The sequence below is a fragment of the Hippichthys cyanospilos genome, chromosome 16 (genome assembly GCF_059441005.1).
Source record: "Hippichthys cyanospilos isolate Australia breed blue-spotted pipefish chromosome 16, RoL_Hcya_1.0, whole genome shotgun sequence".
Classification (NCBI taxonomy): domain Eukaryota; kingdom Metazoa; phylum Chordata; class Actinopteri; order Syngnathiformes; family Syngnathidae; genus Hippichthys; species Hippichthys cyanospilos.
The window spans coordinates 6227351-6371529 of NC_142384.1; the positions used below are offsets into that span (position 1 = coordinate 6227351).

A 144179-nucleotide genomic window follows, 5' to 3' on the forward strand; every position below is an offset into this window, starting at 1 on the left:
TGAGGCGGACGTACTAACCACGTGCCGCCCCTGTAAAAAACATTTCCATTTCTTATCAATGAAGTCTGCCCTTCACTTATGATTTGATGTATCACCGATATTGACACAAGTATCTCCCTTTACCTTAATTAGGCAGTGATAGGCCCATTTATTTGGCGTGCAAAACTACGAAAGCGCCCGTCTTCCCTTTGCTGTCACGCGGAGGCCGGCGCTAATGATCTCGGCAAGCGGCGACGATCCACTGGAGCGCTGCATCAAGTGCACATTAATCTTGCTGCTGATCCGGTTGATGAATGACCCGCGAGCTACAACTGGGAACATCTGGAGGCTGGTGAGCACAGTCCACGACAGCAACCCCGCCCCCAATCCCCTTGGTGGTGTCCGCCACCATCCCGCCAGGCGAGAAAGGCCCATGGGCCCAAACATGTGCAAAGGGCAAACGAATGTCATCCATGCAACTCCCACTGTACAGTCTACCTAATAATTGGAAGAAATTTAGCCCCCCCCCCCCAAAAAAAAAAAAAGAAGAAAAAGCACAGTCTGCCGTGACAATGCTAGCAGAAGAGCGTCTATACCGCTGTGCTAATTGTAGCCCATTAGGGAGGAAATGGCACACAGTTGGCCTTATGTTACATCAGTCAAACATCAACACCCTGAAGTTAGAACTCTGGTTAGACACAACAGACGGTGAATGGGAGTAAATATGTGGCAAAACAACAAATGCTTCTCAAACTCACTAGAAGAGTCAAAGAAAAGGACCTCAAAGCTACGGAATCCTATGATCAGATTTGGGATGTATTTTACATGAACAATGTATATATATATGTATACACACAAATATACACGGAGTAATTGCTGCATCCCAATCAGCTCAGACGTCGATGGGCATCCTCATCGGATTATAAAGCTGGGTTCCAAAAGGTCAACGGGAAATGGGCCAAAGCCCAAAGGAGCTGGCTTGAAGGCGCTCGGCAACTGAATTTAATACGCATCCATCACTTTTATCATCTAATTAGAGGACCGCATGGCAGGCTGGTCAACACTGCGGGGAAGCGGGATTATTGATTGATGCAAAGGACGGTATCTATCACTGCACCTCACCATCGACGCGGGCCGGACGGCGGCGAGTGGACGTGCGCGTGACATTCGTAAAAAGCGGCACGCAGAGACGACACCAGCAAAGATAACAATAATACAGTACGATTACATTATACTTTTTTAACTAGTCTAATACAATTGCAGTTTGCAATAAACACACATGAACAATTCAATGAGATCCAATAGAAGAGCTGTACAAAATAGTGGCCATTTTTTTGAGATGGTCAAGTTGCTATAGGCCAATCCCTGAACTTATATCAAGGTATCTGTATGATACTAGTATCGGCAGCCGATACTAGTGTCTACAGATTTACAATCACAAACTAAAAAAGGCAAAAAAACAGAAAAAGAAAACTTACATTATTTTCAAGAAACTTTAACGTGGCACTGTGTAAGATTTAGACGGGTTTTCATAAAAATGAATAAATTAAATAATTAGAAATTAAAAAACCTTCAAATAAATGTGTTCTTAATGACCAACAGTATGTTTTGAATATAATTGTAGGTCTAGTTATCATTAAATTATATTACATGGAGGGTGGCACTCTCCCATGAACACAACAAATATGAAGAATTTAGGAAGATGAGGTTGATTTTGTTTTGCTATGGTGTTTACATGGTCATCAACAGCTTGTTGATGCACATAGAAAATACTAGAACTTGACCCCAAAATGAAGGATATATCCTGTACACAGGTGCGTCCTATATTTGGGGAATTACGCTATTTAACGGTGGAAAGTGGAAAAATGTCATAATCTAGGTGGGTCCTTGAAGTTAATTTTGTACCTCCGGTATAAGCGTTATCTCCTCAGTGTTTCTCTTGGGGACGGCGAGGAGAAAATCATCCTTCCATTCCTCCGCCGCACTCTATTAGCAGACATCCGCTGTCAAAGAGCTGGCTGATAGGCCATAACTGCTGCTGTCAGCTTTAAACAGAGCTGCGCGCTTCAATTACACCGAGGTAGAGGAAAGTAACACTCGGCTTGCGTGGAGATGCTCATCTCGGCGCCGCACAGGACACAGTTCACCAGCGGCGGCCTTTTCTGCCAGGAGCGGCGAATATCAAGGTGGCAGCCAATGTGTTGCCAAGGTGCCAGCAATCTGACGTCCTTGGCCGTGACAGCGCCAGAAATTGCGCAGGTCCACTCCACAGGGTTTTTGACAAGAATTGTCTGGCATTCTTCGCGGGGTTGCGGTCACAAAAAGCGTCTTCCCTCATCGCTCAGTCTTGGCAGGTGTTGTGTGGGATGGCGGGCGGTGTTTAACCTTCCTGCCGTCATCGCCAGACAAGCTTTGTCCCCGGGCGGCACACAGGCACACCGGAGGTTAGGAAAAAGTAGAGAATAAAATAAAAATAAAAAAACTATATAGGCACACCAGAGGCTGGAAAAAGTCGAGGGTTGAAAAAAAAGTGCTTTTCAAGTTTGCAGTGGAGTTGACAATAAGCGAAGGGCTGGACTTCTTCTTCTTCTCCTTTCAGCTTCTCCCTTCGGGGGTCGTCACAGCGACTAAATTGCCTCCATCTAAACCTATCTTCCTGTCTTCTTTCACTATAGCTATTAACCTCCTTTTTAGTCTTCCTCTTGACCTCCTGCCTGGCAATTCAAAATTCAACATCCTTCGACCTATATCTTCACTATCTCTCCTCCGGACATGTCCGAACCATCTCAATGTGGCCTTTCTGACTTTTTGCTGTCCCTCTGAAGTATTCACTTCTGACCCTATCACTCTTGGTCATTCCTGAAGAGAACCTCAACATCATCATTTCTGCTACTTCCAGCTCTGCCTGCTGTGTTTTCATCTTCCACTTGAGCTTCTCTCATTCATACACATGTAGCCAGTTTTGCTGCGGCTAACCTTCATGCCTCTCTTTTCCAGTGCCAACCTCCACCAGTCTATCTTCTCCTCCACTTGTTGCCTACCCTCAATGCAGATCACTACATAAGTAAAGAGATGTACTGACAATGTTAAATGCTTGTTATAATTCTGTTCTAACACATACAAATAGTCTTGAAATATATTCACAAGGTTTTAGCTAGGATTTACACCCGCGGTTCTCAATAGTGAAATTTTAACAGGTTTTCTGCGGGTAACAGCAAGTCCAATTGAATGCTTTGTTATGCCGTGGCAGAAAAAAAAATCTTTTCAAATTAAAAGAGAATGAACTCATCCAATCCCAAATATGAATTTTTACGTTTTTTTTTTTCAGCTATTCAATCCCAGCTATCTATATGCATATGTTTTTTTTCTTTTTTTTCCAATGTTTTGCCTAAAGAAGGGTCTAAAACTGGCTCATACTAAATGAATTGACTACTCAATTACTTAAGTACCTTAAATACTCAAGTAATCAATTACTGTAGTTCCATAAGTACTTGTTTAGTACTTAATTACCTAAAAACAAGTACTGTGGCACTTAATTACTGAAAAGTGGCTATTTTAGTATTTAAGCTAATGAAAGTAATACATTATTTTTGGGACCAAATTACCTACAGTTATTAATTACTTGAGTTCTTTATCAACAGCCATTTCAGATGCTCCTTTAGCCAACCACTTGAATACCATTGAAAGAAATGTAAAGAAGCACCTGGTATTAAATGTCTGAAAAAAAAACCCGAAACAAACAAAACATAAAAATACTTTAGGATTGCATAAAACACAAACGTATTAGCTTAGTTAAAACTTAATAAAAGCATCTGAGGTTTTGCAAAGGCACCATTATAACATAATTTACAAATACGTTGTTTCATGTTCCAATGAATGTGTTCTTAATTCGAAAGTAAAAATCTGCTATTCCTATCACCTCTTTAAAAAGTATAGAATTAGATTTACTGAAGCCTGTAGGAATGCTGTTAAATTTTCACAGTAAGTGTCTTCATATACCCCATGGGCATACGTAGCCCCGTTTGAGCAGCACTGCAAGAAACTGAGTGTGCCCGCTGTGCACGCAGAACTGTTGCGCCGGTGCGTTCAAGTGCTTCAATGGGACACCAGCAGGGTGCAGACACGAGCTTTTGTGCACAATCATGTGAAGGTGCTTAAAAAAATATATATCAAGAATAATCTGCTCTCGACTTTTATTGAGGGGAGATGGGTGAGGATCTTAATGAAATTGACGTCATGGGTACAACACGGGGGTACTAGGGGTGTGATCCCCCTTCCCCCCCCTCCTACAAGTAAAAATGAAGGCGTGTTAACACACGCGTGAGCGAGGGGTGAGCGAGTGAGCTGAAGCCGCGGATTGCGCGCGAGTCCGCAGATGCTTCGGCCGCGAAAAAGAGTGGATGTTTGGCACCTCCTCTTATGACTTTTTTTTTTTTTTTTGTCCCACCCCCTTCCCAAGTGTTGGAGAAAGGATGATTACAATGATGAGATTATTGCGCGGATCAGCTGTTCGGTGGCGTATGGATGAGATGCGCACTTGAGCGGCATCACTTCTTGGCTCTCTCTCTCTTTTTCTCTTTCTTTGCGAGCGTGCGTCCACGCTCTCATTTGGAAGGACGCCAGCCCCGACGGAACCTCGCAAGTTTCCGCCGATAAATTCTGACATTGTCTGTCAAGCGTCAACTAATCGATCCTCAAAGAGAGAGGAAGGGGGGAAAAACAGAGGGGGGGACTTGGAATTTTAACGATCCCCCCTCCGTCTCCCCCCTTATAAATATGCAATTCGGCGCGTTTGGCTCGGCTGGGTCCGGCTTCACGCATCGCTTTCTTTTTTTAAACAGCAGGAGCTGCGGCGGGGACTGATTCTTGCTGATTTCCTCTTTTTTTTTTTTGGTCCATGCAAGACCTGCAGAGGAAACATGTCTGGCCACTTCCCTGAGAGGATCCCCGCTGTCAGAGATGGCATTCTGGTCCGGCACTGTCGCCTCTAAAGTGCCCCGGAAGATCTTGTTCATGTTCACCCTCTCCCTGTCAGTCACCTACTTGTTCTACAGCTTGATGAGCTGCTACAACTCGTTACAGTTCCCGCTGCAAGACAACTTTGCCTACCAGGCTCGCTCGGCCAGCACCGAGGAGACCACGCTGGTCAGGGACCAACTTTACTCTGCCTCCACGGGCTTGGCCGAGGCTCACTTGGGCCGCAAGAGCACGGTGGTCTCCATCGTGGAGCGGGAGGAGGGTCGGGAAGATCATGCGTGGAGCGGGACCCGGCGGGCGTCCGCCACCGAGCCCACCCGCCTCGGGGAGGCCACGGAGGGCGAGCTGCGGGTCAATTGCACCTCGGATTACGGCGAGAAGAAGCTGCCGCAAGCCATCATCATCGGGGTAAAGAAAGGGGGCACCCGAGCCCTGCTGGAGGCGCTCAGGGTGCACCCCGACGTTCGGGCCGTCGGGAACGAGCCGCACTTCTTCGACAGGAACTACGAGAAGGGTCTGGACTGGTATAGGTGAGTCATACCCACGACTCTTGAGCCTTGCGACTGAAGGGATACGCTACCTTAGAGGTGTGAAAAACTTGGTCCCCGGGGGCCGGTATCCTGCATGTTTTTAAGGTCTTCTTCCCTTTTACACCTGATTCAAATGGTCAGGATTCATCAGAATCAGGTGCGTCAGGAAGAAACCTTGAAAACATGCAGGATACCGGACCCGGAGGACAAAGTTTGGACATCCCTGCTTTACATGGTTTCCCGTGGTGTACTTTACAGGAGAAACAGTCTGACTGTTCTCTTCAGATGAAAGTACGGGGTCATTTTTTTAGACTGTGGCGGTTGGCACAAAACTGTTCCTAGTTTGCACGGGCATGGTTCGAAGAGTTACACTGGAGTCGGGTAATGAGCCCCAAGGGGTACATTATTGTAGACTTTTGCGGAAGGGGTACGGTTACTTGTCACTAGGGCGGTGCCCTGAAAAGGTTTTACACCTTGGGAACATACCACTTGGACAAAGTTATATTGAAGTCCAATAATAGTCCAAAGCATTACAAAAGTGTAGCTCGCACGTTTCCAGGGCAAACTTGACTTTTTTGATTTAGGGGACATTCTTGGACTTGTTATGCCTGGTCCTAAGACTTGTCCTAAATTTGTAGTTTTAGGGGTATGATGTTTTGTCATACAATGGTGGGACCCTGTTTTGCACTTTGGGAGCATACCCCTGAGACAAATTTATCTCGGGGATCAAAAACTCCTAAAGGGAACTTACATTTTGGAGTATGTGACATTGGTACCTGAAGAACTGACAGGTGACATTTTAGAGCTGGGGGATCTGCATGGACAATGTTTTGTCACTCGGGCGGTAGCCAGAAGCTCTTATTTTTTTCAGTTTTGGAACAGTAAATTTGGAATCCAATAATTAGCCCTAAAGGTAAATTAGTGCAGGCCATACATTGTTGGGTACAATATCTGTCGCTAAGGCGATGCCCTGAAAAATTTCTGATCCGACAAGCAAAATAACATTTTACGCTCTTTTGCAAAAGAGTGAACAAATGAGGAATATGATGCTTGATGTTCCAGTTCATTTTCTCTTAATCTGAAAAGAGAAATGTACTATTCCTGTGAAAAGAGAAATGTGCTATTCCTTTAATGACGATTCTTCCATTTTTCCATCTTCCATTTCTAGAAGATAAATCTCACCTAACATTATTTCAAACTCACCTCACCTGCTGGAAAATTCCATCACTAATGTCAATGTGTATCTATATGAATCGACAAAACAAAGACAAAACAATGTTTTGCAAAGCAGTGACTAAAACACAATTCAAGAAAATGTTGCTTTGTGTTGCCATGAACTACCACTTAATTTGAAAAGAAATCATACGGTTCCTATCACTGCATTAAAAAGCATTCAAGATTTGCTGAGCCCTGCAGAAACCCTTAGAAAATTTCCCCACCAAAATCCCTTGACTTGCCCCCAGGGATAGTGATACTCCCCATTTGAGAACACCTGGATTAGTGCACCCTGATACACTTAGGGGTGCAGTGCCTCATCATTCTTTGTATTTTTACACCAGCCCTTGACAAAGTTACCTTGGATTCACATAATTAACCCAAAGGGGCACATTACTGTTGATTGCACCGCACGGGCTATGTTATCTTCTCACCAGGGTGGCACTTTGAAAAGTTGTGCTTTGACACTTGCCTTTTACAATTCGGGAGCATTCTTGGCTGGGAAAGGTTACCGTTTCCTTGGATAAGTCCAATATGGTGCATGAGTGAAAACGGTACTCTGTCTTGTAAATAGGCTGTGACACTTCACAATTATAATACGTAGAGTATTTCTGGCCCATGGAAAAGATACAAATAGATCACCTGAACTCCAGTAATTAGCCCTAAGGGATACGTTTGTGTAGGCTGCACTATACATGATAGTCCTCCAACATACCTCCGCAATTTTGGACACTGGATAATTAGTCCTCTGTGGTACAATGCGGGGATAGAAATAGACTCCTTCTGTAGTCCTGATACTACATTTTAGACAGCATCATAAATGTGGCAGTCACAATTCAGGCAATCGTGGAATGTCTCCAAAATAAAGAGGCTGCCACCATTGTACACATAAGGCTTTTTTAAATTATTTATTTATTTTGTCCGACAGCATCATGAGAGCAGGTTTTTACAAGGAATGGTCGGCGTCTCCTTTGAAACAAAGCGAGTTCCTTTATGTCCGCTGCAGCTCTTGCTTGATGTGATAAGAAGCGGAAAGATGCATTGCTGCACATTCAGTGATGAACTTGAACTGCACATAACACCCACCTGCTTGCACACACACAGATAAACTAAAGTAGAGTATGGACTACAGAATGCATTTAGGTGACATTTTGAGAACAGGCTGCGACGATTGCACAATTAATTTTTCTTGAGTCATAATCCCTCAACCATATATAAAAGCATTTCTCTTTTTGCATTGATTCAAAGGTGTGAGAGAAAGTAACCACGTTCATCTTTCGTCATCTGCCCTTTTGGCAATTCGAGCTCTTCAATGTTAGTCGCACGCACCACATGCGTGGATCGATGAGTGTATTTGACAAAATTGTAAGCTTGGTGTTAAAATACTGCCAATGCAAAATACAATCCCCAGCTTGTAGGTCGTTTAGCCTTCTACTTTGTACAAGGAGCAATTTGGCAGATTGTGGCAATTTTTTCAAAAGGCTCCAAGCTGTTTATTGCCATACTTATTTGAAGTTTACTGTAAATCTGAAAATCAAATGAAAAGAATTACACTTTGTGTAGTTAAAACAACCACATAACTCGTGCCTTAAGTCTGATGCTAACAAACTTTTCAAAACGCCATAGATGGGCGAAAGAATGGCATCTGTCACAGTTTTATAAGTCTCTCAAATTGGGATTCGTTAGGGAACTTCGGAGGCTAACTTTTCTGTGGAACTATACATTCTTCCTTTCAAATTAAGAGCAAATTCATTGGAACATGATGCAAAATTATGCACGTTGTATGCATTTGTTTTGTTTGGTTTTATATATGCGCACACTGCCATTAGTGATGCAATTTTCAGGGCAGATGATCCAGAAATGAAATAGCTGATGTTAACCAATCTTTCTTTCAGAGTTCCTTAATAAAACAGGCCTGGAGTTAATGCAACAAATTCTAGTTCAGTGCTTTAGCAAATCATGAAAGGCACACCAACTTTGTATAGAGTCAGCCATGAAAAAGCTTTGCGCCCGTTGAGAAGGTTAAAATAAGAAACAAAACAAAGAAATCACATAGGTTACTCGATTGAAAAAATGTCCAGAACCACTTTTACAACCCTTTATGCAATGGCTATTAGAACACAAATACTGGAGCAGCACATGTAGAATCACAATATGAAAATACTCATGTATATATTCTTTACCTTATTTTTGAAAACAAATGCTGGGGGCAGCACATGTAGTCAACGCAACGTAGATGCAACGTAGTCAGCGCATCTAGAGGAACAATGACATTATTCACTTGCATATATTCTTTATCCTCTGTGAAGTTACTGTACATTACTGAGAATCCGTAACAAGCTCTGTGAAGTTACTGTACATTACTGAGAATCTGTGACAAGCTCCATGTACATTCTGTTATACTGCCCCCAGGTGGCCATAGTGCACACACTAAAAGAAAAAAAAAGGCAGTTACTTGTGTCATGACTAAAATAAGATAGGGGCTCAGTAAAAACCTTTTTTTTCAGAAAATGTTACACATGAGCTTTTGACATCCTGTACAGTATTTTCTCAACTTGGGCCAAAAGCTTTTCGGATTGGTGTGTTTTTCCGTGTCTGTGTATGTGCGCGCGCGTTTGCGCCGCCTTTCATCAGCCTCGCGGCTGCCGCTGCTTCTGACATTCCCACTGACTGCATGCAGCTTTATTAGCCAGAAAAGAAGTCTGTACATCATCGCTGTGCTTACCAGCGGAGAAAAAAAAAGAATAAATAAAAAATCAATTTGTAGGTTCACCCGTGGTCAATCGAGTCACGGCTCGCTCGGACGCCGCTCATGCTTTTATGATGATGTCTGACAGTGAGAATTGAACATTTGATTTATTTTTCTGTTGCAAAAAGAGTCAATGAGTTGTCGAGAACAGCTTGTTTTTATTTATTTATATGAGTTTACTGGTTCAAGCCAGATTGCTGCTGCTTGAGTTTGGTCTTCCTGTGCTGACATGCGTTTGGCACCACAATTCACCTCGGCCGCTTTTCAAAAAGAGGCCCGTAACAATCACAGCGTGACACGCTTACATAAATACATGTGACTTTTAGGGCCCATCAAATGAACAAATCCCTTCAAGGGCCTCCATTCAACTACAAGTTCATTTCGTTTTTGCACAATTTGGTTAACAGGTACTGTCTGTACGGTTTATATACTGTATTGTAGGATATACTGTGTGTGTGTGTATATATATATATATATATATATATATATATATATATATATATATATATATATATATATATATATATATATATATATATATATATATATATATATATATATATATAAGATGTGAAGAAGATGAGAAGAAGATGTGAATCAAATGTATATATATATATATATATATATATATATATATATATATATATATATATATATATATATATATATATATATATATATATATATATATATATATATATATATATATATATATATATATATATTGATTCACATCTTCTCAGTTCTATTTCATAGTTGTTCCATAAACTTGTTCCATAATTCTTGACCGGTGGGAAAAAAACAGCAGATAAGCGACAATCAACTATCAGCCTCAGGTGAATGTTATTATTAATGTTGTTATTATTATTTGATTATTATTATTATTATTTGATGTTATTTTAATTCTTGTTATTTCTATATTTATTATGTTTTATTATGTATTCTATTACTCATGCACTCATATATTACTTAATTACCTATATATTATATATTTATATATTATATGTGCAGTACATTATATAATATATGTATAACATGTGTCGCCCAATTATTATTGGTAAAAATAAACTGCATAAAAATGTCCTTGATTTACAGAGGCATTCCATTCCTACATCCTACATCAAAGAATATCTATTCAAGTAATAGAGTAAGGCCCTAGCTGTTGTAAATATTCACATAAAAATATGTTTATGCCATGAATATGAATAAAATGATACTATCTTTAAGTTAAGCTTATATATTTTACATTGTAACAATATAAGAGACCAGACATTGCAGTGTGAATTAATAGAAATGCTCAGTTTTCTCTATCAGGCATGTGTGAACAAGGTAATGTGTTGCTAGGTCAAACTGATTCTTTTTTTTTTTTTTGTAAAAATAGTCCCCCTTGTATTGTATCCTTATTTTATAAATATTCGATATTAATATTCAAACACAATCATATATTATGGGTATCATCTTTAAAATTAATTTTGACAAATATTTTAGTCAATTCTTCACTGAAATTTTTTTTTAATCTCTTGGTAATTTGGGGACAAGCAACTTTGTTGAACTGAAGGTGAAGAGCTTCATTTAGAGTGAAAAGCTCTTCATCGTCACAAGTTGCTCTACTATCATGGTGCATTCAAGAAGGGACGAATTTGCAAGCATCTCTTGTTGTAATGATCAATGCGAGTCCTACGGTGGATTGAATCATCGAAGAGAAAAAGTTACGCTCTCGTATGAGTCACCGACAACGATAATTTATGCAGACGGTGTTACTGCTTGTTTGTGAATAATGCATTTTCACGCGCATCTCCAAGCCTGCTGACACCCGGGCTAATGTGCACTTAACGGACGCCGAATTACGATGGGTTACAGATGTTTGCAACCATTTGACATTGGCGCTCTTCAGAAGAACTCCTCGTAAATTCCCGCCGTCAACACCTGCTCTGCATTTGGACGTCTGCGATAAGTAAAACGGAATGGCATCATGAGAGTGCTTATCACACGGATTGTGCTTCTGGGTTCAAATGCCGTTACAAGGCAAGTTTACATTAACAAGTCTTTAACCCTCGTATTAAATTTAGCACCGATTTGATTCTTTCAATCCGAGATTTTATGACTTTTCCGAGTGTCCTGAAATCTGCAAAAATACCTTTTTTTTTGTTTTAACGACATTTACTGGTGTGTGTGTAAAATTCACCCATTCAATCCCAAAGACGTATTTTTATGTTCTTTGTATGTATCTTTGCTTGTTTTTTCAGTCTGGGAATTCATATTGTCTTTTCTAGTGTTTGGATAAAAAAAGGTGTACAAACGGTTGGCAAATTAAGAACCTTATACTTCTAATTAACCATGAAGTAATCTTGATTGATTAGGTGTCCTTATTGATTACTTTTACTTCCTTTTGCTAACTATGAAAATAATCGCTTAGTACCTAAAGCTGGGGTGTCAAACCCATTTTAGTTTTGCTCCAAATTGTACTTCTAGTTTCAAGAGTCAAATTAATTTCAAGTGTGATCGTCACACATTTACCTAGTTTTGAAAATCATACCAGTAAAAACTATTCATAAAAATGGTTGATCACAAAAAATGCTTGTTGCTTGTCAATACATTGACTCATATTGTAATTGATTACTTTAATAATTAAAACCTAAAGCAGTGGAATTTTTAGACACTACTTCAGCCAAACACTTGGAAAAAATGATATAATTGCAGAAAATATATAATTACCTGGGATTGAATGTCAGGACCCTCCAAAAACATTAAAATAATTGTCCGTGATTGAATGAGGGCATATGTGAAACAGTTTAAATTTTCAAGAGGTTCTGTATGAGAGCGGGATATCAAAATGGCTGACTTCCTGCTGAAAATTAGTCATGAAGTCATTAGTCAAAGAAAAAGGAAGCAAACAATATAAAGGAGCAAAAGAACTTTACTGGAAGTAAAGTATCGGAAGTGCTTGGTTTGGTGATTGGTTTGGTGCTGATTGGACCATAGGGGGCTACTTCATTGGATCTGAACAACGTTCAACTATGAGCAGGACATTGTCAAGTCTGTGATAGTTTTTTTTTTCCTCTCCTTTTAAAAATGAGCGCTACCAGTGACTCAAACGTCATTGCTCTTATCAAAATCGTGACGCTCTCTGTTGCGGCTTTCTTGTTTACTTCTTATTTCTTTTAAGCTTCTTTTTTTCTTGCTTGTGTCTTTTTTCATGTTTGCGTCTTTTTTCTTGTTTGCATCTTTGACTTGTTTGCATCTTTTTCTTGCTTGCTTCCTTTTTCTTGTTTGTGTTTTTTTCTTGTTCGCTTCCTTTTTCTTGATTGCATCTTTTTTCTTGTTTGCTTCTTTTTTCTTGTTTGCTTCTATTTTCTTGTTTTTTCTCTTTTTTCTTGTTTTCTCTCTTTTTTGTTGGCATCCTTTTTCTTGTTTGCTTCTTTTTTCATGTTTGCTTCTGTTTCCTTGTTTGCTTCTCTCTTGGAAAGGCGATTTTGTTTTTTGTTTGCGATAACCTTTTTAGTTTACTTTTTTTTTGTGTGTGATTTGCATTTCAGGGCCACAGTATATTTGAGTATTTATTTTATTAATACCAGTTCAAAAGCCTTACATTTAAGAAGAGCCCGAAAAATACTACTTTTAAAATGATAGTATAAACATGTGGTGTCCATCATCCTTTAAACTTGAGATTTTTTTGTATCCTGTTCTGACTTTTTCACCCATTTATGTGTCGATTAGTGTAACTGGTATTGGGAACTCTTTTTATTCATAATTTTTTTAAAACTTTTTCAAACTAGGGGGTGCTAATGAGTGATCAAAAGCAAGCCGTCTGACAGTCAAATTTCAAGAGTTCCTTTAACTATGAGATACATGACCACCCGGTGTAAAGTGTAATTTTTTTTGGGAACTATTTTTTATTTTCCAGATACTGCTATCGAGTATCCCCCCCCCCCCCCCCCCCCCCAAAAAAAAAAAAAAAAAAAAACATCACAAACACAACACCAAAATCGCAGTGGAGTGCCAATTGGAGTGCCACAATGCTGGGGAAACACAATGGAGTCGGAGGAGAGCAGGGTTTAGTCAGTTGTGGTGGCACGCTGCTAAATTCAAAATGGAATTCCATGACGGCAGCCAGGGCATCCCTGCGAGCCCTGGCGTCGTCTTATCAGGCGGCGGCAGATTCCGTCCGTGTCGGGGGGAACACACGGAGAAAACATTTCGGAGCGCGCGGGTCCAGCTGGAATTGATGGCGAGCGACCACTCATGGGAAATCTGGGGGCCCGCTGATGTGGGGTCACCAGGTCCCCGCGCGAGTGAAGCCGCCCAGGTCAGGCGGAGTAGAGCTAAGCCAGGGATAAACACTGGATTTAGAGCTTCAGCTCTTGGGATCCATCACCTGGCTGTCACCCAGGCACCCGCCTCCTGACCCTTCGCAAGCATGCTCTGTTCCGCTCTTTTACAATTGACTGACAGCGTTGGCGTGAATGAACGGCGATATCGCTGGATATCTCAGTTTTTTTTCACGCTTGAACGCGAGCCGCCGCGCTGCGAGGAAATGTTTTCACGTCGGGCCAGAAAGATGGCGCAAGACCTTGACGATGCCATAACTTGTTCCCTGAAATGCCTGAACGTCAGAATGCTTAAGAAGAAAAAGATGAAGATGCTCAAAACCAGTGTTGGGAGTAATGCATTACAAATGTAATGTATTTACCGCATTTACCATACTTTTTTGATACCAATTTTTAATATGTACATTTTTTATGTTTTTACCTGGGGTTTTACACGCATTAGCTAATTAACATAGGTTTGGATTACCCGCCATACGGCGAATTTGCTTTACGATCCCAACCGCGGAACACATTAATCTCATAAACCAGGGCCCACTGTAGTAATATTTTACTAGGTACAAATGTGAGTAATGCAGAACATTACAGAGTATTTTTTACCCGAAAATTGTGTTTTTTTTTTTTTTTTTTAACCCCCAAATCCACCAAAAACGCCAGTCTATAGGAGGAGACAATCTGGGGCAAAATAATTTTTTATTAAAATCAACTACAGCGGAGATTAGTGCGGCAGCAGCAGATGACCATTTGAATATGGACAATACATATATATATATACATATACATACATATATATATATATATATATATATATATATATATATATATACAGAGAGAGAGAGAGAGAGAGAGAGAGAGAGAGAGAGAGAGAGAGAGATTATTCTCAAGATGTCACAAACCCCATCCGGCGGCCATATTATGGGGCAAAAAACACTTGCCAGGTGCAGTGAGCAAACACAAAAGCTGAAGAGATCGCGTGAAAGGTACTACTGCGTCATTCACTGTTGCAACAATAGGGCGAACAACAAAAGAAGCTTCTTCGGAATACCTGTTGTCAGACACCACGAATGCAAACGCACGAAGGAACTCAGTGTAAGTATGCACTTACAGCATTCACTGAATAATTGACGATCCCGGCATAAGTGAGGGATCAGAGAATACTATCTATATACATATATTTTTTTCATGGCCCATAATGATTATTAGTAGACAAGGAGGTCGATCAGTGATATTTGGAGCCAACATTAATTTTCAGTAAAAAGGAAAGTAAAGTTTTGGTGTCAAGTACATACATTTGTTGGCCTTTTGTAAATTAGTTTTTAATGCATTTTTCACAAGACATATTAGCTGTAAATTTCAAACAAAATGTTAAGGGGCACAGGGCATTCAGAATGCAATGAATACAAATAAAGTTCTCTAATTTTTTAAAATGAGTTGAATTTGAACCTTTTTGTTATCTTTGTTTTCAAACCTACTTCAAAGAAAATGGGATGTTGAAACGTTTTCACAGCGCAAGCAGAATCTCTTCTAAAGTTCACCTAAAATGTAAAGGGACGATGTGTAAGATTTAGACCGTTTTTCTTTAAAAAGGAATAAATTAAATGATTGTAAATTTCAAAAACTAGCAAAAACATGTGTTCTTAATGACCAAAAGTATGTCTTAAATATAATCATAGGTCTAGTTATCATTAAATTGTATTACATGAAGGGTGGCAATTCTGTGGTGGCGGCCATCTTTGTTATTGCTACGGAAAGTGGTAAATGCAGCACGTGCAGCACCTCCTGCTGTCCGTAACGAAAAACGGTCTAAATCAACATACTATCCCTTTAAAGTGAGCATAATTTCCAAAATGCCAAATCTCAATGCCAAAATTGGTGTCAGCTAATTATCTTTTTTTTTTTTTTTTTTTACCTAATTGAGAGGACTGTAAAACAGTTTCAAAGTCTGAACCAATGGCAATAAAAGTATCCTCTGTACTATTACCAATAAAAAAGTAGTGCGCTGGAATGAAAACAATGTATTTTGGAACTAATCGCCGCGGAGCAGGAAGCTATCGATGAGTCATTTCTCAACGCCGCCATGCAGCCCCCAAGGAGCCGCTTGGGCTAAGAGAGATTTATAGGCACGGCCCCTCGGCTTTTATTACACTGGAGGGTTAAAATGTCATTTTAATAACACAGAGATATTAGAGCTCGCAAACCTCGCTAGCGCTTTTGTTCTGGTTCGCCGTCGCCTGATTTACCCGCCGTATACGATATTACGAACGGTGAAAACTTCCACTGTTGTCGAACGTCCTTGACTGCCGACGCCGTTTGAAATATTCAAGCTAAACCTTAAACTGCAATTTGCCTGTGAATGACTGCGAGGATGTTGGAGGATATGTCCGATTCCTTAATGACTTTCATTCTATTTTCACCGCGCATATCCTCAGCCATTGAAAAGGCGAACAGAAGAAGGCGTGCGCTTTGGCGCCGTCGGATGGGAAACCTCGCTGCCTATTATGCCGCGTGGTCACACATGATTTTCCAGCGGGATGCGACTGAATGGGGATAATCCGACATTGCGGAAGTTATGTCGGGGTGTCAAAACACCCACTGATTCTTCTTCTCCCTCTTCTTCTGAGACGGGAGGACTGCTGAAGGTGATCCGAGGAGATCTGCCGCAAATGAAAATTAGGCCCCGCGCGTCACTTGCATGCAAAATGGAACTTTGCTGCGCATAGCACGCGGTGCATGCAAATTGGCCAGAGTCATATCTTTTTTTTTTTTAATTTATCAATTCTGCTACACAGATAGGTGAAGCGAGGTTGAGTCATGCTCAGGAGAGCAGATGAGCAGAAATTCTCACGATGCCGGCTCGGCTCGTCCAACGTTCCAAGTGCCAGTTGGCTGAAAGTCCTCTGTGCATAGTAAAGATAGAGCTACATTGCTAATTAATCCCAAAACACACAGGAGAAAGAGTCCATGAGAGCTCAAAAAAATAAAACACTCCAAAAAAGGTAGCGACGGCCAAGATGAGACCGTTTGAGGAGGCACAAACCACTCCAAGCCTCATGTGAAGCTCAAAAATAATTTGTGAATCCAACACTATTTTCTAATGAGCGGATTTTACTTGACTTGAAAAATAAACCTGAATCCCAAACCATCCCTTCACATTCAATGTGTCTACTGTCATTTTTAGAAACAAGTATTTTGTGTCTTCATTGCTAAATGCTAGGCTTCTGAATTAGTCATTTAAAAAATACCAAAATACTTCATAAATTACAATAAAATATATTTTTCATGGTAAGTGGGGTAATGGCGAAACCCCATTGCAATGCAATTTTCATGCATGTGTATGTGGGTACCTGCTTTTTTTTTTAACGCCAAAAGTATTCATACTTGACATTTTTCAGACAAATGTTACTGCAGTACACATATTTACTTATATTTTAAATTAATAAACTTCATACAGTAACTACATTTATCCCTTCCCATCCCTTTGACTGCAGTTTCACAGAGAGCTGCGGTTATATAAGCAGTGGACAAAAGTCTAATTAGAATCAAGCCTGTAGTTGACCAAACTTGATTACTGGTTACTACTGTTTGTTTTCTTTTGTGTAGGCCTGGTTTGCAATGAACGCATATTTTTAGGGTTGTTTGTTACGTATTTCAATACACGATCTGTCAATTACCAATTCACACAAGAAAAGGGGGAAATGCCAGAAAAGGACACCCGAAGAAGTTTCAAGTGTACACACCCAATTTTCAATAGGAAGCCAATTTCCATGAACAATCAGAATGAACTAGCTCCCGATACCAGTTTCACCAATGAAAATAAAGTGAGTGAACATGTCTATCAGAATAAAACACATGAAAAAGTCTCAAGGGTCCATGCTTAAAACTCAACAGGAAGTCATACATTAAGATCAAGCACACAACTGAATTACAAATGATATTCCTTTCAATGCAATACATTAATTAAATGTAAATGAGTATGATTATCGATGCAAAATGTTTGCGTCCTTTGCCACCACAAAATGCACTGTCAATAGCGGCCAGAGGCGGTGCCAAAAATCAGACTATGCCAAATAAGGCACAAATAAGTAACTGTTAGAAGATTAACTGAGGCCTTGTCTACATGTAACCGGCTAATTTAAATCCGCATAGACTCCCCCTCGTCGTCATGCGTGTACAAGCATGCCAAGTCGCTAGGCGGCAGTAATGTCGCAAATTCTGCCCAATCAGAAAGAACCTGACCTGTCCAATCTGAAAGAACTTTTGCCTGACGTCACCGGTATCATTATGAGCTATATCATCTGCTAGCGCTCTTAATATTTTACTAAAGCTATTGTACTTCGATATTTGAAAAAAAACCCCGCCAAAAATGGAAACGCACCACCAAAATTTGGTGGAGTTATTGCTTGATGAACTGATTCAATCTTGAAAGTAAAAAGAGGGCAGTTTTCTCACTAGTTAGGCAGACACGGGTGCTTAGCAACCCTCCTCTTGCACAAATTACACGCATGAAGAAAATGCTTGGCCGAATGTGTGTTGTGAAGGACATTTAATTGCCGCCTGGATTACGCTCCATCTCTTTAAGTGCAGTGGTTGGCAAGTGGCGCTGTCGTGTTCTTTCTGGCGCATCTGTTGGTGCTTTGTCACTCGGATCGTTTCCATCCAATGGATGGAAGGATTTACAAAACCTTTATGATGTATGTATATATATATATATATATATATATATATATATATATATATATATATATATATATATATATATATATATATATATATATATATATATATAAACTGTGTATACATTCAAATTAGAATAAATTGTATTGATGCTTTGAATTAGTTGGTTCATAGAAACTAAATGAAAAACTAAGCAATGTTATCTAGTAGCCAACTTTTCTTTTTTTTTTCCATATTTAAAACATTGTTTTCAATAAGTGAGCAATTTCAGGACTGCTGTTGTAACTTTGAGTAGTAATAGGGTGGTGATTTGTTTCAGATCCTAAATTGTGACTTTGGAACTGCTAACTATTGTTAAAACAGCAAATCAGTCGATCTTGGGTAATTGTCCTTTTTTTGGAACAATAATCACAATGTTTTTTTTTCTTGCAAACGAATCCTGTTGAAGCTTCTCCTTGTCAAAAAAAAAGACAAAGAATAGGATAAAATTGTCAGTAGTTAAATTTATGGCAGACTGTAAACAAGAGTAACATTTGAAAGCAGGTTCAGCCTTAAAGTGCTTTAAAAGCAAAGTAATTTGATAAAACCTAGTTTTAATAGCTTACTAAAATGAAAATTGCGCAGAGCGCAAGAACACGCTGTGTGGAAACATGATTTTTAAAACTAATACAGTTATGGAAAAAGAGCAGAGGTTTTAGCTTGTATCTTGAATCTTTTTTGTAGGTCCGTTTTGAATCTTCATTCATTTATGTTCATTTGGAAATTATACTGGGAAATCCCATAAAGTATCATACACAATTCAGGAGAAAAGAACTGGACACATGGATGCTTTTTATTCTGCAAATTTGAAGATATTCAAAATTAAATGCATTATTATTATTTAGATTTACCTAGATTTACATTGATAAATTGCTTATGATCAATAATGGCAATGTGAAATTTTCATAGTTTCATCTCTACTGGCGTTTTGCTTTGACCCAACAAAGCTTGAAGTTTTTGGGGTTGAATGGGTTTGATCTTTTGTGCTGCTGGAATGAGCAATAAAACCCTCTCGCCCCTTTTTGCATACTGATGGGGATTTTTTTTCTTTTTTAAAGGGTAGTTTAGCGGGTATCGCCAATTTCCTTTTTTGGTGGCGTTCCCAATTGATGCGCCATTCTACTCTCACTCCGCCAGTCACACTCGGATGCTTTCAAGTGACTTTATTTATTTTTATCCCACTCCTCTATTAGCGTAGTAGCCGTGGGTTGTAATTTTCCATCGAGGCTCAAATTTACTTCATGTCTGCGCCCGTCAAAAGGAGCGCATAAGAAAGTAACGCTGGTCTCATGTGTCAAATCGCGTAGCGTCCATACGGAAAACACCAAAAATATACGCTGACGTCATTTGGATTCGATGGAGGCAGAAATGACGGCGGGCACGTCTAGGCAAATAAGTCTACCCCGGGACAAATGCATGTGCCCATCACACTTGTCAAGATTCCAATTTTCTCCCCACATCTCCACATGCAACGTATTGGCTGCGGGGGATGCTGTCTCATGACGCAAGCTCATGCATTTGTTCAGGAGGAAGAGAAAAAAAATGACAGGAGCAGCGTCGGCGCCAAGATACAGTCACTGGTGGGAATATGCTTCCGAGGTCTGTCCGTGAGCTGACTACTTGAGTAATAGGCCGAGGGACCGGGCGCTGGTAGAATATGTCCCATTGCATGTCCGTATGGCTTTGTCCATCATGACGACAAATTTGGAAAAAAATGCTGATCAAAGCCCCACAGAGAACAAAACGATAAAACAGAGAAAATAGTACAAACATTGTTTAAAAAATTCAAAATTTTATAATATAGTTATTCAAAAATGTACAACAGTACAAGCCGCACCGATATATAAGCCGCAAGAGCAAAAAAAAAACAAAAAACAAAAACAATGTTTGCCACAGATAAAACACACTGGACTATAATCTGCAGGTAATAAAATCAGATACTGGATATGTTGAACATAACACCTACAGAATTCAGCTGTGAGTTAAATAGCATTTCAAACTTAAAATCAATACTATTATATTTATATATATATATATATATATATATATATATATATATATATATATATATATATATATATATATATATATATATATATATATATATATATATATATATATATATATATATATATATACTTTACCAGTGAATCGTCTCCTGATGGTTAGCAAACAAACAAATAAAAACCTGTAGATAAACGCACTGGACTATAAGTCGCAGGGATCAAATCATGAGAAAAAAGTTGTGACTTACAGCCCCAAATAACATGGTAATTGCGATGATGAAAAGTTTGCAGTAAACTCATTTTTAATAGCTTTTAATGTCAATTTTAGAGTGATGCGACAAAGGTTTGGAAGCAATTTATTAATCTTTGTAAGTGCATGTGTAGTGTTATATTTTTCATTTCTTTTATTTCTGATTCATTCACAAGACAATTATGTCAATAATAACAGTGTGTATCTGTATAAAACTTAACAAAATAAAGGCATACAACAATTTGAAAATGAGTCACACAATTAAGCAATAAGTTGCTTCATTTTCCAATTTATTCGCCCTTAATTTGAAAAGAAAGCTGTACTGTTCTTGTCACTGTATTATAAGCCATTACTCTAGTTTTCAGACGATAAGGCACACCGGATTATAAATCGCATCAACAAAAATTTTAACAGAAAATATATTTTCACAGTGCATAGTGGACTATAAGCCGCAGGTTATTGTCATAGAAAAATGTTACGTGAAAACTTTTCAAATTTGCAGCAATATCATGACTTTAACACAGTCTACAGCTACAACATAACAAGAACACACTTGGATTGTTAGAATACTGCACCAACACAAAGATAACACACCTGCTTGTGTCTAGTGGTGGAAAGGCGCGCAAAATAGCACTTCACACTCAAAACCAATACTTTCATAGCGTCCAGTTCTGGTGGCTGGTAAAAAAACACCGCACAGGATTTCAAAGCTTTCCTTCTCAAAATAGTGGGACAGGTCCTCCTGGGGGGTGAATATGAAGTGCATATAAAATATGAACTCACCATTAATGAGCCCTCAGCTTCTGTGTTCACACAGATGGACCATTGGGAGACTTGAAAAAAACTTTTGAGGCTGCTGCCATTTGCGAGCTCATCCGGTTCGATATCAGAAAGATAGAAAATCGGGGAGCGGACAGATCAATTTGATGAGCCCTCAGCTTGTTTGTCTCTTCACACAGATGGGTTGTCAGGACCCTCAAAAATACTTTTAAGGCTGTCGCCATTTGCGAACTCATCTGGTTGGGTAACAAAAAGGTAAAGAATTCATACCTTGTCATTTTGAGGGACCTTTTGGATGAAAGACCGTTGAAAGTCCTTTCCGAGAGGTCATTAGCTTTCTTTTTCTTGAAAGTTGTAGGCTCGTCACCTGTCAATTGATGGGACATTTTCTTTCTTCCCAATGACGTCTGTTTCTTACTCATTTAACTTAATTACGAGTGAAATTTTGGCACGCAAGTCAGCGAAACGAATCCAAAAGAAACTGGCCAGTTTTCAAAATTAAATGTTTTTCAAAAAAAAAAATTTAGACTCAGATAATACATAAAACAGAAATAGCTCATTATTTCGAGTGCGGCCCATGCGGCCCGTTACCAGTTGATCTCGGTAACGGCAGTTGGGGACCACTGGTATGAACGCTGTAAAAAAGTAGTTGTTGAAAGTAGCGATTGGAAGTTTATTTATACTACTTTACGTATAGAATTTTTAGAGATAATAAGCACTGCCCTTAGAGGTACATGTCCCCACATTTGAGAACCACTCTTTTAGAGGGCATCGGGCTTTGATAACACTCGCTGGCACTAGCATGAAATCAAGAGTTCTAAAAATCCCGACGGTGATTTTAAATACAATGAATCAACCACTGATTAAGAACGTTTTTTTTTTGGTTTGTCACACAAGATGGACTGTCCTTGTCAAAAATGAAGTGCTACAAAAGTAGCAGCCCGAGGACAATGGGTTTAATTGTCAAGGTGCTTGGAGACTATTTAGTACAAAAAAAAAAAATGCATCTTGCGCTCATTGTTCATGGCAACTCCATTCAATTGCAGCTCCAAGGACTCAAGAGGCGCGAGCTAATTCTTGTGTTTACGCCCTCGTGAGCAGCCCCACAAAAGAATCTGACAATCCCATTGGCTGCCGAGTCTGTTGCCGCCCGTCGCCTTTCAAGTTCTTGGTGGCTTTATGTTGTTTACATATTCATGCTCCGCTCTCTCCCCCAACATCACCGCGGGGTGTTCCGTTGGACTAGCTTTAGCGCAGCGTGAGGCCATGTACTCCGCTGCCGTCAACGGCGGCCCACAGGCGGCATACATACAGCGAGACGGACGCGCGCTTTGAAGAGCGCTCGTTTACTAATGGGGTGATGGATGCTGGGCGTGACGGGTTGGGAATTTCTGTGATATGGACTGGAGGATTTCAAGAGATTGTATTTAAAACTCGGGGAGCACAATTTTTGTCGGATCTGTAAGCTGTTTTCCACTCATTTTTGGGTGCGCAAACCTGGTTAGGGTAAGGGTTAGCTTGGAAGGGTTAGTTTGAAGTCTCTATTTTCTTAGAAATTAAAAAATAAAAATGTGGATGTACAGTAAAACACAAATAAACTTTCCATAGTTGCAAGGTTTACACGAATTCTCTTCATTGCCACCATGCTGGGTGTCGTGGTGGAAAAGTGGTTAGCACGTCAGAGTCCCGAGTTCAAATCCATCTTGCTTCAGCCTCCCTGTGTGGGGTTTGCATGTTCGCCACGAGCCTGCATGAACTGTCATGACCTGTGAGGTTGGCTGTGTTTATGGTTTATTTGCCTCCCTCTTCAGACGTTTTTAGGTAAATGCTCTTATTTTCTTTTCGCATCAAACTGCCTGTTCTGCTACTCGTCAGTAAGATGCTGGTCTGCTATTGGTCAGTGTCATGGTATCACTAAGAAGTTGTCACGGTGTCACCGATGCCGACATGCTAAAGACTTGATCTCGTGTGAGTCCTTACAATATCTTATTTAATGTGCATTTCAGTGCGTCATTCCAGTATTAATTGGTTATCCATGGGTCCCAAGATTGCTCGTGATGTTAAAGGTACAAGGAAGAAGATGACTTGTATGGAAACGAAGCTGGAGATAATCAAAAAATATGAAGGTTAGGCTAGGCTAGGCTAGGCTAGGCTAGGCTACCCTGACCTGGGAAGTGGCCATAACAAGCTCAAGTCACATCACTCGAAAGGTAAATAAAATTTTTCCTTTATATAATTTTTATTTATGGTGTTATTTAATATTATTTGTGTATATTATATAACAGTAGCACTTACTTTACAATTTCTTAACAGTTTTTAACGTGTATATCTCATTTTGATGTTTTTACCTGGGGTTTTTTCAAGCATTAGCTAATTACCATAGGTTTCTATTGCCCACCATATGGCGATTTCGACTAACGATCCCGCAGATCTGATTAAATTCGTACGATGGGAAGTCCAAAGGTTTTCATGTTTAACCAAATTTGAGTTGTTTTTGATCTAACTGTGGTTTTCGAGTGTACTTTTATTCAGGTTAAACGTAAAAAATAAACTGAATTAAATCCAAAAGGGATCAACCCACCATCTGAGATTACTGTAATTCCCTAAATATAAAACATACATTCTTCTAGCAAAGTAGGGCCAATAGTATAGTGCTTCCTATAAACGGTAACTTAAAAATCTGATTTTTATATTGACCGCAAAAAGCAAGGGATCACTGTAGTTCTTACATTGTTGCCAAACTATTTTAACATGGTAACACAGAAAATACCAAAATCTGACCTCAAAATTTAGGGTGCGTCCTATACACTGGTGAGTTTTATATTCGGGGGATTACGTTACGCAGTGCGTAAATCGGGCCAAATCCATGCAAGGCCATTGTGGTGACATGACAAGTCAGCATTTTTTTAAATCAATGAATGATCAATGATGGGAGCAACCAAAAAGCGTGGTGCAAATGAAATGATGGAATGAAGCAGATTTTCAGAACAAAGACTGCTCCTCAAGGTTTCTGCTTATTAATTGGAAAGTTAGTCAGGAGTTGCGCCATCCACCAGCTTGTTGTGCACCGAGACAAGTCCTCCCTGGAGGGCATTTTCATATACGCGCATATCAATAATTCACTAGCCGCCCACGTACAATTAAATCAATATTGAATTGTGCTTCCGAAGAGGAGAAACCGGTAGCACTTTGAGTACAAATAACGCTTGAGGGCACAAGGAGGCATCGCTCCCTTCCGTCTGTTGTTTATTGTCTGCTTTCTTTTTTAGGATGACATCATTGCAAATTGCTATCGTTCAATAGCGTTTGCCCGTGTTTGTACAATCCGCTAACAAGCGGCCCGACGATCTCGAGTCATTGACCTCCAAATTTGCTTTTTCTCAGCAGCGGCAACGCAGTGTGAAATTTTAAAATCAATCTCTCTAATGTTACTGCTGAGCATAATTTGCTTTGGTAATGGCGAGGCACAGACGCCGTCCGCCTCATAACTTCAAATTGGGACCAATGATGGAATTCAAAAGCTTTTGCTAATTATGTCGTGTTATTGCACGAGTTGAAAAAAAATGCATGTATTTAACCCAAAGCCAACTGCTGTTCAAGTAAGCCACAATGCATTAGCAAGTAGCATAAACATACTTGACAATAAAAGAAGCACACATAGATAATAAATGGTGACCTTCCACTGCAGTCTGACGAACAAACAAACAACAGGTGGTGGAATTGAACAATGAACCTTCAAATACTTGACGACAACAATGCAAAAAAAAAATAATAATAACTGTAATAACAAAAGATGAACAGCACAGAAAACAATCTTAACCTTTGAGGCCCCTTCGCTCTTTCCGGGCAGACGTTACAGATTTGCAACAATGAAGTGACATACCAAACTATTCCACATTAATATTTCATGAGACATTTAGAAAATGTACTAAAATTAATTTGAGCTTGAGAGGCTAAACATTTGGTCAACATAAACCCTTCCAGACCATAAATGGTCCCAATTATAAAAATGTTGAAAAAAACATTGTATTTTTTTTAACAGATTTTTTTTTTAAACCCCTGTTCCAATTATACAAATAAAATTTGACAAATAAAGGATTTTTGTTGTTGTTGCAACAAACAGTTTTTACAACAACAACTACAACAACAACCACAAGGTCCAAACTCACACTATGTATTATTTCCTCCAAAGAATGTTTGAGTGGAATGATTGAAAAGATTATGTTAAGTACGTACATCAATAATTCACAACATCCCTGATTATAATGCATCTGTATTTATTGAGCAATGACTGTGTTTAAAAAAACAAACAAAAACCACTACAGTCCTAAATGACCATAAACAATCCCTCTTCTAAAGGTGTTCAGATAGATAACAGAATAATACTGTATTTTTCTTCTGTCAACACATCAAATAGTTAAAAAAAATATCAGATTCAACAAAAGGTCTCAATGTTGATTATTTGAATTTGAAGCTGTGTTTACTGTAGACTGTATACCTATATATCGTACTGTATACTGTAATCCTCAGTCCGTGATGCCAACCAATAGCTCATTTCCTGATTGCGAAACTCAAATCGCCTCGCGAGGAAAAGGAATAACTACTGGTTTGAGCTCATTTAACACTGGCGAGGCATTCAGTGGCCGCTTACAATGTGGGAAATCTGAAACACACTTCACTTAACACGCAACAACTAAATAACTTACACATAAGAAAATACGAACGCAAGAAAATAGGACAGTTTACAAAGGATGACATTTATTCTCTTTTGCTATCGTTTTTATATTGTCGCCGAAGTGTTGTTGCGTATGATACAGAACACAGTAACGTGGAAAACACCAGAATTTGACCCCAAAACTAAGGGTGCGTTTTATACACAAGAGCGTCTTGTTTTGGAGGAATTACTGTAATTATCACTGATGACTTCAATTTTGGATTGTTAGAAGGGTAACTGCAGCGCAGCGGAGGAGTGGTTGAATGTTAGTCTTCTTCTGAAAACAAGTAAAAGTATAAAGTTTGCGTAAAGTTTGTCACGTTTTGTTACACAAGCTTATGAAGGTAAAGGCTTTCACCACAAAGGCTTTCTTCACAGTTCAGAGGTCCCAGGTTTGAACCCGGATCAAGTTTTCCTGTGTGGAGTTTGCATGTTCTCCCCATGCCCGTGTGGGTTCTCTTCCGGCACCCTGGCTTCCTCCCACGTTCCACAAATGGTAGGTATATTGGGCACTCTAAATTGTCCTTTGGTGTCATTGGGAGTGTGAATGGTTTTTCGTCATTGTGGGCCCTGCGATTGGCTGGCAATCAGTCTAAGGTTTCCCCCACCTACTGTTTGAAGATGGCTAGGGCAGGCACCGGCGGTTGCAGAAAACGGAAGAAAAATGGTTAGATAGAAGGTAACACTCATTTCATTTGCTTTCTAATCGAACTCCAGTTTGTTTTTTGTGTACAAGGCAGGAGTAGCCCAAGTATGAATCGACTTTTCCCCCGGGCAAACATTTTCCCTTTAAACACGCTGTGCGCAACGAGGCGGCCGTCCTAATTGATTGGCGTAATGAGTGGGAACACGCTGGCTTTTCTTCTGGACCAAGGTCATGTTTTTGTGTGTGTGTGTGTGTGTGTGTGTGTGTGTGTGTGGCAGCAGTGGTCCAAAAGCCGCATCCTCGTAAAAGGGCGTAGTTAGCGTGAAAGCGTAGCACGACCGAGGTGAGGAAGTGCACGCCGTTACTAATGGGTTTATTTAATTCGATTTATTGCCGCCATACGAGACCTGGCGCTCGCTGGTAGATTGAGCTTTCTTGGGGAAAAGAAAGAGCGGGATTATGGGCCCGTCTACCTCCTCTTGCGAGCGGACACACTGCTCCCTCATGTCACGCCGGATTTGGCCGGCCAGATAGCGGCGTGTACAAATCCGCAGAACTAAATGAATATAGGTCGGCGATGAAATGGGACTGGCAAGCCTGTTTGGTACAAGGCTTCTCGATCACACGGGGGGCAGTGCAGGCCCCGGCTGGGAATCCATCATAAATGAAGGCTTTGTCAACACGTCCGCAGAGACGAAACCTTTGCGATTCAGTGTGGCGGCACAAAGAAGCGCCCGCGCGAGTGGGCTAGCTACTCTAGCATCAAGCCATGACAAATTTCACTTTGATTTTATGAACGAGTGTGGGACATGGATATGGCCTAAGCCTTACTGCTATGACCAAAAAAAGCACATTTAGTTAGTTAGTCAGATGACAAATTTCATTCAGAAAAGCGCTACACTATGACAAATTGCTTTAAAATCATGGCAAATGTTCACATTTAAATACAGAATTCGTAGCATCCATTTCAATGATGAGTCCGAAAGCCATACCAAAGTACTTGATTTTTCAGACTATAAACCACACATCTTTCTCATTTTGTTTGATGGCATTTGATGACTCTGCAGTTTATAGTTTAGTGCGGCTTATCTGCGGGAATTTATTTATTTACCGATAAAGTAAATGTATTTACATGTCATTTTATCAAACAACTATGAAATAGAACTGAAAATAACAACATGTTTTTTTAAACCTTATCACAAATGATGTATGAATTGAATAAGCTCTTTATAAAAGTTTGTGATGTGTAAATTTTATATATAGCGGTGGGCTATCATAACTATAATAAACTATAAGAATTAAAATTACTTTAATAAAAGTCAATTTCAAATGTATTTTTTCTAAATATATATACAGGGGGTCCTCGACTTACGACGTGGATCCATTCTTCAGACGCGGTTTAACCGGAATTTCAGTGTAAGTCGGAACACCATACAGATAATAACTAAAAATTGAATAAATAATGAATAAAATAAATATATTACTCCATACGTAGTGTACTGTAAAGTAATGTACTATCGTTCTGCCCCTTTTTGCCCCCGTTTTGTCAGATAAACTTTGTTCTTGCATTGCATTTTATACTGTAGAGAACTCTTGTTTTGAAGGGCCGGGCAACCGAAAAATGCGCGGCGGCCATTTTCACCCCGGCGAGCGTGCGGTTGTCAGCCCAGTGCGTGCATTTGTAAACTCAAATTGACTTTGATTATAATTATGATGATGTCAGGTTATGTTAGGCCAGCAGCGAAGGCCTTTTTGGCTCTGGTGGCTCACCACTCTTATAATGGTATATATTTGCGTAAAGGCTGCAATAAATCAAATTGATAGTCCAAGTCAAACTTTTTGGCATCGTTTCCTTCTCCTGAGAGCATAATGAATTCATGGCCGTCCATACCGTTACGCTCACGACACGTCACAGCATATTGGGCAGCCAACAACATTGTGGCCAATTAGCATTTCCCACATTTATGATATAATCTGCTGTGCAAAATCGAAGCACTCCCAGTTGCCGAGTTGCAAAGCAACTATTCTCTCTTTCTGTCTCTCGCTCGCCCGCGCAGCTTTTGTTTTGCGACTCGTCTCGCTTTTACGGAAATAAACACGCGGCCCCGCATTGCACACCGAACCCCGCGAAGGCTTTCGGGCTTCTGAAAATTAATGTGCCATGATAATTAGCTCGGTGGCGGAGAGCGAAGAAATTTCACACCTTGCGTTTGATCATATGTTGCGCAATTTGTCCCGGTTGAATGTACGCGTGCCGGCTCGCGTTAGCCAACGCTTGTCGGGTTTCACGTCTCGGCAGATGGATTCGCGCAAGAAGACGCCGTGGCAGCTGTCAGCTTTAACAGGCGCTTGATTGAGAGAACATTCCGACATCGTGCTCACGTGTGGTTTACGATGGCTTTGTGACAGTAGGAAAGTCTAAACATTTACCCCCATGTGGCTTTGTTCGATTCAAAAGCCATGATAAAAATAAGACTTCCGAAGCCTAATTCCGAGTGCAGGATTGTGTCCGTTTTTTGGACAAAATCTCTTACATTCTACATTTTAGCCAAAGGATGAAAAACTACAGGCTTCGGTGTTGAACAATGACAAGTTGTCACCATCTGGGTGAAATTTCAGCTTTTTCTAGTCTTTCTTTTCTTGTTTTCCCTTTGATGTGAAATACCATTGATGAAAAGGCTTAGGTAAAAAGCAAGACAGAATACAAAGGTACTTAGATGCATATATTTTGTTCAAAGGTTTTATCATGTGTTTGGCTAAAGGAAAGTCCAAAAATGTCTGGTATTTAATGAATTACCCGCTCAAATAATCCATTACTTTAGTACCTTAAATAATCATCTACTTTAGTACTGAATTAACTAAAAAACAAATATTGCGCCACTATACCACAAGCAATTGGCTATTTTAGTGCTTAACTACTTAAAGTATCTTCTTATTTAAGAGCGGGCATTCTCTTCTATCTCCTCATCAGTTGCTCAAACATCCTCGATAGTCTTCCGTGGGTAGTCATCTTCAGACTCGGCCAATTTGTTTAAAATTGAAATGATTTGTTGATCATCTTATTTGGGATGTTCTTTACCCAAGTGACGACTGTTGTGAGATTAGAGTGTGGGAGGTTGCCCTTTGCTGTTTCTCCCCTCACCTGCCGAGATCCATGCCAGCTTGTTCAAGCAGACATCCAAGTCAAGCCGTATTTTCCTTTTCATAATTGCGTCAAAGTCCGCCGCCAAAAAAATGATCCACGCAGCCTCGTTGTTGACAGCAGAAAGGCACTTAGATGACACTTGATGAAAGTGCATTTGTTGCTATGTTCTGTGCCAAGACTGTAAAACCGATGCATACTATATCGAATTAAAGGTATAAATAGTCATTTTAAGCTTTGTAAATGACATACAGCAGAACTATCAGAGCTTAAAAATAGTAACTGTTCGCAATTAAAAACAAAACTATTATGTTCATTTCATTGTTAGTTATTGGAAGAGTCATTTCAATAAAGATTTAGTTCATGGGAATTGGATAACACTGTTGTAATATTTTTGTCCATTTTCTATTCAAGTGAAAGTACATGTTTTCTAGATATCCTGCTTTTTTTTCTTATGAGGTGGATTATCAAAACGCTCCATCCATCTGCTCGTGATCCGGCCTTTTTAGAACTCTTTGCAGCCCTCAAGTCAAACGGTTTGCCCCTGGTCGAAAAGAATGCGAGCACGGGCCCTCGCCCACCTTCCCGCCTGTTCGCCACGCGAGCTGATTGCGCTTCCTTGATTACGCGAGCAAAGTGCCAAGCAGTGCGATCCTCCAGTTGGGGTGGCGGAGGCTTTCAGTACTCATGGGCTCTCCCCAAACTGTACCCCTTTAATTGCTTTCTAATGATTCCGTCTCTTTCTTTGAAAAGACTACTCAGTAAAACAGCTGTCAAAAGTCCCTAAAAAGTAAAAGGCATCATTTTCTGGGGAGATCTAGTGGCAAATTAATCCTATTTTTAATGAGGCTGTGGGTTGCATAGACATTTTGACATCAGAGAGGTGGTACCACCCCCGCCTCTCGCCGCCCCCAGTAAGTGCTAGCCCACTGATTTGCTACATGACTTCATTGTTTTTTTTTTTCCTTCTGGTTCTGTTGAAAGGAACAGCACAAAATGTCCAGAGCTTTTTTCTTTCTGTCAACTTTTCAAAGTCGCCGTGCAGTTCTCGGGGAGAAAATAAAAGCAAGTCATCCAACCTCCTGTTGTTGTCAGGCAATTAGCAATGAAGTACAAAAGGAAAGTCAACAGTACGAGTGCTCGACTTGGGCAAGTGCGAGATTCTAATTCTAAAGTATCTTTAAAAAAAAAAAAAAAAATCTGTGACGTTCCACTAAACACAGTATTCCATTAACTCATTCAATGATTTTTTGTTTTTTAAGAAACCTGACATTCAACCCTGGATACTTACATTCATTATCCTTTTCAACATTTTCTAACTTTTTCTAATTTTTACTCTTTACTTATTTAGTGCCACCCTGTTTTAGACCCTCCTTTAGCCAAAGCTTTTTAGGATTTTTTTTTTCTTTTTACCAATCTCAGGAGGACATATGTTAGCCATGCAAATTAGCTAGTTAGCTAGCTAGCTAACCACTAGCAAATTAGCCGCCTTGGTAGATAACTACTCAGCTCTTCTCCAATTTTTTTAAGTTATGTCTGAGCAGGAACGTCTGTTAGCCTTTTAAGTTAGCTATTAGCTAGTTACCTGCCTAGATATACAGTACTACTCTACTCTCCTCCAGTTAAAGTAATGTCAGCGCAAGAATGGACAGAAGTTAACCATGCAATTTAGCTAGCTAGTTACAAGTTTGTAAGCTGCCTTCGTATACTACTCTTCTTCACATTTGTTAATAAATGTCAGCACGGTAATGGGCAGATGCTAGCCATGCAAGTTAGTTAAATAACTACTTGCTAGCTAGCTACTAGCAAGTTATCTGTCTTGATAGATAACTACTCTGCTCTTCTCCACTTTATTAAGTAATGTCTAGCAGGAATCGAAAGCTGTGAGCCATGTAAGTTAACTAATAGCTAGTTATCTGCATTGCTATACTATGCTCTTTCCGCTTTCGGTAATCCCAGCGCAGGAATGGACAGCTGTTAGCCATGCAAGTTAGTTAAATAACTACAAGCTAGCTAGCTACTAGCAAGTTATCTACCTTGGTAGATAACAACTCTGCTCTTCTCCACTTGATTCAGTAATGTCTGAGCAGGAACGAGCAGATGTTAGCCATGTAAGTTAGCTAATAGCTAGTTATCTGCGTTGATATTGATTGATTGATATTTTGATTGATTGATTGATTTTTTTATTGAACATAAATAGCCTATAATAAGCACATTAAAATAAAACGTGAGAACAAACAAAAAACACCAAAAGAAGCTAATAAAAGCATTGTCAGTATATGTTCAGTTCAATGAAATTTGCTATATATGTTCAAAAGGAAGTAGGAAGAAGTAGGAAGAAGATATAGCCTACTGTGCTCCTTTCACTTTAAGTAATATCAACGCGAGAATGGACAGATTTTAGCCATGTAAGTTAGCTACCTAGTTACGAACTTGTTAGCTGCCTTCATGTTCAGTACCACTCTACCTTTCTCCACTTTGTTAATTAATGTCAGCATAGGAATGGGCAGATGTTAGCCAAGCAAGTTAGCTAAATAGCAATTAGCTATCTAGCAAGTTATCTGCCTTGGTAGATAACAACTCTGCTCTTCTTAACTTTAAGTACTACTCTTCTCCACTTTGTTAATTCATGTCAGTGCGGGAATGGGCAGATGTTAGCCATGCAAGTTAACTAACTAGCTAATAGCTATTTAGCTAGTTGCTACGATCTACTTACCCAGGTATACAATAGTATCTATTTTACCAATTGTAGACATGGTAACTGTCACAACAAATGTGCATTGCAAAATAGTGTTTTTGTATTTTACTAACGATACCTTGATTTTGGCAGCGTGATGGCTAATATGCAATCAACGACCGTATTTGTTTTTCCACGATGTCTAGGTGAGGCGCTATAGGGCCTCAATTTCCTTCCTAAGTTTTCAAAAGCAAAAACAAAACAAACAAAGACTATATTCCCTTGTGAAGGCAGCCCTCCATCTACAATCCACCAAATTACGCTTGTCAATTAGCGGTGCAAATGGACACATCTTCAAACACGATTATGTAGATTAGCAGCAATATTACATCACCGAAATAGACCAAAGATTTCCTTGAGTGTTCAATTTCGCACTTGATGTGATGAGAAGGTTAGCACTCCAGAGATGACGATCTGGATACAAGGCAGTCAAAAGTCCATTTGCCATTATACTGTATGCCCCATGTAAACAATAAATACATCATGTATTTTATGCTAGTAGGACATCCATCCAGCTTATAAAAGTGTTGCAGATCATTTCAATGCCATAGGAGCACAAAAAGCAACAAAGATGATGAACCGTCAACAATGTGGCGCTGGAGTCCAAACAAGAGCGCGTTTGCTTGGACGCCACACATGCCTCTGGGTGCAATCCTGCTGCTGTTTGCTTTGCCTTGGCCGGCCTCTTTATTACCCGTGGTCCCTAATGCTTGCGTTTAATGGGCTCTCTCAGGTCGCGTATCGCGCTGGCGGCCACACATCGCTTCCTCCGGCCCCGCCCCGTCAATGCCCGCCAATGGATGGCACGGTACCGCACAAGCGTTCTGGTCCCAATTTTTGTTCATTGTAATTACTCTTTTTGATTAACTAATGATTTGACAATAAGAAAAAATACCATTAGAAGTAACTTATCACTGATAAATCACTGAGTTGGAATCATACCTTCTTTAAAATCTATTCAAACATCAACAATGAAAACATTTTTACACAGACAATGAACATTTTTTCTTGTATTTTATTTATTTTAGGGATGGGTGAGTACTGAAGTTTCAATATCAAGCCGATATCTGGCCTCGGGGAATCGGTATTCGCCATGTCAGCCAGGACTAGTATTGGCCATTCGTTTTACGATCAGGAAATAAAAATTCCAAATTAGAAAATTGTCATTAACTTGATGCAATTTTAAAGACAATATTAGACTATATAGGCCTTAAAAAAAAGATTGTTGGGTAAATCTTGTGTTTCAAAAGTATAAAGAGTAAAATAGTATTCTCTTGTTTATTTAAACATATATAAAAACTGCTGATTGAATTGAATTTCCATTCCTTTTTAAATTCACATTTTTATATCATTCTAAGATTTTCAAAATTAAAATAAATTGGCTGACTGAAATTCCAGAAAAATATATAAAATAATTGAGATGTTCTACATACATGTAAAATAAATTTATCATATTTATTTGGACCATTTTAAAAATAAATGAATGTATGAATATTTACACAGTATATAAATTATTATATTAAACGTTTTGCGCTGAAGAAATATGTAATGAGGAAAATTCAATGAATACAGGTTTTTTTTTACTGATATAATTTCCTATTTGTTACAATTTTAATATTGGAAATTCATCTCATGTACAACTAACTGGTTTATTTGAATTAAAAAAATATATTAAATAAATGAAAAATAATTTACACAAACATTAGGAATGAATCTACTCTATGTATTTGACTAAATACTAATAAAAATCATGTTTTTCACACAATTTATTTTAGGAACTAATGGAGGATTTTTTTTCATATACATGATAAAATATTTACAATTCAGATAATTTCCCATTAAATGAATGATGAACACAAAAATGTAAATAACCACTAAATATTTTTATTTACCACGTTTATGGGAAAAGGCTTAGAGCTGCAAATTTTACAAGACCTTGAAAACGTAAAACAAAAGATGGGTCAGGATAAAGAACGGGACCCTCGCGTTGATTATTAACATATTTGCGCACAGTCACCTGACAAATGCCTTCATAAACTTTATTAAATGCCTTCATATTTTACCTCATAAATAGTAGCAGTGGAGGGAGGGGGGGCAGCCAATTGAGTGTGATGTATGTTTAATAATACATGTGCTCATAGGCATGCAGCCACGAGTGTGTGTGTGTGTGTGTGTGTGTTTTTTTATATATATATAACCTAGTTGAAATTCAGCAATGGATAAAATGAATAATTCTCAGTTTAGAGATTAGCCTTTTCCTTGTGCGACCGCCCGCTTTTTCCGGCGGATAAACATCAGATTTCATCCGATTTGATTGTCCTCATCCGATGATACGGACGCCGTGGCATGCCAGGCGTCATTTTTGTTGTCGGCTCGCGTTTTGCTCAATTTGGCGCCGCGTCAACTTTGCCCAGCCAGCACCTTTCATTCAACGCAAGCATAAACATGCCACCGCTGGCCCAGCATGTGTGTGTGCGCGCGCTTTTGGATTGAATGATGTATTATCCTGCTTGCTGGCCTGTAACCGCGAGTTTGTTTCTGCTACAGAGTTTGAATGATGATGATGGCGACACGTCCTTTTTTGTTTGGCTGAGATTAAAATATTGGAGCGCAGACAAGGAAAAGATGAGGAGATGCTTTCCCAAAAATTCAAATGCGACTGACTCATATCGAGCCTTAGAAGTGCCCTGATTTATACGCGCTTTTAAGCCTTTGCGTGTAAAACCCTATTTTCCCCGCGCTTTCAATGGCGGACATGTTGTTTAATTCAGCCGCGAGGACATAAAGCTCCTGGCAAGGATTTCTGCCGGGAGGCTATATACGCGACACAAATTGCCCGGGACGAGATAAATAAATATAGAAATAAAATACAGAGAAACATGAAAAACACACGAGGCGGCGCAGTCGTATATATTGTTTATGTGCCATTAATATCACACGGCATCGCCGCCCCGGCTCTTCTCTTCATGAAAGCGTACGGCGCACATTGCTTTGGGCTATGCTCGTGCTCGTGCACGCCGTGCTGTGCTGGAGCGCAACTGGCAGGCGGGAAAATAACTGCCCCCCAAGAGGAAAGGCATTAAAAAATTACACCGCATTCTTCTGGTTGGAGAGATTTTCTTTTTCAGATGAAATTATGTCGAGCCCGACGGCAATTTTGCGCTTAGCGCGATGGACTTTTTTTGTTTTTGTTTTCTTCGCTCACGATCAAAGTCAGGAAAGTACGGAAGCGTGGAAACACATCATAATAATGTCATAATTTACCAGTCAATTAATGACGCTATGAATGGGATCCGTGTAGTTATATTGGTACGCGTCCTGATTGGGGCAACGGTTGATTTGCTGATTGGTGATCTACGAATGAGAATTAGGACCAGTGAAGATATTTCTAAATGTTCACTTTAGACTCAAAATTCCAACTTTAGTCTCAGAGTTCCGACTAAAGTCTGACTTTGAAGACAGAATTCTGGCTTTATTATCAGGTCTCTCACATTAAGGTCGGAATTCTGACTTTATTCCTAGAAATCTGAAAGTTGGAATTGTGACTATTCTTACAAAAAGGGTACTTTTCTCTCAGAATTTGGACTAGTCTCAAAATTCCGACTTCTCAGCGCTCCGATTAAAGGCTGACTTTGAAGACAGAATACTGGCTTTATTGTCAGATTTCTCACATTAAGGTCCGAATTCTGACATTAGTCTTAGAAATATGACTTTAAAGTTGGAACTACAATTTTTATCTTATAATTTTGATTTACGTCTCAAAATTATGACCTTTGTCTCAGAGTTCTGAATGAAGACTGACTTTGAAGACAGAATTCTGGCTTTATTGTCAGAACTCTCACATTAAGGTCAGTATTCTGACTTCTTAGAAATCTGACTTTAAAGTTGGAATTCTCAGAAAAAGGGTACATTTGTCTCTGAATTTTGACTTTAGTCTCAAAATGATGACGTTAGTCTCAGAGTTCTGATTAAAGACTGTCTTTGAAGACAGAATTCTGGCTTTATTCTCAGAACTTTCACATTAAGCGTGGTCTGGTCCGGAAAGCGTGGCGCTCGACAACCCATTGTCGAGTCAAGCGAGAGTCAGAATGGGAATTCAAGGACCATAACGCTAAGCTTGACTTTTCTATATGCACAGGCCTGTAAAATGAAGCCTTTCTATTTTCTTCACGCTATTAAAAAGGATTCGCATGCCAACAAGGGCCTGGATCCGCTAGGCAGCCAATGAGCTCCGGATACTCGGCGGGCTTGCTCGCAGATGTTCAGACATATGAATTATGCAAAAGCCGGCTATTCCGATATTCACCGCGATACGCGATGGTCTCCATTTCATGGGCGGCGCAGGTGCCGTGACACGTATTTTACCCGTTACGCCATAAAAAGAAAAACCGAACTGTGTCCAATTATGCAATTTTCACTTCAATCGCGGTAATCTCATTTGAACTCGGCAGGCGGATTAAGTGGATGCAAGGAATACTCGCGGGGGGATGTGCTCGACTGAAGCGATGTCTCTCGTGCTTATTGTTTAGCAATCAAACCGAGCGCCCGTTCCAAACAGAGCGCTCGCAAAGAAATTCGGAATTAATTGGCGACACCGAAGTGAAGGCGAATGCAACTTCTTCTATCCGGTACGGCTGCCTTTCATGTCTCATCCCCGTCTCTTCCCGTGCCAAGGCTTTAGCTGCTGAGTGCAATGGTTAACCTCGCCGCCCCCTGCTTCCCGGGGAATATCCTGACTCAAATTTCAAGCCGAGAGGTGGTAATTGAAAGATTGTGACTGACGCGGCCATAATTGGGGTCCGGCGCGAGTTCTCCGTCTTCTGTCTGGGATACGGGGCCAAGGGGCTTACTCAGCAGACGGGCTCCCACCCAATAACGCTCTCCAAGGCCTTGTCTTAACCCCGTTTTGCAAGTTGCCCTCTGACGGGGCTATCGCAGATACCGCGCTTGGGAGCCGGAGGCCTGAGGGGAAGGGGAGGGGCGGCGAGGCGGGCCGGCGGGCGGGCGCCCGGCAAAGTGTGTCAACTCGGCAGGGGCCGTGTTTACCCGTGAGCCACTCCGCACCGCGAGCTGCGACTAATAAATCACCAAGGGTCTGATGTGCGTCGATGGCAACGCGCCGTCACTTAGATACTTGATTAGCGTGTCTGTCACTTCGCCTTACGCTTAACATAACTCCAGCCGCGAGAGTCGATGCGCGCTGCCCACGGGCACCACGCTGATGAGCCATCGCTCAAACTGACAGTCTGCCATAACGCGTCGGCAAATGTGCATTTCACTCGCATATTATTTTTGTTTTTGTTTTTTTTTTCCTAGGAAAAACGCATTTGCATGTGATGAGCACTGTGCTCCAAAAGTATTGAAACAGCGAGGCTGATTCATTTATTGCTGACTTGGGCCGGCGCACACAAGGACAGGGGTTGGCAAGCCAAAATGTTAAAAGAGCCAGAGTCCACGTCTGCTACGCAAATCTGCATAGTGCGGTTTTATTCATTTACAGCATGCCAAGACACTAGGCGGCAGTAGTATCGCAAATTCTGTCCAAAAAAAAAACGTGGGTCTCTTAACATTACCGTGTCGCCATCTTTGGCTGGAAATAGAGTAGAGTGATGAGGTTGAACTCGGGTTTATGATAGCTACACGCAAATGTTGGTCTGGAGAATTTGGCAAATCTTAACCAGAGTTTTTGGGGTCTAGTAGTATTCCGTACAGCAGTATATAGAGTAGAGTGATGACGTAAAACTCAGGTTTATGATAGCGACACGGACACGCGGATTTGGAGAATTTGGCAAAACTCAACTGGAGTTTTTAAGATACAGCGATACCTCGTTTTTATGACTCGAGCAAAACCTGTGTGTTTTACGATAGATACCGGCACATCCACATCTGTCTAACAAGCGCGCCTCTTGAAATCAAGTTTGAGTGTCTTGCAGGACACTGCAAACTTGATTTCAAGAGGGAGATTGGCACTTTTTTAAAACATGCGATTTACTCCTGGCGCGACTACTGACCAATAAGAGCAGGAGTTGTAATCTACTCCCACCCCAACTCCCGCTTGTCATACAGACCTGGATGTGCTGTGTCCCTCATGAAACACACACGCTTAGGCTAGGAGCAAAGACGTTCACCGGACAGTTGGAAATCTCTTACCTAGATTTCTTATATAATAAAATGGTATTATTTGAGTGAATATGTGTACTGCCGTAGATCGACATCTGTGGCCTTTATAGTCACCTTGTTTGTCTGGCATGCAGGAAACCGTCACAGCATGTCTCTCCGCAACATAGCTTTTTTTTTTTTTTCCCGAAAAATTTCCGTGATGTACTGAGGGCGCAATTGGCGAGGGGCAAAATAGCGAGGGATCACTGTATAATAGTATTATATAGTAGTGTATGCATAGTATAGTAGATAGGGCAAAGCGGAGACACTTACCACCTGTTTGCCAGCACCCCAGCTATGCATACACTACTCCTTATATAAGACTTATAATTAAAGCAACACATGCTATAAGAATCTATATTAGCTGTATTAGCCTACTCTCACAACGAATACCAGTAATAGACTACAATAGTAGTTAAATGTTTATTTTCCCTGCAGCAGGTAATTGTTGTATGAAGTAGCTTCAAATTTAACTTCCATTACAACATTAATCTATTATGTTTCTCTGCACTGATGATTATTCAAAACACAATAAAGAAGTCAGGTTATTTTGTCATTTATATTTTGAGGATTAAAAAAAAAAACTGAAAAATTGAACACCATCTTTGGGTCTGAACAACAAAACGATAATATACTTATGTGTCATTCCATATACATACTGACAAAAATCCAAAATCACTTCGTAAAAGCAGTGAATTTGTTACATAATATGTGCCAGACAGGAGTGTAGTCTTACATAAATTACACAAAATATTAACTTTTTGAAAATAGGCAAACAAGTCGGACATCCCTTTAACATGTAGAGGATTTGCTTGGATGTTAAGTAAGCACTAAGCCAAGCACATCAGTGATTTTATCACCGTGATTTTGCCTTTGAAAAAGTTCAACGTTTTAAAAATGTTTTGAGCAGACAAAAGTAATGACTCAACATTACCGAGCGGCTTAGCCGCACATTTTCTTCTTTCGGTTCCAATTTGCCGATGCTAATTTTGTCGCACACAACAGATATGCTCAATTCTCAGCATTTAAGTCCATTTAGCATGCAAATATATGCAAATTTGACTTTTTTTTGCCCAGAGACTTCCATTTGATATTTTATTACAGAAAAGTGAGTGAATACCATGGCCACAATTGTCATTGGGCTTTGTTACAGAGCCGAAATGGATTAAAACAACTTGTAGGGTAAGAAGTATAACCTTGCATGTTTTACACCCTTGTTTTATTTATACACCATGACTCACTGATTAAGTCGAGCTGATGGCACACCCGGCGCTGAAGAAATGTCTATTTTATAAGTAGCATGTATGTGTGTGTGTGGTTGATCACACTCCTCAAAATGTTATGTAAACAGCATGCCTGTGTTCAGATATGGGAATTAGTGTCCCGCCTAAGCGTATGCTAACTTGTGCTCGCCTCAGTCCCACCCATCTGTCAAAACTTTCACGAAAACATTGCGAGGGACGCATATGGCGGCTGAGTGCAAACATGTTCCGTTGAAAAGGTTGACAGAACCGGGAATGAATCTTCGAAAAGTTGGGGTAACTATGCTTGGAAAGAAAGGTTTGACTTATATAAATGTTTTAATTTGGGAGATAATTTGAAATGTGAACTACATTTTCAGCCATGTACTACCTCATAAGCAGTGCAAAGCATTTTTTAGATGATTTATTAAGGTTTAAGGTAAGCCCACTCTCTAATCTGCAGTCAGATGCGACAGCACGCTAGTCAATAACTGATTCAGGAGAAAGCGTTTACTGGTTTTTTTACAGCAGCCCAAAGCAGAGTGCACTGTAATTCCCCAAAAGGAAGGCCAAAAAGTATGTGTGCGTCCTACAATTGGTAACCTATATATAATGGACCCCCGCTATACCACCATTCCTCCATTCAAGGTTGGGATCGTAAGGCGCAATCGGCGGGCAAAAAAAACCTGTGTGTTAGCTAATGCGTATAAAACCCCAGGTGATATCATCAACATTGTAGATACATATTAAAAATTGGTAACAAAATAGTATAGAAAGTGCTACTTATATATATGATATACATGTATACAATTAAATAACATCATAAATAAAAAAACATGAATTTTATTTTATTTACCTTTGAGTGATGACTTGCGCTATGGCCATAATCCCTAGTGAGGGTAGCGTAGCCTAGCCTAGCCTTCTTCGTACTATATTTCTTGATTATCTCTAGCTTCAATTCCATACTAATCATCTTCTTACTTTTCCCTTTAACCAATTAAAGTTTGAATTAAGCCCTAAAATGCACAATAAATACGATATTGTAAGTACTCACACTAGATCAAGTCTTTAGCATATCGGCATCTTAGTGACACTGTGATGCCGACCAATAGCAGACCAGCATCTTAGTGACGCGTTGTAGCGCAGGCAGTATGACACGACCAGAAAATAAGAGTGAGTGCCTAGAAACGCCTGTATAGGAAGGCAAAGCAACATAAACACAGCCAACCCTACAGATCATGACAGTTGTTGATATTGTAAAGCGGGAAATATGCCGTAAAGAAGGGATGAAAATCTTAGTGTTCCACTTTGTAACGAAGAAAAAGGTAAACCAGGGACGCCATAACCCTGGGATCCACTGTAGTTTTTTTTTTTTCAACGATATTTGAGGAAGATTGCTTAAGTCAGCCAAATAAGCTGAGTTTTGACGTACAGCTGCACAATTTTACATCAGCAAATACTTACAACCATTATGGTAATGAGACAAGCTAGGCGGCATTAGTCAGTTAGCTGTTAGCAGCAAACAGACGCATGTGTTAGCTGAGGATGTTATGACATTATTTTCAATAAAACAAGCGAGCAGGCTGACCAAATATCCGAGTCCATCTTTGTGCACACACAGGATTATCACAGTAGCTTTCGCAAGCCACGAGGCTGCTACAAGGTTTGGGCTAATGTCAAACGAGAGTGGAGCCTGTAGCCGATCAAACAGAATAATGAGGAGGTACAATCAGCGTTCATGTTAATTTCTCCTGAATTTTCCCTCGTAACACCAGACAATATTTTTCGGAGGCGTTTCGTAATCTGAATTTTTCATGTTCGTAAGTAGAGGCACCACTGTACTTCTGCTCAAAAATTGCTCAAAATTTCAACAACTTTCAGCATCTACATATAATTTCTCCAGAATTTTTCTGTCTAATTGGTGGATGCTATGCTGGCTAAACTCGGGGATGGCATATACAAAGCACATGTATTCATGGGATTCTTTTGGCCAACTGACATCCCGGAAGCAATTTTGAGGGAGCTTCAACTTTTAATGTCAATGGTGTGTTAAAGAGGTCTGTTAAAGCTTGACTACCGAACTGATCAGAAATTCCGTTCGCAATCCATGCGTCTCAGTCAGGATTGGAGTGAGAATGGAAATGCGCCTAGACAAGTAGGCCTTTAGCTGCGAGTTAGGGGCATGGGAGGGGGATCATCCAAAGAAAGAGCACCCTGAGCTCCACAGCTTGGGCAAGGATAACAAGCAGCCAGTAGAAAGGGTAAAAAAAAAAAAAAAAATAAATAAAAAAAAAAAAACAAGGAATGATGGAGTGTCAGCAAATGCTGGATGAAGATGGATTGCACAAGTATCATCGGGGAAAAACAGAAAAAAACCTGTTCCATTGGTTTAATGTTTGAGATTTGTTTTTGGTCAACACACCTCTCCTGCTGAGAAAGGGATGAGACCGGATCCGCGTGAGGCGATTACCGAGACGGGTCGGCAAACGGGTGCATCCAAGAGGAACACATGAAACGGTTTCTTGTGTGTGACCCGCACTGACACCTCCTGCTGGGGTGATGCCGCAACGCTTCCGTAAAAAAATAAATAAATAAAAATTGTCGCTGCCGCCGAAAGCGCCTTTGCGGTGATAACATTTAATTAACAATGCAGCGGAGGTGTTTAATATAAAACAACAGCATCCTTGAACGGACTGAAATTGAGACATTTATTTTCGAGTGCACATTTTCGGGGAAGGAGATTGTTTAGGGGCCGTGGGCCAAAGAAAGTCATTATACTTTGCTGAGAAGGAACATGGAGCTCTGATCTGCTAATAATTAATTTCTCTGATTAATTCATGACCTTCAGAAATTCAAGCATAATAAGAAGAAGGAAACTGCACTGAGCAAAGCAGATACTTTTTGTAGGACCTGGTCAATGGTTTCAACGATTGCTATTAAGGTACACAAGATGATGCGGTGAATTTATAGATAAAATGTACCGCAGCTTTGTGACTGCACTCTTCATTGGCCAGCTACAGTGCATCCGGGAAATATTCACAGAGATTGCTCATGTTACATCCTCATTTCAAACTGCATTAATCTTATACCTCAACATTCTAAACACGATACTGCATTATGACTGTGATTTTTTTTTAATATAAATTTTTAAAATATTAAAAATAGAAAACAGAAATCACATTTACTGAAGTATTCACAGCCTTGGCATAATACTTTGTTGCTCTAACTTTTTTTTTTTTTAATGTACCACAAGCTTCGTACAGCTATCTATGGGAGTTGCTGCCCATTGCATCTGAAGCCGTTCCTTTGAGATTTTGGCTGTGTGCTTCTCGTCATTGTCATGATGACAAATGAACCTTTGCCCCAATCTGATGTCAAGAGCTCTCCGGAGCAGGTTATCATTCAGGATATTACCGTATATTGATGCATTCGTTTTTATTTCCATCCTGACAACCCTGCCAGTACCGCGACTGAAAAACATCCCCATGGCATGATACTGCCACCACCACTGTAGGGATGGTATTGGCCCGGTGATGATTTCTGGTTTACTCCAAACATGATACCTGGCATTCATACTAAACAGTTCAATCTTTGTGTAATCGCACTAGAGATTTTTGTTTCTGAGGTTCTCATGAGAGTAAATCAGGTGCCTTTTGGCAAATTATAGGCAGGCTGCCCAAGGAGTGGCTTTCATCTGGCCATTGCTGCAAAGATGGAAGGCTCTGCTCTCCCCACAGAGGAATTCTGGAGCTTTGACAGTGGCCATTGGGTTCTTTGGCCTTTTTCCACGATCGCTCAATTTGAACGGCCGGAAAGCTTTAGAAAGAATCCCGGTGCTTCCATTTACGAATAATGGAATCTACTGCGCAGATTGGGACCTTACAAGGAGCAGAAAATTTTCAGTGTCCTTTCCCAGATTTGTGCCTCAAGATAATTCCTTTGAAATGATGCTTGGTGTTTGGGCTCAGTTGTGGGACCTTAGAAAGACAAGTATGTGCCTTTCCAAATCAAGTTAAATCAACTGTTTACGACCGCTGGACTCCAATTAGCTATAGAAACATCTCAAGGATGACCGGTGGAAAAAGGATTCACCTGAGCTCAATTTTGAGCTTCATAGCAAAGGCTGTGAATGCTTTTGTAAATGTGATTTCTTCGTTTTCTCAGTTTAATAAGTCGAAATAGATTTGAAGAAAAACAAACAATACTTTCTTCACAGTCATAGTGTGTAGAATTTTGAGGAGAGAGATTAATTTAGTTCAATTTGGAATGAACGCAATATAACAAAATGTGGAAAAAGTGAAGCACCCTGAATAGTTTCCGGACGCACCGTATATTCTTTTCTTGTGCATCACAAACGGCACGGGCAATACACAATGCTAGCTAAACAAAGCCACATGGAATCGGGGGAGGATTACACATACTTACATCATGATTGTGTTACAGTACCCCTGAACACAGGAAAATTAAGACATTTAGTTCTGGGTGCACATTTCAGAGGAAGGAGACTGTTGCAGGGCCGTGGGCCAAAGAAAGTCATTATACTTTGCTGTGAAGAAACACAAAGCTCTGATCCAGGCAGTAATTAATTTTTCAGTGATTAGTACATGAACCTCAATGTGAAAACTCAAACACAGTGAGGTGTTTATCCTTTTTCTGAAGAGAGTGTACGGCTGGGCGATATGGCCCACCCAAAAATAAATCTCAGTGTTCCCCATTCATTCTAGAAGAAGACTTTCATCGATTTTAATTGAAGTAATAAGCCCAATCACAATTTAAATGAAGATTTGATTTATTAAAAAGTAAACGCTGTGGAGAATAGTTAGATGATAATGAACATTGATTTTAAATCTGTTTGAATGTAAACCTAACAATCATGTGCGTACGTAACTTGCTTAAATGTCACAATTGACTCATTCAATCCCAAAAAACTTAAATTTTATGTCTGTTTTACGGAGAGTTTGACAACTAAGGTTGGCTACGGACTTGCCGTTGAGTGATGGACTGACAATGACGATTTACAGCTTGAAAAAAGATGATGGGAAAGTGGGGGCCACTGATGACTGACGACTGTCGGACCAGCGAAAAAATGTAAGTTGCCCACCCCTGTTTACACACAAGGTCCCCAATTTTTTGTTGTGGTTGTTGTTATTTTTTGGGGGGATAGTGGCAATAAATATTTGGTGCAAGAGCTATATGAATTTTCAATATATTATTGAAAAGGAATAGTACACCTGTTTTTTTAGATTAAATAAAAACAACACAAAAACTTTTTTTTGGTGCAAGAAAAGGGGAAAAGACAATGTCAAAATATCTTAGAAGAGTCTTTTCAATCTACAGGGATGAGTTCATAAATTACCATTTTCATATTTCCGTTTTCTTCACATTCTTCCTGCAATAGTTGATAAGCAAATCATTGTTCAACACATTAATTGAAGCTAATTATAAATCATCCTCATGGGACTTCTGTTTGTATTATTGGTAACAACATCAGATTTGACAAGGCAACGGTTTAGACATAAAAAATGTAGTAGTTCATAAATCATTTGAGCTGAGATTCATAATAGTCGAGCATTGAGAGGTTTAAAAAGAGACAAAGCAGTCAGCCCATGTAAATTCTCTTTTTGCAAACGTGATTAGCAAACTCCCAGCGGACGCGTCTGGTTTCGGTGCTTTTTTTGTTTTTTTTTTCGCTTCTGATTTCCATCCAGAGTGCGACCCTTGCTGGAGGGCGTGTGGCCTACATGGTATTGAACTAAGTAAATCTTTGCCTCCATCTCTGGGGGCGTCTGATTCAGATCCATAATGGACACACAAAGAAATGCTATTGGAAAGGAAAGCGCTCTCGGGTACGGAGCCCTTTTGTTGCGTGCCTTCCGTTTGCATTATAATGACATAGCGGGCATGCCTGGATCCATAAAGTCTGGATTCATGATACTAAAAACGGGAAGAAAATAATAGGCGCTCAAATTTACGAAACTACTGAAAAGCTCGAGGAAATGAATTGAGACGAATGTTACTCGCTCGTGTGATTATAGTCATTTCTCTACAGTTGTCAGGTGGAATTTCCATTCAAATACCATTTCATGCACTATATAAAAAAAACATTATGTTCGCTTTTATACGACTGTGTGCCTTCACAAGCACTTTGGAGCTTTTATAGTAAAATCTACTCATTAAATATTACATATCTTTGAGGTAAAGGACAGGAGTAGATCTGTTTTTCATGTAGCCGGTAGTCAAAGTTTAGTATCACCCCTAGCATAAACACAAGAAGAGTTGGATCAAATGTATTTTTAATTTAATTGTATCTAGTTCTTTGCTGCTTTGAAAACTGACCAGAAATTGTTCTCACGTTCCCATTTGAATGAGCACTGAGTGAAAGTATAAAAAGAAATCGTGAGTTAGCTAAAAATGGAGCTAGCATGCTAGCGTGTACTAGCTGGATTGTAAAAGAAGCAGGATTTTAAATATCAAAACAAGTTGAGGTTTCTATATTGTTTTGACATTCCAAGTAATATATGATCAATACAGAGTACCAACACTGCATACAAGTCACTACAAATATGCGATGCAAACAAGTGCTATGCAGTGCTCATTTTACCTCTGGAAAGCGTTGGCTCGCAATACTAAAAGACTATTGGTAACAACAAAAATGTTTGGAGGCCCAAAAATTGCATAATAAAAAGGACAAAGTAAGTCTTAAGTACAAACTGCATTTATGAGACATGAGCAAAAGTCAACAACAGATATTAACAAATGCTACAGTAAAATGTATTGAAATAATAAAATTAACTTACATGTAGCACTCATCATCTTCTTCATATTGCAACCACTAATATAAGTTTTGGTAGACAAGTCCGTTTTTTTCTTTGAGTGTTTGTTTTTTTAGCTTCAACATGTTAACGTGTTTTTTTTTTTAGCGTTTTACTTTCTGGTTCATTGTGAACTGATTGTGTATTACTTGATGTGTCACTGATAGCAAAAAAAAAAAAATGGACAAGTTGATGTTGTTTCGGGCCTAAAGATAGCACTTTTAGGAGGCATTTTTTTCCCCTTAATGAGATCCTTCAGACAAAATCTCCCGATAACAAAATCTCAGGTAAAATGAGACACCGTGAGATCAAATCAAACATGGTGGATGAAGCTTTGAAAAATATCTAAAAGAAGTCACGTTTTGCTGAATAAATGAGTATATGGATGATAATTGATGATGATTGAAAAAAAAGCAGGAGCGGGAATCTTTGACTGTCTCACGATTCAATTTTGGGATTCAATTCATAATCATTTTTTGATTCAAAATGATTCAATTCGATTCATGAGAAAAGAATTTCTGCTTTAATCCATAGATGTGCAAAGAATCATCATACAACCTCAGTATGTTTTGCAAAACAGAGAAACAAAGGGAAACTGTCTGTTTTTTTTTGTTTGTTTATTTTGTATTTACTAAGTTTTGATTTGTGCCTGGAAAATGCCAGAAAAATAACACATGGACAACTGCTAATGTTTGAAGCTAGCTATAAATTGTATAGTCTTTATAGTATAAGATCAGATGACAAACATTTGAAAAGTAGAACATACAGTACATTGACATTCCAAATATAACTGCAGTAACTTTGTAGTAGTTTAAGCAAAAAACAAAACGAGATTTCAATCTCAGGTTTTCGGCACGTTGTTTCTTTATGTACAGAAATTGAAAAGTTAAAATTTCACCAAGTGATTTCGTTTTATTTACCCTTTGGTGCCAATTTCAACCCGATTTGGCCCATTGATCAAGACACATCCAACAAAAAGCATAAAAAAAAAACACTAGGAGGCTATAAATTACTATAGATTGTCAAAGCAGGTAGAGGTTGAAATTAGGTTCATTCCTAAATGCTTACAATTGGCAGTTTACGTATGAAAATCCACGACCAGTGGCTACTGTTGATTATTTCACGTGATTTTTTTAAAAACAACGTCTTAAATACAGTCGAACCTCTACATAGTGAACTTCAAGGGTCCGAGGAGAGAAGTTCACTATGAAGAGAGATTCACTTTATAGAGGTTTTCCTAAAATGTTCAGAATTCATTGATGAAATATGTGAATAATTTTTTAATAAATATGTAAATAATTTTATATACGTTTTTTTAAAAATAAATATGTAAATAAATGTACATTAAACAACTTAAGTTGTTTAAACACTAAAATCTAATGCGGTAAAACTAATGTAAAAACATTTTACATTGAACAAATATCTTTATTATTATTCAACAATAGTTAATGAATATATGATCATAATAAAACATGATCAGTGCATGTCATCAGCGCGGAGAAGGTAACTGTCAATACGAGGTTGCACGGTATGTCTCTCGACAACGGAACCAATCATATTTTCTACACGATTCTTCTTCAGAATGCCACATATCGCAGCAGGCGAAGCATCGTACTCCTTTGCAATGGCATTCTGCTTCACTCCACTCGCGCACTTCCGAATTATGTCGCACTTCTCCTCCAACGACAAAGGTTTTTGCTTCCGACTTATAGATCTAGCATCCATACTTTTCACGGCAGATTCCGACATCTTTGAATTTTCGGAGGGATGACCAGCGGAGAAACGCGTGCGCAGTGGACGGCGGACGAAGTGAAAATGCAAGAGAAAGTCGCGGCGCGCGAGAGCGGCTAGGCAGGGAGGAAATCCCGACAGTGCGCCCAATTTTACAACTTCACAATTATCGATAAGTTCAGATATTCACAATATAGAGGTAGATGCTGTCAAGGGACTGACTAATAGCATCACTATGAAGAGATTATTCACTATGTGGAGTTTCCCTATGAGGAGGTTTTACATACACGTCAAATATAGCTGTTTTGCAAGGGACCGTAAAGATTCGTTCACTATGAAGAGAGATTCACTTTGTAGAGGTTCACTATATAGAGGTTCGACTGTATTTAATAATGATATTCCTAATTTTGCGGGAAAGGGGATGGCTACGCTATTGGTATATAGCTTCAATAAGCACTAGCGTCGCAATGAGGAAGAAGACAATAGAAGTTTTAACTGCCTGGGGAGGCTGATGAATTCGCACATGTTCCAAACATCTTTAAAAATGGACAATAGCACACGTGGGCGAGCGCTATTCCAAAGAAAGAAATCAGCCACACATCCCACATACTCCTGTGTGTTTACTTTGCGCCCGGTAACGGCGTCAATGGCGCGTTTGACGTAGGGGGCGCGGTCAGTTTAGCGAAACCTAACACTGCGGGAAGCGTCCTCGGTACGCGTTGGCATGTTGCACCTGCTAGCGGCGCTGGAAATGTGGTGGAGTTGTGAGGAGGAGGACCATGTGGGAGAAGGATGTGTGGAGGTGGAAGTAGCTCACTCCACTCACAATGCTTGAATTGTACCTTCAAGGAGATTGTATTCAACACAGTCTATGTTACGATGACCTGGAAATGCTGAGAGTCCAGCGGTCATGTTAACTACGACCTTTCCATACATCCGTTTGTTGGGGAGTTTGACAGATGATTGTGAAAAACAAGCTACTTTTTTTTCTTCATTATTTATTGCAATTTAATAAGAATCATTGTTTTGGATTAGTCGATTATTCGTTTAGAAACCTACAGTTGTCCAAATCCTTAAAAAATTCAGCCTCTCAAAAGGAAATACTCTCAGATTTCTATAGCACTTCATGAAAGTAGACGATCATATTTGTTGGATGAAAATAAGACTTTACCAATGTCTGCTTTATATTGGGAAAGCTATGATAAATATTCTTGTAAATTTGTAACATTGCCAACCAAAAAAACGAAGCAAAGAATGAAAAAAAAATGTTAGCTTTAACTAGAAAAAACAACTTGTTGTTGACTAAAGGAATGGAAAGCAAAACATTTTATAATATGCTAGCTTCAATTAATCGACAAAATAATAAAAATAATCAATAATGGTCCGGAGGAACAATGAGTAATCAACCATTACTAGTTTCATTATACTGTAGTCATTGTTTTATATATATATATATATATATATATATATATATATATATATATATATATATATTCTAACCCTAACCCTATATATATATAATTATATATATTTATATATATATATATATATATATATATATATATATATATATATATATATATATATATATATATATATATATATATATATCGTATATAGTACTAACATACTGCATTTAGTTGGCTTTAGTGTCTGCCAAAAAAGGTTGTAAACTGCCATTATCATTAAACAACTAACAATTGGAGACTGTTAATTACTTAGTAAGTATGCAAAGCTTACAAAGTCAGCAGGGGATCAAATAATGACTTCTCCCCAGTGCAGTTGAAGCTATAACTCGTGTCTTCCAGTGCAAAAAGGGCTGCCAGTGCACACAAGTCACAGTCGGCTGCACAAATGCGGCACACATGTAGAAAAGGGACTGCTGTTGGGTGCCCCGTCGCGCATAATTCAAAAGCACGCTGTCCTAATTGCTTAGTCAATACCAGGCACACTTCATAGGCTGCGGCGGTGACCCTGCCGTGAGCACCAAAGATGCGCTGACCCTTGATGTTTTGGGAGCTTGAAAAGCGCCGGATACATCCTTTCATTTGAATGCACTCGCTTACGTGGGAACCGTGACATCACCGAGAGCGGAAAGAAGGATATTGGTCGCGGTCTTAATGGGAAGCCAGACAAAAAGTCCGGCCGTAGGCAAAGAACGCCGGCTCCTCCGCGCTGAGCTGACCGCCTCCTGTTGGCGAGCCGCCGCACCGCCGGACGAGCCGCCCTCCGTCTCTGTCACGTGGCACTCTAATGAGTGTCGTGGGGCATGGGGTCAATGGCTGAAATGATTTTCCTGCTGATAAGTGAACGCAGGGAGATGAGTGTGGCGACGGGCTGGAAGAAACTTGGTTTTCCGGGCAATTTGAGAAAAAATATGCACAGAATTTGGTGGCACAGCGATAGAGTGGTTAGCACAGCCGGCTCACGGTGAATAAGTTGTGGATTTGAGTTTGGCTCTGGAATTTTATATTAATGTTGTTCCAATACCGAAAGTCTTATCAGGAAGGGTCCCAGTAAAACATTAAAATAGTATTGAAATGATCTTTATTTGTATTATGTGTTTTTTGATAATTTGATGTTATTTAACCCTTTCACCCCCCCCCCCCCCCCCCCCCAAAAAAAAAAAAAGGCACATATTACTTATTTATAAGTCTAGGATACTTGAAAAATGTTCCACCGGGACTGTATATCTCATACCACCATACTAGTACAAAAAACATGCCACAGAAGTGAAAATAATACCCAAACGCCTACAATACATAGTACTGTATTTTTTAGACTATAAGACGTGAGTTTATCCTAATGATTTGAGCCCTAAGGCTTATAGTCCAGTGCGGCTTATCTGTTGTTGGTTTTTTTTTTTTTTTTTTTTTTGGTAGCCACCAGCAAGCAAATGTATGTATCTGTTTGAGGTTTCATTTTAGGGAACAACTATGAACTAAAACTGAAAAGATGATCAGCAATGGCTGTGGTCAAAGAGTTTAAAAAATATACTATTAAAAAAAATGGATGTCTAAATTGAAAAAGAGAATGTATAAAATTTGGGATAAATTTGTGACATGTAAATTTGATTTACAGTACACAGTATATAGTCCAGTGCAGCTTATCCGTGACAAAAATATATATTTTATTTGCTTATATTTTGCTGCTGGGGGTTAAATACCGGTGCGGTTTATAGTATGGAAACTACGGTAATCAGTGTAATCTATAGTAACACAGACAGATAGCTTATATTATCAACATATTTCCACTGCACTTGATGGTTAATTCACAAGAAATTGTACAACGCAACCTACCTTGTTGACAGTACGCCCAGCGCTGCCTTGTTATGTGTAGAAAAGTTTCTCAATTCCACTCGAATCTGTAGATAGGTGTGTAATGAACCGCTGGGATGCCGTTTCATCTTATAGCTACCATTCCTATACCCACTGCCGTTTTTGAAAAGTTGTGAGATGTATTGTCCCAAAGGGAGAGAAAGGGTAAAAGAGTAAATGCAGAAATCATGACGATGAAGACCACACTACAAGTGGTAAGGCACAAAACCAGAGATGGCATCACCATAATGATGCATGTGATGTTTTCTTAACCTTTAAAGCGCACCAAAAGCACCCAGTGGGCCCGGCTCTTCATCATGGTGGTGCCTTTGTTATTGCTAATGACTGAATGAGTGATTCGCGTGTTAAGCGGCCCCGCGGTGATGTTGAGCCGTCACTCACCCCAAGGTAAGCGATAACAGCCCCCAAATTCGTTTGCATGTCATTAGGCAGCCGTGAGCGCGTGCAAAGAAAAACGTAGCCGTAATCGTCTAAGTTTTAAGCCTGCAATTATGCCGCCGTTTCCTTTTTCATTTTTTTGCGGTCTGACAGAGCGCCGCGTAGCGAGATTAATTGCTCATTGGTGATTTTAAGCAACAAAAAGAGGGACTCAGATCTACAGTGTATCTGAGTGCGCATTTAACGAGGATAAAAGAAGGCGAGTGTGATTATGCTAAAGCTTGTCGAGCTAGTGTCCTCCCGCTTCCGTCTTATCTGGCTGCCTTTTAAGTGCAGCGCCGCGGATGTTTTATCTTCCTCAAACGAGGTCCTGAGGCACGTGAGGCCCGGCCCGGCCTGTCCGAGCCGAGGCGCTTGCCGTTTGGATAGACGAGCGGCTTGATGCCTTCATTGTGCCCACGACGCGGGGTATCGGCAGCTCTCAGCCAGACTGGCAGCGGCTGTAATTAATCGGGTCGTCCGATGTCAGAGGCAGACAGGCGAGACGGCTGGACGTCAACGGGCAAGAACCGAGAAGACCAACTCACCCTTTGCAGTTCCAGGGACGGACTCATCAGGTGCTCCAAAACAACTTAGTTAAAACTGATTACCGTATTTTTGGAACCATAAAGAGCACTTAAAATGCTTAAACTTGATCAAAAATTTAATTTAGGTGCACCTCTTACAGTATATGATTGGATAAAGATTGACATATGTTGTACAGTATTTTTATTTTTTTCCTTGTGCCTTTATAACCGGGTGTACTATACAGTATATAAGGAAATTCCTCAATATTTCAATTAATTGAGACAGCACCCTATGATTTACGTTTTGATGCTGTATTGTGTAGAGCTATGCAATATTTGTATTGTTTACTTTTCTCGCACAAGTATAATTTACAAGTTTCAATGGCGGGCCGTGCGTTTCAAACTTAAGCCTTCAGTGATGTCCTACCTAGTCGAACGCCACGGATGGGGAAATCACTGTAACCCAAAACACTTATTCCAACAAAAAATATATTTTTCTTTCTTTCCTCAAGACGACTTCAATGACTTGTTAATATTAAACTCTCCTTCAGTCAATGTGGATTAAAAAGCGAGTAGATGGATTAGATTTTTCTGCTAATTGTCCTCGGCTCTAGCTCTGGTGTTTTCTACACTGTAGCTCAATGTAGCTCAACCAAGCAACACCATGTAGCTTGGTTGCTCTGCATAGCAATAACTCCCATCCAATTACAAGACACATACATGTCACGTTCACCGTCAAGTCTTCTAGCTGGCCTTAATGTCGCCAAATCGTGATCTGATTGGCTATCACAACGGTTTTTTAACTATATGGACCCGTTCAGTCAGGGTGGACAGACGCCTGCAATGTTGATTGTGAAGGCCTCCGGCAGATTTCATACAGTCTGGCAACATAAGGTAGCTGAATTCTGATTGGATAAAAACTCTACTAACTGGAATGAGCGTAACCAAATGGATACAATATGACACGAAGAGAAAAGACTATTGAGGATAATTTCATATATATATATATATATATATATATATATATATATATATATATATATATATATATATATATATATATATATATATTTATTTGTTTTTTTAATTATTAATTAATGTCTTTATTTGGGGAAAATTATTTAAAATGAAATTCACATATATTATATTTATGATAATGATGTCAGGTTGTGTTAGGCCAGCAGAGAAGGCCTTGCTGGCCCTGAGGGTCCACCACTGACAAGTTGTGTATGTCACAAAAGTGAAGTTGGAAAATTACAAGAAGGAAATTCTGTTCAAAAAATATATTAAGAGGACAGTTTTTCTCAGAGAATAAAGACAATATTAAAAGAATAAATTTCGCAAGATGTGTTAATAACAGAACAAAGTCGCATAGGGAAAAGCTGTATTTTTACAATAAAAACTTAAAGCACATAAAAAGAGAAAAACCCTACAAGTATTAAGTTGAAGCTGTTTTTTTTAGCAATGATATCATAAGAATGAAGTTCTAGTATGTAAAACGCTGTTGAATAAGATAAAACACCCAATATTTCAAAACTAAATCCATTCCTGACCCTGAAAAAGCAATTATTCACCACCTGCTTGCTTATGATTGGCTTTTTAAAACAAGTCGCTGCCATTAGGATGCTCTTCAATAATGCAGCAGTTACACCAAGGAGTGTTTTTTTTTTTTTTTTTGAGGTGCGCGTGTGGGTGTGCACGTCTGCTCAAGAGGATTTTGTAAATGTCTCTGAAAGATTTAAGAGGCTGCTGCCGTGGGGAGGCTCTCGCACATCTCAGGGTCGCCGGTTGATGTGGGTCACGGTGGCCCACCCCGATGTGCTTAAAGAGGCGCAAAAACGAGAAAGTGAGGAATAACTACGAGGAAAAGAGAGTTAGATTTAGTGCAGCAGGACGGCCAGCAGGTGTTGTTTGTTGGCGGAGCACTACATAAAAGCTATGGAAATAAATCAATCAAAACTTCCACATGGTTTGTCGCAGGGCTGAGTGTTTCTGTTGCAAGCAGAAACTGCCACACAATGCTTCTTAGAAAATATGGATTTGATGGAACTTGCCTATCCGCTGGGTGTCAATGGTTATACGGTCAAACTATGCCATCAAATCAATTCCATTTATAAGCATTTGGGAACCAAGACATAGTGCTGTTTTCAACCTCTACCCATTTTGACAATTTATAGTAATGTTTAGACTCCTAGTGTTTATACTTTTATGCATTTTTGTTAGATGTGTCTAGATCAGTGGGCCAAATCCAGTCAAAATTGACACAGAGGCGCTATAATTAATTTGTTCATTTAGAAAAAAAAAATATTTTTACGTATTCAGCATGGGGTCAGTAAAGTAAAATGTATGTACATGTATTTGAGTTGTCAAAAGATATGTATATATATATATATATATATATATATATATATATATATATATATATATATATATATATATATATATATATATATATATATATATATATATATACATATATTTAAGTATAGGTGTGAAATATAGGTGTGATCTGGTGCTTGAATGGTTGTTCATCTCTGTGTGCCCTGCAACCAGCTCAGGGTGTCCCCGCATACTGGCCATAGACCACTAGAATAGGCACTAGCAATTCTGCGACCCTAATGAAGATAAGCGGCTACAAAAAAATGGATGGATGAATGGATGGATGATGGATAATTTTAACATAGTTACATTTCTGTGGCTTTAGTCTAATATTTTGCTCCACTCAAGAAGTTCATATGGTCTGTAAGATTTAGTTTTAAAGCATCAGAAACTTCTTGCAATGCTGAGATTTCTCACTGGTATTTTGTCAGATGAAAAGTAAATGCAATTCTGTGTACTTCATGTCATTTTCCTTTTGTATAGTCTATTTAAATGGCAGGCACTACATGCATTTTGCGTGTAGTGACTGACATTCCAACGTTCCCTGCGGATCGAGCAGAAACTTGAGCAGTCGTGTCGACTCTCCAAAACACTCGTCATACCCAGTCAAGCTTTTGAACTTGCGTGCCAGTACGGTGAATGGTATTATTTTTTTTACACATTTCAACATCTTTGCGAAATGTGTATTATATTGCTGCATAGGCAATGGCAATTTTGAAATATTCTGCTGTCGAAAATAAATGTATAAAAAGACTTTTTTTTTTTTTTTGCAATGTAAAATATGTGCCTTAGCTCAATAAAATTGTGAAAGAGTTTAAATCATTCAACATTTATTTAAGAGTCCACACATTCAGTCAGAGGAGTTTTTTAGAAGTGTTTAGCAGAAGGAAGGCCTAAAAATTATAGTACTGAATTGAATTAAGCACTATAGTAAATAATTACTTTGATATTCAGGTAGCCAAAGTAATTTTTGATTTTAGGTACTTAGGTAATACGTAAGAAAAAAATTAATTACTTTATATACTTAAACGGCTAAAAAGTTGATTACTGTATGTCTGCACTAAATTATTTAATTTAGTAGTAAACAATTACTAACCCTACAGTAATTGATTACTTCAGTATTTAGATACCTAGAGTAATTACTACAGTACTTGATTAAATAAGTAATCCACTATTAGAGTACTTTAGTACTTAAGGTACTTGATTACCCAAAGTAATCAATTACGTGACTACATCCTGGCTATTATTAAGAAATAAAGGTATCAATTACGTTCGGTACATTCTTTAGGTAATTTTGTAAAGTAAACAATTATTTTAGAAAATTGAGTATTAAAGTAATCTGTTACTCTATGAACTCAACCGTTTTCTTAAGGAATTGATTATTTCATATCTTAGAGTCAAAAAGTACTAAAGTAGTCAATTATTAACTCTAAATTAATGGATTAATTTAAGCAGACAATAAAAAAAAATACTAACTCTTAAGTACCAATTAATTACTTCAATACTTTAGTACCTGAAGTAATCGTACTTGACTAGCCATTAGTTAATTAATAATTAATTAATCAATCAATTATTTCAGCACTTTAGTTCTTAATTACTTTGATAAGTATTTGATTAGTATTTGATACGTATTTGATTAGCTAAAGTAATCAATTATTTTAGTGCATTCCGACTTTAATAAAGTCATAAAGTGATCTATTACTTTTGGTAGTTTTGGTAATTTGCTGAAGAAGTTTCATTTCAAGTCCTGTTTCCTATCCTGAAAGACTGAGGCCTGCCAGTCAGAAAATCCTGCAGGTAGTTGCAGAGGGTGGGATGTAATCCAACGGAGAGCAGTTTGTCCGTGAGTCTGTGGAGGATGACTGTATTGAATGCAGAGCTGTGATCAATAGAGTATCCTGATGTAAGAGTCTTTATTCTCCAGGTGCGTAAGGGAAGTGTGCAGGGCGGCGGCGGAACATCCGTGGTGGATCGGTTGGGTCAGTAGGCAAACTGCATGGGGTCCATGCTGCTCTGAAAGTGGGTCAGCACCACTCTCTGGAAGCACTTCATGATGATTGAAGGGAGTGCTACTGGCTGGTAGTCATTCAGGCAGGTGCGGGCTGGATGGGGCACAATGGTACTGTTCTTGAAGCAGAGAAGGGGGGGTTCTCCGGCTAAGGGAATAGTTGAATATGGAGGTGGGAATGTCTGTCAGCTCGTTAGAACAGGCCCTGAGGACTCTTCCAGGGATATTATCTGGTCCCGTGGCATTACAGGTGTGGATTTTTTTTTTTTTTTTGAGCGTTGTTGAGTTGGGCTAGTGAGATGACTGGTGTGGGTGTGGTGCCACGTGCGCCCTGGGTCAGCAGTGGAATAGAAGCTATCCAGTTTGTCTCTGCACTGCTTCTTAGCTGCTGTGATAGCCTCTCTCAGTCTATACTTTGCACCTTTGTACTTTGTCTCACAGTCATATTTAAACACATTGGAGCGAGCATACAGCATACCCGACTGTTGATCCACAGCTTCTGGTTAGGAAACTTCCTTGACTTCCGTCTAAATTTAAAATCTATGTCTTTTGGAACGAATGGCTTAAGAATTCATTTGTAAAATGAATCGAGAAATGAAATGGAGCGATTGCTTTTCTTGTGACGAATGTAATGGGGGGCTTATAAAGAAATGTCTTTAGCTTTGAATATTTATGTGGAAAGAAGTTGCTGCGTGGGTGTCATTTATAACACACACAGGCACGCACACACACAAAAACTATTTAATATGCATTATGTTTGGAAGCATGCAGCCCTATTATTCTTTCCCTCTGAATAATACTGACTGGGTTCTGCATCTGCTGTTGTCCCATAAATGATGCATGTGCATGCAACACTGCGGGGTCTTTCCACTTGTGACCCTCCACAACGGGAGTCGGGGTGGCGGGTAGGCGGGAACTTAAGAAAGCGGCGGCCAGAAAGTGCTGTTGACATTTTTGTCGCGAGTGATCCGCAACAGATGTCCGTTAATGGTGTGTCACGCCAAGTGTGTTGTGTCCTCGCAAGACAAGAGACGATGCCTCGCCAGGCTGGGCCGAGTTATTTTGACGATGCTTCCCCTTTCTGCCACCTTTTAAGAAGTCTTTGCTACAAATGTCAGCGCTCGGCAAAACGCACTTCAAACAACAAAAGGGAATTAACGGCGAAGTCGGGGCTGAGGACGAGTGCTATTAGATGGAGGTCAATGGATGTAAACTGAGGCCTTGTGTCCTTCCGTGACCTAAAGTGGACCACTTATGAAAAAATGACTTTTTAATGTCTTGTAAACAAACTGTTGGGTATAAGGTGTCGCATCCATGGGAGGGTTCCCACTGCTGTCACAAAAGAACACAAAAGCACACCTCAAATTTGCCAAATAAAAGCATCTTAATCAATAATGTCAAACATGCAGCCCAAGGGCTGGTTCTGGTCCACAAACTGGTTTAATATGGCCCACAAGTTTATTTTATCACCTAAAGTATAAAAAGAGCTGATTTGTTTGTTTTTTTTTAATAAATGAAAAACTTGTAATGTTTCATGATTAATAGTAATGTTAATATTTTATTATTATTAGTGATGTTGTGCTTGCATCATTTTGGATAATAATAAAAAAATAAAAAAAATAAATAATAATAAGTTGTTGTTTTAATGTTATATAAATATATACATGATTTTATTGGTCCAGCCCACTTGGAAATAGATTTTCCTTCATGTGGCTCGCAAGCTGAAACGAGTTTGACACCCCTGATCTTAATGGTCCTCAAGAGTCTTGCAAACAACATTCTGTTGGCCGATGGGTCAAAAATGTTCCTTTTTGGAAGGCGCGCAGCCTGTTACATCTGGTTTAAAAACGGCACAGAATTTGATGGAAGAATATGATGCCAATTGTAAAGCATGGTGGTGGCAGTATGATGCTCTGGGGCTGCTTTGAGTCCTTAAAACCTGGACATTTTGACACGATTGGAGAAAAATTAATCCTGCTATTTACTGAGGAGATCTGAAGGAGAACGTGATATTTTAAATATTTTTAATGCCAATATCGGATTTACCAGAGTGTAGTTCTGCTGTGAGTCCAAGCACCATGTCTGCTTTCCTATATTCTATTATTTATTTATTTTTAAGTATTTTGTTTCAGTATCAGCGATACTGGCCCTGGTATTTACAAGGTAGCAATCGATACCAAAATCTCAAGTATGGCAGAGCTCTATAGGGCACACCCTGTTCCACAATATGCTAACATGTCCCTTGCTTATATGTCCTGTAAGCAATTACAGAGCCACCATGAATTTTTTAAGCGTGCACAAAGTTTGCAAACATGTCTGAGCACATTTATGAAAGATGCTAACGCGAGTCGACAGCAACACGACGGCAATGCGCTCCAGTTTGTAAAGTTTGCGTGCGTCGCTGGTCATTAGTTCCCATGTAATGTCACAACTGAATTATGGATGGAATATTTAATCCCGCAGTCTCCGCTTTGCTGCAACGGCCCTCGTTCCCATATCTGATCAAGTGTCTTTCAAATCATTCGATCCCCAAGCCATATTTTTTATTGACGATTCCAGACATTCAATCCACTTGCTTCTTTATATGTTTTATGTTCTTTCAATTGTTAGGGTAAAGGTAGGTCTAAAAATGGCTGGTACAAAATGGCAAATACAAATTCATTAAGTACTAAATTAATTGATTGCTCTAGTATTATAATACCTCAAGTATTAACGTTACCAATTACTGAAAAACTTTAGTACCTCAAGTTGAAGTAATCAAATATTTTAGTACCTTAAGTAATCAATGACTTCAGTACTTTAGTTTCAAAAGTAATTGACTACTTTAGTATTCATTTACTTAAAGTATTTATTTATTTTCTTACTACAGTACTTAATTACCTAAAATAATTGATTTTTTGGCAACGAATTATCTACAGTAATCCATCACTATTGTTTGATTACCCCATCAGTTTAGTCTCCAAGTGCTAAAGTATCAAATACTGTAGCACTATAATATCAAGGTAATTGATTTATTAGTATTTAGTTGCTAATTGGTAGGTCTAAAAGTGGGTGTCATGAAATTAATTACGTACTAAATGAATTGATTGCTCTTGTATTACAGTACCTCAAGTACTTAAGTAATCAATTTCTTTAAAACCTTAGTACCTTAAGTACTAAGGTAATCAAATATTTAGTACCTTTAGTAATCAATTATTTCAGTAGTTTAGTAGCGAAGGTTATTGACTACTTTAGTAGTTTTTCACTTAAAGTAATTATTTTCTTACTGCAGTACTTAATGAAAATAATCTATTATTTTGCCACCAAATTACCAACAGTAATCAATTACTTCAGTGTTTGATTACCTCAGTACTTTAGAAATGCAAGTACTAAAGTAATCAAATACTTTGGCACCCAAAACTAAAGTAACTGATTTTTTAGTAATGAATTGATAAAGTAAACATTTACTTTCGTCCACGATTACCAAAAATTATTTATTTTGACACTGAATTATTCAAAGTACTGATGGTTTTGTGTTTTAATTGAGTAGTTAATTACTTGAAGTAGCTGATTACCTTCGTCCTCAAGTCCTTTTTTAGATCCTCTAGCCACACACTTGGAAAAAATGGAAAGAAATGTACCGAGGATTAAATTTCTGGATTCTTATATTGAAAAAAAAAAAACAAACAAAATGTAAAACTATGTCTTTGGGATCGAATGAATACAGTGGGGAAGAAGATCAGACTCATGACAGCAACTTCACTTTTTACCTGACCTTCATTGGGATAAGCAAATTCCCAAATGTTGCATGTTAGCCTGTTAGCTTTTCCGAAAAAGAACGGCGAGTTAAGTCCATGAATATGAAAGCGGAAGCATCGTCATGCGAGATGCATCTCGGCGAGACGGGGAGCAGGTTATTAATTTTACAGGCTATAATTGAAAACATTCGTAATTTTGGGTCGTTAACGCCTTTAAGAGGAGGCAGATGAAATAAAGGTAGCAGCCGGCGCTGGCAGTTATCGCACGGCTGCCGCATTGCAAACAAATAAAAGCAACGGCGGGGACGTCAGGGTCCAGAAATACTAATTACCTGCTGTTTTCTGGCCTCGCCGTGTGCCACCTTCCTCGGGACAATCAATAATTACGCACAAAAGGGCCGAGGGAATGAAATCAGCCTGATCGCCATTAGCGTGGGGAGCGCGAGGAAGTTCATTAGCCATTCAGCAGCCGCGCTGTGTAATTTCCAATAGCGGAGACAAGCCGCTTTCTTTTGTGCTCAGCCTCTGTAGCAAGAAGCCTTTTTTACCTGGTCTTTTGCCACAGCCGAGGACGCTATGTGCTCATTACGTTGTTTATCAGCTTGCGATATAGGAAGAATTTAAGCAATGTTCACTCAATTTTAATCAGGGTGCCCCAGAAGCCAAAGAAGAAGCCATTAAAATGATCTTTTTTTTGGGGGAGATGTTTTTTTTTTTTTTAAACCACTTTTCTGGGCATTTCTCCACATTTCGCTTAATGTCTTACTTAATAAAAATAATGAATTTCCCGGAGCGCCACATCTAAGCATATGCTGGAGGTGTGCAATTTGGTGCTGATCCAAATTTGGTAAAGTTTTACGCTACGCTTCAACTTTCTAACGGGGACTTTGACAAACTTTGTCGGGCTGCAAAGGTGCAAAAAGCCTCTAAAATGTCAGGAGAGATACAAAGGGATTTGTCAACAATCTTTCCAACGATTGCTGCAGTTGAACTTTCACCCTCCTGTTGCGTTAGTTTGCTAGGAACAGCGATAACTAAGTATTGTTTTGACCCATTATGCATTTAATCACCGAGAGTTAGAACCCAAATTCAAAATTTCATTTGAAGCAGTGTTTTATGTTCATTTACCAGGAACTGTAATAAAGTCTTTGGGTCAATATGACACTGAGACATATTTAACGTTTTACTATGCATATTATGTATGGAAACTCACTCACAAAGAAAAAGGAAATACATCATTTATACCCGTGTGTTTCTCTGTTTATTTCTCCGAAATAGTACTACAGCGGGCCCCCGGATTACGACATTAATCCGTTCCGCGGTTGGGATCAAAGTATTTGGCTGGAAAAATGTCAAGAGACATTTTGTGAAGAGAAAATTTGGAAGTGTTTCAAAACTTTTTACCCCTTGTTGCAGCGGCTCCTTGTTTTGGAGTAAGTAAAAATGCCCTAAAAGCCAAAGAAAAAGCATAACCCATGAAAATACACGATGCCCGTATGTCATTGGCCGTGCATCACTGCGCTTTCCTCCGCCTCACATGTGGAGTGCATTTAGCGCATCACTTCCTAGTCTGGCGCTCAGCACAAAGCTTTTAGAAGGCGTGTTCCACATGCTCGCTCGTGTCGGCCACACGCTCGTAACGTCAGAGTTCGACACTACTCCGGGCCAGGCGCCCATGACACAAAGGGACAGTACATGCGGCGGGAGATAAATAAACCAAAAGGGCTGCGTTTAAAAATTGAACCAGCTAGCTGCGCTTTTTCTTCCTGATGAATGACCAAATGACCTAGACCGCTAGAAAAGCTTTTAATAGAAGATGAAGGGGAGGAGCCATGAGGACTGAGAATGTTTGGTGGCAGCGTGGGTGACCTCAAACTACGATCAACCTCAGTAGAACGCTGAATGTGGCAATTTGGGGGAATTACATTAGTGTAACTTCATTGTATCTCAACATTCTGCTCACTTCTTTCATTTCATTCAGGAAATCCTCTTTTTTGATTGGCTGCCAAGTTTCAGTTACTATTATCCACCAACATTTCAACGCTGGCCAAAACTCGGAAATGTCAACCAAATTAGCGTCATATTTTGTTAGGTTAGAGTAACCTGGAACATTTAACAAGCAACAAACAGGAGGAAGACAACAAGGTTTTCTTTCTCTCGAGGGGAGCGGACAGGAACCTGAATTTCTCAGATCTCCTTCCGTTCTTGTCACAGAATCTTTCCTCTCCTCATTTATTCTTTTGAGTTGGCCCTAGTTACAAAGGATTTGTTGCACTTAAGTGTTGGGGAGACATATGGCAACAATGCAAACAATTAGCTTGGGATCGTAGTGGGTGTAGGGGCGAGGCCATGCTGTGATCTTCTTATTCCGGAACACAAGTACCAACCCCATGCTTTTCTGTCCTTGGAGTCGAGCTGACTCCTCACACATTCTTCACCAGGTCCAACATAACATTTCCATGTCGACTAAAATACATGCAAAAACAAATATGGGATAACCTATATACAGTTATTCTAACAATTGTAACCCTCCTGTTTTATTTCTTTGGTGTGAATAGGAAAAATGTCCATGGGTCACTTTGACCCGGGCCATATTTAGTCAGCAAAACGTGTCCAAAACATGTGTGATCCAAATCCATGACTTCATATTAACCGATGTTCATTTTTCAGGGACAGCATTAATGTCTTTGGGTCAATATGACCCAGAGGCATGTTTAAGTATCTACAAGTGGTAAAACCTCAGTTTCGTTTTGGAAACTCACTTATAAAGAAAGGAAAATAAGGCCTTAATTTTGTTGAATATGAGTTATACAATCACAATAAAGACATTCAATTCTATTCTATTCTATTCTATTCTATTCTATTCTATTCTATTCTATTCTATTCATAGGTAGTAATAATAATAGTAATAATAATAATAATAATACTACTACTAATAATAATAATAGAATAGGTCAAGTACAAAAGGAACCAAAAGCATTTTTGTGAAATTGATTGTTATGGGGTATTTTAAAAGCATCCAAAGTGCACATTCTATATTTTTTCATATAATTCCACAAAGATGGCAGCCACTTGTAACGTTTCTACATTCAGCATCCAAACAGTGTCACAGTCATACTTATTCGCTGTCTATTTTCTGAGACATCTCAATTTTGCTATTGATTTCGAGAAGAATCCATGTAAGCCTTTGTGCATTCAAAGGTTGCGCCATCACACTTTTGATAACGCTTCTAGCCTTTTTTTTTAATTTCAGAAAACACGGCACACATCAGTGAAACGCAGCACGAGCGTATTTACACTGACAAGCTCTTTTTCCCCGTTCCTTGACAACAACAAATCAAAGGCGACTTCTTGTTGGCGCACCCGCGCAAGCTTCAAGTGCAACATGTAAAACAAAGTGGAACATAAACAGCCGTCTTCAGAAGCCGGAGAGGGCGCCGCCTTGTAAAACGCTAACTACGTCGCCTGGGCTGTAGAAGTGATTCATTTAGATTTTATCTCAGACGGGACAAAAGAGGAGCTCTTAAATGCAATCTTTTTGTATTAATTGTCTCGACAGAGCCTCTTTAAATGCGTTGGACTAATGCACGAGCCGTCGGACGGCGCGGCGTCTTAAACGCGGCCAACGTTTTCCACCGAGCGCCGTTTCAGAACGTTAATATATCACCGGGGAAGGTCTTTTTTCTCCTCTTTAGAAGCCCCTGAAGGGATGCAGCGTAGAAGTGGTTCTCGATAGCTGAGCTATAAATCTTTGCGTTCACTTGGAAAATGTTCATTATTCTTGGGAGCAGATGAAATGTTCCTTTTAGTGTATTGAAGCAAAAGTAAGTGAGCTTTTAGAGTCCTATTTATTACGCACTTGTTTTTAGAGCTTTTACTTTGGTCCTGCTGTGCAGCGATGTAGACGATAAAGGAATCACAACTTTTAAAGTCAGGCATCGTATTTTAATTCAAAATAATGGCTGCATATCACCCAAAATTGCCAGATTTCTCGTTTAAATTCAAGTGCAGGCCTTGAGGCTTGATATAAAACAAAATAAATAAATACACCCGCAAAGATATCGCTCTCTCTCTCTCTTTCTCTCTCTCTTTCTCTTTCTCTTTCTCTTTCTCTTTCTCTTTCTCTATCTATCTATCTATCTATCTATCTATCTATCTATCTATCTATCTATCTATCTATCTATCTATCTATCTATCTATCTATCTATCTATCTATCTATCTATCTATCTATCTATCCATCCATCCATCCATCCATCCATCCATCCATCTCCACGATGCTCCACAATACACCCGCAAAGATATCGCTCTCTCTCTCTCTTTCTCTTTCTCTTTCTCTTTCTCTTTCTCTATCTATCTATCTATCTATCTATCTATCTATCTATCTATCTATCTATCTATCTATCTATCTATCTATCCATCCATCCATCCATCCATCCATCCATCCATCCATCCATCTCCACGATGCTGTCGTATTTTGTAGCATTATTTCTGTCACTATGAATTTAATTTAATTTGAGGCATGCTGGGGGAAAATAAATAATACATTTCAGGTTTTGGCATACTTTGCACTTTGAGTGAGGTTGAAGTGAAAGGATGTCAATGGAAACCCAACGAAGAAACTGCATTGACGTCAATTGACGTCAACTATTTTTTTCTTAGAATTGGAATGAGAAAAGGTTTTGAAAAATTATTAAATAACACTAACTACGGTCTGTTAGAATAATTGAAATGAGCCTGCAGGTTCTATCTTTTTAAAATGGCTGGCATTAAAAATACTAAGTGGTTGCAGTCGTCTGCGCCGTTGTGAGTGAGAAAAATTCAGCCCAGAAAAAGCGACTTGCACTTTCATATTTCATAGGCATGGCTTTCATGTGTAGCCGCACAAACGTTTCAACGTTTCATGCTTGATTAGACTAAGGATATTTGAAATTTCAGTGATGAGGCCATTTTATGAACAATTTGTCCAGTACAGTCAACGACATATTTGCCTCAGCTATTGTGTCCGTTTTCTACCAAATTTGAAACACATACTGTATATGAGAGATCAGTGGTTCTCAATTACCCCTGGCAGTGCATAAAGGCAATATGAGATTTTAGCAAGGCTACATTGTGGTAATGTTTTTTTTTTTCTTTTCAAATTCAGAGCAAATTAATTGGCACACAAAGCAATGAATTGTGTTCAAGTGTGTTCAAGATGAGAGATCAGTGGTTCTCAAAACGGTACCAGTACCCCTGGCAGTACATAAAGGCAATATGAGATTTTAGCAAGGTTACATTATAGTAATGTTTTTTTCTTTTCAAATTAAGAGCAAATTAATTGGAACACAAAACACCCAATTGTGTTCAAGTGTGTTCAAGATGACACTGCAAAACACTGTATGCCTTTATTCCGATAAGTTTTACACCAATGCACGTTTTAATATTGATGATTTTAATTAGTTCCAAAACACAAAGTAATTTTAAAGGTCATTTTGGAATTAGCGTGGTTAACATTCTACCAATAAATAAATTTACAGTTCTGGGGCTGCAACACGATTGAAAACAAATCAATTCTTACAAGTGTATATATTGTATCCTGTTGATAATTCTGGGACTCCCAACGTGACTACCCAAAGCTCACTTGGCAAAACTAGGTGGATAATAACAGGTGATACACAATGAGTGCTACATTACCAACAGTAGATCAGTACCGTAGGGAGCCAAGACGCCGACCAATAGCGGACCAGCATTGTAGTGATGTAAGCAGTGACGAGTGTAGTGACGTATGAGCGCGTTGCCCCTAGTAGAGACGCACGCACACTGACCGCCATGTTTGAGAAGTTTTTTTTGTTTGTTTGATATTGTGTGTGTGTGTTTTTTTAAGTCATAAATCGAAAAACATGGCGCAAAGAGGGCACAAAAAATGTTGCGGTCCACATCGTAAGGTGAAAAAAATGTAAGGCAGGGACGTCTTAAACCAGGGGTCCACTGTATTGCCAATTCGGTTATCATCCTTTGCCTAGCGCCATATGTAATCTACCGGTATATTTATATACACATATTACACTTTGTAATAGAATAAAATATCATGTTGTCGGCCCTTGCACGCAAAGATACACAAGAGCATGAATCTTCTTCCAGATTTATCTGGCAAATTAATTTGAACACCACAAAAAAAAGAGAAAGAGTCTACATACAAATGTCATTTCTTTTTGCCCTCTTACAACAATAGAGATCCATTTTCCTCTACTTTCTTTCAATACCCTCTTGCCTCTAAAAGGCTGTTTTTCAGCTCAAGTTGCGCTCACACTTTTCATAGCGAAAAAGGATCATTTGCAGTGTGCCGGAGGAAGTCGGCGTCACTCTTGTAAAGCTTTTCTCTTTTCAAGTTGCCTTCTCCGCCATGCTCTCCTGAGATTCATTTTGTTTCACTTTTGTGAAAATCACAGCTAAGCGGAGAGGGTGTGTGTCAGGGAGGGCACTGTTAGAATGTTGTTTACCGGACTAGAAAAACTCCTGTCATCAAAGGAAAGTCAAACGGCGTTTTTTGTTTTTATGGGGTTTTTTTGGGGTTGTTTGGGAAAACATGGCAACGTCCAGGCTACTGATGTCTGTCTCACGCCGCGTTCAAGGTGTTATCTGTCGCGATGATGTTGCCAGATAACCTTTGGGCGTGTTTGACCGCCTCGGCTCGGATACAGGCTGAGAGTCAAAGAGCGTCTGAAGAACAGAGGCGGCGTTGAAGTGCTCGGCAAGCCTCTAGTGACACTATCTCAAGTGAGGACTTACTGCGAGTGGACAGGAACACAAACCCACACAAAAAAGAAACGATAACGCCGGTGGAATAGCCAGGGAAAGAGGATCCTCCTTTCGAGTTATTTATCAAAGCTTTGTTGTCTGAAAGTGTGCTAAAGAATACATTTCTTATTTAGAGGGCTGGCTTGCTTACACAAGATTGGACAACACCTTCAAAACTAGTGCTGGGTATTGTGTCTTAAAAGTGTCTACCGATATATTACGATATAGAAAGGGCGTATTGAAAATGTATTGCGATATATTCGGCAATCTTTGTGAAAAAAATAAAAATAAAAAATCTATGGCAAATGTATTAACGATGATTGAAAAAAACAGAAGGAAATTCTTCTTTATTTAGAAGCCGCGCGTCACTGGCATCTGTGTGCACACATTAAAAATTTGTTTTCAAAAAAAGCGGCATGTCCACATTTTATTTCAAGCATGCCCTCGTCTACTCATTTTGTCTTTCCCCCACCCTGCAGTCAGACGATCTTCTCCCATTCTATAGGTGGCAGTAAATGGGCGCAACAACACAATAACAGGTAGAGAATCCTTGTAGATTGAAACGATCAAATTTCTTCCAAGCTTTTTGAAACAGACCCTTCATTTCTCCCCCATGTGTTTATATATACTAATATTTTGTGATTACTAGCTCAATAAATAGATTACAAAGAGTAGGACTCAATAAGTTTTACACTTGTTTCTACCTCCTTTTGAACATATTCAACAAATCTCATTTAACTGAACAGATAATGAGAATTTCTTCTATTTTTTTTCACATTTTATATATGTGACTAGTATATATATGTTCAATCAATCAATCAATCAATCTCTTTCTCTCTCTCTCTCTCTCTCTATCTATCTATCTATCTCTCTATCTATCTATCTATCTATCTATCTATCTATCTATCTATCTATATATATATATATATATATATATATATATATATATATATATATATATATATTTGATATAATTTTTACTGGGATCTCTGAATATCAAAATATTCAACAGAAAATAGTGGCTTATGACAGAGCTCTGTGGGACACCGAAGGTGATTGTTTATTTCGAAGAGAAAAATGGAATAAATCTCCACCCGAGGCTTACATTTAGCTCCTGTAAACATGTGTAATGCCTGACTTGCAACCAAAGAGCAACTCCCTCGCATTCAGTGATTTGGTGAAGTGACAAGTTGTGACGGGGGAGGCTTCTTTGATATTGCTTGCCGGCATCTATTCTGTGATTAGCCATTGTGCCTGACTCTCTCGTCCGGATTAGCCGCAAATCTTTGTGTCTACACGCACAGTGAGAAAGCGCGATAGAGAGAGAGCGGGGTTAGCCTACTTGACAGTTCCTCCCCTATCTTCCCAAAATGACAATCACAGAGCCGCAAGCCTGTACCAATATTGTTTGGGTTGCAATTTCTCAGGTAATTAAAATGGACAGGCAGTCGGCTCTCTAATGTCGGAGGGATTGTGTTGTTATCAGCGACACGTGGTGTGAAATGTGTGCTTGTGTGTGTGTGTGTGTGTGCAGATGCCGTTTTAGCCGTTCATATCTCATCCCTCAGACTTGGGGGCCTGAAGTTGTGGTTTGATGACTACAGACTACATGGAATACAGTATGGCAAATACAGGGGACTGGGCTCTCCGATGTATAGTAAACACATTTTTGGAGACATAAGACCGATTTTGTGAAATGGATCATATATTTTAGCTTCATTTTGAGGAAATGTGACAGTTTGTTTCATTCATCATGTCCACATTATCTACTACATCTCATTTTAAAATATTACCATTCATAATGGGTACGGTGGAAGGGTGTTTAGTATGTCCGTCTCACAGTTCAGAGTCCCCAGTTCAACTCCGACTCACTCCCTTCTCCCAGTGTGGAGTTTGCATGCTCTCCCTGTGCCTGTGTGGGTTCTTTCTGGGTACTTTGTCTTACTATCACCTTCCAAAGACATGCATGCCTAACAACCAGTTCAGAATGTCCCCCACCTACTGCCTTTAGACAGCTGGGATAGCCGCCAGCAAGCCAGCAACCCAGCAACCCGTGTGAGGAGGTGGCAATAGAAAATAGCTGGATAGCTGGATACTTGGTAATAAACAGGCATTCCATTTTGAGCAAAATAAATCCTACAGAAACAAGCTGCAAAGACTCTCCATAAACTTAGCAAACAAATTCGGCTCAATATCTTGGTCAAGATAAATGACCTCAGCACCAATTAGTACTATTCTATTAGCCAGGGTGCCTTTGTGTAGCATTTCATGGTTACAGAGAGAGCACAAAACCATGAAAAATATTAGGTCTTCAATAAATAGCCAAGGACAACTCAACAAAAAAAAAAAAAAATGGACTAGAAAAAAAGCGCTAATAGATGAAACCATGAATAGCAAAAGCAGATGCTAAGATTACATGTACATGCCGTTCAGTGAAGGATACATAACATGATGCATTCATACCTTCTCAATGCACAATTTTACATCCTTTCAATGTGTCAATATTCAGACTCGGCTATGTAGCAAACCCAATATACCGTAGGAGTGATGAAAAAGAGCAAAGTTTTCTTCGTGAAGGCATTTAAATGATTCATTGTGATTGGCTTTTTCCATTAAAAAAAAAAAAAGAAAAAAACCTACCACTGCTACTTCATTGAGGTACTTCACCTTGGCAATCATTTCAGAATCGGTTGAATGCGACCATTAAGGACCCACCAAATGTATGTTTGCTTAATAAAGTCTGTGTCAAAAAACGACTGGAAACCTTGTGCCATATATACTGTGTGTGTGTGTAAATATATATATATATATGTGTATATATATATATATATATATATATATATATATATATATATATATATATATATATATATATATATATATATATATATATATCTGTGTGTGCTTTTGTGTGCGTGTGTGTGCGTGTTCTGTATGTGTGTCTGTGTGTTATAATTCACTCTTATATATAATTATTTTCCAAATAATACATTAGGGGAATGTCTGGTGATTTGATTCCTGGATGGACAGGTCAAATATTAATAACAAAATTTTACTGTAATTCCAAATAGACATTTTGGATACAGAAATCTCTCATTGGATGCAATTGAAACAGCATTTCGCTGCCAATAAAGTATGAAATACAAGCTGTTACTAAAGACATTCATTCACTGCCAGCCCAGCCAAAATTAATCTTTGACGTCAATAGCTGTGATTGTCAGTGAATGAGTTTTATGTCCTTTTGGGAAATGGCAATTTGTCAGTAATGTGCTTTTTTATTTTTCAATATATGCAAGCAAAGTCATAGAATAATGTAAAATAATTGAAGCATTCCATACAAGTGCAATAATAATGAGTCTTTGAACGTCTATTTCCATCAATGGCAGTGTTTGGCAATGGCATTTTGACTTCTCAACAGTTGCCACTTTGGGAGAATGCTAACCTAATCTGCTCAGGTCATTAAACGGTGATGTGTGAAGCCAGGGAAAAGAAAGCCAGATTAAAAAAAAAAAACACTTTTGAACAGCGTCACACTTCACTGCAATATTTTGTTCCGTGTTTAATCATTTCTTCCGGTAGCTGTCAACACAAATGATTGGGTGGGAGGTAGCGTGTCAAAGATATGTCAAGATTGTTCTCTTAAATGCAATGGATCTGCAGGCAAATGGGAAAAGCATTTCAGAGTACACCAGCGTGGTCCTTGTGAATTGTAATCTTTTCCAAATTGGAGGACATTCTAAGAGGCGATTCTGTGAATCACACGTGTGGTAAACGCTGAAGGCTTCCGCCAAAACTGTGATTCAGATGGTGTCATAACAAGGCTGCATGCGTCATTTAGTATATCGCTGCTTGTGTAAAGTCCTCCTCCTCGTCCTCCTACCTGGCTAACATCTGGCTCATGGCTGCGAATGTAATTGCGCCAGGTTTCAAGTGCCTCTCAGCGTGAGGAGGGTCAATTGTTGACACCGGTGAGCAGACAAGTACAAAGTGACAAATCTCCTACAAATGACAAAAAAAGTAAAGCGAACTAATACTTACTAAATAATATTATTAAAACAAACTCAAAATAACCAACAAAAACAGTAAAGTCATCAAAGAAATATGAAACAAGTTAGCAAGAAAACTAGCCAGGATGCTAGCTATATAGAGACATAACAAGCTAGCATGCTTGAGCTACAAACCTACAGTACATTCCATGATGCTGGTTGAATTCATATATCTTCAAACAACAACAAAAAAATTAAATCCAACTAAGATATACTAAATAAGGCCATCCTACACCAAAATACAACAAAGTAAAGCTAACTAAAATATACTAAATCAAAATCTTCTTAAAACAAAAAGTAAAGTCAACTAAGATAAACCAAATTAGATAGCTAAATAACTAGCTAACTTGAGAACTAACTTGTCAGCTAGCTATAAACACCTATGAAACTAGATAGCTAGTTTGAGAGATTGAAAGTTAGCTTGTTTGAGCCATAAACCTCCTAAATTTTCTGTGATGCTGGTTGAATGTGTACATCTTCTTAACACAAAAACAAAAAAAGTAAAGCTATTGAATATATTCTAAATACAATCATCTTAAAACAGAAAATAAACAAAAAAAAAGGTGAAGCCAACTATACCGAATATGATCTCTAGATGAATAGCTCGCTAAATAACTACTTGGCTAGCTTGCAAGAGACATAGCAAGCTAGCTTTTTTGCTAGATAGCTCTTTTAAGATTCAAACTTTTTTTTTTTTTATTCTCATACGCATAGCAATACTACACAACAAAATTCTTATTTAGTTTGCTTCCCCGACCAGACCACATTTCACAATCAAGCAAATAATAAAGTAGGCAATAAAACAAAAACAAAAAACTGTAAGAGCAAAAAGGGGCAATAATGATGAACCACAAATAAATGAATAGATTTACATTCTGAGCATATTATGGAGTAGATGAAGTGGAAGAAACTGGATACAACTGAGGATGATGTTGCAAAATATCATGTAATGCAAAATATTATGTATCTAGCAGGACCCTTGCACTGTGCAGGGTTGTAAGGTGCATGTATGGATGCGGTAAAGTGACTGGTGATGAGGCAGATTAGTGTGTGAGGGATTTGTTGAGAATCCGGATGGCCTGTGGGTCGAAGCTGTTTGCCAGCCTGGCAGCCTGGCCCTCAGGCTCCTGTAGCGTCTGCCTGATGGCAGCAGTTCTAACAGGTTGTGTTGTAGGCTGGGGTTTGGGTTATTGTCCCTGATGAGGTTGAGTGACCCCTGCAGAATCCTGGTGTGGTAAATGTCCTGTAGTGTGGGTACGGCTGCTCTACAGATGCACTGAGAGGACTCGATCACACGTTGGAGAGCCTTCCTTTCTTGTGCTGTGAGAGGATACTTTGGATTGTAGAAGTTGTTGAGAATCTTTGCTGTTAATGCCAAAATTTCTTCAGTCTCCTCAGTCCCTTTTGGGGCTTCTTGATGATCTGTAGAGTGTTGTGGGAGCAGGTGAGATTCCGTATTCAATCCGAATACATATTTTTAAATACAATTAAATAATTTTTCACGTGGTAGGCTAAGGAAAACTCTGAAATGTCTGTCCTCTAAATTACTTACATACTCATATTTAAAAACAATCTTACCTAACTGTCATGCATATACACTTTTAGACGACCACAAGCTTTGATGTTATGTTGCTTTTTCACAGCATTCATTTTTACATATTAACGAGGAAATTAGATTAATCGTCATTTAGCACGATTATGCTAAATGTGGTTAAAAAGGTACAAATACTCAGTCACTATGACATCAATGCAACCTGTTCAATTCCCAAAGTTATAATGGCACCTTCCATCTGTTCATAATCATCCATATACCAAGAAGTAGACTGCTAATTAATGAATATTGGGACAAAAAACAATTTCCCCCTCTCCTTTTAATTATCATTAGCACGCTTGCCAAAACCCTTAAAGCGATGCATCTGGTTTGTCCAATGTTTTTTTTTGTGATGTCCATATCAAATAAATGAATAAATTAAATAACGTAAAAAGAGAATTTTCCCCTGCAAGTAGTGAGAATAATACACTATCAACTGCACCAGTTTTGCTGCCCGCCATCATTATGAAGGAAGAGCAAGAGTTTTAATGAGTTATTTTACTGGCTATCAATGTTTCATAGTCTGACTTTAAACAGGGAGGGAATAGCTGATTTGTTTGAGCTGAAGCCTGACGCTAAATGTCCAAAATGAAATGACCCACTTTGGAAAGTTTGGGGAGAAACAAGAATGAGAAGATGGACAGGGTGTGGAAGAACTCACTCTCACTTATGCAGTCTCACAAAACCTGTTTTGGTTTCTTTCCATGTCTATGAAAATCTGCTCTACTTTTTCCACCCTCTTGCTTTTAGTTTAGATGACAAACTTCCTCCATGCGTAGTGTATAAAGCTTTTAAAAATTGATAGAGTCCGTGGAGGGCATTGGGGGGGTGTCAGTCCAGAGGGGACTTTGTGACCTCGGATGATTTTCCCAAGCACCTGTCCCTCAAGGGGGGGGACGTGCGCAGGGTGTCTGCGCTTCTTCTCGATTTGCTATTCGACAGACGGTGAGCGGCAGACCTACATTCTGCTATGTCTGATGATAGTTTTTTCTCTCTTCCAGATTTGCCTTTGATCACAAGCTTCTATTTTTGCACATTGCCACGGAGCAACTAATCGGTAGTAGGATGGAGTATTTTACGTTATGCAAAAGCAAAAAAGTTGTCGCAAATTTGACGTCTTTCCTTTATATTACTGATCTAAGGGTTTGTCTAAGATCTTCTCGGATGTCTTATCCTGCATGTGTTTGTTACCCTACACACACCCACACACACACACACACACACACACACACACACACATGTATATATATGTATATATATATATATATATATATATATATATATATATATATATATATATATATATATATATATATATATATATATATATATATATATATATATATATATGTATAGTTTAACTGTCATGTCAGGGCATGGTGAGTTGAGTTGGGAGGCAGAAAGAAGGGGACCCAAAAAATGCAGGAAAACTGAGAAAGACGTGGCTCAAAAAGGACGTTTTACCAAGGTAATGAGGAGGGACCGAACCAAGAGCAAAACTGGGCAAAGTATCACCATATATATATATATATATATATATATATATATATATATATATATATATATATATATATTTTTTTTTTAATTTCTGTTCATAATACTACCGTAGTCTGCCCTATTTCAAGGATCCCTTGGGAGTGAATGAATTCAATTCACTTTAATGATGAACCCCCCTATGTAATCTGAAATGAAGAATATCACAATTTTTGGCTGCATTTAATGATCCCGTCTGCTGGCTAACCTCGACTGGCGGCGGTCAAGCATGGGCTTTGGTTTACCTCATTCCAGCTGAATTTGTCGGGTTTTAAAGGATTAGTGAGGGACCACACGAGGTCTGTCGGCGCTCTACAAATGTGCAGATTTTGTAGTGATTGATATTTTATAATCTGCGGGTGCTCTTTACAGTAATGGCCGTTAATCTTTACAGGTTATCTATCTTCCGCAGATTAGCAAGCGACGCTGACCTGAGAGTCAAGTCATGTTATTTCTTAGAGAATTTTATAGACCAATGCGTCTACATTTTCTCAGAGTCGCACACAGAAAAATTACAATCAGTACCAATCTTTGCAGAAGTCTCATGACCATACTTAGAGAAGAGGTGAGCTGCGATTGGTCCTCGAGCAACAGTGATGTCATTTTTAGTCCACGGCAAATGGTAAAACATCCGCCTTGAGATGAATAAAAATGTGATAATGGTTTGTGGTATCTAACTTTTTTTTTTTTTTGCATAAACTAGATCTCAAGTATGTAAATAAAGTCAATTGATTTGATTTAACGAATGAATTGCAGAGTCAAAGCGCTTTTAATCAATCATTTCCAGCCAGTTCCGTGACTCATCAGCAATCCATTAAACGCTGGCCGAGGGCAACGCCTCGTTACGAGCGGCTGAAAAATTCACAGTGTTTAAGCAACAGTCCACAATTAAGGCTCACAGCGAGACAGGCCACGCAAATTAGCCACGGGCTGCCAAGATGTGCGCTTGCTCTTTCTCGCCGATCAATCGCCCGTATCCATACGAGTCTTATTGATCAGTTGCTCGCTAACAGGGCCGCGTCAGCACCGCAGACATGTTTGCTTTCGAAGAATATGAGAGGTTTTTCAAATTCAAAAATCACTCGTGAGAGCTTTTGTCCTCCTGATGCATTTTTATTAGAGGTTGGTCAAACTCATAACTGCACCTACGGACAATTTAGTGAGTATTTCCCGGTCACGATTTATGGCACCCGACTCATAGTCACGTGATTTTGCGTATCAGCAAATACTGACTTCTGATTTGCTACTTTGGTGATGATTTAAGGTCAGAATAAAATTCTTAACAAAACTGTGTCAACATGACAGCTTTTATAAGTACCGTATTTTCCACACTGTTAGGCACACCTAAAAGCGTGAGTTTTCTTAAAAAGCTGATGGTGCGCCTTATAATATGGATCAATATTGAGATTGGGATTCATAGATGGGGAATGAACTGATAAAGTAAGCTTTACCTGTTTCTTTTGTGTGTTTACAGTTGAACAAGGTTGCTCATATTGACATTGAGTTATTATGCTATTGAAAGTTTAGAGTTATTATTTGAGTTATTATTGTTATTACTTTGAGTATTACTACATTGTGATTGAAAAAGTTTTAAAATATGTCATTAATTGAGGGTGCGCCTTATAATCTGATGCGCCTTATAGTGTGGAAAATATCGTGGTGATCTAAAAAACAAAAAAAGGCCAAAAACACTGATTACTTTGGGGTGGGGATGTTTTTTTTTTTTTTTTTTTTTTCAAGTAGCAGATTTAAAAATTTGTAGTGTGAAACACAGCCCTACCTTTTCAGCCATGTAAATGACAAACTTACACACAAAAATATTTCCATTAACGGCACATATTAATTATCATTGCTAGCTTCACGTTAGCGTCCCAAAATAACCACAGGACGTTTCCGCACTTGTTGAATTTCGTCAGCTCTTTGTGTTGCCAATGTGGCATATTGTATAAAATGAATCCATATTTTTTTTTCTTTGGTCAATTTATGTAAAGTTCGGATTACTTTGCTGCCTTGTGGACTTCCTTGATGCTCGAATGAAAAAAATCTATTCTTTTCCTCTCCATTCTGATCATCTTAAAATAATGTGATCAGGCATGATTTTGTGACAATGATCAGAGCATTTCTAATGAAGAGTCATTATTGAATTTGCATATTTTTGAAAATGAACCATTTAGAATGTGGGGAATAGCCAGACTACCAAGAGAAAAAAAAAAACCCTAACTCCGCAAAGTCAAGATCGGGAAAAACAACCTCAAATGCTTATTTTTATCAAATTTTTCTACACATCAAAAGCTCAGTATACTTGTTAGGTAGTTTGTAGAAAATTCTCTTCACTTTTTCACCGCAATAGACACAAGTAAGAGTTTGCAAGGGCAAATGAACTAAAAGTTATCCTCACTTCTTATTTAACACTTTAATTTGGTATTTTCTGGGATTTTGCCCCCCCCACAGGTCAGTGTTGGTACTATTTATAATTTAGTGTATATTCTCTAAAAATGAATAGCTCGGACAGTTATTTTTTTTGCTAATATACATGTTTTGAGCTCTACATCCTCTTGCTACTTAGAAAAGCAGCTAATATTTAAACAACTTGGCCAAACAGGGGCAACCAGTTCTCGTTTGAGCCCCCCACAGCAGCAAAACATGGTGAGAATTTGCAGCGGCTGCAAATAATCACGGGCGTTGTTGTGTGTGTTGGAGTAATTTCCCACTCTTTCCACTTTGATAGTGTCAACCAAAAATTGTTGTTGTTGAAAATATTGCTTGAGCCGGGCGTTTTTTTTTTCCACTTCACTGGCTCTTCCTCACTCACAAGAAGTGCGAATTCAGAAATCGAAGACAATTGTAATCTATTACGGTGACAGAGTCATTTTTATTCAACGCGCTGGTCTGTTGTTGTAAATTTCGTACCTTCTCCTCAAGCCCAAAACACATTTATAGAAACTAGTCAAGAACACACTTTAAACATCATCATGGAGTCGTCAAGTCAACAAATGGACTCGCGTGTGAGTGTACCCCGCTTTAGTCATCACTTCTGCTGATATGTATGACATGTAATTTTGCTATACATCAAAACCGCTTGGCTTCTACTCTGTCCTCTGTATGAACCTCGCCTCTGTGAAAAAGTCATGAAAACGATAATATATGTATGTTTGAATCCTACCATTGTTTTCCCTCCTTCTTAATAAACAGATGGCCCTGGTATGATCTTTTTTTCATTGTTGCCGTGGTTACCGCACAGCACAGGTGTAACCCTATTTTTCACCGGGTCCAAGCCGAGTTTTTTTTAATCCATATACTGTATATAGGAATAGCCCTAAAGCGTAACCCATAGCATTCAACAGATGATCACAACTGAGCAGTTGATGTAACTTAAGAAAAAATATTGCACACTTTTATGAGCATTTCTCAATGTGTAGTGCGACGTGGACACTGTACCTTGAATTAGCACCCAAGCTCATTAAGGAGTGACAAATAGGAGCATCACTGGGAAACCCAGGATGTCATCTATGAAAGACACTAGGACTTATAAGGGTATCTCCAATGAGTCAAAAAGTATGGACAAAAAAAAAAAAAATAAATGTCCATTGCAGTGGACATAAATGAATGATTTGTCTCAGAAAGATACTGTATGTCATTTAATTTTCTTTATTGGTCCTGATGGTAGGAAATGAGCCACAACATAAACAAGTTGGGTTAAATATAACCCAAATATGGGTCAAGAAATGATTGACCCAATATGTAGATCAGTTTGACCAAACATTCTGAGATGTTTTAGGCAAAACAACCTTCATCTTCACAAAACATTGATTTGTTTTCTACAAAACCAATAGAAAAAGCCGAATTTTGCCAAGATGATGTCTCCCTAGATGGGTTAAATTATGAAGTTACCTAAAAAAAAAAATTACTCACCTGGCCATTTGACATTACTCAGCTCAAGTACAGGATGTAGGTCCTTATCTGAAGCTTAACGAACATTCGTGGAAAGTTCCACTCTCTTTAATTGCTCAATCAAGTGAGCAGTAGATATTCCCCCCCTTTACTGTCAACACATTTACGGGAAAATCAATATTTACATCTATTAGATTCACCGCTGTGATGCGGAGGCTTATTCGTGTATTGGAAGTAACGTGGCAAAAAAGCACTTTCGCAAAATAAATTATGATAGGAGAATCAATCAAGTTGTCGGTTTTGGACCTTGTGGAGCGGGATGCGCGTGGATATTTCTCGCTGCGATCATATCCTCTCAAAGGACTGCATTGTTTTGCTTCAATAGGCTTTGTCTCAATCACGATGTGAACCATCCATTACTTGCTCAGATACACTTTACACAGTTTGGAAGAAAACACATCCATATTTAATGTTACTGTTTGTATGGAAAGTCATCCTGACCAGCAGTGCACAATATGGTCGCAGCGTGCTACACTGGACCTGCTTACTCCTCATCCTTTCTTACCAGCCAACTGTTGGTAAACTTTGGTGTCCCACAGAGCTCCATTATTGACCCACTGTTGTTGTTTTGTTTTTTTATCTCGATAAGGTACTGTTATAATAATGTTATAATGGGAAAATCCATGCATGCATCTTGATCAATTTAATAATCAATCAAAGACTGAGGAAGTCCTCTTATAACCAGTGTTTTTCAACCATTTTTAACTCATTCAGTCCTAAAGACATATTTTAAAGTCACTTTCAGGGCAGTACTTCCCTCAGCACCAATCCGGTCTGTGCAATTTCCCACCATAACTGCCGTGTAATTTTCGGCATCCATTTATCGAGTGTATTTATTGCCATTTTTCAGCAACACACTTTATCGGGATTCCCTCGTGTATGGGATGACGGGAGTCAAATTATGGCAATAACGGGTCATTTTTAACAGCTTTGTACATCACTCAAAAGGTCACGCTTTGTTTTTACACTTTATAAAAAAGGCGGCGGCGCAGGAAAAATGAGGTGAAACCCCGTCAGCACTTTGAAGGGGTCACGGGATCGGTTCAAACAGCAATGTGAACATCATTCGAGGGTTTTTTAGGTAAAAGGGTCGAAGTTTTTCATCTGTTGGCCCTGCAAGTTTGACTCGACGGCAGGCTAATTGCCGCGCCGCCAAGGCGCCCTCCTAACCCGAAGTCCGCGGCGTGAGCGCGAGGCTTCGTTCTCTCTAATTAGCTCTAATGAGGTTTCAGGCCTTGATCGGCATTGTGTTTCAGTTGACGTTTAGCCGCTTTGACTGACTTCCTATTTGTCGGATTTCGCAAGGCCACGCAGTGGAAACCGCTGTGAAAAAAAAAAGAAAACACTTGTGCCTGCGAGGGTAATGGCCGCGCCGTTGCCTCTGCGCAACCTTTTCAACTCGCTATGCGTGGGGAAAATGACAGCCATTTAGACAAGGTTCCTTTTAATGTTAAAGAACAATAAGTGGCTGCCGAGAATCGCGGGGAGGGAAGAACTCTCGGGTAACCTTGCGCGAAACAAAAGTCTGTTTCCTTTGAGGCCTTGAGAGCTTGACAGGAAGAATGACAAACACGCTTATACATGCTAATACTGTACGTCAGAAACATCGGGCTTTCATCTCCCGCTTTCCCTTTGTAGCATTTCTTGGCAGATTTAAAAATACTCAAAGATCTGTCATTGTTATGCAGAGCAAGATGGCTATTTCCGATCGGCCCTTTATGTGACGGAACGCTATTCCCTATAGAAAATCCAAGAGTTAGCTGATGATGATTTTCAACCGGCTCGAGTTTTAATGAAGAGTAGAGTGGATTCACCCACCGCATGCAACGACTGCGACTCGCCTATGCGGGATGGTATATTGTTTACGCCGCACATTTGCTTATCTTTATGAACACCCACTCTCCTCGCGCTCGTCGGAATGACAATCCGACATTAATAGGCACTTCAGCCAGGGAACGTCGGGAGTGCTGATGAGCTAAGCTCGGAAGCTCTCCAACTGTTTCAGTCACTTTTTGTGCTGACAATCAAGTGTAGAAGCGGCAAGGTCATTCCATGCGTTATATTCGAGAGCCCTTGACTCATTACCTGCACCAAGAAGGTTATATTTTCATCGTGATTGCATTGACCTTCCGGTTATACTAACGTCACTTGAATTCCTTTGGATTTCTATTCAACTGATTTGATTCTGTGCTTGGATTTGAACACGTGGAGTTCATGCAGGATAATATATAGTTTTTGTGCTGCACCATTTTTAAATTAATCTTGTTGATTATATTCCCTCAAGCGAAAGATCAATGTACAATATTTACAAACGTTACCTTGGACGACACAATAAAAATGTCGCATTCGAATTTTATGCTGATTAAATCGAAAACGGCAGTCATTCTTCTTTTGCTTACCAGATAAGAAAAATTCCTCAGAGTAGCTGTAGTAAGCCATGCCAGTTGACTCCAATTGAACCAGTGTGGTGAGAGGTGTGTGCAGCTCCCATTTGGTTAGCACTGCCAATACCTGCATACAGAAAAAAACATAGTAGCAAATAAGATGATTAGAGCTGACCTTACTCATAATAATGTTTCCATGCGATAACTGTTTTAGTGCTAACAACGCGAAAGTCAAACGCGACAGCCCAAAGTGGTATGTTACAGACGTGTTTATGAATATGTGTAAATTGTTAGTGGGAAAACTGGATGACACCAGTAAAAATGAAAAGCGGAAGACCACAGTAAACATCAATGCAATAAACTATTGTCTCCTTTGTGGGCAAGCTGGCATATGAATAAATGATAGAAATGCATCACAAACTAACACGTTCGGTAGACATCATGTGTTGTGATAACATATCATATTAAGGTCATGTTGGCGCGAGCGCCAGTATCTCCTGTCTCATATGCCAACAGTGTCGCCTTTCGTATCTTGAATTTTCTCTCGTTACCGGAGACAATATTTTTCCGCTGAGGTGTTTCATGAGCTGAATTTTTTGCAATAAGAGGCGTTTGTCAGTCAGAGTATCACTGTAGCCAGTTTTGTTTTGTATTTCATATTTCAGTGAAATAGCGTGAAAAATAAACCACTTCACTTTCTTCAACATTGCTTTTTGTTTTTTCATCCTTTTCTTGTACCCCTGTAAAACTTCACCAATTGGTCCCATCCTATTGGCCTTCACCCATATTGGAAAGTCTTCACTTTGGCGCTTCCAATTTGAGACAACACCCATGACCTTTTGTGCGCGTTGTTTTATTACTGACATTTTGTTACGGCTAAGAAGAATAAAACACATATTGATAACGATTCGATGCTTACAAATTCCGAGTTGGGTCCCTGCAGTGATGACGAAGCTAAAGAACTTTGACACGTTTAATGAAAACTGTAAAACACAACAGATTTAAGTGTCAGCACAGCTGTTAATTATTTGGCTCGCCAAGGCAGAGGGGCTACGGTACTTGTATGACTGAAAAAGCCTCACGCTCAGCAAATTTAGAACGCCGTATGTTAATTGAAACAAAACAGTGGCAGTTAGTTCAGTAGCGTTAGCTTGCCAACCGGCGTGGACGGCTTGGCAAATGATGTGTTCGCGCCTAATCATATTTAGAGGTCACTGGAACTACTTCAGCGACGTTTGCGCTCGCTTGGCACTCGGGCCGACGACAACGGCCAACTTGTTTATTGTCGCGCTTCGATGAAAGCATAAACTTTAATGTTTTGATGGAACACAAAGACATTAACTTGGAGAATTGATCGCTGGTGCCAGCTGGACGCTTTAAATGTGAATTTATACCCTGGACTGTGTAAAAATAAGTAGATAAAACTGGGAAAAGTGAAACCAGTTAAGTCTTAACCGCCAACTGTCGTACAATTTTTTTGACATTTTTCACGAAAATATGCCTTGGTAGGCATAAAAACCCTCACGCGGATCTGGTGTTAAGTTTTACACTTTTATAACTATTAGTATCTTAAAAATGTCTTTGAAAATTATTTGTAACAGGTGATCCTTCGGTCAGCTTTGAGGGTGCCGAGTTCCTGGCCAGGCAAAATAAATTTAACCATTTTGTTCCATGTTTATGAAAAAGAAGGAAAAAGAATGCACGTCCAACAAGTAGCCTGTCACTAGTATTAAAATGCACAGAAAATAGAATTACCTTTTTCCAATTCTAATATATATTCTAATATATATATATATATATATATATATATATATATATATATATATATATATATATATATATATATATATATATATATATATATATATATATACACAAAGAGAGAGAGAGAGAGGCCATGCTACAATTGTGTTCTTAGTATATAAATAAATGAAAAATAAATAAATAATGTTACATTTTATTGTGCTCGAAAAACCCATGGTTTTTACTGTCAGTGAAAGTTTCTAATAACAAGCTAGCTAGGTAGTTTAAAGTAAATGCAGTCTTGTTAGGCCATTTATATATTTTTCGCGTTGACTAAAAATATGTGATATACAGTAGGGTCCATGATTTGCTACGATATTGTACATTAAGACATTTCTGCTGTGATATTTGGCTTACCAATTTTATTTTTGTGTATAAACATCTTGTTGAGTAATTTCCGCACTTTCCGATCACAACATACACCCAAGAGTGACCGGAGATGTACTCCATATTGTTTGGTCTGCCTGGCATGAAGAGCAGAGTAACCAATCAGGTGTAAGGGCCCGCCCACCAAACTTTGAAAGTGTTTGACGGATCATAGGAATTCATGAAACGTCGCAACACAGAACTGTGAAATAATTAAATAGATTATATACATTTTTTGTTTGATCATTTAATTCATTAACAACACATTTAATGAGACACCGATGTATTCAATGATGTAACATTTAATTCATTAACTTAACATTTATTTAAATCATGACACAATTAATCGGTTCATGACGCTAGTATTTAATTATTTAATGGTACATTAATGTATTGAATTTCGGCACTTTCGGTCCTCAATAAGTTGCAGCCACAGTTCATCATATACATATATATAATTAGCTTTCAGCCCCTGTATCATTTGTATTCAACAAGCAAAGAATTATGAGGCACCATTGCACTGATGTCATTTTATCAAATAACTTTGAAAGGCTGCATTTCTTCAGCTGATTATCTAATTTAGCGGCACAAAACACAAATCAAACGTCCCCTAAGAGTTTGAAGGACACGGTGATGAACTTGCTACAGAACGACTTATAAGATTAGATGAAGATACGTTGTGTGTCCCATTTGAACAAATCTTGTTTGCGCGTACGAGAGCCAAACGAGCAGTTTATAAGACGCGCGGCCGATCTCAGGAGCGTTTTGTCAAACGTGGCAATAAAGCCGGCAATTATTCATGTTGCTTAAGTGCTTTCGAGTAGAATAGCTCGACGGGTTTGACTGACTTGGCGGTACCGCCTTGGAAAGTAAATTGAGCTTGTTTTTTTTATTTATTTATTTATTTTTTGACACATTTGGAAATTGGAGTTAGAGAGATGGCTAACGTAGAAAAAATGAATGATGAAAGTGAAGACTGGAGTTGGCTCATTCTCATTAGGACTCGAGATTATGGCCACATTGTCGCACGCAAATGCGTCCTGATGGAGCGCCCACTCAAATGACATCTTCTGCAAAGGCTGCGTTCTTTTTTGTTTTGCACTCGTATGCTTTTATTGCTTTATGACGGCCGCTTCAAAAAAAAATCCCTCAGAGATGCATAAATTATGAGAGTGCAAACATGCGCAATCTATGTTTAATTTCCAAGCACTATTAAAACAAACACGCACAAAACAAAGAAAAATGACCACTTTTCAAGTTGACAGTTATGTAAATGCTAAATAATCCTATTTAGCCATTACGTGCACCGTTTGGCCTCATCTTGTACTCCTTATTCCATTTCTAAGAAACCAACGGGCCGGAGGAAGAGCAACAAATCAGACAGAGAAGGCATTAGAGACAAGGTGCCCATCCTTTGCCATCCACACACCCTCTCATCTCACGCTAAAATAGCGAGGTGCGTCAAATGGGATGGCGGGGAGGTGGTGCATAAAGAAACTGGCTTTGATTTTTCTCTGTGTAGTGTAATCGCACGTCTTTGGCACCAGGTGGTGCAGTGGAGCTCTCATTGTCAAAAGTCTCTACAGGAGTTCTTTTTCAATTCACTTTTTTAATCACGATTAACAACATGTTTTCTTTTCTAAATCGCATTACTTAATAATGCAATTTAGAAAAAAAGCTGCAGTGTTTTATAGCATTTCTCAGGTCAAAATATATAAGATAAATTCATGTGTTACAGTTTTCCAAATCAATGTACTTAATTTTTTTGGGCACCAAATGATTCATAGGTCAAAAATGTTTCTAGTTTGAATAAGGATTGATGTAGTATTTTGTTTTTATTTTATTTCAGACTATTTGATGCACTTTAAGGTATTTTTTCAGATTTAGAATAAGATGTAATCTGTAAAAAAAAAAAAAAAAAAAAAACTGTAATAAGTAAAGTTAACATTTTAATTTGGACTTCATAAAATTTCGTGGATATTTATTTTAAATTATGAATATTTTATTAAAGTTTTGACCGCGTCACGTATAATGACAAGTTTTAATGGCTGATGCGGGTTTATTGACGTAAAAATGATCCGTAGAATAGCCTGTGTAGCGGAGTAATGTGCACGTGTGCACATGAAGGCTATTTATTCGAGTCTGACATCACAGATTGTATGCATGTATATTACATATACAGTAAGGAGCACTCACTATACTATTTTGATACCAATTTTTAATATGTATATACATTTGTTATGTTTTTACCTGGGGTTTTACACGCATTAGCTAATTACCATCAATTTTGATTGCTCGCCGTATCGCGAATTTGCGTTTTGATCCCAACCGTGGAACGGATGAATCTTATAAATTAGGTGCAATGCACCAAGAGCAAAAAAAATGTCAAGGATAAACTGCACCGACAATAATTTAAGGAAAATATAAACAATATTGTTTATATTTTATAATATTGAAAATATTGTTTATATTTTCTTTAAATTATTGTCGGTGCGGTTTATCCTTGACATTTTTTTTATTTTTGCTTAATTTTTGCTGCTGCAGCTTAAATGCAGATGCAGATTATAGTTCGATAAGTACGGAACTACCTATAGTAATTATATTTGGATGGAAATTGCTAAAAAACAAGACATCATTACTTCTATCCCTGTGGATACAAAGGTTTTGCACTTTTCTGCTGTTTTGGTGGAAAAGGACTGTGATTTTACTTAATTTTTTTCCTTAATCGATGTTAAAGTTAGCCAAATAACATGACTATAAGCATATGGATTTTTTTTTTTCTGGTAACCTTTTCAAATTATTCCCTTTGAAAACGGCTGTGAAATATTCCAATAACAATTAATTGTTAAAACCTCTGTTGAAGATGAGACGCATGCCTGATGTGTTTTTTCTTTCGGTTGGAAAGCACTGCTAATCTCTGCGGCGGTATCGCTTTCGTTTCATTTTTTAGGCGTTTTGATGACGCTTCCGCATTGTTTTTGTACAAGTTTAAGACGGCAATTCTCCACCTACGCTTCGAGTGGCATGACAAAAAAGGAGCTGTGTAGTTGTCGTTTAGCCCGACTGACAAAACGGCACATAGTGTACACGAACACATACACGCGCTTGTCTCACTTCCGACATTGACGCCCTCAGAAGAAATCCGCCGCTGTCTCCAACAGTAGTTTTGAGGCGGTTTTGAATAGCTGTCAGACTGCATCATTATGGAAGCTTGCGGCAATTTGCACTTGACAAACGGCGTAGGGAGTTGCGACCAACCCGCTGACACATTACCCTGCCTCTAGTCTGATGTATTATTTTCATCTAGGAACAACACTCAACCTCTTTGAATGTATGTCACACTGAATTGAGTGATACCCACACTGTGACCTCGCCTTTTGATATTAAAATATCTATCTGATATCTTTCAACCAGAGCTGCACCAAAGAGCCTTAGTATGCACTGGAGTGACTTGAAGCTGATTAGGTAAACCATGCCGGCAAAGTCAAGTTACACGATAGTCACAGTTTCACTTCAAATGAGACTCTCTTGTAAAAAAGCAAAAACAAACAAAAAAAAAAAGCAAAACTGAAAAATTTCACCAAGTGGTCCCATTCTATTGGCCTAGATATATATATATATATATATATATATATATATATATATATATATATATATATATATATATATATATATATATATATATATATATATATATATATATATAAAAAAAATTGTCCATAATTAATTATGATTAAATGTATTTTTTAGCTATTATCTACAAAAGCTTGTAACATATATTTACTTGGACGAAATCTTGCTCATCGTATAATAATCAACTAACGTATAAAGTATAATAATCAACTAACTTGTTTTAAATTTTGTAATAGGTTTGTACAAGATGTACAGTCAGGCAGCCGTTACTTATTATATATATATAATAATATATATATAATAATAATATATATATAATATATATATATATATATATAATATATATATATATATATATATATATATATATATATATATATATATATATATATATATATATATATATATATATTAGGGATCGACCGAGATTAGGGCGATTATTGGGACCGATAATTGGAAGTTTTTTTAATCCCACCAGCCAATATGAAGAAAAAGGAAAAAAGTAAATGTGTTGCCTTTAAGACTGATTCAACGGGATGTTTTTTTTTGTTTCAAATAATGCTAAGAGATAGAAGTACTTTTGGGTTTGTCGATGGCGCAGAATTCTCAAACAGGAATCCCATTCATTTTATTGCATTTTAAACATATAAGTATCGACACTAAGGTATAGTTTTGTCGTTTTGCCTATAGAAGTGCTTCCGGGTTTGGCGATGACGCATTTACGTTTCCCGGTTCGCAGACGGCCACACTAATCCTATCTGATGTAATCCATGGTGAATTATCGGGCAGGAATGCCGTAAGTTTCGTTTTATTGTATTTCACACATATGAGTATAGATAATTACGTATATTTTCGTCGTTTTACTAAAAAGCTTCAGGCATTCCAATGAAATTCAGTTTTTGCTTTATTCAATGTTTTTTTATGCCAATTTTTACACTTTTACTGCAAATGAATATCAGGTCCAAATTTTGGTTCGGCCTCCTCTACTACTAATAATCGGTATCGGTTCTGATAAATCCATGTTTATGATGTGCCACATCCAAGACAAGCAACATAGTGCTCAATAAGCTTACTGCAGTGCTTCTCAAATAGTGGGACGGATGATGCCAGGAAAAAGGCTTAGTTTTTGTCATGTGGAATGTAATTGCAATAAAGTAATAATTTTCATCATTTTCTTTTAGTTTCAGGCACTTTGGTGCACTTGCTTCTTTTTTTTCGTTTTAGACTAAGCTATAACCCGCCATAAAAATAATGAACAGTTGTTGAAAGTTGATTTATATTGCGTTTTTCTGTTGTTAATTTTAAAAAGGATACATGTGTAGGTATACTTAAACAGTTTTCATCAATAATAATCTTATTTATATTCACTGCATCGACTGAGGGGGGGCGCGAATAGTTTTCTCTTTTCTAGGGGGGGCCTGGCAAAATATGGTTGAGAAACACTGGCTTAGTGTAACATGCCATAGAAAATGGCAAGCAGTTTTCGCATAGCAATTGGCGTGAATTGATGAGATCAGCAATGGCTGCATGTTATCTGAAGAAAAGAGACATTTTGAAAAGTGATCATGCAAACAAGCGAACGCGAGGATTAATTGAGGGGTAAATTCTTCCTGACAAGCTTTTAACTGCTGTGGCCGGATATGAAAAGTGTCCATTAAAAAGTCACTCCGTTGAGATTATCCCCATCTCCCCACGTTCAAACACTCCATTTGTATTTTCCTCAAGATGCAAGTGTTTGGGAAAGGCCAGCAGTTTGATTTGGTTCACTTCAGGCTATGAAGCATAAACATCCTTGTAATATGAAGGATGACTGCGGTGTGTAATATTAATTACGACAACATCTGCTCCATTAAACCGCAGCAGCAACAAAAAAACGAGCGTGCTGGGAAATCTAGAAAACAAAACTCCATATTTTCTTCCATGCTCTCCCATAAATTAATGTCACGCTACTTTTGTCTCTTTTCTGTGCATCCTTAAATTTGTGACAAAATGCCACCAATTGTCGAGTCCCCAGTAGGACTTTACATCGACTGCATTTGATCATGACAATATGATATCTTGAGATCGGCGGTGTCACTCTGACATTGGAACACAAAAATGCTGGTGCCGCACATACTGTATAGACAGATGGCATAACAATACAAAAAATACAAAAAAAGACAAACATGACTGCAGCTTTTATTGTTCTTTTGTTCTTTGCATTTGATTTGTCAATAACTCATTCACTGCCATTGATGGCTTTTCACATCAGAGAAATTTTTACTGGACTGGAACTAAATGAATTAATCATTCTACTTGTCATTATATATTCTCACTGGCATATATAGAATGATAAAAATGCTTGTAATCCAGCAAATGACTGAAAATCATTTCACGGAAGAACATTTACATCATTCAGTTCCAATGACGGCTACAAACGTCGAAGCATAATTTTTACTGGACTTGCAGTGATCACTTAATTGTTCTCGTTTTTATATGTACATCACTGTCATATATACAAGAATAAAAATGCATTACTTGTGATAAATACCTGCCATCGCAGAAGAATATTTACCTCTACCAATAATGGATTAAGACGTCAAAGTTTTCCTGGGCAGGCAGTGAATGGATTAATAGTGCGTAAATACTCCAGAGCAGCATTCTTTTGTCTTATCTTATTACCCTGCGGGGAGGGTTGACCCAAATCTGTCTTTTAGATGTTTTCGATGCATGATATCAAAGGAAAAGCATACAAATAAAAACTAGGAGGCTAAAATAATGCAAAGATTGTCAAAACATGACGACTTTCAATATGTTGCCATGCCGTCCCTTCTAAATGCTTGCAAATGGGACTGTCGAGAGGTACACCTTGCTGATGTCAATTTTAGCCCATGTCGGGCTCATTTACTGCCATTAAAAATTGGAAATATTTTGAATATTGGACATGGCGCTAGCGGACGGCTTATGAAATTTGCAAGCCTTTCAATTACTTCATTGAGCGGCTTAGCCTGACTTATATAATGCAAAGTTCTTGCTATGTATTGTGTGTGACTTGTAGGTGATAACAGGCTTTGATCCAAAAAAAAATGTTGCAACCCTAACCCTAACCCTTTATTTTGCTGCAGGGAAGTGTTTTATTTCATGCAACGCACCATGTGTTATCTGCACATTCCTTTTATGGCATCTGCAGCATTAAATAGCTTTTAACATTTTTTTTTTTCCTCACAAAATCAAAATTCTTCAAAACGATACTTCTCTAAGGCAAGTTTCGACCAGGTTACTGAAAAATCCCCTTACATCCAGGGGTTGAATGAATGATTTTAAAATGTCATTCAACAAAAGCAATCACTACAGAGATCCTGTATACAAAGGTACTGGCATACATTACACAGTTGTAAACCGATCACCCACAGTCACCCACAGGAAAAATACCTCATCTTGAATCTTTTTTTTTTTCTTTTATGCAAGCGCAATCATGTTGCAGGTTCATCTTTTGAAAGTGTTAATGATTTCTTACAGCACTGCTTTAAACTGATAACATGGAATATAGTGAAAGTTTGTTTTTTCTAGCAACATAGCTATCATATTTAGCATGAATTTTGAATTGACACATCCTTAAAAGTCCTCCCTTTTATCACTCTTCCTGAGTTGCAGTGAGGTGATAATGGAGAGCTAAAGCCTTCAGCAAAATTTGACAGGAGCTTTGCCGGCGATACTTTATTGGGAAAAAAAAAATGGTGACCAACGTGTGAAAGATATGCCCAAGCTTTTGTCTCAGCGAGGCTCTCAGAAGTAGCTATCGCCAGAATATATCGCCCATGTGCGCAAGAGTCATTAGGCGATTAATTCATTGTACAAAAGTACACACCCTGGTGTCAAATTTCATTTGCGAGAGGCGAGTGAAGTGAGTGGTTCTTTCAGGCGAAAGAGAGCGAGGGGGGTTGGCTCCAGCTCGGCTGCCGGTCCGTTTCAGGCCCGCGCAGACAAAAGATGATGGAAACCTGCTCTCCGAGATAAAACACACGCCTTTGAATAGACGTATGGCGCACGGCGGATGGAACACATTTCGTTAATTAAAAAGACTGCTTCTTTCCCGAGCTCGCTCATTGTGCTCGCATCAGCTCGGGGAGAAATGACACGAGGGCGCAATGCAGTCGCCCAACCTGAATCAGGTGTCGGAATGGAATAAGAAATGCTTTCTCAAGTCATTAATACACGCTCGTCGGTCCTTATGGGTCATTTTGTTTTACTGCAGGTATCCTCTCGGCCTCATAATTCAGACGGATCAAACTGGTACTGTAGCGTTGAACTGAAAATGCCAAGTTAGTGTTTGGGAATGGTTTGCTTGTACTTGAAAATACAATAGAAATGTAAATACAAAAGTGAAAATAAGTTTTAATTCTACATTTATTTTGTATCTACAGTATCCAGTTTTAAAACTATATTTATGACATGGGAGTGAATCGAAAACTTGCAGAAGAAATGTGAATGTTGCCAAGTTTAAAGTTCGGCTAACGTAAATGCTCATCTTTTATTTTATTTTTATGGAAAACCCAAATTTATGCACAATTTATCACTAGTGATTGAAGAGTTGACTCAACAGGCTGCCACTGATTTTTTTTTTTTTTAACTTTCTTGGCATGCATTAAGAGTAAGGAAGTATTCGTTTAAAAAAATAGCTTGCCAGTGATGGAGCACTGGGAACAATTAAGAAACAAGAATGCTTAGTAAGTATGGTACACATTTCTTAATGTACCAAATATTCAATCACTTGTTTTAAAATCAGATAGTGTTCAATGGAACAAAAATCTAATTATAATTTTACCACTGTAATACCCTGACAGGGATCATTTTGCTCAGGTTTTACATAGTCATAATTTCATATCAACATGTTCAAGTACGTAGTTTTTACTGTTATTTTTTTATGTTTGTCAACTATTGTTACATGGCATAAAGCAGAGGCAGTTTCAAGCACGCTTGGGTTTGTTTTCGTGCCCTTTTTGCGCTGAGGTCAGGCGTTAGTAAGCCGTTTTAGACGGCGGCTGCCATAATAGCAAATATCAGCAACGCGCAGTCGGTGGACTCGGCGGGAACGCTCGCTCGCTCGCCTGGCTGACATGACTCAGGGGAAATTAATTTGCTACAGCCATAAAACGCTTGGTTATTTAATCACTGTTAGATTTAATCTAACACCTTAATCTCATCGGGTAGCTTCTCCGCCTGGAGCTTTACACCTGCGAAAAGTACGAAGGGATTAAAGTCAGAGGAGCCTGTAGGTGGGGCGTGAAAAAAAAAAAAAAGCGGAGTGGGTTTGCAGTGCAGTCATGAAAGCAAACATAATAGCCAGCAAACAAGCACTCCATTAAATGAGAGTGCCTCTCTCTTGTAGAGTGACATCTAATGGCATCTGAGCTTTTTGGGTTCCCGCCATGTATATTTAATGCCATCCGGATCAAAGCGTGGCGAGTGCCTTCCCGCTCTCGCCGGATCAAAGAATTCTTGCTGGCGAGCATGACACGGGGGCCCCGGCCTGTTTGCCACGGCCCCGCATGCTCTGTCGTTCTCAGCAGGAGCGCTCTCCCCCCAAAAAAGACGGACGACAAGTCAGCTGTGAAATGGCTGACGCAAAGCTAAGCATCTCCTCGCTTTTCAGTCGTCGAGATGGGAGGAGATACGAGGTGTAATCCTTGAATGGATGTGGCGAGAGCCCGCTTTGAGCACTTCCACTAAAGCTCCACACACACACATGCACGCAAGGTTTTTTTTTTCCATCATAGTGAGGACATGCCATTGATATAATGCATTAATGCCTCTAAACTAAACCTTAACCATCACAACAGTTTGCCTAAAACTAACCCTTACCCTAACCTCAACCAAATCCAAATCAAAAATATACTCTTAAAGCAAGTCATGACCCTCAAAAAGGGGTGGGATCTCATGGGGTCCAAAAAGATGGTCCCCACAAGTCCAAGAGGTCCACACAAAGAAAATAAAACCTCAGATTTGGTCCCCAACATGTAGCAGAAACCGAGGGCTATACTTGTGAGGACACAAGTGAGGACGTAATGCATTTCTTAGCACCTAACCTTAACTATCACAACAGATCGCCAAACCCTAACCCATTCCTAACCCTCAACCAAAATCTAATTCCAACATATACTCAAAAAGTGAGTCTTGACCCTCATAAAGAGGTCTGAACATGTGGGGTTGACCAAAACCCGAGACTTGGTCCCCACTCTGCAGCAAAAAACAAGGACACACACACACACACACTTAATCTGCCCGGCAGAGGTAGTTTGACGCAGAAAGTGAATCTGCCATAAACACTCATCACAAACGCAGGATAATGTTTTGCTGATACACAGATTAACTTGTGTAATCCAAGCAGCCAACGGCAAAACTGAAAGGGAAATGTGTCAAATGTTTATAGATAAAATTAAACCGTAAGCTCTCAAGTCTTCCCTTTTTCTTCTATTGTCCTCACGTGTTTCGCTCCACTGTATTGAGATCAAATAGCGCTTTATTTAAATAGAATGTAAGCGACGCATTTTGCCGGCTATAAATAACGCTCGGGCTGGACGCCTATTATACCTTGTAGCGTGGGCACTCTTGAGTCCAGCAAGCACTCCATGACACCTGGTTAGAACTGTTGAATGAGTCAGCAACTTGTCTTTTGTCAATGTGAACTGCAAAACATTCATCTAAAACAGTGTTTTTCAAATGGGGCTTGTAAAGGCCCTTCAGCTGCTATGTCATATTTTAAACATGGTTTCTATTGCTATCCCCAAACCTTGTTTCTTTTCTATTGTATGACAGGTACTGATTTTTTTTTTAATTAAAAGCAAAATAATTGGAGCATGAAGCAACTTCTTTGCTAAATTATCTTGTGATGACTCTGTTAAAAAATGTACGTATTTATGCACAGTCAGCACATTTTCAACCACCAAAAATCTGTGAAGAAAACTGGCAAGAAACTCATTTTTGACTTTTGTTCCCAAAACATTTACTGTATTTTATGGACTATAAGCCGCACCGCTATATAAGACGCAGCAGCAAAATATGAGCAAAAAAATCATTTTTGTCACGGATAAGTCTGCCAGCATTCTCTCTTTAACAGACTGAACATGCCTGCGTGTTTAGTTCTAACATATTTATAGTAAATGGATAGGTGGATGGATATTTTCAACACTTACAAAACACTAGTTAGTTAGTCAAATAGGAGTTGAATAGCAGTTCAAAACTGAAATCATTACTTCAATAGCATCTTTTTTTTGTCTGCCTATGTTTGATACATTATTTTAGTGAACATAAAAGCACATTCCACACAATTCATATATACAACCATAAATACATAAATAAAACCATATATACTGTGTACTGTATATAAAACTTAGACATCGCAAATTACCCCAAATGTTATGCATTCTCTTATCCAATTTAGACATTTAGATTGTTTTAATAATATATCTTTTAAACTCTTTTCTAACAAAGCCATTGATTCACATCTTTTCAGTTCTATTTCATAGTTGTTCCATAAATTGAAACCTAGAACAGATACACACATTTGCTTGCTGGTGGTTAACAAAAAAAAAACAAAGCACACACACACACAGATAAGTCGCACTGGACTATAAGCCGCAGGGCTCAAATCATGAAGACATAGTTGCGCTTATAGTCCGAAAAATACGGTAACTATCCGGTTGTGGTTTTCACAGGTTTTTCAAAGTTTCACATTGACCTAGACAGATTTAGTCATGTCCAAAATGTGTAGAATCCAAATCCACAACAGTGATTTATAGTCATTCCTGATGAACATCAAGATTATCGCTGGGTCAATGAGATGTATGCATTTATCCAAAACTAAATAAAAAATGTATTTTTTTAATCAGAACACCACTCAAAAATAACAAGGGCAATACCTAACACACAACTGACAATGCAGGGATCAGGAGTGCTATTAACAATCATGTCCAATCATGCTTCACATGACATTTATTACTGCCTGCCCTACAACTGTAGAAGACAGTTTTATTAACATTTCTCTAAATTTCATCTGTCACATACACTACAAGTAAAACAAGTTTTGCTGAAGTTAATATTACTTTTAAAATAAAGGTCTTTAATTAGGGAATTATAAAACCTCTGTCATAAAAAACTTGTTATCTTGTATTTCCTAGCAAACAACCGATCATAGACAGAATTCAAATTTGTTCTGTGTTCCCAGAATGCTCTTAACAGCAAGACTGAAACCCGGACTGAAAAAGGAAGCAACTACAAATAAATCTCTGGTAAAGTGAGCTGCGTCGTAGCCGTGAATGACAAGTAGTGAATAAACCACCCCGGTTTATTCACTCAACTGAACATGTTTCTCCACAGCTTGGAGGTTCTGGAAGTGGCTGTTGAAACAATGATAGAATGCTGACTGCTGTTAGTACTTTAAGATGCAGCAATTCGGCAGAGACACATCTAAACCAGTTTAATTCTGTTTCAGTAAGCAAAAATGGGGCGTGGCGGGCTGATGAACCCATGACGGCAGATGATTATAGCAACAGGTGAAAATTGCTAAAACAGGCATCTGTCAGAGTTGGACTGATGGACTGTCCGTTAGTGCTGGAGAAGTGCCCACCTCTGTTAAGGATTATGAATTATTGACCCAATAGGCCTTGAGAAAAGAGGAGATTTCATTGCTGTATGTTGTGGTAACGACAACGTTCAGTTCTGGGGACCCATAAAGTACATTTTTAGAAGGAAACGTGCAGTAAATAACTCGAGATTGCCCGGTTAAACGTGGGCCAAATAATGCCAAGTCTTGAGGGAGTCAAACTGTGTTTTCCACCCAAAAGTCATATCCAATAATTTGCATGCATGAAGCTTTAGGCTGCCTCCAGCCAAACGTTATAAACTGCTATGTTCATATTGGAAGCTGCTGAAGCCCTAAATTATATATGCCGTATATTGACCAGCAAATCGACCCGCACTCAGGTTATGCCGCACTGTAAGTAAGCCACGGCGTCGTTTGTGTTTCCTCCATTGCTTCAAGAGCACAGCAGGAGGAACGATTAATTCAAAGGTATTCTCAACTGCTAAATGTTTTCTCATGCAAGTGTGAATTAGCGATTAAATTCCAAATCATTTCTGACGAAGTTGATGAAGTCTGTATCAAACAAAAACATAACAATAAACAACAACAATATTTTACCTGTTTGGAAAATAAGGTGCCATTCCATTCCTACTTTGTTCAACCGGACAGCCTTGCAAGATGAATGATACAATATAGGTAATGTGTTTTCAGAAAAAACGGCTGATGCTGCGGTGATTTGTTTTGAGATAATGATGAAAGTAAGAATTTTTGACAGAGATGTCCATTTTGGGATTTTTACAAAAGCAACCTCCTTATAGTCTTGATTTTGATTTTCCAGCTGCCATGAAGTTCAAATTCTAATCAAACTTTATGAATTATATGAAATTATAGATGTTGTGCACGTTTAAAAGTTGAATGTCGCAAAATTTTAAACAAGAATTTCTCAAAACCAGGGATTTCAACTTCAAATTGCTGAAACTGTCAAGTTTTGAGGTATCTAAATGTATTGCAGTGAACGGCTTCCCTGATCTAGGTTTTTTTTCACATTACGAAGAGGAATACTAAGTTTTTTGCGCCCCTTCTATACGTCATTTTTCCCGTTATACGGCATCAACAGCTGTGATGACCAGTGGGGCTGGCTGTGTTTAAATTGTTTTGCCTCCCTCTTCAGCCGTTTTTAGGCAATTGCTCCTATTCTTCGTTGCGTCAAACTGTCTTCGCTGCAATGGTCACAAAGATGCTAGTCTGCTGTTGCTCGGCGTTACGGTGTCACTAAGATGCCGACATGCTAAAGACTTGATCTTGTGTGAGTGCTTACAATATTGTATTTATTATGGATTTTAGTGCTTAATTCAAACTTAAGTTGGTTCGCCATGGGTCCCAAGATTGCTAGTGATGTTAAAAGTAGACGTAAGAAAATGATTAGTAAGGAAACGAAGCTGGAGATGATCAGAAATACAGTAGGAAGAAAGTTTGGCTAGGCTAGGCTACACTCACTAGGGATTTATGTCGTAAGTAGCGCTTAATTCAAACTTCACTTGGTTAGCCATGGGTCAAAAGATTGCTAGTGATGTTAAAGAGATAAGTAAGAAGATGATTTATATTGACACGAAGCTGGAGATAATCAAGAAATACGAAGAAGGCTAAGATAGCCTAGGCAAGGCTACCCTCACAAGTGAATATGGCCATAACAAGCTTGTCACTTCACTTAAAGGTACATCAATCCTTTATATAGTTTTTATTTATGATGTTATTCCATTGTACGTATACATGTATATTATAGATAAGTGATCCTTACTATCCTATTTTGTTACCCATTTTTAATGTCTATTTACAATTTTGATGTTTTAAGCTGTTTTATACGCATTAGCTGAGATCCATAGGTATTTATTGCCCGCCGTACGACCAGTTTGCCTTACGGTCCCAACCCCGGTACAAATTAATTTCGTATGGTGGGGATCCACTGTACAATATATGTAACATTTCAAAGGGAATTAAGTGTATAATTAAAAAACATCAATATCCTGGTTGTCTTCTCAGGAGCCATAAGCCCAGTTTTGTGAAAACACATCACATATATCTTGTTCACAACCGCATTATTGCTCTTTCGTTTAGTAAAAAATTTAAATGGCAAAAATGCAGCCGTTTGGGATCTGTCTAAATGAGACGTGCATGAATAATTTAGCTACTTCTCCACACATCACTTTTGCAAGGTTAACTTGAGAAAAAAATGATGCCATTTTACCTGAGGTGAATGCCCATTGGAGAGAGAGCAGGGATGGGTAAAGGCAGGGTTTTTTTTTTTTTTTTTTAAGCGCAACATCTGGATGCAAAGAAACAGGCTGCTAAGAATGTTCTAATCATGCAGACACGGCCTAAGCTGCTCCATTATGGGCTAAGCTGACCTATCAGTTGGGCTTTTGCTAATCCAAATTGTGCTTTGCCTGCCAGCGCATTGCTCAATTCAGACGCTGAGCTGGGAGAAAGGCGGGGGGGCCAACGCAAACATAATTCACCTGGCGCATGAGCCGCTAGCATTTAAGAGATATTTATCTTGCCATGTCATATGTGTGCAAGATAGTTGCCCCCACCCCCCCAATTGTACAAAAATTCATCCCTGACGGTGAATCTGCCATTCTGCCCGTGTATGCGTGCCTGTTACGAGCGTGGAGTGCCTGAAAGAGGCTTTTATCGGACACAAAATCGTTTGCATGTTAATGTCGATGTCAAACGGGCACAATGGCAGCGATATGCACGTCGGAGAAAGATTTAGCTTTATAGTTACACAAAGGCAGAATTGGTTGTTATTTTCTTTTATATTTATTTTGCTCTTAGGTTGCACCTTTCCGGTAACTGTTAGGCCACTGTTCTTAACCCAATCTTTTCCATATATAGATTTTACATATCTTTCAGGAGTTGTTTATGGTATTTGGGTCACGATAGTCCTTTTCAGCTGAATCATGAAAGTGTTTGTACTGGCAAACTTCCAGAAGCAATAGCAAAAAGTTTGTCCACCATGTTATCCGCTTGTACAGAAATTACGGAGGGTAGCCGTTAAAGAACATTTGTTCCGCTCGGACTCCGGAAAATGAATGCTGATTGTAGATGTGGCTATTTCTCGTCTTTCTTTCTTTCTTTTTCAATGTGGGTTATAGGCATGGTTTTGTTTTTAACTTCATTCCGATTGTAGCCTGCACATATTTTTTGAGGTTTACGTCCAAGACACAGTGAAAAGATATAGTGAAAAGTACCCTGTTGTGAAAAATTTCTGGCTGCAAACATGATTTTGTTGTAGAGGAGTTCTACTGTACCAGTAGGAGTATTCAACTCTTCACTGATACCGATATAAAGTATCAGTACCACAAGTAATTTTGATCCTTTTTATTCCAGTATTTCAATTGCTAGGAAGGGCTAGTATGAGATCTGCTTCCGAGGCTACTTCTGGTTTACCTGCATATCACACACAGTTTTTTCATGCAGTTTCTTTTCAAGCCGGAGCAGGATTCCAACCCACAACCTTTGAACTGTCAGAGTTCATCAGACATGACCCTAATGATAATAAATTGTATAGAAAATGGATGTGCAGAAATAACATTTAGCTATTATTTTAAACACACTTAAATGTAGGGTTTGAACAGTTCTGTACTGTTAAAAAATAAGCTTTAAGATGAGACCACCAAATCTGGAATAGATTTGCTTTCACAATTTCCTCTGGGAGAAGGTGTTATCGAACCAGCCTGAACAGACTGTGTTTAACCTTCCTGATTTGCCATGACAAAAGAAAAACATGATGTTGATTCAACATGATAAGCACAAACTAAACGGCAGAGTTAAAAACATGGTCTGGAGAATTCTACATATGTCTCTAAGATGTAAAACACTTCCATTAACACCTCCTGATACTTACGTCTCATTCGCTTTTTACCCTTCGGGAGAAAAGATCGAAACAAGAACACAAGCGCACATATTCCTCATTCAAGGTGATAAAATGCCAGGAAGTGTGTCCAACATACATTGATGCAGCAGGTAGCATGGCAACACGCATAATTTATACTGTAGGTGAAACGCCATATGCTAATTAATAAGCGCGATCAGCACGCCTTCATTAATATGACATTTCTTAGCTGGAAATGGAATTAATTCATGGACGCCACTATCGATACTTCTGGTGAAGTTAGCTTTGTTGTTAGCATAAATTACCATTCCGACATTTGATCTTGGAAGTAGAGTCGTAAATGATACAGAGAAGGATGACAGATGTTTTTTTTTAACTCAGGTAGCCCACCACCAGCCAATTCGTCAAGAATTTGTCATCATTAGCATCGAAATAGACATTCCAATTATTGTTCAAGGTTTTATGTTTTACAAAATTGCCAATTAGTCCACACAGGGATTCCCATTGCGCTCGCAGGTCGTCTGCGTAGCCTCAAGTTACCGCTTTGAGTTTGACGTCAGACTTCATGATTACACTAATAAAGACCTGGACTATCTTGAGCTCTGATGCGTATGGGAAAAGATATACATTACATCTGAAACAAAAGCAGAAACTAATCGGATTTTTCTCAGAACAAGTCTTCATGCTGCTAAGGTATACTGTACTATTATGCTAGCTCTTTAAAAAGCTTGTTGTGATAAAAACTGCTTAAAAAAAAATTTCCGAACAAGTCTTAATCCTACTAAGCTATGCTACTACATGGGCTCTACATTTATTCCGGAAAAAAATGTTTTGATTAAAACAAAAATTTAAAAAAAAAACTATCAAAAGAAAGCTTTCTACTTAGATTTTTCTGCGATAAATCTTAAGCTAGTTTGAGATCTTATTTTATAAAAAGCCTGTGTTGATAAAACCTGCTTAAAACAGAATTAGTCTAATCAGAATTTTCTTAGAACAAGCTTTAATGCTACTAAGTTATGCTACTATGCTTGCTCTTCATCTACTTTAAGAAAGCATGTTTTGATAAAACCGATTTAAACACTAAGCAGTTTATAAAAAATAGTGTTGCGCTAGCTCTACATCTATTTTACAAAAACATGTTTTGATTTAAAATAAACAGCTTAAAACAGAAAGTAGTTTTATCAATATTTTATAACAAGTTTTAATGCTACCAAGCTATGCTAGTATGCTAGCTCTACCAATATTTAGAAAAGGTTGTTTCGAAGAAAAATGCTTCATAGAGACAATACTCTAATTGGATTTTTCTTCGAAAAAGTCCTGATGCTACTATGATGGCTCTACATCTATTTAAAACAAAGCATCTAGATAAAACCCGTTTAAAAATAGCGTAATTCTGCAAAATACAAGACACACTTTTTAATCCCCAAAAATGAAGGCCAAAAGTATAGGTGGGTTCTATAAACAGTAATGTAAATACAAGAAGCAGAGTTTTGACGCACAGATGCCCATTTCTATATCGGTTGTATTCTTACTCACAAGAATGACCGTAACAGTACAAGCGAGAGGGCGGATGTCAGTTGGCCGTCAGCAGCTAACAGCTGGCGTTAGCTGAGGTTGTTACGGCATTAATTCAATAAAAGAAGTGAGCTGACTGAACCACCGTCCGAGTCCATCCATTCACACACAAGAATATTACTAAAACGGTGAGGATCATGTAAAAGATCTGCTGTCTCCAGCTGATTCAATTAAGTGTGGCGAGGTAAGGAGCTGAGTGCTCCGGTTAGAGAACACGGGAAGGTATTCCATTCGACTTTATTCATTGCAGTCTTCTGGCATATGCATACAAACATAAACTTGATGAAACATGTAATCTGCTCAACAGAGGGTATTTATAGCTGTGTCGCGATTAAAAGGAAAAACAACTGCTTGGAGCGCATTCAACGTTGCACTGACGCTGCGTTCACTGATCGCTCACAATGTTCGAAATCTGAAACACACATGCAACAAATCCGTATATAATTTACGGATATAAACACAAGAAAATATGAAGAGATTAGAAAGATGAGATTTATTCAGTTTTGCTATTAGATACAATATTTCTATTGTTGCCAAAGTGTTGGTGCGTCTTATACACGGCAACATGGAAAATACCAGAATTTGACCCAAAATTAAGGGTGCGTCCAATACACAGGTGCATCTTAAATTTGGGAAACTAATCAGACTTTTATTCAAACAAATCTTACTACCACTAAAGTATGTTCCTATGGTATCTCTACATCTATCTTGAAAAGGCATATTTTGATAAAACAAAACATTAACAGCTTAAAATAAGGTTCTTCCAGTGTGAAACCTGAGAGAAAAAAATCTTTACAGCAAGCTTTTTCTTTCACAGTAACAAGACATGTTTTTATGTGATGCGACAGCTTTGACAGCACAAACACTCTAATATACAGCCATCGTGCCCCAAACTGATCCAGAGTACTCAGTGCATGTCAACACAAATGTTGAGCTATTGTGTTGGAGAAACATTTTCCTTTTTTTCCAATCCCAATCTCTAGCAACGAATTGATGTTGAGTTGATGCGAAATGTGTGTGTGTGTTTATTTTTTTAGCACTGGTGAGAGTTTATGAAGGAGAAGTAAAGTTGACGTAGCGGCATGCTTGGGCGCAGTAATAGCATCTGGGAGCAAACCCCAAAAGCGTCCTGTATTATTCAGAACGAGTCTTGCAATATTTATTTGGTGTGCTCGGGATAGTTTGTGTGTATTTCATGGCAGCTAGCCAGCGACCTTGTACTGCTGGTGTAGAACAGCTTTGGAAAATGTTGGTAATTACGCCATCGCTGAGGTTTAGCATTAATACTGACGTGAAAGCGTTTGAACTGATCCACAACAACTTAATGGCACACTTTTTGCTGTCGACGCCGACAAAGGTGGAGCTAAATTTGTCCTGATATTTCTCTGCGAGGAGAAAACTGCTGAATTGCTTCATATATACAGTAAACATAGTTTTTTTTTTCTTTTACTTGTTTCTGTGTGTGTGTCACACTGACCTTCAGGTACAGAAATGGATTGAGCACAAAAACGCAGAAATGTGAGCATGTCTCCCAGAAAGGGTTCAAAGGGCAGGTGTTATTTTTAAAGACATTTCCCAGGAAGCCCACGTATCAGTATTTCCAGACCTTTACGGAGCATTTTCAATCTGAATAATCACATTATGCATCAAACAAACATGTCACAAAAAGTATACACCATGCGGTAAAAAAAAGCTTATCTGAACTTCCTCAGATTCACTTACGCAGCGTGAAACAAAAAAGCTATCTGTCATATGAATGATGTCGTATAGTAATAGGTGGACTTTCTGTACTTAACCGGGCGATTCCACTGTATCCGCTCCGTATCCGCAACGAAGGACGCACACCCGCTCCCCCTGCGTGCGTATGCGATCCGTCGCGCAAGTGTCTCACGTTCCTAACATTCCTTGGGAGATCAAACCACGCATGTGCGGGGATCATCAACTGGGAAGTTTGCTTGGTGTTACACCCAGCCTAGGGGAATTGGGATATAACATGTGTGTGCTCCCCCGTCAGTACCCTCACCAACAGAAAAGGCCCGTGAAACTAAACGTGTTGAACAAAAAACAGCAGCTTTTATTGTCTTCGGAGGGAGAGCAAAGAAACAAAATAATAAACAAAAGATCTTCTGAATCCCTAACTAACTAGCCAAACAAAAAGGAAATGAATGATAATTGGCTCACTATCTACCTAACGCAAAAACAGGAGAAAAAGTGTTAAACAAAAACGGCGTCTCCCTCCTACTACTGCTGGATCTACAGATTCTTACAAACACAGCTAACAAGCACAGCTAACAGGCACAGCTAACAGGCACAGCTAACAAGCACAGCTAATACACACAGCTAACACGCACAGCAAACACTATTTCTAACCGTTCCTGGTGGCGTTTTCTGGCGGTGGGATGACCGGAGAGAGACAGAGTTTGGTCCGTGGGCTGTTTAAATAGGGCGGCAAATCAGGAGAGCCAGCCAATGGGATGACACCACCTGCACTCAATTGACACACTCCAACCAAAAGGCACTCACGCACACGCACATAAACAAACAAAGGAGAACACAGCAGAACACATACAAAAACTACATATGACCCACGGGTCATAACACTTCTCGGGCTTCTCGGGTCCCATTCACGGTGAAGTCGTGAATGCCGTGCTAAAACAGCGCATGTTCAAATCTTATCTTTTTTTTTAGTACTAGTACTAGTCTAGTACTCAATCTAACGCGTTAACTCCTAACATATTAATTCAAAACACAATACGAATAAATGAAAACAAAAAACATTCTAAATATCTTACACATGCTTCATTTACAATGGTTGAGTATATATGATTTAACTTTGAAATATATTAGATGAATCGCGGATCAAACAGTAATATATATTGGTGCACACGTTAGTGCCAGTTAACAGGAGGAAAGTGTTAGCTCCTTTCGTCTTCCGGCAGAAGCAGTCGCTTTTGGCTTCATTCAATCAATCAATCAGAAAAGAAGAACACACTTTTCCTTTTGTATCCGAATGTAGATGGACCACGTTCTGATTCCTGTTTGGTGCTTTCTGAACTATGGAATTGTGGCGACGGAAAACGGACGGCCATATTTTTCAAGTCTTCCCTAAAGTTGACGGACCGCGGCGAAATGCAGTAAATGCAGATTGTTAAGATCACTTAATTGCTCTGCGTGTCCCTATCCGTAATGTCATGATAGAGGAACTAATATACACTCATACGTACACTACACATATTCATTTTTTGAACTATACGCATCATACAGCACTCCCTAGGAGGAGGCCTATTATCATACTTAACCCATTCAGATGGCAAACCATATTAAATTGATTATTACGTATCGGGTCGATCCCTTCATTTATTTATATATATATATATATATATATTTTTTTTTTAGTTCAGGAAGAGTACAGATGCCAGGAAAAAAATGTAAACAAAAAACAAACAAACAAAAAAAGACACACTAGTTTGAATACACACTACTTTTTTCTGTCCTAAAGACATTGGCAGATGCTAAAAATCATGTGACTGAAAGCAAAAAATTGCAGCTCTGTTATTTGGCATAACGCGCGTTGCAGCACAGTGGTTCGGATTCATTGGTGTAATGATAAGTCAAGTCAAGTTTATTTGTATAGCCCTGAATCGCCACAGTCTCAAAGGGGTTCACAGGTGAAGAAGTCAAACAGAACATCATAGATACACAACAGCATCCCCTGAACAAAGCTCCCAGATGGGGAAGGAAAAGTAAGACATAAATAAAAATAAGAAAGGTTCAGAAGGGACTGCTGGTGGGAGGAGTTCCCTTCCAGACTCAACAGGTTGCACTAGATGCCGAAAATAAATATAACACATTATGCCATATTAGTCGCATTATAAGTAAAAATGATCTGCAATCATGTCGGTTAGCTTATTGAGCGAATTCTGTTGCTTTAATTTAATGTTGTTGCATACATTTCTTTCTGACTTTCTTTCAAATTGGCTGACCGAGAATATTGCAAATAATGCAAAGAGGAAGTCCACCATGGAAACACCATCGAGAATAAGCAGAAACTGAACAAATTATCCGTTTGTGTGGCCGTAGTGTTTCTCAGTACAACATTATTACATCATAAATGCGCCATCATGTAAGATCATTATTTTTGGGTTTGTTCTATCTAATTCGAGAATGGAAATTGGAAAGCGGCGCCTTCTTTGTACACTGTAATGTGGAGACGGCAAAGACGGCAATATCCTTTTGAGAATTTGATTGGAGATAAGATTGCGCTCTCATTGTCTCGGCTGACTTGAGTTAAAAATAGACTGTTTTTTTTTCAGTCGACTGTTGAGGGCTAATGGCGCAGCTTTGCAAACATCCTCGCAGCTCTTCTCCCACACATTATTTCAAAATGTTTCATGTCCAAAAAGCCTCAGATGTGGCGGCTTCAGTCTGGCAGTTGGGTTGAGAGAAGTACCTGGCTGGCCGGGCGCCGTTGGAAGCGTCTCGGTCTTTAGGGGATCGCGGGAAGAGATGGGACGGAATAAGGGTTTTGATCAGGACCAGCTGTCACTTTCTGTCCTCAAATGTTCTCGACGTTAACAGTTCTGCTGGGTAAACAAGTATTCATGAGCTTTAGGTGTTCTTTTGTCTTACAATCATACTATGGCTTATTATCAAGAGATGCTGTCAAATGTACTTAATTATTTGCTGATTTGAAAGAGATATCGCATGTTGTATTTGGTCACGGGTTAACTGTTGTTAGTCTTTGGGCTGCCTTTTTGTATTTTTGAGTTCTACATCCAGCCTTGCTGTCTGTTACTTTGTATTTTTGGTGCTGCATCCACTCCTGCTCTCTGTTATTACCTTGTATTTTTCATGCTTTGTTAGTTAGTTAGTTTGTGTTATTTAGTTCTGTGCGTAGCTCTGGTCTCACTGGTAACTTTGTGCTCATGAGTACTGCACGAAGCCCTGTTCACAGTTCTTACTTTGGTCTTTTTTTTTTTTTTTTTTAGTTCCACATCCTTCTCTATATTGGTTCTCTGTATTTTTGAGTTTTGCAACTAGCCCAGCTAGTGTTACTTGATAGTGAGTTTGAACTTTTTCACCTTTGTGTTCGGTATGCTTTTGATTCCAAATTATGTTCCTCACATGAAACTAACACATTCATTTAGTGAGATTCTTGTCATTTTTTTAGATTTTACCAAGACCAAGCCCGAATTTCGGGCCGGTTCCGGCCTAAAATGCCATTCATTACGTTCGGGTCGGGTCTGGCCGGGCTTCTATCTCGCTGACTTTTTTTTAAAATAAATATAAAAATGTATACTAAAACAATGTATGGATATGGATACTAACAACTCCGATGCAAATCATTAAAATAAAGAATGTTATTCTTTATTGATTTATCTAGTTTATTTATGCAAATTTATTGTATTTCTGTGTTCTTACACTTCGATCATTTCATTAGATTTTCTATTTTCAGACCAAAACAAACAAAGAAAAAAAAAAAAGCTTTTATTTTAAATTTCATTTAAACAAAACTATAGAAATAAAAAAACATTTGTCTTTTCCCATATATTTGTTTTGCGTTATTCTATTTAAAGCCTAGTGGACCGCAGTATTTCTCCGTGCAATTAAGCGAGGGCGCACCAATGACGGACGGCCTTAAATTTTTCCCCGTCAACTCTTAAAAATATCCATCAATGATGGAAAATTTTCGGTTAATGTAACCTCTGCAGACACAGATATATAAAAGATGTAGACGTTTATACAGTCTTGTTAAACTTAGATTTCGTTACAAAAGGCTTTAATTTGTTATCATAGATCACCTCCTCCTCTCAAGTCCGCACATATAAAATATGAAATTTCGGGTTTGCTTCGGGCTTGGGCCAGCAAATCAAGTTACCGTATTTCCCGTACTATACGGCGCACCTAAAATACTTTTTTTTAAGCTGATGGTGCGCCTTATAATCAGGTGCGCCTTTTATATGGATCAATATTGACATTGGGATTGGTAGATGGAGAATGAACTGATAAAGTAAGCTGTTTACAGTTGTACAAGGTTGGTCATATTGACATTGAGTTATTACGCTATTGAGAGTTTAGATATATTATTTGAGTTATTATTGTTATTACTTTGAGTATTACTACATTGTGATTGAAAAAGTTTTAAAATGTGTCATTAATTGAGGGTGTGCCTTATAATCCGGTGCACCTTATATATAGAAAAAGTTTTAACATATGTCATTAATTGAGGGTGTGCCTTATAATCTGGTGCGCCTTATAGTGTGGAAAATACGGTAATTGGTCAGGCTCAGGCTGGGTCGGGCTTTAATTCGGCAGGCCTGGGTCGGGTCAGGCTGGATTTTTTAGGCCCGATTTTACCTCTAGAGCAAAGTGATTCAAACGTTTTATCGTTTTGGCAGTTTGCATCCTAGCTAAGATTTACTGCAACTCATTCTACTATGACAATGACCCTTAACCTCAATCTTAAAATGCACACCATAAGCAAACAATATAACTCTGAAGCTAAGGCTTCTAACAATAACATTTACAGAACAATACTTGAAATCCTAAACCTAATAAGTGTAACCATGACTTGTAACCTGAAAATGCATCTTGCAAAGTAGCAGGAATCCAATGGAAAATTGAACTGATGTAAGGTGTTGATTGGCTTGGGCTTGGGAAACCAATTCTGATGTGACACAGGTGAGAAAACACCTGCGTAGAATGATCATGCTCATCCAAGATAGACAGATCAAGGAAAAACACCCAAGACACAAGTGTGAACTTGTTTAGGCTCTGCTGAGTATGGAGCGTCATTTTGCCGGTGTGTCTTCATCGCTGATGAATTTACCGAGAAGAAAATTGATCTTGTGTGCACGTCCTCCTTTTGGAAGACTATTCTCCAAATATAGGACACCATTTTTCCCCCCAAAAAAGCCAAAAGTATGGGTGCATCCTAAGAACGGTTACTTAAAGATGATCTTTTTTTTTTGCATCAGTCAGCCACATAAGCCGAATTATGACGCTCAGATCCACATTTCTTTATCAGACGTATGCTTAGTTATGGTAATTACGGTAACGGGACGAGCTAGACTCGAGGCAGTCAGTTGGTTGCGTTAGTTGCTAACAAGCTGCTCATATTAGCTGAGGTTGTTACGGCATTATTTTCAAAAAAAAGAAGCGAGCAGACTGAACCAGCAACCGAGTCCATCCTTGTTCACACACAGGAATATTACAGTAGCTTTCAAGAAGGGAGTGATTCTTGTAGGAGAGCAAGTTAGAGACCATGAGGCTGCCACAAAGTTTTAGCGTTAACAGCCCTTGCATGTGGACCTAGAGTGGGGCTCGTAGACGACCAAAAAGGATAAAAAGAAGGTAGGGTTTATATTTATATTTATTTCCGTGAACATTTCTCCAATGCCCCCTTGCGCTCTCAAATGCTCCTCCCACTGCCCGGAAACTCCTTTCTCACTTGAACGGCCACTCACTATCCTGCCAGCCGCATACTACAGGAGGCAGGCAACATTCTTACTTACACACCATAATTTGTATATATAAATACAATATGAAGAAATGCTAAAGAGTTTTACTCTGTTTTGCTATAGTTTTTACATTGTCACAAAACTGTTGGTGCGTTCTATACACGGTAATATAGAAAACACCAGAATTTGACTGTAAAATTAGTGGTGTGTCTGATACACAGGTGCCTCTTATATTTGGGGTATTGCGCTAATTTATATATATGACCATTTGAGGGCATGGGGGTGGGGAGAACGGGGGATTGGGTGAATAAGCAAACAGTGAATAAGCTTCAAGCTAAGACGCGCTCAGCACACACGCAGGTGGAAAGTTCACATCGAGGTTTGGAAACAAACAAAAACAAAAGCCATCTGGATCCGACCGCTCCAGTTACTGCACTGATCGGACTGCGTGAACGGCAGCAGTTTTCCGCCTAAAAAGCAGCACCTTAAACTGTGACAACAACAATGCCGCCTACTCCATAACAGACCCGGCAGAAGCCTTTGCTCCGGCCCGTGGGCTCGTGTTCACGTGCGTGCCGAACAAGACTGCCTTCAACTTGTTGAGGGATGACTCATTTGGAGTGTTTTCCTCACAGAAGCAATATCTTGGCGCTGGCGCTTATCACAAACATGTCGCTCAATGTGCAACCATGTCTTATTCATTGCAAACTGACCACAGCATCTATCAGCTGCTGACCGCCTGCCGTTGATGAATAGCCGCTCGTAAGGTCGAATAACACCTGAACCATTTGTTTTGCTTCCCGTTGTTTGCTGGTTTGCGCTGACGGGTAAAAAAAAACAAAAAAACAATTATTGGGTAAGATTCTTTTCCCAAACTGCAACTGCTCTTATCTTATCTTAACAATCAAGCTTTTGAAAGGAGTAATTCAACCTGCGTTTGTCTGCTTTCATAACCGCTGACGTCTCTCAGTTTTTGCTCTCGGCGGACGCAGTAGCAATTGTGACTGAGACTTCTTTGGGATAATTGATTGTATTTGACGTGGAGGACGCCTGGTGTAACGGTGCAGATCAATCCCAACCGCTATGATGAGGAAAAAGAGCGAGGGCGAATGGAGGAGTCTATTTAATCTTACCTAATTGTTAGAGACAGCCGAGCTTCTCAGGAGGAAAAACTTTTTCCGCAGCAAACAGCTCGGACCGATTAACAGTTTCTACAAATGTAAATTGGCTCTCACCTCGTTGAGCCTGAAAATTATTCCCTGGATTGCGCAGGCCCGGAAATTGTGTTGGGATGTTGGAATCGACTGCATTTAAACAGTGCACACACAAGACACTTTCAGTGGGCCTACCTGCATTATCTAATATGAGATCCCATATTACAGTCATCAAACAGATATGTATCTATGAATACTGCATGTTGCATATCTATATCTATCTATATACTGTATTTTCCGGACTTCAATTCAATTTCATAGTCGTTCCATTAATTGACACCTTAAACAGATATACACATTTGCTTGACCAGTATATTGTCCCCTGGCAGCTCGCAAAAAAAAAAAAAAAAAAAGCCTGCAGATAAGCTGCACTGGACTATAACATTTGCAGCTTATATATATATATATATATATATATATATATATATATATATATATATATATATATATATATATATATATATATATATATATATATATATATATATATATATATATATATATATATATATATATATATATATATTAAATAAATGCTTTATTATATTTTTTATTTATGATGTTATTTAATTATATGCATGAATATTATATATAAGTAGCACTTACCATACTATTTTAGTACAATTTTTTAATATGTATATACATTTTTTTACCTGAGGTTTTACACACATTAGCTAATTAACATAGGTTTGGATTTCCCGGCATACGCCATCCACGGAACGGATTAATCTCGTATATATATATATATATATATATATATATATATATATATATATATATATATATATATATATATATATATATATATATATATATATATATATATATATATATATATATATATATATATATATTGATGAGCATGCAGTTCTGGTCTTTGTCTTTCGAAAAGGCACTTTCAGGATCTATTTCATATAAACACTTTCCATTTATGTCGACACATTTTGATGAGGTGTATTTTTTGTGCAGCCCGCATCAGTAAACAGCAGATGGCCAGGAAGGCCCGTTTAGCACTATTGCCTGAGTCACCTGAATGACCTGTGTCAAGCGAATCTCAGCAGCCAATGCGGAAATACAATTCAAAATGAACAAAAACGAGGAGGTGAGAGTTTGCCGTTATTTACCGCCGTTCCACTCGACGGCCGCGCGCCCATTTTCCACGCACGGAAGAATTAGCTTGTTTATCGGCTTTCTGATTTCCTTCGCTGCTGACATTTCAGACGCACATGATCCATGACTGATGATGATGGTGATCGCAGTGTGCCATCAAAACAGACACGGGGAAGTTTTGCGCTTTGTGTTGTCCCATAATTAAATGTATAATGTTTAGTGTTGTACCGGATGAGGACAATAGGTTTTTATACCTCCAGAAAGGTAACCTTGAACAATTGGACATGCTTTGTGAGACGCACGGCACATTACCAATGGTGTCGTGTCCATCGAGTAGGAAATTAGTTGTTTCAAGGTGATTCCATCGAAGCTACTTTATATGGACACAGCTAACACCAAACTGAGTTTAGAGAATAGCAACGGATGATGTACCTTGCCTGAAATGGTTCCTATTCACATCTATATTGAGTTTTATCGGACTCTCACAGTTTGCAATTTGCAGTGTGACTTTCTACTGTTAGACAGGAGCTAACTTATTAATTAAATATTAACTTATTAATTAAATAGAAAAAATAATGAAAACTTACTTTGTTAAAACAAATGCTAACCTTCAAGTTCAAGGTGTCAATTGATGAAACAACTCATAAATAAAACTGAAAACGTGTTAATTAATGACTGTTTTAAAAGAGTTTTAAAAATATAGTAATATAATAGTACATAACAAGATCATATTCAACTTATACATAATTTGCATGTTTAAATTATGTATGAGTTGAATGTGATCTTGTTAAAAAGTTTCTCACATGTGTATGGTTGTATGTATGAATGTGAAAATATGAATGTGCAATGTATATTTATAAATTCAATAAAATAATCATTCAATCAAACAAAAGATCGAATAAATAACTTCATAGGTAAATAACTACATATACATATATATATATATATATATATATATATATATATATATATATATATATATATATATATATATATATATATATATATATATATATACAGTATATATTTCAGCTTATATACCGATGCGATTTATAGTCCAAAGTTTGCAGATTTTTTTTCAAATATTTTTAAGTTGTTAGGCTAAAATAGTGTCTCAAAATGACTGGTACTAAAATAATTAATTATAGATCAAATTAGAATCTTCATGTTAAATATGGTTAAAAAGCTGCACTACTGCCAATTGAAATGCCAACTGAAAATGAGGAAAAAAAAGAAAAACTCGACTTGTACCTATCTTGCACCTATCCTGTACCTATCCCTCGTGTCCCCGCCTTTCTCATATAATATCTCGGGCAGCTCCTTAGCAAGTACCCACAAGCCTTTCTTCCTTTGTTGGTCATTGTCTTTGTATGTTTCTTGGGTGACTCGAGCTTATTAAGTGAATTTTTTTGACTTTTGCTTGTGCTGGTGTAATGACAGTTGAAAATCCTTGTAAAATGCCTAACAACGGCACTGGCCGGAAAGGAAGAAAACAAAACCTTTAGCCGTGCATTACTAGTGGAAAGTGAGGGCACCTAATGAAAGTGAATATTCTCTCTGGTCACTTTGCAATCTGCAATGTTTAATTTCCCTAGCAGGCGCCAGGGAGTACGCACACTAGCATACTGTCGAGAGACAAACATAACCCAGAGGGAAATTACCCATCAGGAAGGCAATACTGTTACTTGAGATGCAATTACCAGGCCACTTGCAGGATTTTCAGCCTGGAAAGCAACCTCCGTGTGTGTGCGCCAACGTGTGAGCTTGAGCGGGTGGTCGATATGTGCATAAGCGCATCTTATGTTTTGCCGGCTAAATTGGATTCTTCAGCAGAGAAGACTTCATTTAGAATATGTCCGCGGCGCAAATGATTGATGCAACTATATGGTTGCAAGTGTCGGTCTGAAACGAGGTTGGGGCGGATGTTGTGATATCGCAAGCGAGCGTGAAAAAAACAAGGAAAGGAGAAAACCTGCTCTCACAAACAGAATTATGGCGACTTTCCCTCATTTCCGCGACAGTAACAGACGCCGTAATTGCACTTTTGCTCCGCTCGTTTACGCGCTCATTTAGCGAGCAAACACGACTTGGGAGGCGTCGTTTTGAATTGTGCCTGCGCAGTTATGCTTGTGATCAGTTAAATAAGAGTCATAGAGGATTTAAAGGACCAATTTAGCGGCGGGATCACAGAGTCCACAAAAGGAGGGGGGAGCGTACGGATTGGAATGAGCATCAGTGTAAACATTTGATAAGCTTTTTGCCGGAAGCTAATGCTACGCTGTATTATTAGCGGTCCCGAAATAGAAACAGCAGCTACTGCTGTATTTGCAATCGGGGTGAGACAAATATTGGCAGCCGTGGCAAACGGCTTTCCGTGGGACATATTCCTCAAGTGAGGGACGTTCTTATTGTATGACAAATAATCACCTCGAATCTCCTAATGAATCACGTCTGCCTTCAATGAGCGACCGCCGAAAAGACCTGCCCGCACCCATTTCGAAGGGGGGGGGGTAGTGAATAAAGCTGCCTGCACAGAGTGTGAGCATAGCATGCATAATAAATGTATGACAAAACAATACCCCAGGCGCCTCGGTATTAATGATATGCAGCCGACTCATTATTAAAGTTCCAAAACAGCTCCTGGAGTAACACAGATGGAGTCAATTAAGCAATGAGCATGCTCGCTCGACTGCCGTTTCATCTTCTTGTCTTTTATCTCCTGCGCATTACTCCATGGATGTAATTATTTGAGCTGCTACGATGTGTTGCTCATCACAACATAATACCCCGTGTTAATAGTTGAAATTGCTTTGTTTGGCTTTTTTATTCCTAGCTGGTCTTCGGTAGCGGGAGCGAAAATCGGCCGGGTTGCAATTTCTTACTTTTTTAGCCAGCCTGTTTCACTTAGTCACATGGGATAAGGTAGACCTGCCTCTCATTGATACGCATACAAAAAAGTCTGAGGAACAAAGATCCCTTCCCTCCCCCAAAAAATTAGAAACTAATTTGGTAGGCATGATTACCACGAGTAGGCTCACCATAAAACGTGTACGGAAACTCAGAATTTGCTCTGAAGCATCCATTTTTTGGTCATTTCAAAAGGGCTTCAAAAATGTATAACTCATGGTCTGCAACTTTGTTTTGAAATGACCTTTTTTAATCACTGATGCCCATTTTAATGATTTTGAACAGTCTTCCGAAAACATACGACCTTTCGAATTTGATTTCGGGTTAGGGTTAGGGATTTGATAGACATGTGTATGATGGGTAAATCTACAAAAAAATAAGTCTCAAGAACAAGTACAAAGGCTCGGCCATTTTGGTGTGAAGTAACCACTTTGGTGCCCATTTTGGTAATTTCCAACAGCGAACGAACTTGCTTCTAAATTTGGTTCCATAGTCACATGGCAATAAAGGATTTGGTAGACATGTCTATGACGGATAAACCGACGAAAAAAAGGCTCAATAAGTGGGAAAAGTCTGCCATTTTGGTTTGAAGTAACCACTTTGAATTACTGATGCCCATTTAGGTTGTTTCCAATGACCCTTTGAAAACAAAATTGCTTCTGAATTTGGTTCCATTGTCTTTCAGCAATACAGGATTTTGTAGGCATGTTTCTGATGAATAAACCTGTGAAAAACAACTTTCAAGCAGCACAAAAGGTTTGCCATTTTTGTTAGAACCTGCCATTTTCCATTTGTTTACTGTTGTCCTTCAAAACCAAATGAGTCATAGAGGTTTTGTCTGATTTCTACCAAATTGGAAGCGAGTATACAAAAACAGCAAAGAGCTTTTCTCTATGCTGTGAAGTCTCATGCCTGAAATCCATTTTTTGCTGCACTCTAAGATGTCTTTGTGTGAATTTCCTCCCCAGAGACCTGATGCCTTCAACGCTGGAGGGGCAGATCACGATGGAGAAGACCCCCAGCTATTTTGTGACCAACCAAGCCCCCAAGCGTATCCACACCATGGCCAGAGACATCAAACTTATTATTGTGGTGCGTAATCCCGTCACCAGAGCCATTTCGGACTATACCCAGACTCTATCCAAGAAACCAGAGATCCCGACGTTCGAAGTCCTGGCCTTCAAAAACCGAACCCTGGGGCTCATCGATGCTTCGTGGAGCGCCTTGCGCATCGGAATATACGCGCTGCACCTAGAGAGCTGGATGCAGTACTTCCCTCTTTCCCAAATGCACTTTGTCAGCGGCGAGAGGCTTATCGTGGACCCTGCGGGTGAGATGGCCAAAGTCCAGGACTTCTTGGGCCTCAAGAGGATCGTCACAGATAAACACTTTTACTTCAACAAGACGAAAGGCTTCCCTTGTCTGAAGAAGCCAGAGGACAGCAGCACTCCCCGTTGCCTGGGCAAGTCCAAAGGGAGAACTCACCCCAAAATCGAGCCGGACGTCATCCGGCGACTGCACAAGTTCTACAAGCCCTTTAATATGATGTTCTACCAAATGACAGGCCAGAACTTTGAATGGGAGCAACAGGAGGAGAGCGTATCCCGAGGTTCTCTGGTCTAGCAGGACCAGCCACCAACGGCCTTCTAAAAACTTGACTCAGAATAAACAGTTCTGTTCTGTTCCGTCTTCAAAGACAAGTTTGGACGCAATCAAAATTATTGTTGATGATAATGATGGCAGATTGATATTGTACATACCAAAACATAAAATATATTTATATTTGTGAAAAAGGATGATGTTTTTGTTTGTTTCCAACGAATAATGCTCATTTTCCTTTCCAAAATCTCACAAAGGTATGTGAAATTATGAGATGGTGGTGACACTGGCTAACACGCTAAAAAGTTTATCGTCACAATAAAAGTATTACTGCCGACCTCTAAAATGACAAGGCAACAAAATTTGACCGTGCAGTTATTTTCAACGAGTCCCACTGCTGACCTTATTGTCAGTATGTGAGGGCTAATAGTTCTGTCAATTCTGGAAGACATTTGATATTGAGTGTTGATGTCGGTCCACTGTATGATGGTAGGTGAAGGCAAATGTCAAATGGAAAGTTAAATCTTCGTCACCTTCAGGGATTATTGTTGATGTTTGTATACAAACTAGAGAATCATTGATTTTGAAAGACACCCCGATTGTGCTTTAAAGGTCTTACAGTGATATATATATATATATATATATATATATATATATATATATATATGAAAAAAATTATAGATTTGATAATTCTGATTTGGTAGTTTTGCTCAACATTTGTATTTTACAGAAAAAGTATCTTATTTATAGTCAAAGAAAAGCTATTACAACAGTCTTTGAATGAATATTTTTTTATTTGAGGATTTTATGTTAATTCCAAGATTATATTCAAACATATATCGATTACAAGTCGGGGTTTCACTGTCGAATACTTTTTAGAATAGATTATTTTATAGATTTTGCCATCATTATTCGGAAAAAAGGTTTGCATTAAATTGTATTGCAAAATCTATTTTTCATTTTGAGTTTATTTACAAATAATTGTTGTTTATATTGCATCATTTAGAAATGCAATTTTACAAAAATTAGGCCATATTACACATTATTTCTAACTTTAAAATTGTATAAAAAATGTTGGTCCTTGCCTCACACTTTCATCCCTTAGCACCCAAAACCAAACATTTCTGTCATCTTTTCTCAGCCTGCTGCTTTAACACACACGCACATACACACACACACACACACACACACACACCATAAAAAAAAAAATTATATATATATATAGATATATATATATATATATATATATATATATATATATATATATATATATATATATATATATATATATATGAAGTTTAATGATGAGTTTTATGATGGGCAATATCCCTTTCGCACACGCAATGACCTTGTTGTTTACCAACATGTTAAAATGCTCGCTATTCTTGCCGTAGCGCACTCATTAGCAGCTCCCATATTGAATAAGAGCACTGACGTATCATGAGCATTAGCCGATAATTGGAGTCGCTTGCGTGGTTGACATTAGCATACTGATGACCGTGCGCAGAGAAGATCAGTTGCCGCTGCTATGCGCTAAGTGGCTAATTGCTAATTCTCCTCCTTGGTAGCTGCAAGGTGCTAAAGAATGACAAGCACGCTAGTGAAATCATCGCCCAACCTTATAGCTCGGATTACCTACCATGCAAATGTTCTCTCTTTTGTCTATGATTAGCATTATCTGTCCTAAAATATCTATACCACACTGTATGAGCCAGATTTCAGTTTGTGGCAACCAAGTTGCCCCAGTCTGGCTACAAAACACTTCCTCATTGGCTCTCACGCATTTTAAATCTCTATTTCTTATTCTGTGGCTCCATTGACTTGGTATGTATCACATATATTAGGATCATTTCAAATACTGAATTAAGTCGGACGAATTTTGGTACCTAGCTTAACATATCAGGGTACAAAGGGCACAAAATGGTGATACGAGGGCTTTCAAAAGTGTTTTTGGGCAATGGAGCCTCATTTTCGAAATTTAAGCTTGTATTATTGTCAAAACACAATATTTCATAACCAACAAGTACTGTATATGACAAGTAATCATCCGTCGTCAAAAGGCTGCACATTTTTCATTCATTCCCATTTGAATGGTTCTAATGGTTAAAGAATAATTTCTTTCATACATCTCCCTATTCATTTTCAAGGGTATCCAGCTATTTTATAATATGACAAGTAGAAATAAGCAAAAATCTTTTTCAAAACTCCTGTGACCCTCTGGTGGTCGCGGTGATGCGAGAGGTTGAAGCTTGCCAGCGAACGTTTGTTAACAAACATCTGCTGCCACGCTCTCCTCTGTCGTTAGAGATTAATGGCTTGTTAAATAAGCTGCTGCTGCTGCCGGAACACTGGCAATGTCAGGGAGGGTTTGCAGTCAAGGAAAAAAAACGGAAAGAAAAAGAAAAACAAAACCATACATGCAAAAGTTTCTACCTAGCCATCAACGGAACCCAAAATGGGACTTTTGCCATGAGAAGCGCTAAGCGTTGAACAGAAGCGAAGCTAATCTAGAACAAAAAGGTACGACCTCCAGCAAGGCCCATTAATTCTCATTTGGACTGGCTCCAAATGATGTGTCATCGATGCTAACCTCTTGCATGTGCCTGAAGTTTGGCTTTGAAGACGCAAGCATTTTTTATGGAATCTTTCGAACAACGATGTTAATGGACATGTCCTTGGCCTAGGCTGACGACGAAGCTGTAGGGAAAAAAAATGTTGAAATAGATGTGCTAAATTTAAAAAGTGATCTTAACATCGAGTAAATAACAACATTTTATTTTTGCTGATGTTATTATAATTAACATTCTTAAAATGATCTGATTCTGGTAATTAAAAAATAAAAGTTTTAAAACTATGCCCACTCTTGTAAAGTGAGTCGTACAAATATATAACCCTTGTGCACACACTTTGCAAGCTATACACATTGCATTTTTCCTAATTTTGTAAATGTTTTTTAAGGCATAGTAATTAAAGTTATTTTTATTAATTTTTTTTCAACCACTCAAATTGTTCAGTGGCATCAGTTCTATCCATACATATGTAGGTTCAATTTATTAACACCTGCAACAAAATTGAAATATTGGGACGGTCTGTCCTTGTGGTCTGTGACGTGATGATGACACGTTAAGACACCCTAGTCTCTACTGCCACCTACTGTCTTGAGGTGAAACACAAATCAACTCTGAATTTTCTGTTTAGTGTCATGAAGTTTGCTCTTGCAAAATTAAGTTTAGCTCACATTTTCAATTATTGTCAGATAATTTTTCGTTTTCTGAACTGTGACTGTCCTTGAGGAATTCTTTAAAATCTGGCTCTAATTCTGCTTCTACAACATTTGAGTAAAAAAAAAAAAAAAAAAGGCGCTTCAATGCCCCTTTAATGAAACAAGAGAAGCGCCACCCATAAATATTTTTTTTATTACTCTGAATTACTCGTTGCGCGTGTCCGGACTTTCATCACCGGAGACAATCGATACGTCTGACGAGTCAATAAATAAGTCGGCCACAGATCAGTGGTTGCCACAGCGATGATGCATCGCTCGGTTAATCCCGCCTGTTGGGCGGCCAAGGATGGCCGCGCGGCCGGCGCTCTCTGCGGAGCACTCCGTCACCGCGGGAAGGAAGTCTGGCACCGCCGCCTCCTTTTAAGGCGGCGCCATTGATTCCATCAAGGCGAGTCCCACGCTGCCCTTTGTGGCGCTAACCTTGAACACTCTGCTGCCGGAGCGAGCCGCCCAAAGTCAATGCCCGACTTTGACTTTGAGGCCCGTTTTCGCAAACTTTGTGTTTTAGGAGAACAGAGGCGCGGCTCAATAAATTCAAATACCGGGGAAGTTCTTTTCTTTCAGTAATTCAATGGAAAAAGTAAACTCATCTTATATAGATTTACGCAATACATGAGATTGAACTTTTCTGAAGGCCGCTACCCATCTGGAATGATTTCATAAAACAAGGTTAAGACGCCACGAGATTTCTGGTACCTGCACAGCACGAGAACACGGGAGAATGCACTGCTTTTTATTGCTCTGTCAGTAAAACCCACCAATTGTGGTGACGCTTCAAAATAGACATTACCATACTGAATATGTACGGACAGGAATGCTTGTATTTTGACACAAAGCTTTATTTTGAAGTTGTTCCGGGGAAGGCATGTCGCCGCAACGGCTGATTTTACCCCACAAAACCTGTCGCGGTGGCCAAGTCACGAGTCGCGACTGGATATAACAAGAAAGCCTTGTCCTGAAATCACATCCAATCGCCAATTCAGGGAACTCAAAAAATTACCTAATGAATGATTGGATTTTATTGTATGGTGCTTGTTGCTAGCGTATTGCTCAGCCTCTAGTACAAACGGGAATTTATACTAGAATCTAGTATGAATATATATATTTCGGACCTAGATAATATATGAAACAGAAATAATTCATTATTTCACATGCAGTACTGGGCCACAGACCAGTGGATGGGACCCCTGCTCTACATCGATTGGCGAAACCAGTCGGATTGCCAAAGGCAATTTAAGAGGAAAAAAAACAAAACATCTTTTTGATGCTGACAGTTTGAGAGTTGCTGTTCATACTGATCACTTTTGAACAAACCAGGCTGGTATAAAAGTGTCTTCTGCGCTTCTGACATCACGCGATCAAAATGCATGGGATAGAGAGGAATCGAAATTCTCTGACTATATTTACTTTAAAAACTGTTGATTATCAAAACAATTATAAAAATGTTGCCATTAATAATTAAGTGGGAATGTCTTATTTTGGTCACAGAATTATGCAAAAAAATTACAAAGAAAGAATTTAATGAATACCCAGTCTCAATATCTGCAACTCTACAGGAGAAATAAAGGATGGTCTGATTACTTTCTGTGGCGATATTTTGTTTCTTCTTTTGAATAAAAGGTTGGTAAAATATTGATATAAACGACAATGACGGTTTGTAAACTGAAAAAAAATAAATAAAAAAAAGAGGGGCCCAAAAACCACAGCTAACAGGAGCTGTATGCATTTTGTTAAACTATTCAGTCTTAAGAAAGATCTCAGCTCTAGCTGACAAATGAGCCTGATTAAACCGCAAGCACAATAATCTAATAATAGAAAAGGCAGCAATCGAGAACCTTTGCTCTAACCTTTTCAATAATTCACCATATTCCTCCTACTCAAGTTCTCATTTCATAATTCATCAATGAATATGCACTTATTTGCATTGGCGAAGCCACGTGCATCGGGGAGCTCCAACTTTGATCCAAATCTGTCAATACCGTGCACACACACACACACACACACACACACACAGACACGCAGCTACTATCATAAAGGGGACATCCCATTGACATAAGTCATTTCCGAAATCTCACAACAGATTGCCTAACACTAAACCTTACCATAATCTCATCTGAAATCCAATTCAAACCTAAAAGCAAGTCTTGACTATCAAAAAGCTGTCTGAACTTGTGGGTTCCACCAAAAAGGTCCCACAAGCCCAAAAGGGCCGCAAAGAGATAGAAAAACACGGGATTTGGTCCTCACCATGTAGCAAAAACCAAGTACACACAAACACACGCACAGAGCGTTGTGACGCTAGCTCCTGCTGGTTTGTTTCTCAGCCCGAGCGCTGTGATCCATCCTGCGAGAGTTACAATGCATGAAAGGCATGCTAAGTTGTCCTTGAACTGCTCCTCCCAGCGGGGATGGGGCGGCGTTATGTGGCTCATCAGCGTCCCCGGCACGCCGTTAAAAGACAACGCCCCGTGATAGATGAACGACGCCCGTTCGTCAAACCTGTCACCGCCCTTTCCGCGCCGTCGTTCCGCTGCTGTTTGCCGTTTGTGACAATCGGGCGCCAAAAAAGGAATACAACCGTTTCCAAAATGATTATTTCATTATTTAAGTGCCCTGTAATTTACTGGCGAACAGCCGAAGCTGAAAGTCAGTTTGAAAAGCGTTCTGAGATCCTTAACAGGATAAGTGATATGGCTGGAAAAATGGATGCATGGCTGGATAGAAATGACAGCTTTGACGAAAACATGCCATTAACCAGAAAGAAATCACAAGCATTATAAGCTGCTTAGCGCCACTTTCAAGGACTCGAAAGTACTTCAGTAGAGTGAAATGTAAATAACGTTTTCAGCGTAGATTAGGTCGGAAAAATTGGTTCTATCAGCACAGCTTCTGAGGTAAACCCTAGCGTCAAATTTCCTTTGTTCATGAGAGTACAGATGTGCCTCTACGAGGACATACAATATCTGAATATACGAACACGGTTCCCTGCAAGTCAGATTTTGTATTTTTGTGCATTTTCTGTGATACCGACGTTGTCTTAAACAAAACTTTTGCCAAAAATAAGAGCCATTTTTTTTCCCAAAAGTGAAAGCCCGAAGTACGAGTGCGTCCTATAAAAGGTAACTTGTTTATTATTTTTTTGTTATATTATGTTAGCCAATTACCTGTTGCAGCTAACAGTAGCTTGTGTTAGCTGAGGATGTTACAGCATTCTTTTCAAAAAAAGAAGCGAGCAGACTGAAACAATGTACGAGTCCATCCTTGTTCACACACAGGAATATTACTAAAAAGGAGAGGATCATGTCAAAATTATGAGTTTTATAGCTGATTCAATTAAGAGCGCACCGGTTAGAGCACACAGAAAGGTATTCCAATTGACTTGTTTATTAAGTGCGGTCTTTTGACACACAATCATAAACTTGGTGAAGCACGGATGCTGCTCAACTTCGTGTTATTTATGGTCAAATAAACTCGAACCGCATTGCGAGGCAAAGGAAAAACATCTGCTTTCAATACTGGCGAGGTGTTCACGGCCTGCTCACAATGCAGAAAATCTGAGACACGCTTAACGCACAACAATTATACATTTTAGGGACATGAACACAAGGAAATATGAAGAGATTATAAAAGATGAGATTTATTCTGTTTCACTATAGTTTTTACACTTTACACTTTTACACTTTCAAAGTGTTGGTGGTCTTATACACGGTAACAGAAAAATACCAGAATTTGACCCCCAAATTCAAGGTGCCTCTTAAACATGCTTGCGTCTTATATTTGGGGAATTACCGTATGTCTTTCCCCCACTGATAGTGTAGTGCAGGGGTGCCCAAGAAAGGTCAACTCTTTTGCAGTGATATTTCTGAAAAAAGAGTATTCTATCATATTTACCGAGCCAGTAACCAATAGGGATGGGCCAGAAGTGCTATGAAATATAGTAAAGTACACAGGAGAACGCGCTGCCTTTCTTCATTGTAGTTAGGCAGGAAATGTCGTGAGAAGCCAGTCATCGCTTCAAAATTACCTGTATCACAGCAAGAAGCATATGATGTGAAGTCTCCAATGGCCTTGGTGCGCTTTTATTTTCAACTTTTCTCTGGAAGCATGAGATAATGACAATGTTTAACTTGATCTTTTTTTTCCCATAGCAGCTCTCGAAGTCCCAACAGAAATGTTTGGATTCCCCAAAAATACGCAGTAAAAAGGTAAAGTTAGTATAAGGTTCAAACTGCATTCACAAGATGTGAGCAAAGAACAACAACAGATAATAACAAATGTCACAGTAAATAACATGCAGCATCTGTCATAAGCTTCTTAATATCACAACCATTGATATACTTTAGTCCATTTTGATTGAAAGGTCCGCTTTGTACTTTGAGTGTTTGTTGGTTTAGCTTCAACATGTCTGTTTTGTTCCTCTTTTTGATCTTCCAAAACATTTTGTCTTTGCTTTTCACTTTCTGGCTCATTTATATCTGATTGTATATTACTTGACATGTCAATACTACTAAAAAAAATCCCAAATTAATTTTGTTTCCGTCTTAAAGATAGCACTTTTATGAGGCTTTATTTTCCCATTAAAAGATCCTGCAAAAATCTCGCGACAACAATACCTCTGGTGAAAACAAGACATGGCCTTCAAGATCAAAACAAACACAGTGGATGAATTTTTTATTTATTTTTTTTTTGTAAGTTTTGCTGAATAAAAGAGTAAATGAACAATGATTGATAATCACAGGTAAAAAAAAAAAAACGATGCCTCCGATGGCCGTGCGTTAATTTGGGACACAGGCAAACGAGAGAACTGCAATTTACAAACAAATTCAGCTAATGAACGGTCATCTGAAACGTAATAAAGGAATGGAAATGAAAATTAATTTTTATCAAATTGTTTGACTATCAATATGATTGATAGATTAATCGATTTTTAATACAGTGGTACCTCGGTACTCGACCGCCTCTATACTCGACCAAATCGGTGCTCGACCAAAAAATTCAAGTAGATAATGCATCGGACCTCAAACAGATTTTCGGTGCTCGACTAGTCGAGCCTAGCCGAGCCGAGCCGAGCCGAGCCGACCCGAACGCGCTCCTCGGCCCTTCTCGGCCAGCGGGTAAGCGCCAGTTCAACTCAGACCCCCAGCGGAGTAAGTCGTTTGTTCGAGTATTTCTTCCCGGATTTAAACTTTTTCGTGTTGCTCTAGCCCTTAATAATGGGTCCAAAGAAAGACAGTGATAAGGGGAAGGCAAAGAGGAAAACAATGAGGACCACTATTGAACCGAAGAAGGAAATTATAGCAAAATATGAACGCGGTGTACCTCGCGTCGCAGTTAGCTAGCGTCATCATGGAAGGAGTAACTCCCTCCCGTCCTCTCCACATCCATTCCTGTATGCCATCAACCACTCTCCAAAACGTAAGTAAATTATACAAAATGGTTTATAATGCTTTATTTATCTTTATCTTTATCATGTACTGCTTGTGCACATTTACTTGTGCACACATACTTTCCATTATTTCTTATGGGAAAATTGCTTTCGGTGTTCGAACAAATCGGTGCTCGACCACCACCTCAGAACGGATTATGGTCGAGTACCGAGGTACCACTGTATAAGCGTTAGTTCAGTGCTTCTCAATTATATTTTGTAAAGCCTCACCCCCAGGAAAGAGTCATATGCATTATAATACTACACAATGGAATTCTTTTTCTGTTCACTTCTCCAAGCAGACTACAATCCACAATCAAGCAAATAATAAAGACAATAAAACAAATACAAGCAAAAAAAAAAAACAAAAACAGTAAGAGCAATAAGGGCAATAATGATGAACCACTGATAAAGGAATAGAATTATATTCTGAGCATATTATGGAGTAGAAAGAGTGGAAGAAACAGGATACATATGAGGATGATTGAGCAAAATATCATGTAGTGCAAAATATGTATTTAGCAGCTTTCCTGCACTGTGCTGGATTAGTAAGATAAAAATTGTATACCTAGTATACCTAAAACCATCCTTTATAACATTAACAAATGAATGTTCGAGAACGGTTAAATACGTTTTTTCATTGATTACAGGTTAGTATAAAACTGAAAAAAAAAAACTAAGTGCATCTGAATGCCTGAAATGAAAAAAAAATGTAGTCAATACTTATTTTATTCCAATTTCACTTCACATGGCAAAAACAAAGCCTTTAGCCTTGGGTCATCAGCAATCCGCCAGCATCACCTCAAAGGGTGGCCCGCCCCACTGTTTGAAAAGAACTGTTTTAGTTGCAGCCCTACTTATTGTAAACCTATTCGGTATTGCCAGCCCTAGCAGTAATAACGATCTTCTCAACTCAAACTATAACCTGAAAAGACTTTCATTCAATTTGCCGCATTTTTCCACCATCGACTTTTGTGAGTAGCAAAAGTTTGACCGAATGTGGGGGCGGATAGCCACAAGGACTCTTGCTTGTGTGCGTGCGTAGCTGCAGGTCCTGCAACAACAACAGCGATGCCAAACTGCTGGAGGACCTGAGCTATACTCCCACACCCAGCTGGTGAGGGGGAAAGGAGAAAGGGGGGGGCTGGAAGGAGCGGGCACCAGCACGGGCGCCAGCTCACTTTGGCAGCCTGTGAAGTCGCCTCATTTCCTAATGGACTCGTGCACCGAGATCAAATCTTTGTTTGCGCGCACAAATCCACGTGTGAACACAAAGCAAACTCCAAAAGACGGCGATTTTTGGTGGTTTTAATAACAGGGGGCTGTCATGTATTATTCAGTACGAATAGATACTTCCTTGGGATTCTTGTTTTTTCTTTTTCAGAAACGTGTGCAGTTGCCACGAACGAGGGCTTCAAATCCCCCTCACTCGAACGTAAACGTCTGGAGCCCGCGGCAGCATTTTAAGCTCATTTGAGTGTTGTCTATGCGCCATTTTCATGAGATGACCTACAATGGCGACAACGGCAATGATATTACAAAACGTCTTGAAACGGATTCCCGCGTCAAGCCCGCGGCAATCATCAGCGCAGGTCATCATTTGAATAGCGGCCGCCTCGCATAAATGTCGTCGCCGATCCGCACTTGAGGAGAGCTCAAGTGTCTCTGCGAACGCCGGCTTGCTGTTCCCCGTGTCGAGCAACAGTGTGCTTATGAAACACATGGAGATCGTCATTAATCACAGAATGACTTTTTTGATTCGACTTTCAATTTGTTGGTGGCCAAATTTCAAAATCAAAATTCTCACATTCATTTGCCCTATTAGAGATTGAGTAAAATAATCCATAAACTGATCATTTATCAAATTAACTATTTTAGTACTCAAATAATCTACATCGTTTTTAAAAAGTTGGTAAGGAAGACATGTATGTTGTTTTTATTTTTAATCACTGAACATTAGGGATTTTCAATACCATTTTGTCCAGACCAAGTACAGATAGCACAAGTACTTTTGATACAAAGAAATCACAGAAAAAAAAGACATTTGACATATGAATCTCAATAGGCAAGATCAGTATCACATTTTGTCAAAGCAAGATCAGTATCACATTTTGTCAAACCAATACAGGAGGTGTATTGAGTACTCTTGAGTAATCGCCGATATCAAGTACCAACACAACTGGTAAATTTGAGCCTTAAAAAATAAAAAAAAACAACAACAAAAGAACAAAGATAAAGTTAGTTGGATCTATGTATCCCGAGGCATGTTTAGTATCACTTTTTTCCACTGATTGATACTAATACCAGTCCTCAACTCTTCAGAAGTCCCTGATACCACGTACCGATGCCACTAACGATATACTGTATAAAGTCTCCAAAAATGAAATGACATGATTTGACCCAAACACGTTAGATACCAGAAATTTTCCTAACCGATACCTGCATGAGTCACTGATTAAGTACCAAAACCACTGGTAATTTTGACACACAAAATTTCCCGGGTAAAAATAAATAAATAATCTGTATATCTCAATAGGCATGTTCAGAACCCCTTTTTTTTTCCAGACCGACATCAATATTAGGACCCAATTCCTGAGTAGTCACTGATACCAGTTATTGATACCACTAATACTTTTGATACATTAAATTTTACGAGTAAAAATACCTTTATATTTCAATGGGCATGGTTGATACCGATGAACCGACATGTACCGATACCAATGAGAGTATCAAATCTTGAGTGACTGATACCAAAGTACTTACCAAAGCGCTAAGTTTCCTTCTTTTAATTTGTAATTTCTAGTATGTGATATTGTAACGGATTTTTGCAGAATATCCTTTTTAAATAATGGGGCTACATATGAGAGATTATCGTTATGAAAAAAACGGCAGTTTAGTTGCCCCTTATTACATTTAAAAAGCTGAGGTTGGAAATTCCACATTTCGAAAAGAAATGCCTGCCTTTGAGAAGTTTCATTACATTTACATTAACAAGCAAAAATGCATCAAACAGGAACAAAAGTGGACAGGCAATGCAAAGCAGAGAAATAATATGGCCGCTAGCATATCCATGCCTTCATTTGTGTTGTTTACAAGGCGGGCTAATTTCCCCATTCCACCCCGCGCTAATTAACGAGCGTCTCGGCGTTTAATGCAGGTATTGCGAGCTGTTTACATCTCGGCGTGCGCAAAAGATGGTTTTAAAAAGAAATATGACAGCCAGCATGGCCCGCCGCTCGCAGCTATCTAATCACCAATTAAACAGTAATCACTGAGAGACGAGCGCGTTGATACTGTAAACCAATAAATTAGGCATACATAATTAATGCCCGCGTTATGAAGCGGGCGGGAAGATTGCGCCGGCTTCTGAAACGCTGCGACGGCGGCTGGTTTTAATGCGGATGCGAGCGAATGATATCGAGCCATTAATCTCCCTCTATCGCTTTCATGTCATATAAATGCATTATTGTCGTCAACGGCAACATCTTTCTCCATCAATGTGCTTTTATAACATGATGCTCGTGAAAACACTTTACTGCGAAACAATCAGCGTTTAATGATAAGCAAAAAGCTTAAAGCAATAGTGGGGAATAATGAATTGCGTTTGTGTCCACCCCCTGCAGGCACCAAGTGTAAATGAATTTCAAAACGGCGCAGTGAATACAAATCTACAGGAGTAAATAAAAACAAAAATGGGTGAGCCAATGAGGAGAGAAGGAAACGCATAACCACTGGAGAAGGTAATAATTAGAGATCCGCCGATTATTGGCATGGCCAATTATCAGGGCTGATATTTGTAAATTTGATGTATATCGGTATCTGCCTCTTTTTTTTTAGTGCGACCGGCCGATATGAAGAAATCAATGTATACGTGTTGCCTTTGAGGTTGAGTCAACGGAGTGGTTTTTGTCTAAAATAATGCTAAGAAAAGAGTTTCTATATTGTTAAATGATTGTTGCGTTACGATGGATGATTATTGTTTTGTTTGTGTAAAGATGAGGTGTTCCCGATAGAAGTACTTTCGGTTTTGCTGATGACACATTCCCCGTTTCGCATTTGCAGACGCGCTAATCAAACAAAACGCTTTCTCATGCCATTCTCGGTGAATTATCAGGCAGGAATGCCGTAAGCTTCATTGTATTATATTTCAAACAGATAAGTATCAATATAAAGGTATATTTTTGTCGTATTGCAGATAGAAGTACTTCTGGTTTTAACAGTGATTATTTTCTATTATTTTCTATTTGTGTGGTTCAATAAACATGCTTTAGGCATTTCAATGACCTTCAGTGTTTGTGGTATTCAATTTTTTTTTTTACGGCAATTTTTACACTTTTACTGCAAATGATTATCGGCTCCGAATGCCGGTTATCACCCTCCTCTAATAGTTATCGGTCCTGAAAAACCCATATCGGTCAATCTCTTCTAGTAACAAATGCATATGCACAATAAACAAATTAAACAGCCCTTGGACAAGTGGCGGGCCGCAAACCAATAGTTAGGGACCCCTTTGCTACGATTTACAGTGGGCCCCCAGTTTACGAGATGCACCTGTTCCACGTTTGGGATCGTAACGCGAATTCGCCATAGGGCGGGCAATCCAAAGATATGTTAATTATCTAATCCGTGTAAAGGTGAAAGCATCAAATTGTACATACTTATTAAATACATACTTATTAAAAATCAAAATAGTATAATAAGTGTGACTTATATATAATATACATGCATACAATTAAATAACATCATAAATAAAAAATATATATAAAGGATTTATTTACCTTTGAGTAACCATTAAACGTTTGGGTGGTTTTATATAAAGCAGACACGTTTTTAATCCGGGTGATTTTGGAAACTATGAGATCACAGTCGTTGTTGCTTTTATGCAGAAATGAGAGAAATTCCAAAAGGTTCCAAGACTTTTTTGTGCCACTGTAAATCGGTCAAATTAAATGAATGGCAATGTTCTTTGAATGACTCGTTGAAAGTCAAAACAAAGTTAAAAACCCCCGCAAAGTATACATTAAATTGTTCGAACATATCGGTGAAGACGTTGGATCATATTTTTAGACTAAATGTTAAATAAAGAGCATTATACCCATAAAATCTGATATCAATGCATGTTTAATAACTCATTCAATCCCAGACATGTTTAGATTTTTTGTTTTATTTAAAATGATTACAAACATTTAAATATAGGTGTGGTTTCGTGCCATACATGTGATAATAATTCTCTACAATAATGTGTAGAATTTATATTTTTTCAAATGTTTGCTGAAAGGAAGTTCTACAAATGGCTGGTACTTAACTTGGAAATATGTAATGAAGTAATCAATTACCTGGGGCAATTAAGTCCCACAGTAATCCATTACTTTAGCTAATTAGTCCTAAATAAACTGATTACTTTAGGTAATTAGGTACTAAAGTAATTGACTGTTTTGTATGATTGAATACTAAAGGAATTGATTACATTAGATGGTGAAGTGCTAAAGTCCTTGATCAGTGTGGGCACTACAGTTATGCTGTACTTAATACTTAATTTGTTCATTACCAGTGGTTTTTAGACCGTCCTTTAGCAAAACCCTTGAACAATTTTGAAGAAAAATAGTTTCAGGATTTAGTACCTGGGTATAAAAAAAAAAAAAAAAAGTAAAAATACGTCTTTGGGATTAAACGAGTTAATATATTCTTGTTTATGTCTGCGATGTCATTATAAACCTCTACATAAGAATCCATTTAAAATTGAATACTTGGACCAGTAGTGTAAAGCCAACATCTAAGGCAATTATTATATGTGCTTTCAACCAACCGTGACTTTCAAACGCAAAGCTAAATTACGTTAATGATACGGCTCTAGTTCTATAAATTACTGCTGAGCCTAGCGCATGCTAATGTACAATTAGAATGCTCAAACTGAACAAGCGGGTCAGGGTTGACCCAACTAATTCAAACGAGAACTTCACAACACCGTCATTTAAAAACATTTCTCTAAAAATACTACGTGTGTTAAAAAAGAAAAAAAAAATCCATAGTGAGAATGTTTGCTTTGCCATAATTTATAGATTGTGAAGCTGATCAAGGTCTTGCATGTTTATTAATCGCACAAGCAGACTACATTATCATTTTAAATAGGGCTGCACGTCTGTTTGGATCAGCTCCTTAGGGTGTCCGACACTGGGACGTGTGGCACATTCGACACATGGTGAGGACCTCGATACGAGGAATACAAATGAGGCGCTACGGCGAACAAAAAAAAAACACGAAGGATCTCCTTATCTGATGAATTCATTCAGGAGAGGGAAACTAAAGACTTCCTTGGTTTTTGTTCTGCACCTTCATAGCCAGAGTCCGGTGGGTGTTTAATCCTCCATGACAGCATGCAAAGCACCCCCCCCCCCCCCCCCCCCCCTTCCAAACTCTTTGTCCACTCGCACACATAAAACATCCCGGCAGATGAGATGGAGGCACGGAAAAAGCTGGAGGCCAGCGCTCCTCCAAGTGGGTACAAGCTGGGGGCCAAAGACAGAAGTGTGTGCCAATGTGAGGGCATGTCATGAATCTCAAGTTTGTGCTTTTGAGAAGAAAAAAACACGACACTTTTGCTAATGCATTTTTAGGAGAGCAAACTACAGATGGAATGGATGGGAACATTTGGCGCGGATAAAGTTTGTCAAGTTTGACTAGTGTGCTACACATCAAAAGGAAAGCGTTGAAAGAAAGGATTAGGGAGCTGAAATTTCACCCAGATGGTGACAATATATCAAAATTCAAAATGGCACGACCACTTGATTATCACACTATCTGGAGTGTGCCATCCATTGACTTTGTAAAATTTAAATCAATTTCTTTTCTGATTTATTGGCTAGCTAGCGCAAGCGAAATTTTGCCAAATAAACAGCAACATTTCATTTATTAGCCACATACCTTTTAATGTAACAAATGCTAAGGTAGCCAAAATGTGTGTTTGGCAGCCGAATGATCAACGTCGTAGTGAATAATTCCCACTACGGCGGAACTATTGTTACGAATGCCGGGTTCCCACAAGGACTGTTTTGATAGGAGGAACATGTGTTAGTGAGAGTGGTGGATTGAGTTTCAATGACAGAAAAATGTTATTCACGTCGTTGGAGCAGTCAAGATGATGGATGGTTTCGTGGCCCGTCTGCATTGAATGTCATCATGAAGGGGGGTGAGGCAGCCACACGGTAAGAGGTGTGGTCCCTCCAAACAAGACGTTTCACTTACTGGTTAGATATATCGGTACCATAAAACTCATGTGTAAAACCCGAGACATTTGGCACCTGTTTCCAAGGACAGGTGTCGAACTCCAGTCCTCGGCGGCTGGTTTCCTGCATGTTTTCTAACTCTTACTATCTCAAACACACCTGATTCCAATGATGAGGATCATTTTCAAGTTAATGCAAAGCTTGCTTAAGAGCTAATGATCAGGTGAATCAGGTGGGTTGAGGAGGGACAACCGGAGAAGTTGCAGGATACTGGCTTTAGAGGACTGGAGTTCGATCCCTATGGTGAAGACCAGAGGTTCTCAACGCGGGGTCTGCGGACCCTCGAGGGACCTTGACCTGACTGCTGGGGTCCGTCAAATAATTTGTGTTATTTAAAAAAAACAAAAAACAAAAAAAACATTGATTTTATTTATACTGAATTGTGAATTTATTCATGACTCATCAATAAAGCAACAAATTCAAACAACTTAACATATTTTTAAAAAAGTAATAATTTTTATATTTGTCAAATAGTAATACTTGACTATGGATTTGTTTGCCAGACCGTCCACTTAATATCCTGAGGAAAGGACAAAAAAAAAAAGCCAACCAAACAAAGAAAATGCAAAGAGGACTACACCAAATTCAGATTGACTAAAAACAGCAACGGACGACCAAATAGGCTTCAATGATTTTTTGTTTTTGTTTTGTTTTACTTTTACAATGGGAGTCCTTGGAAAATTTGTTTTCCTAGAAATGATCCCTGACTCCAAAAAGTTTGACAACCTGTGTTCTGCCCACAGTAATATTTGTTCAGAAATGTTTCCAAATGTTGTAGTTCTTTTGTTCTGTTTACAAGATAGTTCTGTTTACAATCACGTGTTTGGTCCATGTTGTTAGCTTCCCTTTTCTACTCTATTTTGAAGGCGCAAACAAGAAGTCGCCGCGTGAAACGGTAGCAAAGAGGCCTTGCTTAGAAAACAACGTGCGCAACTTATTTACCTCCGGCTGGACATCGTGTTTGTCTCCGTGCTTTCTTGTCCCTCCGAACGCAAAGTCCTGTATTTTGCAGTGTTCTTGACATTGTTTTGGTTGAATGTATTGAATGTTAATGGCCTAATTAGCATATTAAAAGATCGCGAACGTGTTCGTTTAGCATCGCTAATTGCTAGCTGACGTGAGCATCTATGCTAATTCATTTTCTATGGAAGTCATTTGTGACGCATTTATTTCGTTAGCAAAGGGCTAATGCTGATTTCGATTGTTTTCAGTTTCACTCTGAATGTTCATGAACCTCAAGTCACCCCAATTGTAATAAAAGAAACAAGACGCTCAGCTACCTGGCTCACGAAACTAACGAGTTTGGCTTGCTGTTGAACAACGTTCACATACCACGTGTATCCAACACGTTGCGATAACAGTACAACCTGTGGTGCCGACACTGCCTTAATCACCAAGGTGCCAAACGTAATTTACATGAACAGCCATAAATGGGTGGCAAACATATTTCACAAGTCAGCAAGAATATGATTCACTCTCATTTGTTTTATATATACGTATTTATATATATATATATATATATATATATATATATATATATATATATATATATATATATATATATATATATATATATATTCGATTCGGCCAACTTGCATCTCAACGTGCGTCACAACCAAATTGCGCACATTCCTATTGAGCAAGAAGTTTGGCACAGTCCAACAAATTCTTCGAGGTCAATCAATACAGCTCTAGGCCCATTTCTACTTCAAGTACAAGTTGCAAGTGGGTCCTCCGTCTTTGAAGGCAAGCACAATAGAGGATTGTTTGACAAACGGCCGTCATGTTAACAACTTTTAATGGTGTCGGCCGGGGCTTCATCACAGCTACAAAATCCAAGTCCACAAAAAAGGCCAGTGAACGAAAACGGTGCCTCCACTCTCCTCTCATCAAGTAGTGTCTTTCATCGGTGCCGTCTCCTACCTTTTTTTTTTCCCAGTAACACATTGTAAAGAAGCTCCTACTCAACACAACTTCAGCTATAACGCTTTTATGGTTTTTGCTAACAACCGGCAAGGGAACGAGGACCCAAAATGCACATTTTCATAGTACAAAACAATAAGCCTGCATCCAAATGAGTCGACAACTCCAAAGCAAAAAAAAGTTTGGGCTGAAGTTTAATTAAAAAAAAACCAGCAGAGAAGCAAACTAACAGCGTGCGGCAAGATCATTAGCGGGATTATGTTAGTTTGCACAATTAAAACTACAAAACAGGCTATTAAATGTACTGACAAGTAATAAATGACTACTCAGGTGTGTGGGTAAAGAACCTCTAAGAGAGAACTCGGTACGTTAAAGTCTGCGATGAATCCTTTTTGATCTCCTCCTCCATCCTAGATGATGTTTACTGTTGAACTAAACATAAAACAAAGAGAAATACAGATTTGTGTAGATAGAAAACGTAAATTAGCCTTTCAGAACGCTAGATAACACTACATAGCAGAGAGAGGCATTTTACCCATTTTTGAATTGTCAAAATGGGCATCGGTCGGTGACAGAATGACAGGATGTACCCATTTTATTTGATTAATCTTACTGTTATGTTTGTTTGCAAGGACCAGCAATTACCAAAGTAACCCTGGGTTACTTTGACCCGGAATCTATTTAGTCACCCAAATGTGTCAGAATGTACCGGTATATAATCAGCATAAAAAAAGTTTGTTTTTTAACCAGTTATTTATGTTGATTTTTCAAGGAACATCTCAGGGTTAATATGACCCGAAAGGTTATGTGTATTTATCTAAAAGTTTCAAATACTGTTTTCTGATTGGAAGCCCACTCTCAAAGTAATACATTTTACACTCAAGTGTTTTATTAGTTTCTCTGGAATAATAATAACAACCTGAATCAATTTGATCTGTTTCATATGTAATCATTTGAAAAATTTCAGAAACTTTTTTGGTTTGTAATCCTACCGGTCAGACCCGGTCCTCGAGGGCCGCTAGCCATCCAATTCAAATGAAAAACTCAACTGCAAGCTCAGCGGACGCATAATGACGATTTTGATCATTTGAATTAGGTGTGTTAGTGGCCCGCGATATAAAAAGCTTCCAGGATAGGGTCTGGACACCCCTGTACTATATGTTGCAGTGCTAACAATTCAACAGGATGACCACTCAGAGTGAAGACACAAAATGAAAAAGACAATTTAACAGTACTCACAGTCATACATTCTTTATCCTCTGTGAAAAACTGCTAACATTAGTGTCGTACTGATGACCTGCGAGGAGCTTAATCATCTTATACTGCCCCTTTAAAAAGTATTACTGCCATTACATTCTTTTGAAAACGACATTTCTCAGGCAAACTTTCGTTTCGCATCCGACATAAACGACTCCACAGACAATTTTATCGCTATTAACTCTAATTCTATTTAGCAGCTGGCAGGAAAGATGCGGAAGAGTTGACGTCATTCGAGCGACCTCAAAGAGAGAAACAAAAAAGTTCAAGGAGCCTCCAGCAGAGGGCGTGCGGTCAAGGACCCCGCTTAGCGAAGCATCCTTTTTCAGATCAATACCTCGGCAGCCCGCAGCTTGAAAGGAAGACTAATTTCATTATCAATCCATGCAAGTAATGATCTCATTAATTCACTCTTGATTCATTTTCAGCTGAGTGGATATTAACCTTTTGCTCGTAATCATTAATTTTCCGCCGTAGAGGTGTGGCGACGTTTTTGTGGTGCAAACAACACAACAAGTGCTGACATTGAAAGAGCTCCTCCGTGATGCTTACCAGCTGACTTCTCATGCTCCGATGATCAATGCATCGATCGGTCCGGCAAGTGAGCTAATCTCTCACCCCGCACTGACTGGATTGTGCCCCAAAGGTGACACGTGTGTGTGCACACACGTGTGTGTGTTTTGGGGGTTTTGCATGGTTTTGTGCAGTCATGCATAAACTGTGAGGACAATTATCATGCTCTGAATACTTTGCAGGAGGCTAGCAGGGATTACACTTTGATTTGACTTCACTTCTCCCGCTTAATAAAGGGCATCGTTGTACTTTGAAGGGTACGCTAGCTTGTCACTGGGGCGCTATCCTGAAATCTCTTTTTTAGCAGGTTTGATGCGATTTTTATGGTTGTGTGGAATCCATAAATAAAAGAGTCCCTGGAGAGAATTGGGAGGACTGACAAGCATGGGCACAAATGTTCCATTTAGAACTTGAGCTCTGGATTTTGTTTTGTATTTCTTATTGTTGGAATGCTGCTGCTTCCGGGCCACGAAACCATCCCAAAGGGCTTCACAGGTGAAAAGAAGTCATTCAGAGACCTCGTTTCATCATAAGTATACAACAGCATCCCCTGAACAAAGCTCCCACAAATGGAAGGAAAAACTCATAAACCCCAATTGGAGAAAGTAAGAAACCTTCAGAAGGAACCACAGGTGGGAGGAGACCCTTCCAGGCTCAACGGGTTGAAAAAGTGGATGCTGAGTGTAAAAAACAAAACAAAAAAAAACATTGTGCCATATTAGGCAGGAATGGAGAGTTTAGTCAAATATCACGCTGAGACCTGTATAACCTGTATAAACGCTGTAAAAAGTATTTAAATGTCATTGAAAGTTGATTCATATTGCTTTTTTCTTTTTTGGTAATGTTAAAAATGATACAATTTTAGGTATACTTTTTATTAGAATTATTTCATATATATATATATATATATATTTTTTTTTTTTTTTTAATTTTTTTTTTTTACATATAGTATTAGATAGACGAGTTGTGGTGGTATATATGTAATTCAGAGGCAATAGTACATATACGCAATTTTATTTAATGCTATTTGCTGCACATTACGGTCCCTCAAAGCCCTGCAAATAGCTTACTGTATTGTTATGTTTCAAATCAGACCTCACCATCAACAACAATGCCGCCCACCCCCACATCTCTTCTTTCTCTCCATCTTGTCCTTTGGGTTTGTTTGGATTTTTTTTTTCCCCCTGCAAAGAGGCTTCACAGAGGTGTCAGTAAAGTGGAATGATGGAGGTGAGGCCTCATGTGAGGGGCACTGAAAGCATAGACGAGGAGCATGCAATGCATTATGTAGTATATGGACCATATTGTATTAAAATGCAGCCCGCATCAGCGGCGAAGATGCTCGCCTCACACTGACGCACACACTCGTGCGGATAGATGTGTGTATGTGCGAGAGATGGTTTGAGTCAAGCTTCTCTTTATTACCTCTCTCAAGACAAGCTGGGCTTATGCAGAGAGACACTCGTTATTAGTGGTGTGTTTTATATCTGGGAGAAGATTTGGGGGAGATGGAGAGATAGTGCTTCGAAACCTATTTTTATAAATTATTTCCCATTTGGGTGATGGATATTTTCTCTAATCCGTTCATGCATGATTCTAAAAGAAAAGTTACAGCTTTGAATTGAGTGTTTCAACAGAAAAGTGCAACTGGAACAACTGATCTTATTTTTTTGGACTGTTTGTTTGATTTAACATACCCGCCCCCCCCAAAAAAATGAACCGTTTTATGTGGAAAAACAGCATATCATACCAATCTATAAAATAGCATACTACATAATGACACCAGATAAAGTTTATGTAGGAGATACTTTTATGTAAGCATTTTTGAAACACTTCAATGTAGGTTAAAGTAAACTAACTATTCGATAGAAAAAAAAAAAAAAAAACAGCAGCAGTTCCCTAACGGGATTGAAAACATTTTGAGAAAAGGAGTCAAGTAGAAATCAATAAACGTAGTGATGAAAGTTAATTTTTGGCAAGCCTTCATGAATTTCTCATTGTCAATTCATGTCAAAGTCAGTTCAGTGAATAAGATTTCATGAGTGAGTGTGTACACAACAAAACAGCATTTTTTTTTTTTAAACTTACTTTGGGTTTGTTGTCCATGTTCTCAATTTCATGGGAGGTCATGGGTCCTTTCATTTTAGCCCACCCTGGATGTGTGTCACCTTAATAACTTTCCCCACTTTGTTTTCTTTGTTTCTCTTCCTGTGTCCTGCCAGATGGTTGGCTATCACCAGTCCGTTAGCATGGATCTGGAAGTTCCACAGTATCTTGGACTGATTGTTCTTAACCATCTTCGGAGGTGTCGGCCATCTTGATTCTGGGAGCTCTAATCCATATTTGGTACAGATGTTTTGGCACATTATTATTATTGCGACCCGGTTATGCTGCTCCATGAATGCCTTGCTCGACAAATTCCTTATTCCTTATTCCCTAGTTGTGATAACTGATACTTATAAAACAAGCAGTCAATCGATTTTTAAAAAAACATATGCAAATTATAAATTGCTCCGAATTATACGGAGCCAACAAATGAATTCTTTAGCAAACTAAACACTCTTAAATTCTACAAACTAGTTGATTTTAAAAGAGGATACTTAATGTAAAAAGTATTCTACAATCAATTTCGTCACGGTGTCCAAAAGTTGATGATGCGAAGGTCTCTTTATAAAATCAGAGACAAAAACAAACATGAAGCAAGTGAGTGTTTCAGTAGAATGTAATCAATAATATAATAGAATTGAAAAGGTGTGAATCCCTTGCTACGTTTAAAAAGATTTTAATAATGCTGCAAATACATAAAATGATTGTAAACTTGAAAAATTTTAAAACATATTTGATGCTTCATTCGTTTTTCATTTTCATTAATGGCAGATATTTATTTCTTTATTTGGGCTGCATACTATATGTATCATTTACTTGCTCATTTACAGGATAACATGCATTTTTTTGTTTATAGAGAACAAGGGGGTAGGACAAGATAAGTTGTGAACTGAGATGTAGTGACCTATCTGATGATTTTGATTCTTTCAAAGAAATTTGTGTTTATCCATCCATCCATTTTCTAGAGCGTGGGCCTGCTGATGCCTATCCTAGCTAACTATGGGCAGTTGGCAGGATACACCCTGAAATGGTTGCTAGCCAATTGCAGGCCACACAGAGACAAATAGCCATTCACCCACCCAATCACACCTAAGGACAATTTAGTATGTCTAATACAACTGCTGTGCATGTTTTGAGAGGAAGCCAGAGAGAACCCAAAAATGAGAGAACCCCAAATTTGTGCTTCCATGTTCAATAGATCGAATTGAATATGCTGCAATGTTTCTGGGGCTTCTCTACGCTGCAGACTCTTGAGATCCTGTCTGTTGTGGCTTCTGTTAATCTTGTGTTAAAGGCCTGTTCTGTGCTGCCACGATTAGCGCCTCTTTGCTGTTGTAGCTTTTTCTAACTAGTGTTAGGTTTTCTTAATGTGAGCCACTTCTTCGATTTGATGGCAGTACATTGCAAGCAGGAGGTTGTCTTTCCATGACTGTCCATCTGGCTCCTTCTCTTTTCTTGGCTTCTGTTTCCTGAGGCATTCACTGAGCAGGCTGTCCCTTGCTGTTACCAGCATCGAATCATGTAAAATGGTTTTATTTTCTTGATATATAGTATAGCACAGCTATACATTTATTTGTATATGATATCATACCTGTATAATCACATGTTCCAGACACAGCCACAGGGCCATAAGGCGATGGAATCCACTCTGTATATAAAACAGTTAGCAAAAGTGCTTTTTGCTTTTACTTTACTTCAGTGATCTTCTCTCCGTTACGTGCACCCCTGAGTTGTTGAGCAAAATAAGTAAGCCCCCAACTGAATCATTCATTGACAGGATTGACGTCAATGTGTGGCTCTCCCACACCTTGCCGACGCGTCCCAATGCTGACAGTGCATAAATGATGCAGCCGCTCAAAGACATGTCAAATTTTGGCCTCCAGCAAAGCAAACTTCGACGAGCGCAACGTTGCGCAGCTCGCCAGAGACGTACAGTCGGTGCATACAAACATCAATAGCTGCTTACACTGCTGTGGTAACATCAGCATTTCGGTCACATTTTACCACTGGTACTAAAGGCTTTGGGGTATTAAAGTGCATCCAGTAGGTGGGGAAAGACAATAGCCTTGGCTGCATCCTGCTGGGAATTTGACTGGAGCAGCTTTAGCGTAATGAACCTTCTTGGGATTAAAGTATCCATCCGGCCATCTCGCTGACTGTGCTGTCAAAACAACGAGACGTATGATAATGCGCGCAACAAATGAGGCCATCTCCACATTGCAACCGCCAATTTGTTCTCTCTATTTCTTTATTTTTAATCGCAAAAAAACCAAAGTAATTCTTGTTAGCGGGATTCGGCCGTTAGGCCAGCAGGAAGAATACATACGGAAGGAAAAACAACAACTCCACTATGAGGATATAAAAGCGCATGCATTTGCAGCAATATGAACAAAAAATGGAAAACCGTGAGGAATGCTTATCATTTAATTGCATAGGAAACTGTCAGTATGTGACATCAGCTCAGATAGTCGGATGAGAAAGTAAAAAAAAAAAAAAAACTATGAATGTTTAATGGGGAGATGCTGCAGGCAAGAAGTAGTGGTAGTGGTGAAATGGGGATGTATTATTTACATTAATCATAATATAAACTTTGTCAGGACAGGTTGTATTACCTTGGCTAACAATTTCCATTATGCTTCTCAAACTTTACAAGAGAAATTTAGCCAAGAAATTCTGGAAATATTTCATTATATAAAAAGGGGTATAAAAAGGGTTAGACCAGGGGGCAGCAACCTGCGGCTCCGGAGCCACATGCGGCTCTTTCATCCTTATGTTGCGGCTCTCTGTGGTTTGGGAAAAGAAAAAAATGTTCGGTACAGATCGACTACATGGTCGGCCTAGCAAGTGAGGCATACGCGTTCCGTGCGACGGGACAGGTGACACAAAACAGCCAATCAGTTTCGGGAAGTTAAAACATAAATAAACATAAATAAAGTGTAAATAAATAAAGATAATAATAAATATATATATATATATATATATATATATATATATATATATATATAAGCTTTGATTCAGAGTTACGTTCAAGGACGACCATAGAAATTAAAAATGGAGTAATTCCATGCAAGTTGATTCGTTGTGATAGTTTGGCTCTGTTTGAGGGAGTGAGGTACAAAGACTTTTTTTGTAAAAAAAAAAAAAAAAAAAAAAAAAAAGATACGTATTGCAATAAAGTGGGACGATTGTATCGAAGGAGTCAGTTTAATGCACTTGCATCTTTTAAATTAAAAAAGAATGTGGATGGGTAAAGACCCACAGCAAATATCAGTCTCGGGCAAATACCTTGCCTTTTTTCAAAGTTGGGTTAGATGGGAGTCGATACGACTCTGAGCCGTTTTCGACGTAGTCGATATGACTCTCAGCCATTTTTTTAGAGCAGTTAATATATAAAAATAATTTAAAAAAAAGTAATCCATGAAGTTTTAAGGAGCAGAAGTTATCAGCTTTTGTTTTTTCAGGGGGGGGGGGGGGGGGGTTTACATGGAAAATGGAAAATACTTGTGGTCTAAGTACTTATTACTGGTATCCTTTTCAACATGAGTTTATTAGTGGTATCGATACGATTCTGTGAATATCCCTAAATATACTTTTTTTCTGGTTCAAACTCTTTTTGTTACAAACAAAAACAAAATTCAAAGTACTGACGAGGCCGCTCACATCGTCAATCAATCTATGATGTTTACATTGGATCTGAAGAAACTGTGCAGGTGGACCTAATCAAGCATCCGCATGTGACGGTGAGTCAGGGCGTGCATGGTGATTATTTATAATCACAACAGAAGTTAACACCCATCAAGGGAAACCGCGGCCACTCCTACCACGAAAAGAAGGAGGACGACATGCTGCCTTTTACCTTCCCGTTCGCAGTCGGCCAATTAGTTTCACATTGTTTCTTGGAAAACAACACGGGGCGGCGTGAGCCATGCCAAGAAGTGTTTGAAAACATCCAAAATTAGCCCATTTCACCGTCCGCAATGCCAAAACGGCAATGTGCAATTACTCCACTGTGAGATAAACAACGGAGATGAGAAAATTGAAAAGTTTGTGTTAAAAATCCACCTTGATGACGGACGCTTTGTTATAGAGAAGCACAGACTGCTTGACTCATCTGAGTTACTAATAGTGTGAAATAGAGTTTTGTATTGGCCCAAAATGGGAATAAAAGGAAAGTTTTGGTCCTTAGCAGAGGAAGTCTTTTTACAAATGTTGCTGGTCCATCATTCATTATTCGTTGGCGCCCTGAGTCACGTTCCCTCATCGTCCGAACTAAAGTAATCATTAGTTGTTTTATTTTACCCATGCTGGCGTCATCACTTTGTCGAGAGAAAAACATTTTTACAAACTGTTTCTGGTCCATTATTCATCGGCGATCCGGGCGCCTTTCGTCATCTTTTTTTTTTTTTTTTTTTGAGCAGAACCAAACTCGTCATTGGTACGTCGGTATATTTTACTCACGCTTCCGTCACCAAGAGAAATGGACATTTGACATTTTTCTGGTCCGTTATTCATCATTTGTTGGTGACCTGATCACCATTCTGTCATCTTTTGCCATTTTTTTTTTCAAGCCGAACCAAACTCGTCGAGGGTCTGTAGGTATATTTTACCCACACTTCCGTCATCACTTCGTCACCACCCGAGATTGCCGTTTTACAATTTTTTGCCGGTCTATTTATTATCCAATGGCAAAATGTCGGTCCACCACATGTCATCTCTGAGTGAAGAATAATACAATGATGGACAAAATAAAAAAAACCTCCTTTGTCAATATTTACTTTGTCTTTCTTATTAGGTTTCTCGTCATTTGTCAGAAATCCCATTGGTCCCGACGGAATCCCCACCCCGGGTTTCAGAGGTTTTAGTGAATTCTATTAATATATGCGAATGTTCTGATATTATTTTTTGGCTCTCAATACAATCTCTGATACCTAGCCGTACAGTATCGGCCGATAGCGAAAAAATACTTTATGAAACACGAAAGAAAATAATGCAGCGTGAGTCTAAGAGAACTCTTTTAATTCTTACCTGGCGTGGGCGACTCATTCGCTATAAAGTACCGTATTTTCCACACAATAAGGCGCACCTAAAAGCCTTAATTTTTCTAAAAAGCTGATGGTGCGCCTTATATTCAGGTGCGCCTTATATGTGGATCAATCTTGAGTTTGGGATTCGTAGATGGGAAACGAACTGATAAAGTAAGCTTTAGTTTGGTCATATTGACATTGAGTTATTATACTATGGAGAGTTTAGCGTTATTATTTGAGTTATTGTTATTACTTTGAGTATTACTATATTGTGATTGAAAAAGTTTTAAAATGTCATTAATATAGTGCGGAAAATACGGTAATACAGTATGAGAAAATGAATCGGCATGTTATTTTTTAGCACTCACACATACCAAAAACACCATTTTAATGCAATTTCAGAACAACACTAATATATTCTGTAGATTTTTCTTTTGCATTACCAATTTCATGTCCACTGCACTTAAAATGATTGAATGGACATTTGCAAAAAACACATTAATCAACAGTGACTCTCCGCAGTAAACGAGACGGGTGACCCTCACATGTAATGCACAGCTGTTTTTTTTGTTTTTGTTTTAGGAAATTAAATTCCACATTCTTAATTATTTTCCTATTCAACCCCAAAGAAAAAAATGGCAGGATTTTACATTGTTGTGCAGTTGTCTCCGAAATACTGCATTGAACAATGTACTTGAGAGTTGTGAAGTATTAGAGATGATGCCTTCCGATTTTGGCAGAGCACTTAAGAGTCTCACTTATGTGGCCAAGTGAAGTGTAAATAATAGCTCGTGGATGTTAAATGATTCATTTATGTCCTGCGGCTTAAATCAAATGTTTGTCTTCCTTCCACCCAAACAGACCCTGTTTTTTTTAGGAGGATTACAAATGCAAATTGACTTTTCATAAAGCAGACTACAGTATTAGGATATTATCGTCTTGTTTCCTGAGCTATTGTATGTGGTCAAAAGCAGCGATTTGAGAACAGAGAGGCGGTTATGGGATTATTTTCAGCGCTTCAACGCTTGAAATTTAAATATAGGAAATACACCGAGGCGCATGATTTGAAACTCCTCACTCAGCCAATCAAAATGTTTATTAGGGAGTGGTTTATTTTTAAGTGAACAAGCGGGGTTGCGTGAGGCAATCAGGTGCTTGCTATGTGGATGGTAAATACTGGCACATTTCTTTAGTCCGCTATACAAGCAAACCGGCATGAAATTTTGTGTTGAATGAAGAGAAGACGTTAGTAAAATTGAATTCAATTTAATACAATATTAAATTACCGTATTTTCCGCTCTATAAGGCGCACCTAAAGGCCTTACTTTTTTGAAAAAGCTGATGGTGCGTCTTATAATCAGGTGCGCCTTGTATATGGATCAATATTGAGATTGGGATTGGTAGATGGGGAATGAACAGATAAAGTAATCTTTACCTGTTTCTTTTGTGTGTTTCCAGTTGAACAAGGTTTCTCACGTTGACATTGAGTTATTATGCTATTGAGAGTTTAGAGTTATTTTTATTACTTTGAGTATTACTATATTATGATTGAAAAAGTTTTAAAATATGTCATTGATTGAGGGTGCGCCTTATAATCCGGTGCACCTTATAGTGCGGAAAATACTGTATATTACACAATCTTACACAAAATATGTAGTTATATGAGTTGTGTTGTCACATTACATTACATTACGCTATGTTACTTATATTAAAACAAAAAATTAAACACAGAATATTGTGATTCAATATCAAATTATATTCCAAAATCTTACGCAAATCATATTATGT

General features: G+C 38.8%; 1 protein-coding gene across 1 annotated transcript; it reads left to right on the plus strand.

Moving 5' to 3' along the window:
- Positions 1-4348: 4348 nt before the first annotated feature.
- hs3st4 (heparan sulfate (glucosamine) 3-O-sulfotransferase 4) lies at positions 4349-116375 on the plus strand. Its single transcript, XM_088437622.1, has 2 exons — positions 4349-5486; positions 114887-116375. Exons 1-2 carry the CDS (start codon positions 4939-4941, stop codon positions 115539-115541), a joined length of 1203 nt encoding a protein of 400 aa, XP_088293748.1. The 5' UTR covers positions 4349-4938; the 3' UTR covers positions 115542-116375.
- Positions 116376-144179: the final 27804 nt, after the last annotated feature.

Coding starts and splice junctions, on each gene's coding strand:
- hs3st4 (XM_088437622.1), top strand. CDS start 4,939: ATGGCATTCTGGTCCGGCACTGTCGCCTCTAAAGTGCCCCGGAAGATC. Junction 5,487..114,886: donor AAGGGTCTGGACTGGTATAG/GTGAGTCATACC, acceptor TTTCCTCCCCAG/AGACCTGATGCCTTCAACGC.